This window comes from Podarcis bocagei (assembly GCF_964188305.1).
Source record: "Podarcis bocagei genome assembly, chromosome: 4".
Taxonomy (NCBI): domain Eukaryota; kingdom Metazoa; phylum Chordata; class Lepidosauria; order Squamata; family Lacertidae; genus Podarcis; species Podarcis bocagei.
In genome coordinates this window covers 103,354,526-103,498,704 of record NC_138128.1, presented here as the reverse complement: position 1 = coordinate 103,498,704, position 144,179 = coordinate 103,354,526, and the positions used below count along the sequence as shown (strand labels likewise).

Genomic DNA, 144,179 nt, shown 5'->3' with positions numbered 1-144,179 from the left:
AGCAAAGGAAGAGGTGGAGCAAGGCTAGAGTCTTAAACTGGTGTCTGGGGGGAGGAGATTCAGATGGAGCTTCGGCGGTCTAGAGTTTCAGACGTAGAGCTGCACGCTGCGGCTGTGAAAGCGAAACTGAACTTCAATAAAGACTTTTGTATATAACAACGAACTGGCGTTGGTCCTTTGTGAGCTGGGACCTCGGGCAGCTCTGACAGCATTCCTCGTGCAATATGAACTTAATTTTGCAAGCAGCCGTCTCAGGCCCACCTGGGTTCTAGATACAAGTACTAGGTCATCAGCATACATTAAAACTGAGAGTTTTTGGTCGAGAATTGTGACAGGGGCAAACTGTAGGCCCTCCAGTTCTTTAACCATGTCATTAATATAAAAATTAAACAGGAAAGGTGCCAAAATATATCCCTGTTTGGAGGACTTCCGGGTTAGCGCCATCGGCAATGGCGGAGTTCCTCTGACCGAGAGGAACCCGCTCCGTGAGAATTGGGTCTTGCCGCCGTGGCGAAGGCGGGGACCCCTTAAAAATCCCAGGCGGAGGAAGCCTGGGAACGTGGGATTCGGCGGGCACCAAGAGCGCCTCTCCTACTTGCGGGGAAACCCATTTTGGGGCTCCGGAGCGAAGTGGGGTGAGCAGCGCGGTGCTTCGAACTGATTGCTACTTTCACGGAGTGAAGCCGCACAGCTGTTGCCAGAGAGCGCTCACTTTTTCCTTTGGACAATTGGATTTAAAAGTAACTACCCGTGAGTAAAGTGAAGAATTGGAGTTTTAAAAGTTGAATTAATTTGGCACTGAAGTGGGAAGGTCTAAACAGGAAGTCCACCTTCCGCTTTTGTAAATAGATTGAAGCAAAGACATTGCAAGCTGAAGTCTGGAAAGTCGTTTGTAAAGGACTAAATTTTCATCAGCTAAAAACACCAAACCCCCCTTGGAAGCAGGAGAAGAGGGGGGAAATCTTAGATTGTTTAAACCTGCAGGAGAGAGAGTAAAGAAAGAAAAATTTCCACCGTCTTGAACCTGGGAACGGGGTGTCAGAGACAGACGCTTTGGGAAAGTTCATTGACTGTGAATAAAACATTTTTTGACAGATAGTTAAAAAAGAGAAACATATTGATTCCAATGTTTCCTTCTGCATATAAAAAGGAATAAAATATCTGGAAAACGAAAGTAATTTTGTTGCTGGAGCTGCTTTCAAAAAGACGGATACAAACAGAAATTGTTTCCTCTAGAGGGAGCTTGTGATACTGTTGCTGGAGTCGATCTGGGGAATTTTACAGCTGCAGAGATTAAAGATCGTGGGAACCAGACATTGACCTTGAGCAAGAATGTGTCTAGAAGAAGTTTTAGTACTTGCTCTTTGCAAGACAAGTGCTTTACTGGAACAGCTACATGAAAAGATGGATTTGATGACTGTTGCAGTTAGCAATTTTGGACAAACGGTGAATACCTACATAGAAACTACTCAGGAACCATCTCAGGAATTTGCTTTGACAGGGCAAGTTGTGCAGAAGACAAAGGAGGAGGTTGTTGCTGAACCTCAAGTAATAGAAATGGAGAGAGCCACAGCCTTGCAGGAAAATAAGTTGTTGTTTCTGACGACTGAATCTGGAGAAAGTCAGATTGGGAGAGATGGAGTACTGTTTGGTTTGGAGATGGGAAGCTGGATGGATCCCCCTATGCAGGGATGTTCTGACTTTTGGGATCTGGTTGTGGGCCAGGGGGAGCTTGGAGTTGTGGTGGCCCTTAACTTTGGAGGGACTTTGAAACATGCCTTCAAATATCTTTTGGATTTCAGTGCTGACTGTGGAGAGTGGGCTGACCTGTTGAGAAGGGATAAAGACATTGTCAAGTTGGAGTCTCCCCGAGATCTACCCCTCAGTGAGAAAGGAAGGAAATTAAGAATAAGATCAGCAGAAGATAAAGTAAAGTGCAGGTATAAACATGAAGAAGACCTGCAGAAGGGACATGGAAAAGACTTAAGAGCCTCGGATAGAAGGTCACCAGGTTAATGGACTAGATGGAAGGGATAGAAAGGACTGACAAAACCCGAGACCAGGAAGAAGAGACGATGGATGAACATTGGAAGAAAGTTTAAAAATTCATTTAGAGAATTATTGTAAAATTAACGAGTGTTAGAAAAATGCTGGAATGAAACTATTTGGCTTTAGTAGAAATACTATAAGGAATTATGTATAAATAAGTTTTAAGTTTTAAGCTCTAGGGCTTTTTATGGTAAGACAAGGTTAAAATAAATTAAGGTAATTTAATGATAGAATATAGTGAAAGATGGAAAGGATTTGCTGAGATAATAAATAATTAGAATACAAAAAAGAGAGGTGTGAGGAGGTCGATGAAACAAGTTAACGAAAGATAAAGATTTGGGAATATTGGATTTGTTTTTAATTTTTTTGTTTTTCCTTTTTTGTTGGTTTTGATGTATTGTGTGTTTTGTATTTTTCTTTCTTTTCTTTTTATTGACTTGTATTGCTTAATTCCTTGTTTTTCTGATTATATATATATTCTTTTTTTCTTTTCTTTTCCTTCTTTTTCTTCTTCTTCTCCTTCTCTCTTTTTTATTCTCTGTAATTTTAAACTTTCAATAAATATCATTTAAAAACAAAACAAAACAAAATGCATCCCTGTTTGACTCCAGTAATGGTCTTAATTCTAGTGGTGAGATGGCCAGCCAGATCCACCTTTACTTGTATTGATGTGTCAGTATATAATGTTTTGATGAGAAATAATAGACGGAGGTCTATATTTGTCTTTTCCCATTTTTGCCACAATGCATGTCTTGGGCTCTAAAGCTGACTTTAGATCGATAAAAGCAACATATAATTTTTGCTTCAAATTATGGATGTATTTACATAGCAGAAAGTTCATCACAAAGCACTGCTCCAATGTGGATTTCCCTCTTTGGAAACCTGCTTGGACTTCAGATGTCACCTTATTTGTATCTGCCCATTCTTCTAGTCTCCCAAGAAGGAGCCTGGCATATAGTTTGGAGGCTACATCTAACAAACTAATGGGTCTATAATTGGCAGGGTTTTTCTTATCACCCGTTTTATATATTGGGGCAATTATACTCAGCTTCCACCCTTCAGGTATGCGACCTGAGCTGTTAATGTATAAGAACAATTTTGCAAAAATGGGTGACCAGAAATTAGGTCTTATCTTATAGATCTCCATTGGGATCATGTCTTTTCCTGGAGCTTTATTAGCTAGTTGGCTTGCGATTAGCCTCTTAATCTGATTGGGCGTGACGTCTGGCCATTCTGGCAGTTCTAATAACTGAGTATAGTAAACTTGTGGGGGTGGGTCAGGACAGGGGCCATATATTTCTGTGAAATATGTCACCCAATCCTTTCCTTGGACAGATGCTTCTAACGATTAGCCCAGCCCATTTGTGCCTTGGGCAACCAGATGCCAAAGTTTCTGTGAGTCCTTTTGAAGTGCTGCATCTCCCAATGCTTTCCACTGTTGTTCATAATTGTCAGGGGTTCAGGAGCAGAGGCAAGGGCAAGGGAGGAAACAGAGAGCGAGGGGGAGGAGGCAGAAGAAAAGATGAGTGATGACGACGACCCGAGATCTCCGAGTCTTTCCAGTGAATCAGAAGATTCACAGAAAGGAGCACCAGTGGCCAGGGCAAGGGGGGAGCCTAGGGGACACCCCAGGAAGAAGGGTCCAGAGGGGGCTCAGAGGGGAGCAGTTGGAAATCAGGACCAGCGCCACCAACAGAGAGCAGGGGAGAGGAAGGGCGCCAGGTATCAAGCGCTGGCAGCTCGCAACAGGAGGGAGGGCACGAGTCAGGAGTGGCCACACCTCCATCGGGGAGCGAAGAAACGGTCAGGCGGAAAGTGGAAGGTTGGGCGCGCGCGCCAAGTTCAAATGCACAGGAAGGTGTCGCAGTAAGCAGCCCGGAAAGGGAGCCAGGTCCTAAAGCCCGGCGCAAGGAGACAGGAGGGTCCGGGGGGTCAGCGTCAGAAGAATCCCGGAAGGAAGAGACCACGGGGGGCAGAGGGACCCAGAGAAGAACGGTCAGGCGGAAAAGGTGGAGTAAGGCTAGATTAGTAAGCTGGTGCACAGGGGGCGGAGACTCAGACGGAGCTTCACCGGTCTAACCCTTAAGACGTAGAGCTGCGCGCAGCAGCTTGAGAATGGAAACTGTTACTCAATAAAGACTTTTACAAGTGACCGCTGGCTAGCGTGATCCTCTGTGAGCTAGGATCTGGAAGCAGCTCTGACAATAATATATTTGTTTCTTGCTTTTAAGTAATAATTTATAATTGTAACGTAATTGGGCTACCTCAGCTTGTAGAGCAAGATTGTGCTTATCCTGTTTTAACTTCAATTTTCTAAGTTCCCTTGCTAGGCATTTTTTGCTATTCTGACATTCCTTATCAAACCAAGTCAGTCTCTTAAACTTTTTGTTTTTTATCACACTAGTTGTGGTCATCAGTGGGTGCATTCGGTTGATTATGTTCTCATAAAGTCCGATTATGTTTCCTGTTTCTAACAACATTTCCCCCTTTAATAAAGCAAATTCATGGGAAACCAGGATCTGAATCATTTTTTCTTGGACCTGTGCATTCCATTTTAACCTTCTATTTCCAAGTATCAGATATTCCGTTTCATCCAATAATTTAGGAAAGGCAGGAGAAACAAATGATGTCAGAGATAACTCAAGTGGAAAGTGGTCACTTTCAGTGGTCACTCTTGATCCCCTTGACCGTGCCCATTGCATAACAAAAGGTTATGCTTAATTGTAAGTTCACAAAGATATTTCCCAGCGCAATTAGAGGTGGTGTCCATTGCTGCCCTCTGACAGATTTCAGGTTCGTCCTCCAAGTTTAGTCCAGATAATATTGTATTTTTGTGGGGAAACAAGGCCGATCCGGGCATTGAAGTCACCTCCCAAGACAAGCCGAGGGTTAGGTGACAGAGAGTCTATACTTTCGAGTAGTTGGTCAAATTTTTCCCAATATGATCTCATTTCCCCACAAGACTTTACTGGAGGTATGTACACGCAGATGCAATAAGTATTTCTCAGGAGACTATCAGAAAGGGACAACACTAAAAAAACAAGCAAATGGAAGTTATAGATATGTAATTTGGGATCTACCGTATTTTCCCCTCTATAACACGCAGATTTTTTCTCCTAAAAAGGAAGGGGAAATGTCTGTGCATGTTATTGAGCGAATGTGTGGTCCCTGGAGCCGAAAAATCAGGCAAAAATCAAATCGCGCTTCACGGAGAAGGGAAACCTGAAAAGAGGAAGCGGCTGCTTTCCTGCATTCTGCCTCAGGGTCTTACTGCCCACCCCCCTCTGTTTCGTTGCTGTGTTTGCTGAAACGGAACAAAGAGCAGGGAAAGCCCCTTCCCTCCAGGCAAGCAGAGGGGAAAGCAGAGTGTCGTTCCTTCTAATTCCTCTCTGTGCTCCGGTGCTGCTGGGGGGGAGGGAGAGAGAGGGGGGGCAGGAGGCAGAGAGGGGGGGGAGAGAGAGAGAGATGGCTGGCTTGGGTGGGGAGAAACTTTTGCCTTTCTTTCCTCCCTCCCGTTAAATCCCTCTCCTGCATTCTTAGCCAGCTGCTTCTCTGCACACCCCTCTCATGTCCCTTCTTTGTTTTTCCTTCGCTCCCCACTTAAAATGTGGTTACAAAGCATAGATCCACAGGGATTCTCAGGATCTTTGCATTGGGTCACCCCAAATTCACCATCAGATCACATAGCATGTCCATGGCTACAGCCTGCACCAAAAAAATCATGCACCCACTGTTGCCTGGGGCTGCAATGGTGCAAAAACGTGGTTACAAAGCATGGATCCACAGGAATTCTCAGGATTTTTGCATTGGGTCACCCCAAATTCACCATCAGATCACATGTCTGTGGCCACAGCATGAAGTACAAAAATGATACATCCACTGTTTCATTCAGAATGTTTTTTCCCTTGTTTTCCTCCTCTAAAAACGATGTGCGTGTTATGGTCAGGTGCGTGTTATAGAGCGAAAAATACGGTATGTTGTTTTCTTTTTTCTTGTGTTTTCCATTTTTCTTTTTCTTTTTTGTTGTATTGTTGTTTCTTTCTTTTTTCTTTCTATGTATTACAGTGTTGTTTTTAATTTTTCTTTTTTCTTTATAACTTTGAAACTACTAATAAATATTATTTTTTTAAAAATTAGGGGTGGTCAACAAGGGACACTGTTGAATTGATACATTAAGAGAGGTTGACACCAGCACCGCCAGCCCCCCACTAGGCCTTCCATACTTTACAGTTTTAAGAGCTGGTTGAGAGTAACTTGTAAAACCCTGTAATTCAACCATAGTGCCCTCTTTTGCCCAGGTTTCTTGAAGAAAGATGATATCATGTTGTCAGACACATGTGTTTGTAGATAAGAACAGAAATCACTGTCTTGGATCTTGTTCGTCCACCCTGTTACATTCCATGACAGAAGTTTAATTGTTTTACAGTGATTTACTCTTAGTCAATTGTTGGCCAATGTACTCTCGGAGTTTACCAGTTTTTGAGGCAACAGGGTATTGCTAATGCTAGTGGAATAATCCAGATGTTTGATTATTTCAGTCGTCGTACACAAAGTACTCACATTTGTAATCACTGGGCCTTTTCTTTGCAAATTGCTTGCCAATGGGGATTCCTTGGGTGTATTTCCTGACTCCTCCTCTTCTAATTATCTCATTTTTGTCCAATACTCCGGTGGTTATCATTCTGTTGTGGCCATTGGGTCTATTGCCAGTCTCTGCCTCCGGTTCTTTAGAATCATAAACTCATAGAATCATAGAATCATAGAGTTGGAAGAGACCACAAGGGCCATCGAGTCCAACCCCCTGCCAAGCAGGAAACACCATCAGAGCACTCCTGACATATGGTTGTCAAGCCTCTGCTTAAAGACCTCCAAAGAAGGAGACTCCACCACACTCCTTGGCAGCAAATTCCACTGTCGAACAGCTCTTACTGTCAGGAAGTTCTTCCTAATGTTTAGGTGGAATCTTCTTTCTTGTAGTTTGGATCCATTGCTCCGTGTCCGCTTCTCTGGAGCAGCAGAAAACAACCTTTCTCCCTCCTCTATATGACATCTTTTTATATATTTGAACATGGCTATCATGTCACCCCTTAACCTCCTCTCTTTCAATGTCTGGCTCATAAGATCAAGTCTCTTGATAACTGTTTGTTGCTCTTCCTGAGGGAGATTCCTAAAGCAGCTGAGAAAATCCTCTTCCAAAGGATTTACAGAGTGCTCAGATTCCTGAAGATGATTGTCTAGAGGAATCGGCTGTTCCTTTTGGCTCACCTGGTTATTTTGATGTTGGGCATGATCTTGCGAATTCAACTCAGGCATGTCTGTTTCCTCCCCACCTGTCAGGTTTTTTTGTGATGTCATTACTTCCATTGGAGATCCAGGCTTTGGTTTTGTGGGCCCCTCTGAAGCACCAGTCCTCATCTTACATAAGGGTGCAACAATAGAATTGCAAAATACCCGGGTTGGAAAAACTCTGGCTGACAATCTGAATTTCAGCTTGTGAATCAGTGAGGGCAGTCTAGTAGAGGAAAAAGTTAACATAATTTTTTGGATTTGATTTGTGGTATTCAAGAGTTCAGCCCTAACGAGGTCGATCTCTGTAAGTCCAATTCCAAGTAAGTCTGATAAATGTTGTTTGGAACGCTGGGCACCTTTCCAGCTAGGAGTTTGATCTGGCCTTCCACAAATTGTCATGCAGATCTTTTTTGGTTGGAAGATTAAATAAGAAGAGTTTGTTTTAAGAGCCTCTTTGCATTCTATGTTGAGCTTAGGGGTCTGCTCTTGTTGTCGCCAATTCCCTTTGGTACTAGTTTTTTTTTTAATGATATTTATTAAGGTTTCAAAGAAAAAAAATTACATGAATTAAAAAAGAAAAAGAAAAAGAAAGACAAAAATAAAAATAAGAGAGAAAATACAAAATACAAAAAAGATAAAAAACACTAAAAAAATACATCAGTCTTTCCATACCTTACATTCGTTTCCTTGTTTCCCTGATACCTCACGCCTCCCTTTTTTGTATTCCAATTCAGTTAATTAATTCAGCAATTTCTTTCCCTCTTTGTTTTTATCTTAGTCCTTTGACATAATATATTATAACTTTGGAATCTCACCTGTTAACAATCCATTTTTACATACACCTTTATAACATTGCTGCTTAAACCACTTAACTTCATTCTGACATCATTCTAACATTCATTAATTTTTCAATATTTCTGTAAATAGTCTTTAAATTTATTCCAATCTTCTTCCACCGACTCTTCTCCCTGGTCTCGGATTCTGCCAGTCATTTCCGCCAATTCCATGTAGTCCATCACCTTCATCTGCCATTCTTCCAGGTACTATGGTGTTCTGTTAATGCCTGCTTGTTATTAACTGATAAACTGTGGACCTCTTTGGATAATTGGGTTATTTGAGAGGCAATACCTCTAATTTGTTGGAAGATATGCTCAACCGTTCTTGCAATTAGAGTTAATTGTGTGCTCTCCCTACTTGTTATTCCTTCCTCTCTGGGCGGCACAGGATCAACTTGCCCCATTGCTGGATCCAGTTCCACGCTCTCACCTTGAATACTCTCCCCACATTCACAATCATCTTCAAGAGGAGAAAACCATTTTTTTGTTGGAACTATAAAAGCAGATTTGTTTAAAAATTTTAGATTGTTTGGGAACCGGTGAGAGAGCTACATCCTCTGGGTCCCTGTAGCGTTTACTAGCAGGCATAGCGTCACCGTGGGGAGTAAACAAGGAGAGATTTCCCCAACCAAAAAGAGAGAAAAAATAGAAAGTGCTCAGTTTGTTCAATTTAAGAGCCTCTCCGTGTGGAGACTGCCAGGAGTTCATAGAATCATAGAATCATAGAATCATAGAATCATAGAATCATAGAATCATAGAATCATAGAATCATAGAATCATAGAATTGGAAGAGACCACAAGGGCCATCGAGTCCAACCCCCTGCCAAGCAGGAAACACCATCAGAGCACTCCTGACATATGGTTGTCAAGCCTCTGCTTAAAGACCTCCAAAGAAGGAGACTCCACCACACTCCTTGGCAGCAAATTCCAAAGTTTCAGCAACAAAGTATAGAAGGGAGATGGCGGTTAATAGCTAGCAGCTGGCAGCCTGCCCAGGATGCTTCACAGAACTTGCCCAAGATGTTTCTCATAGCATAGACAAGAAGGTGCTGATAGAATCTCAGTAGGTTGGTAAGTTTAAAAGTAGAGAAGTAAAAAAGGAAAAATTACTTCCCTGGGTGGCAGTCAACGCTAATTACAGTCCTGTTATCTGCAGAGCTCCGAAGCCTGCTTGCTAAGCCGTCGCCATCTTGGCTCCACCTCCTACACCCTCTCTCCCTCCCTCCCTCCCTCTCTCTTTCTCTCCTTACATACTTCTCTCTCTCTCCCTCCATTCCTTCTCCCTTTTTTTCTCTTTCTCTTTCTCTCTCTCTTCTCTCTCCTTTCCTTCTCTTTCTCTATCTCACTCTCACACACAAACATTCTCTGTCTCCCTTCCTTCTTTCTCTCTGTGTTCCTTCTCTCTTTATCCCTCCCTCCCTCTATCTCTTTTCCTTCCATCTCTCCTTCTCTCCGAGGCCCTCAAGTCTCTTCCATGACCCTTCCACGGCTCTTCTTCATATTTGTAATTGTATTTTCCCTTGTCTCTTGCTCGTGATAACTCCAGCTTGACAATGTTTTTAATCCTTCTCAACAGATCAGCCCCTTTTCCATGTTCAAGAATGAATTCCATGTAGTATTTAAGAGCATGTTTCAAAGGACCTCCAAAATTGAGAGCCCCCACAGTCCCAAACATCTCATGACCCATTGCCATATTTAAAAAGTCCAAACATCCCAGCATAGGGGGGTCAATCCAGCCCCCCATTTCCAAACCGAACCAAACTTTTCCTTTCCAGATATGGTTTTTTCCAAGTTCCTTTGTCAAATCCAAAAAATCATATTCCTGTTGGGCCTGTTCTGTCAAAACACACTCCTGATTTAATGTCAAGAACTCCTGTTCTGTCAAGACGCACTCCTGATTTAAGTCCTGAGTGGGCTCCACATATATTCCCACTGTCTGTTCAGAGTTTCCCACTGCCTGTTCAAAATTTCTAGTCGAAGTCGCCATCCAATTCACCTTCTCGTGTAATTGTTCCAATAGATCGTTTGTTTTATAAAAAGCATACAACAAGGCTTCTGAATACATTGTCCCACAAGGTCAGATACTTGTTCCCACGGTGTAATCTGTAACAGCTGTCGACTCCCTGGAGTTAGTTACAATTTCACAGTTACAATTTCACAGGCTCCCCCTAGGGGGAAGACTTCTATTTATTCTTGCAACAAAGTTTGCTTTTTTAAGATACTTTGTCCATATATAATCCTTTAAAATGCGAAAGGGAATAGTGGAATCACTAAGTTTCTCTTCTTTTAACCATCTGTCAAAAACACTTGTCTTTGGTTAATGAGCTTCACACGTCAGTCCTGACAGCCCGCTCCAGGCTCAGGACGGAGGAAAATTACTTCACTTTAAAGTCACTTTAGGCAGTCCAAAAAGATCCACCCCTTCTCCTGATGTCGAAGGGGGGTTCCACAATTTTAAATGGTGAAATCCAGTCTTTTAAAAGCGATTTTCTGAGCTCTAGTTTAAATTACCTTTGCTTTATTCTGTTTACAAAGGAACGGAAGGATGACTTCCTGTTTAGACCTTCCCGTTCCATACCAAATTCAAATAAATTTTTAAAGTCCGATTCTTTTCTACTCGCAAATCCTTATTTGATGTCTAGTTGTTCAGAATCTAAGTACTCACGGGTGCTTATTTTAAAGTCCGAATTGTCCCAGGAAAAAGGCAGTGCTCTCCGGCAACAGCTATGCGGCTTCGCTCCACGGAGATAGCAGTTGACTCACAGCACCGCGCCACTTCCCCCTCTTCACTTTGGGACCCGTTAGTGGGTTCCTTAGCGGGTTGGGGGGCGCTAAAGCTGCCCGCCGAGTCCCATGGTCACAGGCTTCATCCGCCTGTGATTTTTAAGTGGGTCCCCGCTTCGCCGTAGCGGAGAAGACCCGTTTTCCATGGAGATAGTCCCTCCAGTTCAGAGGGAGTCCGCCATTGCCGGTGGCGCCACCCCGGAAGTCCCCCTCCCTTCCCTCCCTCCCTCCCTCCCTCCCTCCCTCCCTTCTTTCTCTGACAGAAGGCAGAAAGCACTGTCTAAATTTATCTGGCGGAGGGGGCTGGACCCAGAATTAAATATAAAATACTAACAGATTCAAAAGAGAGAGAAGGGTTTTCCCTGCCAGATTTGAAGATATATTTTAAAGCTGTGGCTTTTTGCTGGGTCAAGGATTGGATTCAACTAGACAATGCTGATGTGTTAGATTTGGAAGGATTTGACAATGTATTTGGTTGGCATGCATATTTATGGTATGATAAGATATCGGCTCATAAAAGTTTTAAAAATCATGTAATTAGAAAATCATTATATAATGTTTGGATAAAATATAAAGATCTCTTAGAAAGGAGAACACCAATGGAAGCAAAGGCACACAAAAAGTTAAATATGGAGAGTAAATGGTTGGAATATACCGATTTATTGTTGGAAGATAATGAAGGATTTAAATTGAGACCATTTGACCAAATTAAATATAAATTGGATCAGATCAATATTATCAGATCAATGAATTGGATAAACTTGATAAGAAAAATGGTTTTGCAACAGAAAAATCCAAATTGGAAACGGAATTGTTAGTACCAATGTCAAAAATCTCTCTAAAATGTATAATTTACTATTGGAATAGCATGCAAAGGATGAACAAATTAAATCTGTGATGATTGATTGGGCAAGACATGGACACAATATAATGTTGGAAGATTGGTAAAGGCTATGGAAGAAAGGGGTTAAGTTTACTGCATGTACTGTATTAAAAGAAAATATTATGAAAATGATGTATAGATGGTACTTAACTACAGTGAAATTAGCAAAGATCTACAATACAAATGACAATTTATGTTGGAAATGCAAAGAAAAGAGGAGTTTTTATCATATGTGGTGGACGTGTGAAAGACTTCTGGGAAAAGATTTATAATGAGTTCAAATAAATGTTGAAAAATACATTTATTAAGAAACCAGTAGCCTTTCTACTTGGAATAATAGGATTGGAATTTCCCCCCAAAAGATGTTAGACTGTTTTTGTAAAACATTCTTGTGCAAACAGTTCTGCAAAGGGACCCCTCCTTTGTGACCCTCTTTGTTCACAGAACCTTGGTGTCTTAAGGCAGGCATGGTCATTTTTATTCTTATTCTTTATTTTTATTCTTTTTATTCTTCCTTAAGAATAAAATTCATTTTATTCATTTATTTCACAACCACCTCTCCTGTAGCTGTTAAAAGTCCTCTTTCGTTCCACAAATCCCCATGTATATGTAGGGTAGTAAAAGCATTTATTTTATTTTATTTGTTATCCATGTATCCATGTATTTTATTTTAATCCATGTAGATATCAGTTTTACATCCTGTGGACAACTGCAAAGCTCTGGTTAGGGCAATAATTTCACCCTTTTGTCCTGATAGGGAAAAGCTCAACCTCTACAGTCCCCACAAAATGAACACTGCATATCCAGCATATATCTCTCTCTCTCTCTCTCTCTCTCTCTCTCTCTCTCTCTCTCTCTCCTTCTAGCTCATAGGTTCATCTTTCAAGTCTAGCCTGCTAGAGTAAACCTTGTCCGTAACCTGTTAACCTTGCTCCTCCATATTTGCATCTAGAAGAGGGTGGCCAAATTAAGAATATTTACAACTTGTAACTTTATTCTAGGGATTTTATTAATAAGCCAGTAGCCACCCTCATCCATCAAAGTTGGTGCAAAATTTGGCACATTGATTTGTCCAAAAGTCAATTTATCTGCTTGTTGCTGCTACTGCCTTGGGCAAATATTTGACACTCTTTTGCCACTAAATCCAATTGTCTGGAAAGGTATGCTGCAGGCCTCCTCCAACTTCCCAGCAAAGTACCACCCCCGTTGTGGTGGTACTTATGAACATACAGTTGAAATGGTTTGTCTAGGTTGGTGAGCCCTAGAGGTGGTGCAGACATCAGTTTAATTTTTAGCTGATTAAACGCAGCTCTTTGATCTGGTCCCCATTCAAAAGGATCATAAAGAGGAGCAGATATAGTCCCATAGTCTGTGATCCACATCCTGCAAAAAAATAATAATAATCAGTCTGATAGTTTCCTTGCTTTCTGTTCTCAGCTCCCTCTGGTGGAGGAAAAGTTAAAACCAAGGTATTTACGGTAACCTTAGTCTGGCAAATCTTTGTTTTTGCTTAGCAACAGATATCCTGCTCATACAAATTTTGCTTAGAATTGCTTAGAAACAGATATCCTGCAATTCCAAAATTGTATTCACAGCAAAGCCAGGAGAGTTGCCTTCTGCTCAGACTCTAGGTAGGGCACTGTTTTCTACTTCTGTTATGTTACTAGAATCCAATTCAGCCAGCACTGCCTATAGAATTAAAATGCCTCTCTGCTGTTGGGAAAATTCAGGAGTAAAAGTAATTTGAACCCCCCCCCCCACTTCACTTGAATAAGGAATAAGGAAGGGTTTGACAAATTGATTACCTATAGCTCCTATAATAGGAATTTCATATGCATCTATATTTGTCATGCTTGCTAAGCCGATCATGCCCCCTTCAAAAAAAGAGAAAAAAAATCCTTAAATAAGAGACACAGGGGAATGATTGATGGACTTCAATGTCTGTACACTAATGCGCAAAGCATGGGAAATAAACAAGATGAGCTTGAGCTCTTGGCACAGTAAACTAAATATGACATAATAGGCATCACTGAAACCTGGTGGGATAAGTCCCACGATTGGAATGTAAAAATGGGGGGATACAATCTATTTCAGAGAAACAGACCAGACAAGAAAGGAGGAGTGGCTTTATATGTCAGGGATGTGTATACCTGTGAAGAGATTCAAGATTTAGAACCTCAAAGCCAAAGTGAGAGCATTTGGGTCAAAATTAAGGGAGAGAAGAATAACAGTGACCTCATTGTGGGAGTTTACTATAGATCCCCAAGCCAAACGGAGGACATAGATGATGCCTTCCTGGAACAGATGGCCAAGCATGCAAAAGGAAGGGAGATAGTAGTAATGGGGGACTTCAATTACCCGGATATTTGTTGGATGTCAAACTCAGCCAAGAGCATAAGGTCAAACAGATTCCTCACTGGCCTTGCAGACAACTTCATTGTCCAGAAAGTGGGAGAAGCAACAAGAGGAACAGCCATTTTAGATCTGGTCCTAACCAATGTTGATGACCTGGTTAGTGGGGTAGAAGTGGAAGGATCATTAGGCACGAGTGATCATGCTCTTCTGAAGTTTAATATACAGCGGAAAGGAGCAGCCAAGCATACTAGGACTCAATTTCTTGACTTTAAGAAAGCCGACTTCATAAAGCTTAGGGAAGTGCTGGGTGAGATCCCATGGACAGTAATACTAAAAGGAAAGGGAGTTCATGATAGCTGGGAGTTTGTTAAGAGGGAGATAGTAAAAGCACAACGTCAGGCAATACCAATGAGACGGAAACATGGAAGGTGCCTAAAGAAGCCAGGGTGGCTATCTAAAGAACTTTTAACTGAGTTAAGATTAAAAAAGGATGTGTACAAAAATGGAAAAGGGGGGAAACCACCAAAGAGGAATTCAAACAAATAGCCAGCACGTGTAGACACAAAGTCAGAAAAGCTAAAGCACAGAATGAACTCAGGCTTGCTAGAGAGGTTAAAAGGAACAAAAAAGGCTTTTATGGGTATGTTTGTAGCAAAAGGAAGAACAAAGAAACAGTGGGGTCACTCAGAGGAGAAGATGGTGAAATGCAAGCAGGGGACACAGAAAGGGCTGAACTCCTCAATGCCTTCTTTGCCTCAGTCTTCTCCGATAAAGAAAACAATGCCCGACCTGAAGAATTTGGAGCAAATGATTCAGCAAAGGAAACACAGCCCAGAATAACTAAGGAGATAGTACAAGAATACTTGGCTAGTTTAGATGTATTCAAGTCTCCAGGGCCAGATGAACTGCATCCAAGAGTATTAAAAGAACTGGCAGATGTGATCTCAGAACCACTGGCAGTCATCTTTGAGAATTCCTGGAGAACAGGCAAAGTCCCGGCAGACTGGAGGAGGGCAAATGTTGTCCCCTTTTTCAAAAAGGGGAAAAGAGAGGACCCAAATAATTACCGCCCAGTCAGTCTCACATCAATACCAGGGAAGATTCTGGAGCAGATCATTAAGAAAACAGTCTGTGAGCACCTAGAAAGGAATGCTGTGATCACCAATAGTCAGCATGGATTTCTGAAAAATAAGTCATGTCAGACTAACCTGATCTCGTTTTTTGACAGAATTACAAGCCTGGTAGATGAAGGGAACGCAGTGGATATAGCCTACCTTGATTTCAGCAAGGCATTTGACAAGGTGCCCCATGATATTCTTGTAAAGAAGCTGGTAAAATGCGGTCTTGACTATGCTACCATCCATTGTAACTGGCTGACTGACCGAACCCAAAGGGTGCTCATCAATGGTTCCTCTTCATCCTGGAGAAGAGTGACTAGTGGGGTGCCACAGGGTTCTGTCTTGGGCCCGGTCTTATTCAACATCTTTATCAACCACTTGGATGATGGACTCAAGGGCATCCTGATCAAATTTGCAGATGACACCAAACTGGGAGGGGTGGCTAACACCCCAGAGGACAGGGTCACTCTTCAAAACGACCTTGACAGATTAGAGAACTGGGCAAAAACAAACAAGATGAATTTTAATAGGGAGAAATGTAAAGTATTGCACTTGGGCAAAAAAAATGAGAGGCACAAATACAAGATGGGGGACACCTGGCTTGAGAGCAGTACATGTGAAAAGGATCTAGGAGTCTTGGTTGACCACAAACTTGACATGAGCCAACAGTGTGACGCGGCAGCTAAAAAAGCCAATGCAATTCTGGGCTGCATCAATAGGAGTATAGCATCTAGATCAAGGGAAGTAATAGTGCCACTGTATTCTGCTCTGGTCAGACCTCACCTGGAGTACTGTGTCCAGTTCCGGGCACCACAATTCAAGAAGGACACTGACAAACTGGAACGTGTCCAGAGGAGGGCAACCAAAATGGTCAAAGGCCTGGAAACGATGCCTTATGAGGAATGGTTAAGGGAGCTGGGCATGTTTAGCCTGAAGAAGAGGAGGTTAAGGGGTGATATGATAGCCATGTTCAAATATATAAAAGGATGTCACATAGAGGAGGGAGAAAGGTTGTTTTCTGCTGCTCCAGAGAAGCGGACACGGAGCAATGGATCCAAACTACAAGAAAGAAGATTCCACCTAAACATTAGGAAGAACTTCCTGACAGTAAGAGCTGTTCGACAGTGGAATTTGCTGCCAAGGAGTGTGGTGGAGTCTCCTACTTTGGAGGTCTTTAAGCAGAGGCTTGACAACCATATGTCAGGAGTGCTCTGATGGTGTTTCCTGCTTGGCAGGGGGTTGGACTCAATGGCCCTTGTGGTCTCTTCCAACTCTATGATTCTATGATTCTATGATTTACTTCATTTATCTGGATTAAATGACCCACTGCCCCCTTCTCCTCATCTTTCCTCTACCTCCTCCCCTTGAAGTTTCCGCCCTTCCTCCCCCTCTTTGCCAGCCTCCCCTGGTTCCTCCTCAACCTCCTTACACATTTTTCTTCCCACCTTTCCTTCTAACAAAACCTTCAAATAAACTTCCACACTCATTGTCCAATATTCATCATCCCCACAAAACCTGTATTCTTCTTTAATACCTGGTGCACTCCGTGCAGGGGGGGGAATCACAACAACATCATCTTTAGCTGCCTCTTCAAACAACAACCTCAACCCAAGGCAGCATTTGGGCAGAGATTATATCCAGAAACTTTAGCAATTAATATTTATTTCCTTTCCCTCTTCTTCTTCTTCTTCACTCACTCAGTCACTTTTAGCAGAGTCTTCAGAATTGGGTAGGTTCATTACTTCTTTCCAAGCAGACAATAGGTTCCAGAGGAACCTTCGGGGGGGCAGCTGGATCCACAACTCCTGCTCCTGCCCCGAGCTCTGCTCCTGCCCTGGCTCCCACTCCTGCCCCAGCCCCACTCCTGGAGGTGTGTGTGTGTGTGTGTCCCATTGGAACAGGGTTATATAATTGTTCTTCTTGCATCCTGATTTCATTGTAAGGAGGGGGTCTGGTTCCCAGTACAGCCATTTGCTGAACAATTTGTGCTTGTTTGCATTTAAACAGTTCGTGGGCTTCCACAAAAGCATTGTTGGGGTTTCTCGTCAGCTAAGTAGGACCTAAGTGCTTGCACCTTTGTAACATTAAAGGAGCCTTGAGGTGCCCATTGAGACCCTGCCTCTAGGTGATGGGTAAAAGTGGTGACCCATGAAAAGTGGTGGTTATGGAAGCGGCAAAGGAAATATTTTTAACATATCAAATATATTAAGCTTAGGCAAGGTGGGATGGAAATATTTCAGAATTCTAGACCTCAAAATCATATACTGAAAGGACAACTGTTGAGTTCTGTAAATGTTCCAAATTTCAAAACAACCTGATAAAAGATGTATAGCAACTTGAGAAAGTGCAGAAAACTGACATATTTAATTTGTACTCCATTCTGCCTCCTCTCCCCCACCCCATCTAATATAATTCTTTCACATGTCATTGAACATTATGAATGTACTTTATTCCGGCTTTTCATTGAAGGCTATCTTTCATTAGTTTAGTGATGTTCTGAAAGGTCATTAAAAAAGTTGCAGCCATTTTTAGATTCCCCATTAAACTGAACATGGAACAAAACTTTGATTTATGGCTCTGAACTCAAACTAAAGATTAAAGTTCAGCGGGCACAGAGCAACTCAAACAGTGAAATTTAAAAATTTAGGAACAGATGCAAGTTGAATATGTGGGCCTGTGTACACCTTTAATGTTCAATTACTTGTCCTTCATAGTAGTGGATAGAAACCATTTCTATAGGAGGATGTAAGAGAGTACACAATTGGGATTGGAGATAAACCCATTCTTGCTAGCTCCGGCCATTAAGATTCAGATTTGTTCCTATCTTCATAATATTAACTTGGGTTTTGTTTCTTGGTCACACAAAAATGTGATAGAGGCTGCTACACACTATACATTTAAAAGCACATCCCATTGCAAAGAACCATGGGAACTGTAATTTGCAAATATACCGGGAATTGAAGCTCTGTTCCCAGGAGAGGTGAGATGTGCTTTAAATGTATAATGTATGTATAATGCTGGGAAGGAATATTGTGAACTGTTTTTTAATTATGTATTGAAATGGAGAATTCTTGTGAAGGGAGTGGCTTGCCCATTGCTACAGGGTAAAACTATACCTGAGCTGGTGTTTTAAGTCATTTGCCTTGTCAACAAAGTACATGTTTGCCAGATCTCTGCTGTTCATGATTTTTTTTTCTCCTGAGATCCAGACAAGAAAAGAGGATATTTGGCATGCTTAGGAAGGCTCTTTCCCTGTACAGTATTTCTTTGAGACAATGTTTTTAAAATATTGTTTATTAATTGTTGAAAATAACAGTAATTCCAGGTTACTATATTTGTTTAATTTCTCACACCCCTTTGCTTGACAAGTCATTCAAGATAAGAGCTCACAGAGCACCTTAAAATCACACACCTGACTGGCAGCTTTAATTGCTGTGAGTTGTCTTGTATATAACGAAATATATTACAAAATTTTGGATAGCAGGAGAATGCATATTCTGCTACAGAGTGGCTTCTTTTTATCAACAGGATTATACATAAATGGAAAAAAGTATTCTAAGCATTGTTGTTTCTCACATAACAAATATAAAGTCCACAAATTATAAACAGAAAATGGGATGGAATAACTTGATTTGGTTAAACATCATAGTTTAATGGTATGTATATTGTCCTAAGAAAGATTCAGCTTTGTTTTTGCCCAGATTTAGCACCATGTAGCAGGCTAGTTACTAACATATTTGCTGATAATGTAATGTGCTTCTGCTATATTAAGCTCCAATTAATCCTTTTTGTGAATTTCAGTGCAGACAGCAGCAAAATCACACAATTTAATTTCAAGCTGTGTACCAGGGAGCCCTGTTCTTTAATGAGAAAAAGAATAATGGGCAGATTTATCGGAAAGACTGTTTTCCGGCTGCAATGTTTAGTTTCACAGAGTGAAAGGGGGCCAGCCTTCCTCTCTGAATGGAGTGGGGATACCCAAGCATCTTCTGCAGCACACTTGACAGATGTTGATGTGGGAACCTTTAAACAAGGTTCTAAAGTTTACAAAAAATATCTTCTACCCTCTTCCAGGATTATTTAAGACTACCAGGCAACTTTCCTTTCTGTGATCATCTAGGATTGTTATTAGAATCTCACAAATCTGACATCTTGGAAAAGCCTGAATTAATTGCATTTCAATAGGATACAGGATGGGTCCCCATGGTTGGTTCTTCAGGTATTTTTGGATTGCATCTCCCATGCACAGGTATGCATCTCCCATGCACGTGTTGAAAGAATGGCTTCTCAAGCCAACTTCTGTATATTTGGATTGCCACAGGTTCCTCACCCCTAGATTAGATTTTTTTTTGTTAATGACCACTAATGGGACTTAGCCCCAGAGCTGTAGGCCAGACCATCTCCAGGAAAAGGACCCATACTTCTGGCAGCCCTGGACAACCAAGGCAAGATTGGGGGTTCTAGGACACAGTGAGGTCTATTCCAGCTTTCTAGGTATTTTATCTGACCATTTGCTCCTTCAGCTTCAGAAATGTTTTGTTAAATAAGTGTTCTGAGTGGGGAGGTCAGTTATTTTCCTTTCTTCCCCCTGTCCCCCCTTACAGGTTAATATTCCTATCCTGTCAGTAACTGCCAGGCATCACATCCTGGACTGCCCAGACATGAGATATGACCTCAGGTATCAAGAGGGGTAAAGAGCCAGAGAAACACACAGAGAAATCTAGCTAAGATTCCAGATGCAAAGACAGGCAGGTTTGCTACATATTCCCAGCAACTGATCAGACTGTACCCAATACCAAAAAGAGCTGGCCTGAAACCCCTGACAAGAAAGACCTAAGGGCTCAGTCTTGACAATTCCTCAAACACACTAATGCAAGCAAAACACATACAAGCAAGATGGTATTCTGAGTTCTATGTGGTAACTATTGTCTGTTGCTGTAGAATCCAGGCACATAAAACTGCTAAAATAATTGCAAAGCAATATTACTAGAATTCCCCTTAAGACACTATATTTTCTGTGTCATAAGCAGAAACTGCATTAGATGTTGTCAGAGCTGCTTGAAGATCCTAGCTCACAGAGGATCACGCTAGCCAGCGATCATTAAGTAAAAGTCTTTATTGAATTACAGTTTCCATTCTCACGCTGCTGCGCGCAAACTCTACGTCTAGTAGCTAGATCGGCGAAGCTCCGTCTGAGTCTCCGCCCCGTGTGCACCAACTTAATATCCTAGCCTTGCTCCACCTTTTCCGCCTGACTGTCCTCCTCTGGGTCCCTCTACCCCCCAGGGCTTCTTCCTTCCGGGATTCTTCTGACGCTGACCCGGACCCTCCTGCCTCCTTGCGCCGGGCTTTAGGACCTGGTTCCCTTTCGGGGCTGCTTACTGCGCCGCCTTCCTCTGCATTTGAACTTGGCGCGCGCGCCCAACCTTCCACCTTCCTCTTAACCGTTTCTTCGCTCCCCGATGGAGGTGTGGCCACTCCTGACTCATGCCCTCCCTCCTGTGGTGAGCTGCCAGCGCTTCCCCCCTGGCTCCCTTCCTCTTCCCTGCTTCCTGGCGGTGACGCTGGTCCCGATTTCCAGCTGCTCCCCCCTGAGTCCCTTCTGCCTCTATCTTCCTGGGGTGCCCCCCTTGACTCCCCCCTTGCCCTGGCCACTGGTGCTCCTTTCTGTGAATCCTCTGATTCACTGGAAAGACTAGGAGATCTCGGGTCGTCGTCATCACTCATCTTTTCTTCTGCCTCCTCCCCTTCGCTCTCTGTTTCCTCCCTTGCCCGTGCCTCTGTTCCTAAACCCCTGACATCCATCCCCCCCTCGAAGCCCCCCATTCCCCCCTCCCCTCCTTCCGGTGCTGGAGCTGGGGGCTGCTGTTGCAAAGGGACGAACGTCGGATATCGGTCGCTTCCCGTGGCGGGCCTCCATCTGAAGTCTTCCGGTTCTTCCTCCCTGCTCTCGTCGACGACGGTCACCTCCGCTTCCATCTCTGTGCCGCCGTGCTCGAAACCAGGGTCGTCCCCGAAAATGTCCATGTCCGTCTCTCCCTCACTTCCTCCTGGCGGCGTTGCTCGTCCTGAGCATTCCAGCCACTTTCTGCGGAACTGCTCCTCTGGCCTATCGTCCCACCAATACGAGGGTTCTGAGGCGGATCCCGAGGGTGACCCCTCCGGGGAACGGACGTCTCGTGTCGGTTCCTCGTCCGAGTCGAACCCCCGGAACGTGCTGGCCGAAAGCGTGGGCGTGAAAAGCCAGTCGTCGAAAAAGTCTGCTGGCATAGGTCTATGTGGGAAGAGGGCATGAAACTCGTCTTTGAGCAGAGGTTCGTCTAAGGCGTAGCCCGGCACCCAGCTGTTCGCACTGGCCGGGGTGCCCTCCTTGGCGAGAAAGTATTCTACCCCCTCTTCCCCCCATCTGGAGTCCAAAATCTCCGTGACTTCGTTGATGCGCTCCTTCTGTGCCACTCCCGCGTGCCCTGTTCTGTCTCTGGCCGGACTCGGCGCCGTTCCGGGTTCCTGGAACCTGTGCGGTGCCTTGTAGGGAGTGAGCACCGATCTGTGGAATACCGGATGCATTCTGGAACCCTCCGGAAGTGCCAGTCTGAAAGCTACCGGGTTGACTTGCTCTTCGACTTGGTAGGGCCCCAGTTGCTTATGCCCTAGTTTCTTCTTGGCCAACGACCTGGCCGGCACTGCGTTGGCTGCTAACCAAACCCAGTCTCCCACGTGGAGCTCTTCTCCAACCCTTCTGTGCTTGTCTGCTTGTACCTTGTATGCGTGCTTGGCCAGCTCCAGGTGGCGCCTCAGCTGATCGTGGACTTCCTGCAGCTCCGACGCGAACGCATCTGCTGTCTGCGGCTCCCCCTCCCCCATTCTTTCCAGTCCCGGGAAGGTTCTGGGGTGCCTTCCGTTGTTGGCGAAGAACGGCGTGACCCCCGTGGACACGTGCTTCGTGTTGTTGTAGGCGAACTCGGCAAGCGGCAGGTAATCCACCCACGTCGCAGGCTGTTGATTTGCATAACATCTCAGGTACTGCTGCATGATGGCATTGACCCGCTCCGCTTGCCCGTTGGTCTGCGGGTGTCTCGCCGACGCCAGGTTGATCTTGACGTTCAGGAAGCCCATCAGCTTCTGCCAGAAATTCGAGATGAACTGCCGCCCCCGGTCGGACAGAATAGACCGTGGCAGACCGTGAACCTTGAACACGTGGTCTATGAACAGTTTGGCGGTTTGCTCCGCCGTGGCCACCTTAGCACACGGAATGAAATGGGCCATCTTGGAAAACAGGTCCACCACCACCAGCACTGCCGTCTTGCCCCTTGAGCTGGGCAGATCCGTGACAAAGTCCAGGGCCACCCTTTCCCAAGGTTCGACCGGAGTTTGCAGGGGTTCCAACAGTCCGGCCGGCGGTTTGTGCACTGGTTTGGCCCTCTGGCAGGTGTCACACCTCGCCACGTAGTCTGCGACCTCCCCTCTCATTCCAGGCCACCAGAAATCCCTGGCTACTAATTCCACCGTCTTCTCCTTGCCAAAGTGCCCGGCCGTGGGCGCGTCGTGCAGCTGCTGCAGCACCTTGGCTCGAAGTTCGTCTCCCGGCACGTAGATGGCCCCTTTACGGATGAGCAATCCATCTCTTAGCTGGAAACCGTCGGCCGCTGCCTTGCCCCTTTGCACCTCTGCCATCTTTGCTTGTGCGAAGGAGTCCCCCTGCAACGCTCGTCGCACCGCCTCTAGGTCCACGGTCGCCGCGGCGCACGCCCACACTGTCGGTGCGAAGATGTGCATGGCGGCCGCTGGTGTTGCGTCCTCCAGATACTGTGGCTTACGGGAGAGAGCGTCTGCCATGATGTTGGTGTCCCCCGGGACATACTCTATTCGGAAGTCGAAGTTCGCAAAGAACTCAGCCCAACGTATCTGCCTCTGGTTCAGGAACTGTGCCGTGCGCCAGTGCTCTAGATTCTTGTGGTCCGTGCAAACCTGCACCGTGTGCTTGGCGCCGATCAGAAAGTGCCTCCACGCCTTGAACGCTGCGTGAATGGCCAGCAACTCCCTGTCCCATATGGTGTAGTTCTGCTCGGACTTGCTGAGCTTCCTGGAGTAAAACGCTCCCGGTCGCCACACCCCCTGCGGGTCTTTCTGCAGCAGGACCGCCCCCACGGCTCTGTCCGAAGCGTCTGTCTCCACCCTCATCGGCTTGCTGGGGTTGACATGAAGCAGCTGCTCTTCCGACGCGAAGAGACGCTTGAGTGCCTGAAAGGACTGCTCCGCCTTCTCTGTCCAAATGAACTTCTTTTTCTTGGAGCTAAGCGTGTCAGTGATGGCCGCCGTCTGCATCGCGAAGCCCTTGATAAACTTGCGATAGAAGTTCGCAAAGCCGACAAACCGTTGGACCTCCTTCCGGTTGCGCGGGCTCTTCCAATCCAACACCGCTCGCACCTTGGCGCTGTCCATGGCGAGCCCCTTGTCAGACAGCTTGTAGCCCAGAAAATCCACCTCCGTCACGTCAAATTGGCACTTCTCCAGCTTGGCGTAGAGCCTATGTTGCTTTAGCCTGCTCAGCACTTCCTTGACGTGTTTGTCATGCTCCTGCTGCGACTCCGAAAAGATCAGGATGTCATCTAAGAAACAGACGCACGTCTTGTAGAGAAGTCCCGCCAACACGTGATGCATAAATGCTTGAAAAACGTGGGAGCCATTTTGCAATCCAAAAGGCATAACTCTATATTCGTAGGTCCCCAGTGGCGTGAACATGGCTGTCTTCCACTCATCACCCTCCCGCATGCGAATGAGGTTGTACGCCCCCCGCAGATCCAACTTGGTGAACACTCTGCCCTTCCGTACCTTTGCGAGGAGGTCGTCAATTCGGGGCATGGGGAAGTCCGATGGCCTAGTCACACTGTTCAAAATCCTGTAATCCACTACGAGTCTCTTTTGGGGCGTGTCCCGCTTCTTAACAAAGAATACGGGACTGCCCCCCACTGCCTTGGACTCCCGGATGAAGCCGCGCTGCAAATTATGATCAATGAACTCCTTGAGTTCTTGCAGTTCGTCCTCTGACATGGAATACAGTCTCCCTTTAGGCAGCGCCGCCCCCGGCAGCAGGTCAATTTTGCAGTCATATGGTCTGTGAGGGGGTAGCCTGTCTGCCTCCTTCTCGCAGAAAACTTCCAAAAATTCAGCGTACTTGTGGGGAATCGCTTGCAGCGTGCCTAGCAGCAGCTGTGACTCCTCTTCCTCTCCTTCCTGCCTGGGCACGATGCAGTGTTCAGCACAAAAGGAAGAGCCGAAGGTCAGCTGCCTCTGGTACCAAGCCATCGTTGGGCTGTGCTTGTCCAGCCAACTCATGCCCAATACAACGGGCGTGTCAGATAGTTGAGTGACGTTGAAGCTGATGATTTCTCTGTGATTCCCAAGTCGCATCACCATTGGTGGCGTCTGCTTCACCACTTGCCCCCCGAGCAGCTCCCTGCCATCCACCGTGACAACCTGCAGGGGCAGTGTGGCCGGCAGCAACTGCACAGCGTGCCTGTCGACAAAGTCCTGCCCTATAAAGTCCGCATTGCTGCCTGAGTCAATGGTGATTGGCACGTCTATGGTGATTCCATTGGGCAGCTGAAGAGATGCTGTGAGCCTCACTACTGGTTTGGGCGGGAGGGGGTTCATGGGCTGTAAAATCTCTGGGGACTGCGTCACTAACACGTCTGGCTGGGCCCCAGTGCCTCTTCCTCCAGCCAGACTGCGTCGTTTCCCTGCTGTGGTCCTCCTTGCTGCGTTGCTGCAGTCACCATTGCTGAGGCTGCAGTGAGCTTGTGGGGCCTCTGGGGACACTCTTTTGCCATATGCCCTGGTTCCTCACAGACGTAACACTTCCTGTTCCCTCTAGGAGGCTTCGCTTTCACTGCTGCCGGTGCTAGGGCTCTGGTTGCTGACTGAGCCCTTGCACCTCCAACCTCCATAGGTTCGGCTCCTCCTCCTGGCGGAGGCGTGGATTGCGCCCGCGCTGCTTCTCTGGGAAGGAAGGAGGGGCCCCCGGCTGGTTCGCGCCCTCCACGCCCTTCGTCCTTGCTCCACGGACGTCCTTCCAGCCTCACCCCCACTGCCAGTGCCCTCTGAACGACCTCCTGGGTGGTTCGGGGTCTCTCCCCCCTCGCGATCTCATCTTTAATCGAGTTGTGCAGCCCCTCCCAAAAGAGGTCTCTTACAGGAGCCGAATCTCTGTCCCATTCCAGGGCACTGACCAAGGCGAAAAAGCGGGCATGATACTGCCTGACGCTGGCCCTCCTTTGTCTCAGCCCATGCACCTCCTTCCGTGCAAGATCCACGTCAATACTTGATAAAAAGCACCCATCCATCGCTTTAATAAAGGCATCCGCATTCTGGAGCGCCGGATCCTTATCTCTCCATAAATTGCGTAGCCATGCTTTCGCATCCCCATGCAGATGGGACATGATGAACCCCACTCTCTCTTGTTCATCTCTAAAGTCTTTATGCAGCAGTTGCAGTGCACACAGTACGTCGGCTCTAAAGTTGGGATACTGTTGCAGGTTCCCATCGAAGTGAGAGACCAGCCCGCCTGTCCGTCTCGCCAACCCAATTCCCTCCTGCCGGGGTGTCTGCTTTGTCAGCACGTCTAACCTGACCTGGAGATCCCTGCAGGCGGCAGCTGCCTCCTCCTCTCTCTTCCTGGATGCGAGAACCTCGGCGTTCAGTTGTGCCACTGCTTTTCTGAGGTCCTCTATCTGCTGCTCAGCCGTCATGTCGTCTGCCGTTCGTGAGCTCGCTAGTAGGCACCTGTTTCTCTCCCCTCCTCGAGGCTGTAGATGCCCACAATGGAGAGACGGAGCTTACTGTCAGAGCTGCTTGAAGATCCTAGCTCACAGAGGATCACGCTAGCCAGCGATCATTAAGTAAAAGTCTTTATTGAATTACAGTTTCCATTCTCACGCTGCTGCGCGCAAACTCTACGTCTAGTAGCTAGATCGGCGAAGCTCCGTCTGAGTCTCCGCCCCGTGTGCACCAACTTAATATCCTAGCCTTGCTCCACCTTTTCCGCCTGACTGTCCTCCTCTGGGTCCCTCTACCCCCCGGGGCTTCTTCCTTCCGGGATTCTTCTGACGCTGACCCGGACCCTCCTGCCTCCTTGCGCCGGGCTTTAGGACCTGGTTCCCTTTCGGGGCTGCTTACTGCGCCGCCTTCCTCTGCATTTGAACTTGGCGCGCGCGCCCAACCTTCCACCTTCCTCTTAACCGTTTCTTCGCTCCCCGATGGAGGTGTGGCCACTCCTGACTCATGCCCTCCCTCCTGTGGTGAGCTGCCAGCGCTTCCCCCCTGGCTCCCTTCCTCTTCCCTGCTTCCTGGCGGTGACGCTGGTCCCGATTTCCAGCTGCTCCCCCCTGAGTCCCTTCTGGCTCTATCTTCCTGGGGTGCCCCCCTTGACTCCCCCCTTGCCCTGGCCACTGGTGCTCCTTTCTGTGAATCCTCTGATTCACTGGAAAGACTAGGAGATCTCGGGTCGTCGTCATCACTCATCTTTTCTTCTGCCTCCTCCCCTTCGCTCTCTGTTTCCTCCCTTGCCCGTGCCTCTGTTCCTAAACCCCTGACAGATGTGAATATTACCTTGCAGTCATTTCTTTTTGTTTAGCTTTGGGTCATGAGAAAAAGCATCCTACTTTGCTATGCTGAATGTGATGACAATGGGAAAAGCCCGTTCCAGGCCACTTAGCTTAGCTATCTGAGTCTTAAAATAATCACTGTTCTCCCTAACATGGGCTAGGGCAGCAGTAGTCTGATCTTTGCCTTCGGACTCTTCCTCCGCCCCAGCTTCAAACCTGTCTTTTTTAAATATTAACAAAACAGAGAGGAGGTTCTCTGGCTATTAGTCTTAAATGAGTTGCTTTCTTACAATTGCTGAATAAGTCATTGGAGGCAAGCTGGAAAAGATTTTTAATCAGAACAGTAATCTTCTTCCTTCTTTAGGAAACACACATTAGAAAATCATATTTGAAACACACTCAGAAAGTTGGAAATGAACTAGTTTCTTGCACCCATTTCCTTTGCTCTTGCCTGGTAATGTCATTAACAATCTTAAGGACAAGATCAAAAATGGAGACTAGGAATTTCCTAGTGTACAAGTCAGCCTTATGGACTAGAATATACAGGGTTGCTGCCACCACCAATATATCCCCTCTCTGCCTCCTGCAAAAAGAGAGAATAGCATCTCCTATGTGTCATGATAATTATGCTGCGTGTTTTCACCACCAACCACTTGTGACGGCTACTGTGGAACAAGGAAATGCATAAAGCCACAATCTAAGGCAGAACTTTCCAAACTTTTCATGTTGGTGACACACTTTTTGGACATTGCATCATTTCACGGCACAGTAGTTCTGTTTTACCAGCAAACCGGAGCCTAAACTCACCCCTGGACCTGGGAGAAGGTCCAGGGGTGCACACTGCAGCCAACACACTAACATGTCGCAACACACAGTTCAAAAAGCTCAGATCTAAGAACCTAAGTTGCCATAAATCTCAGGGAAATTAATTTTGCTATTTTCAGTAGCTGCCTCCACGTGTTTTAATGTAATGTTTAGGTTTAGCACAACAGAAAAGAGAAGGCAGCATGGCTGGAATTAGAAACTTTTAAAAGGTTCTGTGAATGAACCTTGCAAGAGCCAGATACGTTTCAGCATGGTCTTCAGGAGGAGTAATAATAATAATAATAATAATAATAATAATAATAATAATATCCATTCCACTGTTACAGCACATCACTTAAAACATATAATCTCAAAAACCAATCTATTGCAGGCAGGGGAGAATGCCACTGAAGACGACAACATGATGTGCTACTGTAATTTTCAATTAGCCTTTTTCATTCCCAGCTTTTCCTCTTTGGATTTCTAATTTTGGATTTCTAATTTTGGCCTTAATCATTATACACTTGCTACCAGGCCATTAATGCAGAGGCTTTCACAATATCTGACCTGGGCTTGACAATGGGCTTCTTCAGACTGAGCAAAAGGCTAGTCAACTCTAATGCAATATGAATACCAATGTAAGGGTTGCAACATATTGTAAAAGGAAGAGTGAAGAGTTGCATCCACATGCTTTTGACATTTGTGCAATTGCATTCCACATAGCTGTCTAAATTGCCATAGCTCTGCAAATAGGGGAAATAATCTCATTTTATCAGCATAGTTTGAGTTCGGCTTCAGCTGGGGAGGGCGGGATATAAATAAAATTTATTATTATTATTATTATTATTATTATTATTATTATTATTATTCTGGAAAAAGCAATATCTGAACCCAAAAGGAATGTTTGCAAATTGTTACTGTCCATATAAATGGACAGGGAAGGCCCTTGAACTTTGTAATGAATTGGTCCATATTATATGGAGATGATTTATGCTTCAAATATATCTGATATATCAAATATATCAGCTTAACTATGGTGGCTTCTGCAAAAGAAAAAAAGAAAAATGACATACTTTTTAGACATGCATCATTTTACGGCATAAAAATGAAAAAAAATATCATTGAAATTGTAGTATGTTGGGCATTTTGTGATTTAGGGGCCCATAGTTTTTTTATCTTAATACAATTTGCAGTGTTCCCCGTGGAAAAGAAGAAATGTATAAAACCAGTTAAGTCTGTGGGAAAGACATGCATTTTAAAAAGTGTACTGAAATCTGTGTGCTATGAGAAGAGAGAAAAATCTGAAACCTTCCACCACTCTCATGCTGATTTTATTTTCTCTTTTATAAACATATTTGAAGTGAGGCAGCCCCATGCAAAAGCAAAACATTTGAACCCCACTTGCTCTCAATTAATCTAATGAAGGGTTTTGACAAATATACCTCCACTTCGTCAGCTATTTCTTGTTTTATCAGATATTTTCACATTTCATTTGGGGCATAGGAAGAGATGAGACTGAGGGTTATTAAATAGTGTTTTGTATCTGAGGTGAAATAGGGCAGCTTTGGTAATCTACATCCCTTCAGCAGGGGTAAGTGCTCTAAAATGACCTGTGTCCAAATATTTAGTTATGGCTTTGATATGTAGCCTGGTAGACCTAGAGATATAAGATGGTGGTTTATTAGGAAAAAAAATAAGCTATGAGTATTTAATGAAATATGTTGAATGACACAGCAGCTGACAGATACTCTGCTGCTTTGAAGCTCAAACACGCACACAACTGTTGACTAGAGGTCCTTCCAAGAGCTGGTAGTCAATAACCAGACAGGTATGTTCAATGCCTGAGGGTGCTGGAAACTCTAAAGTACCTAAGGAACTTGTAGCAGAGCTGTACCACAAAGTACCACATGTTTTGTGCCATTTGCGACCTTGCAATAAATACGCGCCAGATGAACACAATCAGGGTGGTGTTGATGACATATTGAATGTTTCTTAGCCTGGCAGAAAGAACAGAGAAACAAAGCTTTTACAAAAAAGAAAAGGAATGTTAAAAATCATTATATTTTAGGAAAGAACAACAATTAGACTGTATGGATGCACATAGATATAAAAAATTAACTACACCAACAACCAAAGCAAGCAAACAGAATACTTTCAAATGGGGTAACAGGTTGGTAAATTATTAGCCTAGCAACGCAAAGAATGTTGCTTCCCCTATGAGAAAGGAAATCTTAGATAAAACTTCAAACAAATCCTATAAATTATATGCAACAAATAAACCAGGGAAGTAAAAGAGAGTGAATTTTTTTAGCAAATACTAAACTATCACAGGTTTCAAATGATACCATGTTTGGGAGAAGGGAGCAGCCTTTTCAAAAGAAAAGATTTGGTTCTTCAGGGCACTATGATCACAGCAGTCCAGGCTGAGTTGCAAGAAAAAAATTCTCTTTGGTTTAAGCCCTCTCAAGTTCAATCTTGTGTTGAAAACTACCTTACATATAAGAGAAATAACTGAGCAAGAAGCACACATTGGTAGCTACTTAACAAATATGATACAAAACCAGAGGAAGTGAAAGGTTATATGATAAAATTGGCTGAAAATATTGGGGAAAAGGTATTGTTGAATATCTAGGAAAATATCTGGAAAAATGCTCACAGATTTCCCTTACATATGGGAATAAGGAGAAATTGCTTTAAAATTGTGAGTAGGTGCATATCATTCCAGACACAAAAAAATGAATAAAACAACCCCCAACCACATATTACAAATGTCTAAAAGTACACAGGGAGACATTCCACATGTGGTAGAACTGTGATAAGACAATTCAATACTGGCAGAAATAAAATGTCACATTAAAATGATCTGAGGGTTTGCAATGCCCCTTCACCCAGTGTTTTCTCTACTAATTTATGTGGAATAGTTGGTGAAATCAGTACATAAAGAGATGGCATCTTGTATGCTGCCTGCAGCCAGAATACTCTTTGCAAAGATGTGGAAGCTGACTGGTGCCCCATCTATGAAATTCCCAATGGAGAGACTTTGAGAATTTGCTGCAATGGCCTAATTGACTCACTAAATTAGATTTAGGGAACAAAAAACAGAAGCAATAAAAAGCAAAACAGAAGCTTTGCAATAAGATGGAATAAAAGATTAAGGCTGCAAAACTTGTTTATAGTATACATAAAAAAACACCACTCTTAATTTATTTTATAAAAGTGAAATGAACTGTCAATAACCAAGATGCCTCCAACTGGATAACATAAACATAACTTATTGCATGCATTATGGGTGATGTTTACGTTTTGCAAAATAAGTAGTTATAGACTTTGTAGACCCCATGATGAGAGAGAAAGAGAAATAGTGCAGCAAGTGGATCAGCTACATTTTTCAGGTTGCTCCCAGAAAAGAAACATTGTTGGCATCAAAATTTCAGACTGTATCTTTCTTCAACTTAATTTGATTTAATTGTTTTTTTGTGGGGGGATCCACAAGTTCAAAAAACAAAATTTTTTTTAACCGAAGAACCATTTACAATATCTCAAATACTTCTAGCTATTTCAAATGGAATTTTACTCTATGAGTAAAATGTCCTGTTCTGTATACTAAAAGTATACATGAATGCCTTACTTTCGTAAATGCTCCTTTGCTGCAGGAATGCCAGCCAAATCTTCATTCAGCACATGCATCTTAGCTCCTAGACAGAAATATTCTATGTATGCTGACCAATTCAACTGGCGGACATCAAATAAGAACAACTGGAATTAGGGGGGAAAAAAACAAATGTCACGTTATTTGCGTGGCTTGAGCAAGTGGTGCAGCCCGGAGAGTGGGGAAAGAAATAAGGCAATCAGATAAGGGGTTAAAAAAGGCCTGAACTTTTATAGGTTCCTGCAAGTAAGTGAGGCTGGCATGGCACAGGGCAGTGGTGGTGAACCTGTGGCACATGCGCCAGAGATGGCACTCAGAGCCCTCTCTGTGGGCACGCGCGCAGTCGCCCCACCGTGCGCCGCCGTCAAAGTGGTGACCTCCCCTGACAAAGGGAGGTGACTTTAGTGTAATAATAATAATAATAATAATAATAATAATAATAATAATAATAAATCCAAGAAATCTGGTATGGGAATTTGCATGTTTTCCCCCGCAAAATCAGAGCATTTGCAGACGATTTCATAGTAACAACTGAAAACCCTCAACAAATTAGAGAAAAAATTAACAAATTCGGAAGATTGACAGAAACTTAAAAAAACCTAACTTATTAGTTAAAAATATGAGATCTGAGGAGATTAAAAAAAAAATATGGAAATTTGGAACAAATCCTGGGGCAGGATTTCAGTAAAAATGAACATTTTACCAAAAATGATTTTGCTGTTCCAAACCATTCCAATATTGGGAGGAATGAAATGCTTTAAAAGCTGGAGGAAAGACATTGCTAGATTTATATGGAATGGAAGAAAACCAAGAATTAAGCATCAAATACTTATAGACCAAAGGGAGGGGGGGCTTTGCCCTACCAGAGCTAGAACTCTATCATGCTGCTGCCGGACTGGTATGGATAAAAGACTGGATCACTTTAAGAGATACAGATGTGCTAGACCTCGATACGGTTGGCATGCATATCTAATTTATGAAAAGGTGAGGGTACACAAGGGATTTTTAAATCATATTATAAACAAATCATTATACAAGATCTGGATAAAATATAAAGGAATATTAGAACCAAAGATTCCCCTATGGACCTCACCGACAGAAGCCCTGGCTATTAAAAAGAAAAATATGCAAGGAGACTGGGCCACATACACAGTTAATAGTTAATGTTAATAAAAGAAATTAATGATAACATCAAATTAAAATAATTTGAAGAAATCAGAAGACACCTTCTGTCGACTGGCTACAATATTTTCAGATAAAGGAAAGATTGAGTTTAGATAAAAAGGAAGGTCTTGCAAAGGAAACATCTAGATTTGAAAAAGAATTAATCCAATTAAAAAGAAAATACATTTCAAGAATTTATAACCTCCTCTTAGAATGGGAGGTGAAAGAGGAACTGGTGAAAGTGTCAATGGTGAAATGGGCGCAAGAGCATATAACATCTATATGGATCAATGGGAGAAACTGTGGAGGGGGGATAGTAAATTTATGGCGTGTTATAACCTTAGAGTTATAACACTTGGACTTGCCAATTGGAAGGTCGCCGGTTCGAATCCCCGTGATGGATGAGCTCCTGTTGTTCAGTCCCAGCTCCTGCCAACCTAGCAGTTCAAAAGCACATCAATGTGCAAGTGGATAAGTAGGTACCGCTCTGGCGGGAAGGTAAACCGCGTTTCCGTGCGCTGCTCTGGTTTGTCATGCTGGCCACATGACCTGGAAAAACTGTCTCAGACAAAGGCTGGCTCCCTCGGCCTATAGAGCAAGATGAGCGCGCAACCCCAGAGTCGTTTGTGACTGGACCTAATGGTCAGGGATACCTTTACCTTTATAACCTTAGAGAAAATATTATGAAAATGCAATACAGATGGCACCACACTCCAGCAAAACTCACAAAGATGTATAAAAATAGACCACCAACTTGTTGGAGGTGTAAAGATGGTATTGGGTAATATATACACATGTGGTGGGAATGCACAGCCATTAAGGAATTTTGGAATAATATCTACAATGAATTAAAAAAGTTATTTAAGTTCTCATTTAAGAAAAAACCTGAAACCTTCTAGGTATAATGACATCAGAAATTAAAAAAGAAATTAGATAAATTTCATGTATACGACAGTGGCAGCCAGGATCTTGATTGCAAGAAACTGGAAAAGTGACAAAACACCTACGATAAATCTGGTGTGGGAATTTGCGTGTGGGGGCTTTCTCGGGAAGGAAGCGTTGCTAAGGTTGGCGGGGTTTACTCCCAAGTAAGGGTGTGCAGAATAAGGAAGAGGGAAGCCGGGCAGGGACTAAAAGGGGGCGAGGTGTAGGCGAGGGAATTAAGAGCAACATGGTGGGCAACACTGGGGTGTGAGGGATGGGTTATAAAGAGTATCTGAGGGGTGGATCAACAGGACTTCAGCCAGCCGACTTCCCGTGGGACTGATAGGGGTGCATGTAAACACACTTGTGCAGGTTGCATTTTGCAACAAACAGGTGCTTAACTGTTGGCAGGCAGAAGGGTGATCCTTTTATCTTGTGAATGTAGATGTTTACATATGGAATAAGTATTGGAAGGGAGGAGGGTTATTGGTTTATTCTTGTTTTCATTATGTATTTTGTGTTTTTTGTCTTGTATTTTTATGTGTGAACTGCCCTGAGACCTGCACATGAAGGGTGGTATGCAAATTCAATAAATGAATAAATAAATAGAAGGGGGGGTGGCTTAAGAGAGAAAGGAACTGAATGGAGAAAAAAAGCACTGAGTTATACCATAAAATTATATATCAATGGAAAGATAATTTAGTGAAGAAGATAATGCAATAACTTTCATGAAGGATTATTTATTACAGAAGTCATTAAGAAGAAAAATGAAACACACAGAAAAAATGAGATATACAGGTGAAATTGCCATGTTGGAATTGCCCAAAGCCAAAGTGGGCTTTGGGTTGCAGTTTGGGTACTCAGTCTCTAAAAGGTTCGCCATCACTGGCATAGGGGGCAATAAACGTGACTGCTGCAAAAATGAAGACAAGTCATCTACACAGCATATGGTTATCCCCCGATTTTGTGAGCTGGACATACATACATATCACATGGACACCTGATTTTTCTTCCCCAACCATGGCCTGGGCAAGTGGCAGATTAACAGCACAACCCTATGCATGCACTGTGCTCAATAGTGCTTACTCACAGGAAAATGTGTGTGACACTTGTGTGACACTTGATACTAACAGTATCAAGTTTGAATTTCTTATTTCAAGTCCAGATTGTATTGCCCAGATCCAAGTTGGTTCTGGTTCACCCCAAAATCTAGACTGAATGAACCCCACAGCCTCCAAGCATAGACAGAAAGGCAAGCATGTCGTTCATAAACTATCCTAGGCATCACCTGTTATTTCTGTACCAATGATGGATTCAATAAAAAATGGTCAAATCATTGTTTTGAAAATCAATCCAACCCATCCTGAAACCAACCAATATTTTGGTTGTAGTGGAATTTGGGGGCATACTTACTAGAAATTTGATGTTTTTCTTTTAGGCCACATGAAACAATTGTTACCTTGATGGGAATCTGTAAAGATATTTTGGATTAGAACAATGCTTACTTTCTTATCTTTTGGACTAAGATGGTTCAGTAACATGTTCATATTGTCTGATTTCCATTCCCAGGAACGGTTGGAAAAGAAATCAAAGAGCATCATGTACTCATGGAGGCGGTTGTACATCTTCATCATTCTGAAAGACAGAACAGAGATCCCATCCAAAATGGATGGGATTACCATAGTTGGTTCACAATCCACATAGCCATTGCAAGAATTTAAAGCCCTCTGAAGAGATCGGCTACTCCAGATCAAAGCCTGCTCCAGATCAAAGCTTGCACTTGAAATAAATTTTGAAAATGATTATCAGAAGCACAGGGAATGAATTTCTTTACGCATTCTGCAGCGTCTTAAATATTCTTTGAAGAAACCAACCATCAGACTGGCAGGCCTTCCATTCTTAACTTGCCTTCTGTTTTCCTCTGGCAGCAGTTATGGTATGTGTAGTGCTGTATAGAAGTGAGAGCTGGACCTTAAAGAAGGCTGATCGCCGAAGAATTGATGCTTTTGAATTATGGTGCTGGAGGAGACTCTTGAGAGTCCCGTGGACCGCAGGAAGATCAAACCTATCCATGAAATCTACCACTCAGTGGGTTTGTAACTGGCTGACTGACCAAACCCAAAGGGTGCTCATCAATGGTTCCTCTTCATCCTGGAGAAGAGTGACTAGTGGGGTGCCACAGGGTTCTGTCTTGGGCCCGGTCTTATTCAACATCTTTATCAACGACTTGGATGATGGACTCAAGGGCATCCTGATCAAATTTGCAGATGACACCAAACTGGGAGGGGTGGCTAACACCCCAGAGGACAGGATCACCCTTCAAAACGACCTTGACAGAATAGAGAACTGGGCCAAAACAAACATGATGAATTTTAACAGGGAGAAATGTAAAGTATTGCACTTGGGCAAAAAAAATGAGAGGCACAAATACAAGATGGGGGACACCTGGCTTGAGAGCAGTACATGTGAAAAGGATCTAGGAGTCTTGGTTGACCACAAACTTGACATGAGCCAACAGTGTGATGCGGCAGCTAAAAAAGCCAATGCAATTCTGGGCTGCATCAATAGGAGTATAGCATCTAGATCAAAGGAAGTAATAGTGCCACTGTATTCTGCTCTGGTCAGACCTCACCTGGAGTACTGTGTCCAGTTCTGGGCACCACAATTCAAGAAGGAAACTGACAAACTGGAACGTGTCCAGAGGAGGGCAACCAAAATGGTCAAAGGCCTGGAAACGATGCCTTATGAGGAACGGCTAAGGGAGCTGAGCATGTTTAGCCTGGAGAAGAGGAGGTTAAGGGGTGATATGATAGCCATGTTCAAATATATAAAAGGATGTCACATAGAGGAGGGAGAAAGGTTGTTTTCTGCTGCTCCAGAGAAGCGGACACGGAGCAATGGATCCAAGCTACAAGAAAGAAGATTCCACCTAAACATTAGGAAGAACTTCCTGACAGTAAGAGCTGTTCGACAGTGGAATTTGCTGCCAAGGAGTGTGGTGGAGTCTCCTTCTTTGGAGGTCTTTAAGCAGAGGCTTGACAACCATATGTCAGGAGTGCTCTGATGGTGTTTCCTGCTTGGCAGGAGGTTGGACTCGATGGCCCTTGTGGTCTCTTCCAACTCTATGATTCTATGATTCTATGAGTGCTCATTGGAAGGACAGACCCTGAAGCTGAGGTTCCAATACTTTGGCCACCTTATGAGAAGAGAAGACACCCTGGAAAAGACCCTGAAGGAGAAGGGGAAGACAGAGGAAGAGATGGTTGGACAAGTGTTCTCAAAGCTACCAACATGAGTTTGACCAAACTGTGGGAGGCAGTGAAAGACAGGAGTACCTGGTGTGCTCTGGTCCAGGGGGTCACAAAGACGCGGACATGACAACAATTGTAATGCAGCTAGAGATTTTTGAGATGGCTATCACTGCCAGTGATTGGCTGAGCTGCTCCAATGTTACAGAGGAATGGGAAAAGAAAACACAAAGGGGTTGGGCCTGGGAAATGAACAAGTCAAAGAAGAGGGAGAGGAGACAGAAAGGTTGGAAGATGCAGCAGCCAAAGAGAACATGAGGAAGCAGGAAAAGACCATAAGCAAGAGCTACAGAAAACTGATCTTTACCCAGGGATTTGAGTGCAATCTGAAATCCAGCTGAACTTTCACAAACATTTTCTTGCCCATCAAGAGGATGGACAACTAATATGGAACTATTTTTCAGGTTTGTGTTTTTTTCAAAAAAAATGTTTGCATTGTTAAAGGTTTGATTTACATTTTCTGTTAGCAAAGTTTCTAGCAGTGTCAATTTTTTCACCTTTAATACTAAAAATGTAGGATACAATTCAACACAGAGTTGAGGATCTTTAAGCCCATAGAAATTAAATCAGTGTGCACAACTTTTGTGTTGGAATATGAGCTATGGCCAGGATCCAAAGAGCAGTGCAACTAATTATGTGCACTTAAGAAATCCTTGAACTTGGGTTTTGCCTCCATGCAAAAAGACAACCCCCTTCTTAAGTGGAGAGAACTTCTGAATGCAGTTTGAGAAGGTAGGGAGTGAGAAAAGAAATCCTACAGGGAAACCCAAGACTTTGAGTATAAAAATAGTTCTTTGGGTCCTCGTGACTACAGACGACATTTACTAAAATTCTATTGAAATCAATGTCTTCAGTATATCTCCTTGTAACACTGGGTGCAGACACAAAATTTGAACAAGCTTAAAAAATCCACTTTAAGGATTTTTCAACTGTAACCCACTCTTCAATTTAGAAACTGCCTATTATTTTTAATAGTTATGTTTTCTAAGATAATCTTGACAAATCTCTATAAACTGGTGCAACATTTTCCTTGCTGCTCTTTACACACACACACACACACACGCACACGCACACACACACACACACACACACACACACGCACGCACACACTTGTAGATGTAATGACCAGAACAAGCTGTCTAGATCCTACTTATGCACTCTCTGGGTGGTTCCACTGTTGCTTCAGTGCTGAACTCATTAACAGCAATAAAGAAAGAACAACAGACAACAAGGTTGCTTTTTTCTTTTCGTTCATGTATATAGCAAGTCAAATTCCCTACAGTGCTTGGCAATACAGGCAATGGCCGTTTGGGGAATGGGCTGCCCGTTACCCCCCCCACACACTTTGCTCCCTGGCCACTTCTGGGTTGCTGCAATGCTTGTGTTCATGGTCAAACACCAATTGGTTGTTGCCCGTACAGGGGTTATGTTCCAAGGCACCACACATTTAAGTGAAATTGCATATATCTGAAATGGCATTAGAAAACCCTGCAAACAACCTATTCAGCCCTGCCCAGTCCCGCCCCTTTTTGTGACGTTTTCATGTCCCTTCCAGGTTTGATACGATGCACATGGTCATGGCTACACACATATTACGGTAGATGCACCTAAAATGGTCACTGTCTTTTCAACCATTTAGCAGTTTCCCCTCACCTTGGCTTCCTTCCAGTTAGCCTTAAATACAAATCATAGAGAAAGGCGGGGAACTTGTGACTAACAGTTCTCCAATACTCATACGTAAAGTCGCTTTGGGTCATGCAAGCATTAGGGATTCTGAAGGCTTTCTCCAGGGGAATCCTCTCCAATATGTCCATGGCAACATCGCCTGTAAAATAACAGGGGACACGGTTGTTGTTTTTGCTTTTATCAAAAGAGAATTGAAGTCATACTTGCAAGAGCATACAGATAGGCCTGAATTAATTTAGTATTGTTTGATTACAGAAAAGCAACGAGAAAAGGCTGCAATTAACTTTTGCACTCTGCAAACCTTTGCACTCATCTGGGAAAGTGAGAGATCTTTTGCAGTAGGATTCATTCCATCCTTTGTCTACATACCTAAGAAAGTTAATAGGATTACAAATAGAGAGCCATCTCTCTGATTATTTCGACGTAACGTCAGCTAGCGTGCATTTTCCCCCTCTTAAAACATCCACAAGAAATAATGTGTTTCTACCTTTCATTCAAGGGACGCGGGTGGCACTGTTGTTTAAACCACTGTGCCGGTTGGACTTGCCAATCAGAAGGTTGGCAGTTTGAGGCCCCGCAACAGGGTGAGCTCCCACCATTCGGTCCCAGCTCCTGCCAACCTAGCAGTTCGAAAGCATGCAGTGCAAGTAGATAAATAGGTACCGCTCCAGCGGGAAGGTAAACAGCTTAGTCATGCTGGCCACATGATCCGGAAAAACTGTCTGTGGAAGCAGACAAATGCCAGCTCCCTCAGCCTGTAAAGTGAGATGAGCGCTGCAACCCCAGAGTCGTTTGCGACTGGACTTAACTGTCAGGGGTCCCTTTACCTTTTACCTTTCACTCTGCCTTGAACAGGAAGATGATGATAAGACCCAAGGGACATTCCTGCCCTCCTTACTCTTTCAGTGAAAGCAATGATAGAGGGGAATTAGAAATTCTGTCTAGAGGAGGAAAGGCTGCCTGGCGATCCAGGAGACTAACTTTTGGCTGAGTTGTTGAGCCCTTCCTGGCATTACTACTCACAAAACTACTTGTATCTGTAACTGCTGATTTACACTATCCCCCTTAGGGATAAACTACATGAAGGACACTTAAAAATCCCCACATCACATTTTCCCAGAACATATAGCTTCAGTGGATTCAGGACCCTAAGACTTCAATTCACAAAACATTAAATCTTCTAAGATTCTTACATTTCAGTGGTTTTAGCCACATGGACTCTAATGCCAACTGACATAAGTCACTGTGTGAAATAGCTTTGGAGAAGTTTTGCCAAAGGACCTTGATTCTATTCTGTTCCCCTGCTGCTGCTTTTCAATGCACAGTGTTCATTTCAACTGCATACTCTGCATTTCATCTCCATACAGAATTCCTGCTGACCTTAATAAGTCCTTTGTGCATAATGGACAACAAGGGAGGAGACTTACTGAGTGGAGCAGAGGAAGTGTACAGAAGCTGAATTGCATAATTACATAAGCACTAGAATTGTTTCAGACCTCAGGAACGATAAGATCTGACAAACAAGAACAAAAACCGAGAGGCAACGTAGAGAAAAAATGATGAGCAGAGGTAAGCCATGGATGTTGTTGTTTAGTCGTTTAGTTGTGTCCACCTCTTCGTGACTCTATGGACCAGAACACGCCAGGCTCTCCTGTCTTCCTCTGTCTCCTGCAGTTTGGTCAAACTCATGTTGGTAGCTTTGAGAACACTGTCCAACCATCTCGTCCTCTGTCGTCCCCTTCTCCTTGTGCCCTAAATCTTTCCCAACATCAGGGTCTTTTCCACGGAGTCTTCTTTTCTCATGAGGTAGCCAAAGTATTGGCGCCTCAGCTTCACAATCTGTCCTTCCAGTGAGCACTCAGGGCTGATTTCCTTAAGAATGGATAGGTTTGATCTTCTTGCAGTCCATGGGACTCTCAAGAGTCTCCTCCAGCACCATAATTCAAAAGCATCAATTTTTCGGCAATCAGCCTTCTTTATGGTCCAACTCTCACGTCCGTACATCACTACTGGGAAAACCATAGCTTTAACTTTACGGACCTTTGTTGGCAAGGAGATGTCTCTACTTTTTAAGATGCTGTCTATGTTTGTCATTGCTTTTCTCCCAAGAAGCAGGCATCTTTTAATTTCGTGACTGCTGTCACCATCTGCAGTGATCATGGAGCCCAAGAAAGTAAAATATCTTACTGCCTCAATTTCTTCTCCTTCTATTTGCCAAGAGGTGATGGGACCAGTGGGACCAATCTTGGTTTTTTTGATAGAATCATAGAATCATAGAGTTGGAAGAGACCACAAGGGCCATCGAGTCCAACCCCCTGCCAAGCAGGAAACACCATCAGAGCACTCCTGACATATGGTTGTCAAGCCTCTGCGTAAAGACCTCCAAAGAAGGAGACTCCACCACACTCCTTGGCAGCAAATTCCACTGTCGAACAGCTCTTACTGTCAGGAAGTTCTTCCTAATGTTTAGGTGGAATCTTCTTTCTTGTAGTTTGTATCCATTGCTCCGTGTCCGCTTCTCTGGAGCAGCAGAAAACAACCTTTCTCCCTCCTCTATGTGACATCCTTTTATATATTTGAACATGGCTATCATATCACCCCTTAAGCTCCTCTTCTCCAGGCTAAACATGCCCAGCTCCCTTAGCCGTTCCTCATAAGGCATCGTTTCCAGGCCTTTGACCATTTTGGTTGCCCTCCTCTGGACACGTTCCAGTTTGTCAGTGTCCTTCTTGAATTGTGGTGCCCGGAACTGGACACAGTACTCCAGGTGAGGTCTGATCAGAGCAGAATACAGTGGCACTATTACTTCCCTTGATCTAGATGCTATACTCCTATTGATGCAGCCCAGAATTGCATTGGCTTTTTTAGCTGCCGCGTCACACTGTTGGCTCATGTCAAGTTTGTGGTCAACCAAGACTCCTAGATCTTTTTCACATGTACTGCTCTCAAGCCAGGTGTCACCCATCTTGTATTTGTGCCTCTCATTTTTTTGCCCAAGTGCAATACTTTACATTTCTCCCTGTTAAAATTCATCTTGTTTGTTTTGGCCCAGTTCTCTATTCTGTCAAGGTCGTTTTGAAGTGTGATCCTGTCCTCTGGGGTGTTAGCCACCCCTCCCAGTTTGGTATCATCTGCAAATTTGATCAGGATGCCCTTGAGTCCATCATCCAAGTCGTTGATAAAGATGTTGAATAAGACCGGGCCCAAGACAGAACCCTGTGGCACCCCACTAGTCACTCTTCTCCAGAATGAAGAGGAACCATTGATGAGCACCCTTTGGGTTTGGTCAGTCAGCCAGTTACAAATCCACTGAGTGGTAGCATAGTCAAGACCGCATTTTACCAGCTTCTTTACAAGAATATCATGGGGCACCTTGTCAAATGCCTTGCTGAAATCAAGGTAGGCTATATCCACTGCGTTCCCTTCATCTACCAGGCTTGTAATTCTGTCAAAAAACGAGATCAGGTTAGTCTGACATGACTTATTTTTCAGAAATCCATGCTGACTATTGGTGATCACAGCATTCCTTTCTAGGTGCTCACAGACTGTTTGCTTAATGATCTGCTCCAGAATCTTCCCTGGTATTGATGTCAGACTGACTGGGCGGTAATTATTTGGGTCCTCTCTTTCCCCCTTTTTGGAAATAGGGACAAAGTTTGCCCTCCTCCAGTCTGCCAGGACTTCGCCTGTTCTCCAGGAATTTTCAAAGATGACTGCCAGTGGTTCTGAGATCACATCTGCCAGTTCTTTTAATACTCTTGGATGCAGTTCATCTGGCCCTGGAGACTTGAAAACATCTAAACTAGCCTGAGTTCATTCTGTGCTATTTCTGACTTTGTGTCTACACGTGCTGGTTATTTGTTTGAATTCCTCTTTGGTGGTTTCCCCCCTTTTCCATTTTTTGTACACATCCTTTTTTAATCTTAACTCAGTTAAAAGTTCTTTAGATAGCCACCATGGCTTCTTTAGGCAACTTCCATGTTTCCGTCTCATTGGTATTGCCTGAAGTTGTGCTTTTACTATCTCCCTCTTAACAAACTCCCAGCCATCATGAACTCCCTTTCCTTTTAGTATTACTGTCCATGGGATCTCACCCAGCACTTCCCTAAGTTTTATGAAGTCGGCTTTCTTAAAGTCAAGAAATTGAGTCCTAGTATGCTTGGCTGCTCCTTTCCGCTGTATAGTAAACTTCAGAAGAGCATGATCACTCGCGCCTAATGATCCTTCCACTTCTACCCCACTAACAAGGTCATCAACATTGGTTAGGACCAGATCTAAAATGGCTGTTCCTCTTGTTGCTTCTCCCACTTTCTGGACAATGAAGTTGTCTGCAAGGCCAGTGAGGAATCTGTTTGACCTTATGCTCTTGGCTGAGTTTGACATCCAACAAATATCTGGGTAATTGAAGTCCCCCATTACTACTATCTCCCTTCCTTTTGCATGCTTGGCCATCTGTTCCAGGAAGGCATCATCTATGTCCTCCGTTTGGCTTGGGGATCTATAGTAAACTCCCACAATGAGGTCACTGTTATTCTTCTCTCCCTTAATTTTGACCCAAATGCTCTCACTTTGGCTTTGAGGTTCTAAATCTTGGATCTCTTCACAGGTATACGCATCCCTGACATATAACGCCACTCCTCCTCCTTTCTTGTCTGGTCTGTTTCTCTGAAGGACAGATGAGATGACAATTTGTGCATGTAGTTGCTTCAATTTCCTGCCGAGAGCCTCGTAGTCTCTTTTGATCTTCTGGAGGCTATTGCTTGCAGTGTCATTGGTTCCCACATGAACCAAGAGGAAGGGGTATTTGTCAGTGGGTTTTATGATTCCTTGCAGTCGTTCAGTTACATCTTGGATCTTAGCCCTGGGGAGACAGCACCCTTCCCGAGACATCTTGTCAGGCCCACAGATCACTGCTTCTGTTCCCCTCAGTAGGGAATCCCCTATCACCACTACATGCCTCCTCTTAAGTTTGGTCGGGGTTCTTCCGTGAGCCGTCCGTTCCAAGGTCGCCTGCACATTCCCTGAGGACTGACTTTGCTGCTCGTCTTCATATACCTGATCGACTGTACTGAGGGAGAGATCCTCAAATGGAGTCTGCTCTTCGTCTTCCATGCTAGGGGAGAGGACCTCAAAGCGATTGTGTATTTCTAAACAATCAGAGCGAACCCTGGGCCTCCTACTTCTTTGAGTCACGTTTCTCCATATATCTGGCTCCTGTGTTGGTGAACTAGCCTCCTTCTCAGGAGAGTCCCCTGTCTCCTCCTTGGTGGAGACGGTGTGCTCTGTTGCTTCCAAGAAGAGCTCCAGCTCTCTAATTCTTTGGAGCGTAGCTACACGTTCCTCCAGTTGCTGGACTTTGTCTTTTAAGAGGGCAATCAACATGCAATTGCTGCAGGTAAAGCTGCCTGCAACCTTTGGCAAGATGGCAAACATTGCACAGGAACCGCTGGCGACTGCAGCTGTTCCCTCCCCCTCCATCTTGAGAACGTGTCGTTGGCGGTGGCTACAGCGGTCCTCCATCATAAAAAGCGTGAAGACAGGACAAATAACTCTGCCCACAAAAAAACCTAGGTCTCCCCCAACAAACGTTTGAGACTAGGTCCCCTAAATCTAAAAGATGGATCGAACTGCCGCTGCCCTGCTAGCTCTGATAAGCTCCTCCCACAGCTAATCACCTGCCTCAACAGAAACCCTGCCCCCTCTGACCTTTGCACAGGGAGAACAGCTAATCAGCCACAAAGAAACACACACACACACACACACACACACACAAGAAAACCCTTTTTGCTCCTTCTTCAACTGCTGCCCAGCTAGCTCTGATAAGCTCCTCCCACAGCTAATCACCTGCCTCAACATTACCTGCCTGATGTTGCTAATCACCTGCCTCAACATCACCTGCCTGATGTTGAGCTTCAGACCATATTTTGCTCTTTCACCCTCATTAAGAGGTTCTTTAATTCCTCCTCACTTTCTGCCATCAAAGATGCGTCATCTGCATATCTGAGGTTGTTGATATTTCTTCTGGCAATCTTAATTCCGGCTTGGGAGTCATACAGTCCAGCCTTTCGCATGATGAATTCTGCATATGTTAAATAAGCAGGGAGACAATATACAGCCTTGTCGTACTCCTTTCCCAATTTTGAACCAATCAGTTGTTCTATATCCAGTTCTAACTGTAGCTTCTTGTCCCACATAGAGATTTCTCAGGAGACAGATGGCAGCCCCATTTCTTTAAGAACTTGCCATAGTTTGCTGTGGTTGACACAGTTATGAAGCAGAAGTAGATGTTTTTCTCTAGCTTTCTCCATAATCCAGCGCACGTTTGCAAACTGGTCCCTGGTTCCTCTGCCCCTTCGAAATCCAGCTTGCACTTCTGGGAGTTCTCAGTCCACATACTGCTTATAGAATTTTAAGCATAACCTTGCTAGCGTGTGAAATGGGCAAGTTGTGCAGTAGTTGGAGCATTCTTTGGGATTGGGATGCAGACTGATCTTCTCCAATCCTCTGGCCACTGCTGAGTTTTCCAAACTTGCTGACATATTGAGTGTAGCACCTTAACAGCATCATCTTTTAAAATTTTAAATAGTTCAGCTGTCATCACTTCCACTGGCCTTGTTATTAGCAGTGCTTTCTATGGTCCATTTGACTTCACTTTCCAGGATGTCTGGTCAGCAACCATACTACCTGGGGTGTACAAGACATCCATATCTTTCTGGTATAATTCCACCTCTTCTTGATGTCTTCTGCTTCTGTTAGGTCCTTACCACTTTTGTCCTTTGTACGAAATGTTCCTTTCATATCTCCAATTTTCTTGAACAGATCTCTGGTTTCCCCCCATTCTATTGTTTTCCTATATTTCTTTGCATTGCTTATTAAATAAGCCCTTTTGTCTCTCCTTGCTATTCTTTAGAAATTTACTGTATCTTTCACTATCTCCCTTGCATTTTGCTTGTATCCTGTCCCCTGCTATTTGTAAGGCCTCGTTGGACAGCCACTTTGCTTTCTTGCATTTCCTTTTCATTGGGATGGTTTTTGTTGCTGCCTCCTGTATAGTTATAAGCCTCCATCCATAGTTCTTCAGTCCACCAAATCTAAATCCTTAAAACTGTTCCTCACTTCTAATGTGATTTGATTTAGATTGTAGCTTACTGGCCCAGTTTTCCCTACTTTCTTCAGTTTAAGCTTGAATATAAGAAGCTGATGATCTAAGCCACAGTCAGCTCCAGGTCTTGTTTTTGCTGATTGCATAGAGCTTCTCCGTCTTTGGCTGCAGAGAGTATAATCAATCTGATTTTGATGCTGCCCATCTGGTGATGTCCATGTGTAGAGTCGTCTCTTGTGTTGTTGGAAAAGAGTGTGATGACCAGCTTGTTCTCTTAGCAGAACTCTATTAGCCTTTGCCCTGCTTCGTTTTGAACTCCAAGGCCAAACTTACCAGTTGTTCCTTTTATCTCTTGACTCCGTACTTTAGCATTCCAATCCCCTATAATGAGAAGAACATCCTTCTTTGGTGTCATTTCTAGAAGGTGTTGTAAGTCTTCATAGAATTGGTCAATTTAACAGTCAGTGGCTACACTGGAGTTTCTGCACTGGAGCCCTCAAGAACCAAAGGTCAGCAATGCAACCTCCTCAGGCCACAGAGGTGCTGGCAGAATGGACTCTTTCTGTATCTGATGTTTCAGAGCATGAGGGTCTTCCAAGGCAAGCTCTGAGGGCAATTCCCTCTCGCCTTCTGATGCTTCCTCCAAAGTCATTGCCTTGTTCTCGAAGAAGGCAGTCATGACACCATCCCACCACTGCCTCAGGAGAGTCCTTCCAGTGGGCTTGGCTTGTTTGGTATCACTGGTGTGACCTGCTTACAAAATGAGGGGAATGGATGCAGGACCAGATTAATATCACCTGCCCCTATGGTAATGGGAACCCATAATATATTTTGGACTTTATATTCTCTCTCACCACTGGTTTGTGACTGTGCTGTAGGTGAGTGTTCTGGAGTCAATGGAACAAGAAATGTAGCACAAAATAAAATTTCAAGTTGCCAAAACATTGGGGTTTTTTGCTTTTAATTTAATAGAAGGCAGAAGGCCACAGGGTTAATCAGGGTAATTAATAATTACCCTGATAATTCACAGCCTTTATCTGTGGATGTACCAGGGCAAGCTTTCAGGATTGCATTGGCAGAATCCACCAAATATGTGCCATGTCTGAAACCTGTGATTTTCATGGAATCCACCTTGCACTTTTAAAAATAAACTTACGTATTTCTCCCCAGGAAAATGGGCTGATGTTACTTGTTATACAATTGTATACCAACAGTGACTTGGGCCTGAAAAATAAGCAAGGAGGGAAAGAATGAAATGGAGAAATAAAACAAAACACAGTATTGTTTTGTTTAGAATGGCTATCATTCTAAATTTCCTAAATTTCTAACAGCTGAGTAGTCATGCTTCTTTCCTGAATTAAAAAGGGAGGTTTAAAATTAGAGGAACTTTTACATCCCAAAGGTTTACTTTTAAAAAGCAAATACCCATGCACTTCTGTATAAATCACCAATCTTGCAGCTTAGGAGGAGCCCAGCTCAGAGCAGTGACTCATGCAGAAATTAGTCATGTTGCACATCTGTGCTGGGATTGATGCCATCCCACACCTGATGCAATGGACATGGCTCTTACTTTGGTACAATAGCTTAAAATGTAGTAAAACCAGAGGTTTCTACACACACACACCCTCCATCCAAGTGACCAAGAAGCATAATTGCAATTCAAAGACACTTTCCACCCAGGCAAAAGCAATGAAGGGCATGAGCCATGACTCATGTGTGTGGCCTGCGGGTGGACTAGACAGAAAATATTGCTCATTTTTTATTTCTGTGCAACCGAGTATTTCTCACACATTTTACTCTTGAATAATCTAACAAATGTCTCAAATTAGAAACCTGGCTCTGAGTAATGAGGCTTTATTTGCATATCTCATTCCACAATGACTATTCTGCCCAGTGCTAAAGAACAGCTGATTAAGTCTCTCTTCTTCCCCTTTAAATTTTGTAATTCTTTCGCTTGCTTTTTTTGGTATGATGTCATTTTATTTGCATTGTACTGTTTAAAGGTTGATGTGTTGACCGCCCTGGACTCCTCTGGCAGGAAGGCTGAGATATACATTTAAAAATGACTGAATGAATGAATGAGAAGTTTGAATCTGCACATGTTCATATTCAAATGTGGTGGTGGTGATACCATAAGCGAGCTAGCTACACAAAATGCATACCTCAGCATACCTACAAGGGAAGGTAGAAACTAGAATGCATATTCATAACATCAGTCCTTAAAAAAACAACTATTTTATTAAAGGTTTTCAACCTAATAAACCATAAAATTCCAACTAAAATAAAGGGAATAATAGAAAACATCAGAATAATAGAAAATAATAGAATAATAGAAAACTAACGAGAAAAAGAAAATACAGCACATTAATAAACCTCATAGGATATTCAGAAGACACAAAAGTTTAAATATAGCCCTCAGCCACCCTTTTATCTTGATCTTCACCCATACAGAGAGTTGAATTCTCCCACCTCCCACCTGGGAGAGCTTCCTCTTCCTCCGTTTCACACCCTGAGAAAACCTCTTTCATACAGGCCCCTTCCTTATCTCTCTGTCAGCTCTCTGTACACGTCTTCATCTTTCAAAATATACCGTATTTTTTGCACCATAACACTCACTTTTTTCCTCCTAGAAAGTAAGGGGAAATGTCTGTGCGTGTTATGGAGGGAATGCCTACGGGTGGCATGCCTACGGATTTTCCTCCTCTAAAAACTACGTGCGTGTTATGGTCGGGTGCGTGTTATAGAGCGAAAAATACGGTAATTGTTTAGATGTTAAGACATATACATCTAGTTAGCACTAATTGAGAGCCATCCAAAATCAAAGATCATAAAAGAGATCAAAGAGATCATATAAAAGATCAAATCCAAAAAAAGAAAAAGAAAAACAAGAAAGAAGAGATAAAGAAAGAAGGGGAATCTCAGTAACCTATTTGCCCATGTAAGTCCATCACAAAATACCAGTCCTACCTCTGAACTGCAGTGTACCATCCAGCAGCAAGGATCAAATTGATGGCAATATCTACAGGAATTATATCTGCAACTGCATCTTTGTTGCATTTTACAATCCGTGCAATCCCCTTTCCAGTCTGTGGGATGGAGAAGGGGCTAGTTAGCAAATTTTGTGGTATAATTTCATTGCCCAGAGATAATGCACCTGAAATGGGATCGAGATTTCAGTAAAATGGAGAACTACTTTCATCACTTGAAAGGTGATAGTTATGGGCAAATTATCTTTGCCAAAATCATTCTGATTTTGTTTTGGTTTTCCAAATCATCCATGAGTATGTGCAAAGGAACTGTGCGCCCACACAGTGGGCGCATATTCTTGAGGAAAGCAAAAAAGACCCACACGAAGTATGGCCACCCTCTCCTCATTCTCGCCACTGCTTTTCCAAGCAGCAAAAACCAACCAATCAACCAATTTAAAGGGGGTGGGGAATAACTGGCAACAGGCAAGGCTTGCTTTCTGGCCTGTCTTCAACTGAAAATAAGAGAGGCTACAAAGACCTCCCTTGTATATAAATTTTACTACTACTACTTAGTAGTGAATTTTACTACTATTACTAATAGTGATTTGCACCAATAGTTGCTGCTTCATTGTTTGTTCAAAGTATGCAACAAACTCCACCTGCAAGGAGTTTGTTTCTTCTGTTTCTTAAGGACATTAAGTACTAATTATCAGAGGTTACATATGAGGTTGCATATTACTGTGGCCCTGGTCCAGCATCTCAGGAACCTAAGAATTCTACTAGGTGACACATACCGCAATCAAGAAAATGCATGGTCCATTGAACTGATCAATCCACCCCTGAAAAAAAATAAGGGAAAGCAATTATGGAGAGGGAAATTTTGAGTTTCTATTATGGGGGGGGGGGAGGGAGAGTTGAGATTATGCATAGCACATTTACCATATTCCAATCTGTGAATCTGAAGCCTAGTGCACATTTTTTTCTGCCTGAGATTGATGGTTTTTATTAATGTGAGTCAGCAAACAAAAGTGGGTTAAAAATATGGTAAAAAAATAAACATGGTCATAGACCACTTTTTTAAGAGTGTTGAAAATGGTTTTGGAGAGGTTTTGCATTCTGTGACATTCACATATTTTGTCTAAGCAAGCTACTGGTCAAATAGGTTTTGTAGATTTTAGAAATACAAAAATATTCCAAATTCATTTACCAGAGGCAAAAGTAGAATGAGTGGACACATCCCTCTTTCAAACTGTCTCCAAATTCTCTCCCTCTCTCTAAAAAAAGGATGGTTGCGGCAATGCTGGGATAAGGTGACTACGTAACTTAGGCACTCATCAATCCACCACCTTAATCCAATTCACTAAAAAAACCACAACTAGTTTTTTTGGTTTTTCAGAAGAAAAGGTGCTGGTACGTGAAGTCCCACACTTTTAACCTTTGGAGGACAAAAGGTGTTGGTACCTTTGAGCACCCCAGAAAAAGCACTGCGAAAAGCCATCCTCATCTGCTTATGTTAGCAATCACCACTTGCCCAAAAGATTCTGCACAAAGCAGTTCACCACATTCTAAGTAAACAGCAGTAATACAAAAGGCATGATAGGAATAAGTACAAATAAGCATAGTGTTAGGGAATAACCTCAAGACTTAAATCACAGTATTAGTTGTAGGTGCTTTATAAACGAGTAATGAAAAATTGTTATTTATTCACCGCAGGATGCATTCATCCCCACACAAAATTGGGAATGAATGTCCCCAAAGGGGTATGGAAAAGAAATCCATGGTCCAGGATCCATACGGTTCTCCTTCCTTCCTCCCCTCGTTGCCAAGAAGCAAGACAGTCCAAGGAATGGATGCCGTTGAGATTTTTAGCAAATGTATTTGTAGCGACAATTTCCAGAGAGACAAAATGCTGGGAGCAAAGCAACAGCTGCAGTGGAAATTTTCAGAGTACTCAACAGAAATGGAAGAGCAGTCATGCTTACGGGGAAAGGTTCTTGCCAGCTGCAGCACACGATGGATGGTCGAATGATGGCAGTATTTAGGTTTCCTTTCTCTTGCTGAATTACGTACTCTGTCAAGGATTTGGTGAATGTGTAGGTGTTGGGCCAATCCCCAATCAGTTTGGGTGTGATCTCTTGAATGAGGGACTCATCCATCTCCCTAACAGGATAATAAAAAAACAACAACCACCCATTGAAATATAGCCATGAAAAGAAACAATGCAAAGGAGGAAAATGGGAATTAGATTTGTAGAACAACCATCAAAATAAGATGGACAAGATTTCAGCACTCCCCATTGCAAGTTAAGATATTACTTTTATTATTACTATTATTATTCTTACTATTATTCATTAAATTTGTATACCACCCTTCATCCATAGATCTCATGGCAGTTCACAGGCTAAAATAAAAAATAAAAATACAAAATGCATGATAAAAATAAGAACAAGAACAAAACAAGCCCATAATCCCCCCTCCCACAAACACATTTAAAGGAACATAGGAAGAAGGCAGGAGTAGGAGTCTTTTCCTGCTGCATGACTCCCCCCCCCCCACCTACTAGAAAAGGAATTGTAGATTTGGAAGAAACCTCAAGCATAGGAGCCAACTTAGGAGCCAACTCTTAGGGGCCATGAGGTCTTCACCCCCAATAAAACATTAGAGGGGGCACCCCCCCCAGTTGATGACCATTGCCATTCAAATTATTATTATTATTATTATTATTATTATTATTATTATTATTATTGGGTTGGGTTGGGTTTCACATGGTGTGCATGCATCATGTGATTATGTGGCGCGGGGCTTACCTGGGGCCCCCAATTCAAGCTGGCACCCCTGACCTCAAGGGTCATCCAGTCCAGCCTCCTAAACTGCAAGGATCTTAAATGTAACATCCAAGACAAATGGCTGTCCAACCTCTGCTTCAAAATCTCCAAGGAAGGAGATTCTACCACTTCTCGTAGAAGTCAAACAGCTCTTTCTGTCAGAAAGTTCTTCCTGATGTTTAGTCAGAAACTCATTTCTTGTAACTTGAATCCATCCAAGATGGAGACCCTTTTGTTCGGTCTGGGAGATTAAATGATGACATGGGAAGGTAGAGAGCGGAATTTGTGGTGGGGGAAGCAGAGTGAGGGTTGCAAGTAACAAGAGGGGGAAAGATGGGTCTAGTCTTACAAAACTTACAAAAACAGCATTTAGTAGGGGAATGGATGGGCCATATTTTTAAAAGCCTATTCAAAGCTCTGCTGCTTAAATTTTAAATCTTTTTTATTTAAAGGCCAAACTGCTAAATGATGAAACAACACAAGTTTTTACCAGGTATCCCACAGGGGAGGCACAGGAATAATGTAGTTGGTCAAGGGAGCCATGGACTCAAAAAGGTTGAAAACCTCTGGTACAGAAAAAAGAATTTGAAAAGATACAGCCCTGTGTAGCAGCTACTGAAATTTCCTCTTCTATGCAATATTAAAAGTACAGAGTCTTTTTCCTTCCTGTATCTGGCCACCTTACCTACTAAATCCAATCTCCCTCTTCCCTGCTTAGCGCTCCCCCCACCCCCGCCACAGAAAGGAAACAAATAAATCTTTCCACATCACTTTTTATACCAAGCCAGGAAAATCAAATGGCACAGGCAGGGACAGGGCCTCTAAAAAGGTAACAACCCTAGTTATTACTTGAACTTATATTATTGACAGTCTACAACCAGAAAGCTAGACGGCTTGGATGCAAACATTTTTCTCTAGTTCCTTTTAATATGGAATTCAGCATTAACTCCTGATGTGGATACAATTTTATTTAAAGGCAGCCATGTTCCCCTTTGCTGGCTTCCTTGTTAATGAAGTGCGACAATTAATCTCTGCAAATCAGAAGTCACAACATCTGAGGGCCTCAGAGCATCCAGGGTAACAAGTAATCTGCCATATCCAAAGAGGTTTTTCTTAATCTAATGCTCAGGACAATCAGCTTTAAAGGGTATGCTGAGGCAAAAGAGCAGCACAGGACATAAAGGTAGCCTGGCCTACCCTGGCAAAGCAGGCAGAATGTCTCCAAGCAGAATGGCAGGCAATGCAGAAGTTCACATTCACACCAGAAAGCTGCTTCTTGGCGTTACACTTAAAATACTTTTTGCACCAGATGCATTCCCAACCCCATACTTGATGAATACAGTGATAGGGGAGCTTCGGGGGAGAGATGTGGTGTGGGCAGCAGAGCTCCTTAATTCACCTCTCTTCCTGGCCATTCCCCCCGGCCTCCTGCTGAGCCTCTTGCCTGTCTCGAAGCTAACTGGGGAAATAGACTGAAGGAGTTGTGGGGGGAAGTGCTGGGGGGGGGGAGGGCTAAGAACTCGCCATGCTGCCCACAAATGTTTCCTGTTTCCCTGTGACCAGATTGGAAACAGATGAGTCATTGGCCTGATCCAGCAGGCCTCTCCTTATGTTCATAGTTTCCTCATCTCTACATTTACATTCTTTGGCAAATATCAGCTTGGAAAGTGATCAAGGTAGTTGGTAATTTGCACATTGGTTATCTTTTTGGGAAAGCTTTCCCACTTAATCACGGAGGGAGGGAGGTGATGAAGATGGGAAAAGCCTGCACAACTGGTAGGTGGGATAGCACCACAACAGAGTGGCTAACCCTAACCCTAAGGAAGAAGCACTTAGTGTTCCAAAATCATGTTTACATCAGCAGGAGAGAAGTTTATTTCCATCACTTACTCTACAAGGTCAAAAAGTTTTTGGGGATCCATAGGAGGAGGATAAATGACTTCATCTATGTAACTCCGATTACAGTATGCATAGGCAGTTGAAAGGTGGATGAAGGCCTCGAGGTTCTGTATCTGGTGGGCCAACTTCAGGAGCTGTTTTGTTCCCATGACGTTTAACAGAAGGGCTTGCCTGGTTAAGAAAGCATTAAAAGGTTATTAAGAAGTCTTGTTGGCATGACCATCTAAGTAAGCATTAATAGAGCTACTTCAGATGTTTAAGGGGAACACGAAGAAAAGTAAGCAATGCAGCCCGCACTTCCTTCCATGTTTCTGGATCTTGGGTGAGATCTGGAAGTCACTGGTGCTGCTCCTTTTCTTGTAACTTAGGATGTGCCTATATCTCTGTGGTATTCTACAACCTTGTCTGCAGAACACCCTGGGTTCATCCATGCCACCTTATCGAAGGATCTCAGCTATCAGAGCAGGGTGGGACCTCTTTTGAGCTAGAGAGGAGATGCTGCAAATCAAACATTGGGCAACATGGTCTTACATAAAAGGTTGTCTGCTCAAGACTCCCCCAAAGAAACACTGCTTTGGGTTAGGTGCAAAGTTGGAATTGTCTTTGTACCTCATGATCTAAAGTACTGTGATATTAGTTCATTGAGAATGCTTAGTGAAAAGTTTGGATGAAAAGCTAACAGAATGAAAACATGTACTTTCCCTTTCCTTCTCGATGGAAAACTGTTCAGATATTTTTAAAAAAATCTGTAGACTACTGACTATAAGTGTATGTTTATAACTGAGCAGGAATTCCTTATGTTGTTATTTGTAATGTGTGGCTATTTTTATTTATTGCAACTCATTGTTCCCGGAAGGAAGGAAGGGGTGATTTTCTTGATACAGAAGATCAGGAGTGTTTGCCATGACCAAGCACTGTCCACCCTTTAAAGTTCAGTGTCTGAGTGCAGAACTCCCAAACTGATGTTTGCTCTGATTCAGTTTTAAAGAACGAGTTTTCAAAGGGAAAGCTTGGGACAAAAAAGAGAGAAGAAACTCAAACCTGGAGTTTTAAAGCACAACAAAAGGTAAGTGTGGATAATCCCTAAGTGAATGTATGTACTCTTGTAACTCTTTTCAAAGTGAAATTCACCATAGTACTGAAGTCACACTTACTAGGAAAGTGTCCCATTGAGCTCAGTAGTTTTACTTCTAAGTAAACCTGATTAGGACTGTGGGGTAAGAAACACAAAGGAAAAGCAAGCATAACATACCTCAGTGGCTCATCAAAGCGAATTGTTGCAGCACAATGGAAGACAATGTTAACTTCGGAGAGGAGCTCCTGAGCATCCTCAGGAGCAATGGCCAGATTTGGCTGGGTAAGTTCAGCATTGATTGGTTTAATCTTCTCATAGAAGTTTGGCCACACTTTTCTGACTCTGTCAAACACCTAAACACAAACACAAAACACAGATAAGTGAGAAGGAGGACAGGGAACCAGGCAGACGGCCTTCTTGGTAGTGGAAAGCCCTCCATCAGATGTCAAGGGAATAAACAACTATCTGACTTTTAGAAGGCAGCCCTGTTTAGGGAAATTTTTAATGTTTGATGTTTTATTATGCTTTTATATTTGTTGGAAGCTGCCCAGAGTGGCTGGGGCCAACCAGTAAGATGGGTGGGGTACAAATAATAAAATTATTTTATTGTAAACAATGAGGCTCAGCCAAATGCTTTCTCCATATACTTATCCACAAAAATGTTACATATAAAACCATTCTTTTCTGAGCCTGCTAAAAACATTTTTCTTCAGACAAGCCTACCCAGATGCTTAGGAAGTTGAGGGAATACCATCAAGAGGTGTATAAATTTTATGAAATAAATAAATAAAAAGAACACGAGAAGACAACAGATAAATTCAACTCAAATCACATAATGATTCCACATTTCAGTGGAAGTTCAGAGGCATTGTAGGGAATTAAAGAGGGTGGGTAGGTGCGAATGGAGCATTGTCCAGATTGCATCACCCTCTGTGTTGCAGTGCTTAGTGTGTTAGACTAAGGCTTGGGGAGACCAGTATTCAAATCCCTCACTTGACCATGAAACTCACCAGGTGACTCTGGGCCAGTCTGTCTCTCAACCTAGCTGACCTCACAGTGTTGTTGTTAGGATAAAATGGGGGGACCAAGAACCTTTTAGGTCCTTGGAGAAAAAGGGAGGATATAATTGCAATAAGAACAACAATGCATCTGCTCTGCTTACATGACAGGTTTCCCGAATACAAAATTGCTGACTATTCCTAATGATAGGGATATGTGTATTCTGAGACCAAAAATAGAAAATAAAAATTGGCACCCAACCAATTCAAATTCTGCACCAACAAAAACTGAATGATGCATATGCCATTTTGCATAATTTATTCTAGTTTTACCAGTCTGGGGGCAGAGGGACACACTAAAAGCACCCACCAGAAATATTACTCAGTCACATCTCTGTCTACAGACATTTCAGTAAATATTCGAAGAAGGTAGAGATTCTCAGGATAAATTCTGTCCACCACTGCAGGCAACAACTGTGGGTAGCCTATGGGTACTTCCAGGTAGGAGCTCAATATTGTAAATGGATTGTTCTCAACATATTTTTTTTAAACTTACCGGATTTTTTTTAAAAAATAATAATACTGGTGATTAAATGGTGCTTGTGTGTAGAAAATGGGCTGGCATTTTTATGACAACATCATGTAGAGGCTGCAAAAAATAAAGCCCATCCACAATAACGCCCATCTTGAAACACTTTATACATGAAAAATCAGCTTCACCACTGTATGCAAGCTTCAGGCAGTTATGCAAACTCAGCTTTACCCTTTGCCTCTTTGCTATCTCATTTCTTTTGCCATTTCTTTTCCACTTAAGCAAACATAGCAGAAATTTATTATGCCTACTTAGAATAATTAATTGCTGCTTCTGAATGTTGTTGTTGTTGTTTAGTCGTTTAGTCGTGTCCGACTCTTCGTGACCCCAGGGACCAGAGCACGCCAGGCACTTCTGTCCTCCACTGCCTCCCGCAGTTTGATCAAACTCATGCTAGTAGCTTCAAGAACACCATCCAACCATCTCATTCTCTGTCGTCCCCTTCTCCTTGTGCCCTCCATCTTTCCCAACATCAGGGTCTTTTCCAGGGAGTATTCTCTTCTCATGAGGTGGCCAAAGTATTGGAGCCTCAGCTTCACGATCTGTCCTTCCAGTGAGCGCTCAGGGCTGATTTCCTTCAGAATGGAGAGGTTTGATCTTCTTGCAGTCCATGGGACTCTCAAGAGTCTCCTCCAGCACCATAATTCAAAAGCATCAATTCTTCGGCGATCAGCCTTCTTTTAATGAGGGTGAAAGAGGAGAGCGCAAAATACGGTCTGAAGCTCAACATCAAAAAAACGAAGATCATGGCCACTGGGCCCATCACCTCCTGGCAAATAGATGGGGAAGAAATGGAGGCAGTGAGAGATTTTACTTTCTTGGGCTCCATGATCAGTGCAGATGGTGACAGCAGTCACGAAATTAAAAGACGCCTGCTCCTTGGGAGAAAGGCGATGGCAAACCTAGACAACATCTTAAAAAGCAGAGACATCACCTTGCCAACAAAGGTCCGTATAGTTAAAGCCATGGTTTTCCCAGTAGTGATGTATGGAAGTGAGAGCTGGACCATAAAGAAGGCAGATCGCCGAAGAATTGATGCTTCTGAATAACTGAACTATAAACAGGTTTTGATTAGATTTAGTGTTAGGGTGTGCTTGTTCAAAAAGGTAGAGATGCCACTTTCAGTAAACAAAAAGCTGATTATTCCTAAAGCATAAAGAACAGCAGTAAGTAGCATGAGGCACTGACACAGTTTCAGTGTTGTCTGGGGTCAGCAGCATAGGTTATCCTGTTCAAGCAGGTACTTAGGCTCTGCTTTTAAATAGTTATTTATTTATTTATTTATTTATTTATTTATTTATTTATTTATTTACCGCCCTATACCCGCAGGTCTCAGGGTGGTTCACAGAATAACATCAGAATATAAAACCACAAAAGATATAATCAAAATAAAAACAACAACAACCCAATAAGCCCCCCCAACACATTTTAAGCCATTTTCCTTATTGGATGCCAGTACTATGACTTAATCACACAGTTCTGAATTAGAAATGTACACCATTTGCTTTTTAAGCAGAGCTGAATATCTGTTTCAAGCACATATTTAAAGCTCTGGACCTAGTAAAACTTCCTGTGCAAGAAAAGGGGTGGGGGAGTTTGTCAGTCCTAGAATCAGATTCAGTAGAACAGACAAGGATCAAAAGGAAATATTTTTTCACTACTCTGCCCTCCCCACCTACCAATCAGATCACAGGTCACAGCACTGCCAAAAGAAAAACATGAATCTGCGGCACAGATCCTTTGGGATTCTCTTTATTTTAACAAGGGATCCCTTCAAAATCATCATCAAATCATGTCACCTCTGCAACCACAGTAAACTGATGGAGGATTTGTTTTGTAGAGAGAGGTTTGGAAGAAAGATTCTTTAATTCTCATAGCAGAGTTAAACACAATGGTAATTGCTTCAAGCACACTAAGATTTTACATCTGCTCTCATCCACCTTTAAACAAATGTTCCCCATGAAAATACTTAAGCTAGAATAAATCATAGAATCATAGAGTTGGAAGAGACCACAAGGGCCATCAAGTCCAACCCCCTGCCAAGCAGGAAACACCATCAGAGCACTCCTGACATATGGTTGTCAAGCCTCTGCTTAAAGACGTCCAAAAAAAGGAGACTCCACCACACTCCTTGGCAGCAAATTCCACTGTCGAACAGCTCTTACTGTCACGAAGTTCTTCCTAATGTTTAGGTGGAATCTTCTTTCTTGTAGTTTGGATCCATTGCTCCGTGTCCGCTTCTCTGGAGCAGCAGAAAACAACCTTTCTCCCTCCTCTATGTGACATCCTTTTATATATTTGAACATGGCTATCATATCACCCCTTAACCTCCTCTTCTCCAGGCTAAACATGCCCAGCTCCCTTAGCCGTTCCTCATAAGGCATCGTTTCCAGGCCTTTGACCATTTTGGTTGCCCTCCTCTGGACACGTTCCAGTTTGTCAGTGTCCTTCTTGAATTGTGGTGCCCAGAACTGGACACAGTACTCCAGGTGAGGTCTGACCAGAGCAGAATACAGTGGCACTATTACTTCCCTTGATCTAGATGCTATACTCCTATTGATGCAGCCCAGGATTGCATTGGCTTTTTTAGCTGCCGCGTCACACGGTTGACTCATGTCAAGTTTGTGGTCAACCAAGACTCCTAGATCCTTTTCACATGTACTGCTCTCAAGCCAGGTGTCCCCCATCTTGTATTTGTGCCTCTCATTTTTTTTGCCCAAGTGCAATACTTTACATTTCTCCCTGTTAAAATTCATCTTGTTTGTTTTGGCCCAGTTTTCTAATCAGTTTTCTAAGTTGTCTGCAAGGCCAGTGAGGAATCTGTTTGACCTTATGCTCTTGGCTGAGTTGACCTTATGCATGTGGCGGAAATCATCGACTCCAGGTGGAAGGGGGATCAGGTGGAGTATTTGGTAGCGTGGGAAGGGGAACCGGAGTCAGAAAACACCTGGGTAATGGCAGAGGATGTCAATGACGAGGTCTTAATAGAAACGTTCCATCAAAGGTTCCCAAGGAAACCTCAGCCTGTGGCGAGGTTCCGGAGGGAATACTTTGGCACCACCGACGAGGAGGAGGAGTTGGAAGGATTCATGGACTCGGAGTGGGAAGGAGGAATGGACTCCGATGAGGAGGAGGACTTAGAGACCAGGAACAGCAACCGGTGGAGGGAAATGTTCGAGACGTCGGAAGATGAAGGAGGTTCTTTCCGGGGTTTTGCCGCCCATAGAGGAGGGGACGGGAGGGGGTGAAGGGGGCCCTGGAGGGGAGGTGGATGTCAGGGAACTGCCATCGGAAGGACAGGAGGTGGAAGGGCTCACAGAGGTTGGGAGAGACTCAGCAGCTGAAGAGGGAACCAGCAGGGGGAGAGGAGGAGCTCCGAGGGAAAGTGAGCAGGAGGGATGGCTCACAGACACTTCCAGCGAAAACAGTGGGGAGGTTTCAGGACCTCCTGTAGGGACACCCACTCCTCGCCGGAAACTGTCATGCTGAGAGTCCAGAAGGCGCGTTTCCGTTAAGGAGCTTTTATGTTGGAAGAGATTCCGAAAGCACCCACTGTCGGAATCTGCCAGCGACCGACGGAGCCATGCTTAAGGGGCTCCGTTACAGACAGAGGTTTGCGGACTTAACCAAACTCTGAGGGACTTGGATTTTACGCACAAGCAGCTCATCATCCCATCACACCAATGTACTAAGAGGTCTTGATTTCCAGGGAGAGAGATATTTTGGCAGGCAGCATTTTCTCACATCCCTAGAGAGCTAATTAATTTTATTTGCAGAAATGTCCATACCACCAACATTAAGAACACATATGGTGGCCAGCAGCAGAAGATCAACAATAAAGTTGCATTAATGAAATCACAGAGGAAACCTCTCTGTTGTAGAGCAGGACCAGAGGGCTTGCATCTGATGGTGGGTCTCAAAAATAGATTAGGAAGCTGTTGGCATGCTGCCCACCCTGCGGCACAGCATCCTCTCTGACTGAGGTAGTTTGAAGCTTGGTGTTGGAGGAACCCTACATGATTATGCTATGTGACTGAAAAGAAGATCCCTCATTCATAGATCTTCAGCTAACTCTCTAAACAACTGTGGTGCTAAATTTTCAGATACTGCTGCCCGCCATCCTCTTCCAATCCAGCCATGAACTGGTTACCCTGATAATCTTTCCCAGTGCTTTGCAACTATTATTCTCACAGCTGCAAGCATGAAAATTATTAACTCCTGATTTACCTGGTTGATCTCCCGGTAATGGCAGATGGGAGCTCTTTCAGCTGAAAGAGCCCCAGTGCAGTGAAGCAAGGGGAGACAGCAAGAGTGAGGCGGTCCCCTGAAAGAAACCTCAGATTGGGCATTCCGAGGACCTGGTGATCCGGTAGGTGCCTTTTGGTGACTCCCCCACTCCCCGGTAAGCTCGTAAGAGCCCCGAGAGTGAGTGGGGTCGGAGACACGGCACATTGGAAACGACTGCTTCCATCACAGTGCGAAGCTCCGAGTCTGGCGATCGTGAGCAGCCAATTCCTTTTTAAAAAAAAGGACTTAAAATTTGGAGCTGTAAGTAAAGGATAAAGTTCAAATTTGACCAAGATTGGAAGAGAAAAGGGATTTAAAAACGGAGGTCGATCCCTTTTGTTGAATTAAAGTAGAGTCGGTAAATGAGGACCGAAGCCTCAAGAATAAAAAGACTCTGAAAGTTTGCAAGCTCAATATAATGCCCCCCTTCTGCAGGGGGAAGGGAAAAAAAAACCTATTTTAAATTTTAAACCCTGCGAGACTGTGAATTACTGTAAAGAAGTTCCTTCATTCTGCAGCGGACCTCCTGGTAGGGAAAGGCTAGACTCCATTGTGACGTCACAATGGAAGAGGAAACATTCGACTTTCGTTTCCATTGATTCTATTACTTTATATCCTGCTGCTGTCTGGACTCATTTTAAAGTAGCTAAAGAAGTATCTGTTACTGTTGCTAAACTCCAAAAGGGATTTGAATTTTTTTCCTAATTTTTCCAGCCTGTCTTTTTACAATAAGGAACAGGAGGGCTGCTGGCTGCCTGGGCTGGCATCTGTGGGACTGATGGTGGGAATCTGTTTTTCTCTCTCACTCCACTAAGCTGTGAGACTGACCTTGAAATTCCTGAGCAATGATGTGTGCTGAAAAAGCAGATAAGGGAGTGGCTCTAAAAGTGCCTTTGAGGAATCGGTAATGCTTTTATTGAATGAAATTAGAGACAAAGGGCTTGTCATTAGTGGTGGAAAGAAAAATTCCTTAAATAAGAGACACGGGGGAATGATTAATGGACTTCAATGTCTGTAAACTAATGCACAAAGCATGGGAAATAAACAAGATGAGCTTGAGCTCTTGGTACAGCAAACTAAATATGACATAATAGGCATCACTGAAACCTGGTGGGATAAGTCCCACCATTGGAATGTGATAATAGGGGGATACAATCTATTTCAGAGAAACAGACCAGACAAGAAAGGAGGAGGAGTGGCGTTATATGTCACAGATGTGTATACCTGTGAAGAGATCCAAGATTTAGAACCTCAAAGCCAAAGTGAGAGCATTTGGGTCAAAATTAAGGGAGAGAAGAATAACAGAGACCTCATTGTGGGAGTTTACTATAGATCCCCAAGCCAAACGGCGGACATAGATGATGCGATGCCTTCCTGGAACAGATGGCCAAGCATGCAAAAGGAAGGGAGATAGTAGTAATGGGGGACTTCAATTACCCGGATATTTGTTGGATGTCAAACTCAGCCAAGAGCATAAGGTCAAACAGATTCCTCACTGGCCTTGCAGACAACTTCATTGTCCAGAAAGTGGGAGAAGCAACAAGAGGAACAGCCATTTTAGATCTGGTCCTAACCAATGTTGATGACCTGGTTAGTGGGGTAGAAGTGGAAGGATCATTAGGCGCGAGTGATCATGCTCTTCTGAAGTTTACTATACAGCGGAAAGGAGCAGCCAAGCATACTAGGACTCAATTTCTTGACTTTAAGAAAGCCGACTTCATAAAACTTAGGGAAGTGCTGGGTGAGATCCCATGGACAGTAATACTAAAAGGAAAGGGAGTTCATGATGGCTGGGAGTTTGTTAAGAGGGAGATAGTAAAAGCACAACGTCAGGCAATACCAATGAGACGGAAACATGGAAGGTGCCTAAAGAAGCCAGGGTGGCTATCTAAAGAACTTTTAACTGAGTTAAGATTAAAAAAGGATGTGTATAAAAAATGGAAAATGGGTGAAACCACCAAAGAGGAATTCAAACAAATAGCCAGCACGTGTAGACACAAAGTCAGAAAAGCTAAAGCACAGAATGAACTCAGGCTTGCTAGAGAGGTTAAAAGCAACAAAAAAGGCTTTTATGGGTATGTCCGTAGCAAAAGGAAGAACAAAGAAAACAGTGGGGTCACTCAGAGGAGAAGATGGTGAAATGCAAACAGGGGACACAGAAAGGGCTGAACTCCTCAATGCCTTCTTTGCCTCAGTCTTCTCCGATAGAGAAAACAATGCCCGACCTGAAGAATTTGGAGCAAATGATTCAGCAAAGGAAACACAGCCCAGAATAACTAAGGAGATAGTACAAGAATATTTGGCTAGTTTAGATGTATTCAAGTCTCCAGGGCCAGATGAACTGCATCCAAGAGTATTAAAAGAACTGGCAGATGTGATCTCAGAACCACTGGCAGTCATCTTTGAGAATTCCTGGAGAACAGGCGAAGTCCCGGCAGACTGGAGGAGGGCCAATGTTGTCCCTATTTTCAAAAAGAGGAAAAGAGAGGACCCAAATAATTACCGCCCAGTCAGTCTGACATCAATACCAGGGAAGATTCTGGAGCAGATCATTAAGCAAACAGTCTGTGAGCACCTAGAAAGGAATGCTGTGATCACCAATAGTCAGCATGGATTTCTGAAAAATAAGTCCTGTCAGACTAACCTGATCTCATTTTTTGACAGAATTACAAGCCTGGTAGATGAAGGGAGCACAGTGGATATAGCCTACCTTGATTTCAGGAAGGCATTTGACAAGGTGCCCCATGATATTCTTGTAAACAAGCTGGTAAAAAGCAGTCTTGACTATGCTACCACTCAGTGGATTTGTAACTGGCTGACTGACCGAACCCAAAGGGTGCTCATCAATGGTCCCTCTTCATCCTGGAGAAGAGTGACTAGTGGGGTGCCACAGGGTTCTGTCTTGGGCCCGGTCTTATTCAACATCTTTATCAACGACTTGGATGATGGACTCAAGGGCATCCTGATCAAATTTGCAGATGACACCAAACTGGGAGGGGTGGCTAACACCCCAGAGGACAGGATCACACTTCAAAACGACCTTGACAGATTAGAGAACTGGGCCAAAACAAACAAGATGAATTTTAACAGGGAGAAATGTAAAGTATTGCACTTGGGCAAAAAAAATGAGAGGCACAAATACAAGATGGGTGACACCTGGCTTGAGAGCAGTACATGTGAAAAGGATCTAGGAGTCTTGGTTGACCACAAACTTGACATGAGTCAACCGTGTGACGCGGCAGCTAAAAAAGCCAATGCAATCCTGGGCTGCATCAATAGGAGTATAGCATCTAGATCAAGGGAAGTAATAGTGCCACTGTATTCTGCTCTGGTCAGACCTCACCTGGAGTACTGTGTCCAGTTCTGGGCACCACAATTCAAGGAGGACACTGACAAACTGGAACGTGTCCAGAGGAGGGCAACTAAAATGGTCAAAGGCCTGGAAACGATGCCTTATGAGGAACGGCTAAGGGAGCTGGGCATGTTTAGCCTGGAGAAGAGGAGGTTAAGGGGTGATATGATAGCCATGTTCAAATATATAAAAGGATGTCACATAGAGGAGGGAGAAAGGTTGTTTTCTGCTGCTCCAGAGAAGCGGACACGGAGCAATGGATCCAAACTACAAGAAAGAAGATTCCACCTAAACATTAGGAAGAACTTCCTGACAGTAAGAGCTGTTCGACAGTGGAATTTGCTGCCAAGGAGTGTGGTGGAGTCTCCTACTTTGGAGGTCTTTAAGCAGAGGCTTGACAACCATATGTCAGGAGTGCTCTGATGGCGTTTCCTGCTTGGCAGGGGGTTGGACTCGATGGCCCTTATGGTCTCTTCCAACTCTATGATTCTATGATCTTCAAAGACGAGGAGGGAAGATACACTGAGTGGAAATTACAGCAAAAGGTGATAAATATTTGTTACTGGGAATCTGTATGATGGCAAATCAGAATTCTTTAAGAACTTGGAAACAAGTCTTTTGGAACACTTTGATTACAAATTAATTTTAATGGGAGATTTGAATGGAGTGGCATCTACTTTAATGGACAGAACACAGAGACACAAAATACTGAATGCTGGCAGATTACCTAAGACTTTCTTTGAAATAACTGATAAATTCGTCCTGTCAGACATATGGAGAGTTAGGAATCCAACTGAAAAAGACTTCCCTTTTTTTTAGGTGCAAAGCATTCATTCTCGAGAATCGATTATTTATGGATATCCAGAGACTTGGTTCCTAAAGTATCAAAAATGGAAATTTGCCCTAAAACCTGCTCAGATCATAATGCAGCTTTTATGGAATTGAAAACGTCCTTACAGGTTTCTTTCAGATGGAAAATGAATGATGATTTGTTGAGGAGTACCCGAATTGTAAATAAAGCCCCAAAAGCCCTAAAAGACTATTTTGAAATCAATATGAACCAGGGAATGGAAACAAGGGTAATGAGAGGATTTCTCATTCAACAAAATTCAGTTAGGAGAAGGATACAGAATGAGAAAAAAGATAAAATTTTAGAACAACTAAAAGATAAAGAGAAGAGGCAACCCGAAGAATTTGCAAACACAAAAGGAAATTAAAGCCTTACAGCCTCAGTACTCACAGATTATTAACCAAGAAATAGAATGGAAATTAAGGAGGATGAGACACAGGAACTTTGAATTTGCAAGTAAATGTGGGAAACTTTTAGCTTGGCAATTAAAAAAGAGGCAAAAACAAAGTACTATTACAAGTATCATAACCGAAGGAAAGTCTGTGGAGAACCCTGTGGACACAAGAAGATGTATTACAAACAACTGTATAAAAAGAAGAAAGAAGATCACACTAAAATTGAGCAATTTATTAGAACTAACGGTTTGCAGAAGATTCCCGAGGGTAAAAATATCCTACTAAATGACCTAATTACAAGACAGGAAGTGGAATACGCAATAAACTCAAGGCAACTTGGCAAGGCCCTAGGACCAGATGGTCTATCAGCAAAATATTATAAGATACTGAAAGACTGGCTTATTCAACCACTGTTAGAAGTTTGCAATAAGATTATAGGAGGGGGCAGACCACCTAAAACCTGGAAGGAAGCCTATATTACTCTGATTCCAAAACAAGATCAAGATAGATCCAATGTCAATAATTACAGACCAATCTCCCTACTTAATGTGGATTATAATTTTTTTGCAAATATACTGGCCAACAGGCTAAAGAAGTTTATGTCGGAATATATCCATAAGGACCAGGCAGGGTTTCTGCCTGGAAGACATATGAAAGATAATATTAGGAACATTGTAGACGTTTTGGAAAAGTTGGAAGCAAGAAAGAACTGTAAAGCAATGTTAATGCAGAGAAAGTCTTTGACAATGTATCCTGGAGTTTCATGTCACATAACGTAGAAAGTATGGGGGTTGGTCAAGAGTTTTTAAATGGGATTAATGTGATCTATCATGAACAAAGAGCTAAAATTATAGTAAATAATGTGGTATCAGAGGAAATTAGAATTGAGAAGGGAACCAGGCAAGGGTGCCCACTTTCCCCTCTGCTGTTTATTTCAGTCCTTGAGGTCTTGTTAAGTATGATAAGAAAAGATGAACAAATTAAATGTATTGTAGTAGGATATAAACAGTATAAATTAAAAGCCTGATGACTTAGTATTGACATTACAGGATCCAGACTCCAGTGCAGTAAAAGCACTGGAGATGATACAGGAATTCGGACAGGTGGCGGGATTTAAGTTAAACAAGAGCAAAACCGAAGTTTTAGAGAAAAATCTGGACAATGAGGAAAGAAAATTACTACAAGAAAAGACGGGCCTAGTCTTTGTGAAAAAAGTTAAATATCTGGGAGTTAATTTGTCGGGGGGAAATTTGAACTTATAACTATGAGAAATTATAGAATGAAATTAAGAGAGATCTGGAGATCTGGTCGAATTTGAAATTGTCATTAATGGGCCGGATTTCAGTGGTTAAGATGAATGTATTGCCAAAGATGTTATTTTTGTTTCAAGCCCTCCCAATTATTGACAATGTGAAATGCTTTAAAGAATGGCAGAAAGCTTTATCTAGATTTATCTGGCAGGAGGAGAAACCCAGAATTAAATACAAATTACTAACGGATTCAGGAGAAAGAGGGGGATTTTCCCTGCCAGATTTGAAGATCTATTTTGAAGCAGCAGCGCTTTGCTGGATTAAGGAATGGATACAACTAGAGGATACTGATGTCTTAGATTTGGAGGGTATGATAAAGTAAAGGCCCATAATGCTTTTAAAAACCATGTAATTAGGAAATCTCTGTATAATGTGTGGATAAAATATAAAGATCTCTTAGAAAGGAAGACACCCAGATGGCTCTTGCCAGTGGAGGCAAAGGCCCAGAAAAAGTTAAATATGGAAACCAAGTGGTTGAGATATTCAGACCTGCTATTGGAAGACAAAGAAGGTTATAAATTAAAACCATTTGATCAAATTAAAGATAAATTGGTTACATTATCACCAGATCAATGAATTGTATAAATTAGATAAGAAAAATGGTTTTGCTTCAGAAAAAACTAAGTTGGAAACAGAGTTGTTGGACTCTAAAGTTAAAAATTTGTCTAAAATGTATAATTTATTGTTGGAATGAACAAGGATGAACAAGTTAAATCTGTGATGATAGACTGGGCAAGATATGTGGGACACAACATAATGTTTGACGACTGGGAAAGATTGTGGAAGAAAGGGGTCAAGTTCACTGCATGTACGGTATTAAAGGAAAATATTATGAAAATGATGCATAGATGGTATTTGACCCCTGTAAAATCCCTGTAAAATTAGCAAAGATTTACGACAACAGTGATAATGCCCCTTCCGATCGTCAGGAGGAGGGGGGGTTGCGGGATCACGACACCGCCCACACTCGCTCTCGCGAGGCTGGTGCCAGCCTCGCGGGAGGCCGCCGGGATTCCCCCAATTAACATCCCCTGTGGCGCCAGCCAATCGGCTGGCGGCAGGGGCGGGCCTTAGAAAGGCCACTTAAGGTCGGGGCAGCCCTCGGCTCGCCCCTTTTCGCCCGGGAGACGACGCGGTTTGGATCATCTTGAGGCTAGTCATCCTTCCCCCTTTTCGAGTTGCAGCCTACAGCTGATCATTAGCCGCTCATCAGCTGGGCTTCCAGGCTCCTGATCTCCGCGCCGGCAGCCGATCTTCAAGCAAGCGGCCGCTCATCAGCTGATCTTCGGATCGCCAGCTACCGCTCGTCAGCTGCGCCCAGGATCGTCGCGCCAAAAACCGCTCGGCAGCTCGCCTGCAAGCGGCCGCCCATCAGCTGGGCTGCGGCAGCGAAAGGGAGCGCCAGCCAGCGAGCAGCCGCCCTTCAGCTGATCTGCCGCCCATCAGCTGAGCTGCGGCAGCGAAAGGGAGCGCCAGCCAGCGAGCGGCCGCCCATCAGCTGATCCTCCGGCAGCGGAGCGGAGCAACGCGCCCCTGCCTAAATCTACCTCCGTGCTGGTCTCTCGGGTGCGAGCTCAAGGCTTACGAGCCGCGCCGCCGAAGCGCCACCGTCCGCATTTACCCCACGAGCCATCGGCACATCGCTGGTACCACGACGCTTTGCTTGACTTTCCCTGGACGGATCGCCATAGTGGGCAGCTGCAGCGCTCACTGGAGGTTACAAAGGGGAACGGGTGGCTATTGGGGAGCGTGGGGAACGGTAGCGGCCAAGGAGCCTCTGGGCCGGAGAGTCTTTTTGTGGTTACGCGGGGGGCTTTGTGCAGCGATTGTTGCAGATTGCAGCATCCTGGTTGCCTAGCCAACGGTCGCCATTTTGATTAAACCACGTGGCCTTACCAGCGGCCATTTTAGTAGAGGCATCTCTAGTTGGGAGTGCATAGAGGCTTAGGGCTTCCCTTCTTACCTGGCTGAGAGGCCCTTCTTTATTTCAATTTAAGTTGCATCTGCCCACGTGGCCTGGGGGCGGCCCCCTTTTTGTAAACTAGATCTGCTACCTAGCCTGTTTAGAGGAAAACATTCGCAGTCATAGTAATTTAGCTGGTACTGGAGTATATTTGAGGTTCTATAGGCTATAACCTAGCCGGTTTTCCGGCCGCTTTCCCAGCATTTACAAGTATTTAGCTTGCATTGCATTTATTTGAGGTTGTATAGGCTATAGCCTAGCCGCGTTCCTGGCTGCTTTCACAGCATTCTGTAATTCTGTTGTTTGTTGCCAATTTGACTTGAGCTGAGCTATACTGGGGTAGTCTTACTCGGGGTATTTAAAGGGTTATTTGGTGGTTTATAAGGCTATTCTCACCTTGTTAGTCAATCATATTTGGCGCTATAGATAAAAATAGAATATCTTCTGGGGCGGCAGGAACTAGCTGGCCCCATTGACTGCAATCCCTGCTGTTTTCGTTGCTTTTCCAGGCCTTCTCTGCCTGGAGGTTCTTCTAGCGTTGCCATAGGAACGCTTGTGTTGTGGCACTGAAGGTTTCCTATAGTTGCTGATTAGCTCGTTGGTTACCATAGAAACCCTATTATCGTGCCATCCAGCAGGACAATTTTAAGGCTAACGACCGGCAATTAGGGCTATTGTCTCCTGGCAGCTTAATCTGGCCGGGTTGTTCCCAGGTCTCCAGCCAACTATAGCAGATTAGATTGATAGTGATATAGTCCCACTCACTTAAATAACCAATCACACATATAGAAATAAATAAATAAATAAATACGTATAAATAAATAAATAATAAATAAATAAATAGATAAATAATAAATACCAAAAAAATTAAATAAATAAATAAATAAATAATATATATATATATATATATATATATATATATATATATGTGTGTGTGTGTGTGTGTGTGTGTGTGTGTATATATATATATATATATATATATATAGACAAGCTATAAGTAAAACAGACACTCGATTTGCTTTACCCCCCCCCCGAGGAGCAGCTTTCGGCTTGGACATGGAGAGCAACGGCAACCCCCAACAACCTCAGCTTGGCAATGCCTTAATGCCAACAGGCCCAGGTAACCCGCAGGTCGTGGCTCAGCTCTTTTCCGCGCTGCAAGCATTCTACGCGCAGTGCAGAGCGCCTATCACTCCCTCACCAAACATCGTCGAGTTGCCACAAGATTGCATACCAGACACCCCCCCCAGCCAGCAGGGTCAGGATGGTCCCTCCACTAGTGCAGCTAACGTGGTTGAGCAGGCCACCAGCAGGCCCCGGACGCGCTCACAGGCTGCCAAAACTAAAAAATCTAAGTCAGGTCCACTGAAAGGCAAGGCACCAGCTAAAAAACCTAGGTCGAGCGCACAAAAGGCCAGGCCAGCGGTGGCCTCTACATCAGCCCCGTGCCAGGAGGCGATTGACGTTCCCAGTGTTTTCCAGGATAACCCTAGACAACTAAGCACATCGGAGGAGTCATCTTCCGAGGAGGAGCTGCCCCCTCAGCAGGTGACCGCTGCCAGCGACCCGGCCCCCCGTGAAGACGAACCACGGGGCGGAAAGCGGAAAGCGAAGAAGAAGCATCGGTCGAAGAAAAGCAAGAAGAGGGACACTTCGGACTCCGAGGAGGAAACAGGTACCTCTTCATCAGATGGGGACAGTGACGCTCCAATGGAGACATATTGGGGGGAGGGAGAGGACGTTGGAGCTCCCCAGTGGGTGCATGAACGGAGGGCCAACTCACACAGGAAGGCATTTAATGGCACGCTTGATTGGAAGGATGGGGCTCTGGTCCCAGACGTTAAAGTCTCGACCAACGCTGCCACTGACTTTATTCTGGGGAACCACCTCTCTAAGAGGAAGAGGAACAAGATATTGAATGGCAATTACGTGGATATGTTTTCCTTGCTGCCCCCAGCCCAGGTAAAGGGTAAAGGGGAGAAGATTAAGTACTATGGGAAAGGGAGGTACAGGGTACCCCGGGTAGAGCGATCTTTTGAGAATTGGCTTAATGGCTATCAAGTGTTTATGGCTGTTGTGTCAAGTTGTTATCCTAAGAGGGGCGCGCACCTCGTGTCCTACCTGGCACACGTCAGGAGGGCACGGGAGCAGGCAGGTGATGAGGCCGCTTTGGCGTATGATGAAGACTTTCGGAGGAATGCCTCGCTGCTGTCTTCAACGCGCTGGGACCAAAAGGACAACAACTGCTGGTTTGAACATGTGGGGCCCAATATCGAGAAGAAAACCACTCAGCAGCCAAAAGCGGGTAAGGTGGAGACCCAACGCCGTAGACAGTGCTGGGACTTCAACAAGGGTACCTGTCAGCGCGTTACCTGTAAGTACCTGCACGAATGCGAGAGGTGCTTAGGCAGCCACCCTGCGGTCAACTGCTTCAAAGGGAGGCAGCAGCCCTTTCGGGGGGGCAGGGGTCACCTCTCCCGGGGAAACAGGGGTGGCTCCGCCGGACCTGCAGTCCCCACCCAAGGGCCAGCTGGGGCTCGGTACTAACATCTCCCTAGGCCTCGCGTGCTCTCCGATAAAATTGGAGCCCTTGAGAGCACTCCTGAAGTTCTATCCAAATAGATGTGCAGCTCACCTACTTGAGGAAGGGTTTTCTGAAGGTTTTAGAATTCTGATTGCTTTTGCACCCAATTCCAGTTGCCCCCCTAACCAGAAATCAGTGTTAGAAAGGCCCGACATCGCGCTTAAAAAGATACAGAAGGAAATTACAGCCGGCAGGGTAGCCGGTCCATTCGCAACTCCGCCTATGGAGGGGCTTCATATCTCCCCGCTGGGTATTGTCCCTAAGAAGGCCCCCGGTGAATTTAGAATGATACACAACCTGTCCGATCCCAAAGGAACTTCGGTTAATGACGCCATTCCCCAAGAGATGTGCACGGTGAAGTACTCTTCATTCGACCAAGCTGTGCGGTTGGTACGGAGCTTTGGCAGAGGCGCCTTTTTGGCAAAATGCGACATCGAGTCAGCATTCCGCTTACTCCCGGTTCATCCGGAAGACCACCGATGGTTGGGTTTCAAATTCCAGGGAGCATACTTCATTGACAAAGCTATGCCCATGGGTTGTTCTATTGCCTGTGCTGCGTTCGAGACCTTCAGCACCTTCTTGGAATGGGCCCTAAAGTTTAGAACTGGCTCTCTAGGGGTGGGTCATTATCTCGATGATTTTATTTTGGTGGCAAGCGACGCAGGGGAGTGTAGGTCCCTCCTCCTGGCCTTCGAATCCTTAGCTGGGGAACTGGGGGTCCCCCTGGCAAGCGAGAAGACCGAGGGTCCGGTCACTACTATGACCTACCTGGGCATTGAACTTGACACCGTAGCCCAAACCTCGCGCTTACCGGCTGAAAAATTGGTTGCCTTAAGAGAGCTTATCGGCCAAATGCTGCCCCTAAAGAAGGTCACTTTGAGACAAATTCAATCCCTCCTGGGGCACCTCAACTTCGCCTGCCGTGTGATTTCCCCCGGTCGTCCTTTCTGCGGCCGCCTAGCAAAGCTGTCCATGGGCTTACGGTCACCCCATCATAGGGTACGCCTTTCTAAGGCAGTAAAGGCGGACCTCCTCATTTGGTTGCAATTCCTGGATGGGTTCAACGGCATATCGCTGTGGCAGGATAGCTTGGCGCTGCAGTCCGATTTCCAAGTACATTCGGATGCGGCCGGGTCCCTTGGTTTTGGGGTCTACTTCAGGGGCCAGTGGTGTGCCCAGCACTGGCCCCCCTCCTGGCAAGGTAAACCTATACTATGCGACTTGACATTCTTAGAATTCTTTCCCATCGTAGTTGCAATTCACTTATGGGAAGACCAGCTCAAAAACCATAGGGTCTGTTTCTGGACGGACAATCTAGCGGTGGTGTCAGTTTTGAATAAACAATCGTCACGCTCGCCCAGAGTAGCGTCCCTTTTAAGGTACTTTGTCCTTTCCTGCCTGCGGTTGAACCTTCACGCTTCAGCCAAGTTTGTCCCTGGTATTGATAATAACATCGCGGATGCTCTATCTCGTTTCCAGATGGAACGCTTTCGCTCATTGGCGCCGGATGCGCAGCAGCAGCCGCAACCATTCCCGGAGCACCTCTGGAATATTGGCAGCGAGAAGCAATAAAGGGAGTATTGTCTGCGCTAGCGCCTTCTACCCTGAGATCGTATAATAAGGCATGGCTAGACTTCACATCCTTCCGCATCAAAAAGGGACGGTCCAAGCCAGGCAGGCCACCATCCAAGTCTGAAGTCATAGAGTATTTGGTCCACCTTAGAGATCTTGGCTGGGCCCCCAAAACCCTCAATATTCATTCAGCGGCTATATCCTTCTTTTCTAAAACTCTATTTTCTGTGGATCCCTGTTCGCATTTCGTGGTGCGTAAGATGCTTGAGGGCTGGCGCAGGTCCAGGCCTCACGGCAGGGACAGGAGAAGGCCAATAACTTTAGATATACTCACCCAAATCCGTAGGAAGTTGAGGGCCCTGTGTTGGTCAAGATATGAAGCAAGATTATTTTCAGCAGCGTTTTCTTTCGCATTTTTTGGCGCTCTACGCATAGGTGAAGTGGTCTGTGAGGACCGCGCAGCCTCTAGGGGGCTATTGTTTGAGGACGTGACTGTGGGCAGTTCGCATGTAATGTTAAAAATCCGTAGTTCGAAGACTGATCAGCTTGGCAAGGGAGCCTTGGTACGCCTCCAGGCGACTCAAAAGGCGGGCCCTTGCCCGGTAAAGGATGCTAGAAAATACCTGTGTGTGAGACCAGAATCCAGTGGCCCCTTTTTCTTGCATTCTGACGGTTCCTCCCTCTCAAAGCAGCAGTTCACGAGGGTTATGCGCAAAGCAATTGCCGCCATCGGGCTTCCCCAAGAGGAGTACGCCGCGCACTCCTTTCGCATTGGGGCGGCGACCACCGCCGCCCATATGGGCTTACCGGCTGAAAGAATTATGGACATGGGGCGCTGGAAATCCAACGCATTCCAGGGTTATATCCGTTAGCCCTTCAAATTTCCCCCCAGCTTTCCCCTTGGGCACTCCTCCTGATCCGGTTCTCCGATTCTCTCTTTTCAGGTACTGGTGTGGTTCGGCTGTGGATCCTCGGCCACAGCATCGTTTATTGGGCAAAGCGGCGCGCCGGACGAAGGGGCTGGGTTAAAGAGCTACAGCTACCCAGCAGGGTCAAATTATCTTGGATCACCAGGCGGGGTATGCGTTGGGAAGAGTTTTTCCCAGTTGTATCCAAAAGAATCGCTGCCGAGGGCCCACCCAATGCCTTGGTCATCCAGCTGGGCGAGAACGACTTGGCGTATAGGAAAGGGGTAAACTTGATGTGGAACATTATCAATGACTTGGAACTGTTGAGGGCATCCCATGAAAGCATTACAATCATTTGGTCATCTTTGCTGGAAAGGCTGGAGCTGGGCATGTTTAGCCTGGAGAAGAGGAGGTTAAGGGGTGATATGATAGCCATGTTCAAATATATAAAAGGATGTCACATAGAGGAGGGAGAAAGGTTGTTTTCTGCTGCTCCAGAGAAGCGGACACGGAGCAATGGATCCAAACTACAAGAAAGAAGATTCCACCTAAACATTAGGAAGAACTTCCTGACAGTAAGAGCTGTTCGACAGTGGAATTTGCTGCCAAGGAGTGTGGTGGAGTCTCCTACTTTGGAGGTCTTTAAGCAGAGGCTTGACAACCATATGTCAGGAGTGCTCTGATGGTGTTTCCTGCTTGGCAGGGGGTTGGACTCGATGGCCCTTGTGGTCTCTTCCAACTCTATGATTCTATGATTCTATGATTCTATGATGTTGGCGGGATGCAGAGAAACCCGTGGCGGTGAATAAAGCTAGAAGGATTGTGGAGCGCACGGTGGCGCGCAGAGTGGTCGCATTGGGTGGTCGGGTCATTCAGCACCCATGCATACGGTTTGACAAGGAAATGCTTTATCGCTGGGATGGCGTGCATCTATCTGATGCGGGAAATGATATTTGGTTGGCAGATATTTTTCAAGGTGTGAAGGATTGGTTGCAGGTCTAAGGGTATTGGCGGCGAGCCGGCTTGCGGCTCGGTGGCGGTAGGCATTGGCCGGGGTATTGTCATGCAGATGAGGTTGGGGGGGAGGAACGCCATCACCTCCCCCAATGCTTGAAGGGTAGTTCGTTAAAGGACTCCGAGGGGCGACGCCTCGTCCGAAACCTACGGAGGCTAGGGCCTAAAGCGCGCCCCCGAGCGGTAACCCCTCGGGGAGCGCCTAGGGATACGCATCTCGGGTGGCTCCCCCTGTTGGTGTTTAACCCTTCCCGGTTAGACCGGATAGTCAGTTAGGGGCCAATGCCTAAAGCCAATACCCTTCTTTCCTGTAATCAATAAAGTTGTGGCCATTTTCGCCCATTAACCTAAATCGCCGTGTCCGTTGTCTTTATTTATTCCACCTGTGGGGGGGAGGGAATAGCCACGCAATGCCCCTTCCGATCGTCAGGAGGAGGGGGGGTTGCGGGATCACGACACCGCCCACACTTGCTCTCGCAAGGCTGGTGCCAGCCTCGCGGGAGGCCGCCGGGATTCCCCCAATTAACATCCCCTGTGGCGCCAATCGGCTGGCGGCAGGAGCGGGCCTTAGAAAGGCCACTTAAGGTCGGGGCAGCCCTCGGCTCGCCCCTTTTCGCCCGGGAGACGACGCGGTTTCCCACCCACCCGCCCTTTAGGTTTTGCCACCGATCTTGCTATGGGCTTCGGCTGGTCGCCGCAAGGGGCCTGGTAGGAGTTTTTCCATTTGGCTAATTGGCTGGTTTTGTGAGCCACTTGGTTTTTTCGCCTACCTCGTAGCAAATCGTCACAACTCCCTTGGTTTTGGCGGTAGGCATTGGCCGGGGTATTGTCATGCAGATGAGGTTGGGGGGAGGAACGCCATCACCTCCCCCAATGCTTGAAGGGTAGTTCGTTAAAGGACTCCGAGGGGCGACGCCTCGTCCGAAACCTACGGAGGCTAGGGCCTAAAGCGCGCCCCCGAGCGGTAACCCCTCGGGGAGCGCCTAGGGATACGCATCTCGGGTGGCTCCCCCTGTTGGTGTTTAACCCTTCCCGGTTAGACCGGATAGTCGGTTAGGGGCCAATGCCTAAAGCCAATACCCTTCTTTCCTGTAATCAATAAAGTTGTGGCCATTTTCGCCCATTAACCTAAATCGCCGTGTCCGTTGTCTTTATTTATTCCACCTGTGGGGGGGGAGGGAATAGCCACGCAATTTATGTTGGAAATGTAAAGAAAAGGAGGGTACTTTTTATCATATGTGGTGGACCTGCCCCAAGGTGAAAGACTTCTGGGAGAAGATTTATAATGAACTGGGTAAAAATGTTGAAATATACATTTATTAAGAAACCAGAGGCCTTTCTTCTTGGAATAACAGGTTTGGAATTGCCCAGAAAAGATGTCAAATTGTTTTTGTATGGCACAACTGCAGCAAGAACCTTGTTAGCTAAGAATTGGAAAACTTAAGAAGTTCCAACAGTGGAGGAATGGCAGATGAAGATGATGGATTTTTCGGAGCTGGCCGACCTGACTGGAAGAGTCCGTGACCAGGAGGAGGAGGAGTACCAGGAGGATTGGAGGAAATTTAAAGATTATTTAGTTAAATGTGTTAAGATAATATAATTGGAAAAGCTTGCAAATATCAGATAGGTTTAGGATTTAATTATGTAATCTTAGGAATTAATATGTTTAAAGCTAAAATAGAAAGAAAGAACGATGCAAAGTGATTAAGTTAATTTTATGAGAAAAATGGCTTTGGAAAACTGTTAAAATGATACACACTGAAATTCAACTAGGGGGATTTGAGGAAGTCATTTAACAATGTCACTAAGCTTGGTTTAAATACGGTTAAGATTTATGTTTGTCTGTTTGTTTGGTTAATTTTTTTGGGAAAATCAATAATTTTTTTTGGGGGGGGGGAAATAAAATAAAATTATTAACTCCTTATGTAAAATCTGAGCCTTAGTAGCTGGAAATAAAGATAACAAAGCCAACTGAAGATAAGGGATTATTACTTGTCCTGTTTGGTATTATATAGTGGAGAATGGCAGAAGGGAAGTCAGGTGCACCAAGTTGCCTCCAACATTGTGGGAGCTGGTCACGCATGTGCGACGTCACACACGTGCCACCGCCACCCAACCTGGCCAGGCCAATTTGGCCCGCCACCACCCCACCACCAGCTGCCTTACCTTTGGTGGAGGATGTCCCAGTGAGAAGACACTTCCTGCTGGTGCATCTTTGACAGAGAGCACCAGAGCGCTTTCCTGGAAGGTGCTCTGGCGTTCCTCAAAGGACGTGCCAGGTGAAGATGCTTCCCCCTGACAGGCCCTTTGGAGGACTGCAGTGGAATCTGGGGGGGGGGGGCTTCTTGACAATATTGGGGGCCCTGGCACAGGTGGGGGGTTGTGACAGGACTCACCAGAACAGAGCACCAGCAACTATGTTGTACTGACACCCTTGATCAAGATATACCAGCATCTCATATTTTTTTTACAAAACCCCCCACTCACCACTATTTGATACATGCAGATATAAAATATATTCAAAAGAAACTAATATTGATACCACAAATGCTAAAGTGAAAAAAAACACCCTACCACATATTGTATAGTTAGTCTTTTCATTCACGGCCTCTCCGATGTCTTGGAGAGAGGCTGTTACAAACAAGCTGAAGTTTCACATCTGAGAATTTGCTGCGACTGAAACCAACACAAGTCGTTGTTGAGTCCATCCATACACAATCTTAATGGATAGTTACTCCAAGGTCAGATTCCCATGCCACTTTAAAATTTGCATTGCCATTGTTTTCTGACACTGGCATATTTGAGAAGTATGGAGAACTCACCTACAGATTGATATTGCATTTAAAATAAAATACCATCCCACCAGTCCTGTATATTCTGGGTTCTCTGTGAGGAGATGCCAGCTAGACATTGCATGCAAGGTGCTAAAATGAGATGAGCAGAGGGCAATGGAGATTCAATCCAGCTCCCTCACTACCTACTGCCTTTACAGACTTCAGCTTTCCATGCGTATGTGGTCTAGTATCTGACCCCGTGGTCTAGTATCTGACCACGGGACATTATTAAAGCAAGACTCCTATTGGGGATTTCAGTGACTAATGGCCAACATATCTATGGTGAAATGATGTAGATTATATGGGAAATAGGGGCATGGTAACCCTGAGGTGCTGAGGCACAAGACACTGCTGCCATAGATTCCCATATAAAGTTAAATGTCTTACCTTACACTTCACCATATCCTGCACTCTCTCTTGCGTTGATTGTCCAGACTTGGGTCTCACAAGAATATAAATGCTTTTCACATCAGGGCTGCAATACAACAGCTTTTCCACTAGCACTTTGCCCATAAAACCTGTGGCTCCAGTAACAAGTACTGACTTTCCATTGTAGTAGGATGCAATTGATGACATGTTGCTTTCAGTTTCCAGCTTCTTTGTGGAGGTATCTAGCAGAAAGATGGAATAATGCAATGTGTTAGATGTCTGAAAATTCTGGATCATGGTTCGGAGTAGTATTGGCACTGTTTAGGCCACTGATGGCCAAACTTGGCACTCCAGCTGTTTTGGGACTACAACTCCCATCATCCCTAGCTAACAGGACCAGTGGTCAGGGATGATGGGAACTGTAGTCCTAAAACAGCTGGAGGGTGAAGTTTGGCCATCACTGGTTTAGGCCGTACCTTCTGCTAAAATTAGAGGACTGCGAAGAAGAAAATTCTATATTAACAGAAGAGCAGGCTGGTTTTAAGAAATGAAGATCAACTACAGAGAACCACTATCTAAAGGCAATTTACATTTAAAATGATTAAAAACAGAGAGAAAAACTCCCAAACCCAAATACATTTAAAACGAGACTAAAACAAAGGATTTCTCTTTCTAAAACAATATAGTACAGAGCTTGACACAGGAGCCATGAAGGTCAATCACTCATCCTCCCACCCACAAGGTCAGGGGTGGGGGGTGGATTCAGCCTGTCCTGCTCCAACACCCCTGGAACCAATGCCACTGGTAAATCCCTGGCCTGGCTGCAGGGCATGGTGAAAGTTCCTGTGGGGCACAGGAGCGGACCAGAGGGTAGCAGTCTTCACTCCGGTTCGCTCCCAGCCCTTAGGGCTCATCCACACTTATCTATTGTCCCACACTTTCTAGGCACAGGTCAGCACTTCAAAGCACCATGTCCAAGCATTTTTTGGCAGGTATTGGCACTTTCCCCGCAAAAACCCACTCTATTGCTGAATCAGAGGAAATGCCAATCCATGAATTGTATTTGTTCTGATTGAAGAGTAAAGAGTGGATTTTTGTGGGGAAAGTGCTGGGCCAAAAAATAAAAAGTGTTCTTACATGGTGCTTTGAAGTGCCTAGAAAAGTGGCAGAAAAGGAAGTCTGGAAGTCTGCCATTCCCTTAGAATGGCAAGGTATTTTGTATCTTCCACTCACACTAGTTAGCATGGCCGACCTGTGTGGGCAGAGAAAGGTCCATTCATCTGAGCACACCATTTGATTATACATTTTACCTTTAGAAAAAAAACCAATTTTGAAAAATCAGTTGCACTAAAATGATTTTTAAATTCCAGTGTTAAAAAAATGGGGCAAGGAAGACACAAAATTGAAAAAAAATATGATTGTATAAATGGAACAGCACACACACACACACACACACACACACACACACACGTGCACACATATAAAAATTGTAAGATTGATTTTAAAATGTAGCTAAAATGAGTCTGACTGGAAAGGTAACAGCTGAAGTTATGTCAACAGAGATGCAGGAAAAGCTCAAATGCCTAATAAATCACTGCACACCATCAAAATCAAGTCTCTTAAGAAGAAGAAAATTGCAGTGCAAAGACAACCTGACTGCTCAAGATCCTTGTATGAATTTACAAAGCCCTGAATTTACAAAGTCCAGGGCACCTTTGGAACCACCTGACGTGCTGGCTTCAGAAGAGGACTGGGTGAATTCATGGAGCCAGGCTATCTGTGGCTCCTAGTCATGACAGCCATGCCCTGTCTCCACAGCCAGAGGTGGTCATGCTTCTAAATACCAGTTGCTGGAAGCCTCAGGAGGGGAGAGGGCTGCTCTTGTACTTGAGTCCTGCTTGTGGGTTTCCCACAATGGGCATCTGCCTGGCCCCTGTGAGAACAGGAAGCTGGACCAGATGGGCCATTGGACTGAAATTTTGAACACTTATATCCTAGAAGAAGAAGAAGAAGAAGAGTTTGGATTTGATATCCCGCCTTTCACTCCCTTTAAGGAGTCTCAAAGCGGCTCACATTCTCCTTTCCCTTCCTCCCCCACAACAAACACTCTGTGAGGTGAGTGAGGCTGAGAGACTTCAGAGAAGTGTGACTGGCCCAAGGTCACCCAGCAGCTGCAGGTGGAGGAGCGGGGAAGCGAACCCGGTTCACCAGATTACGAGACTACCGCTCTTAACCACTACACCACACTGGCTCTCCTAGTTTGATCACTGAGGTCACCTGTAGGAGTGCTGAGCGGTGAAACTGGTTTGTCAACAACATGAAACTGACACCTGTGGAATGCTCTTCCAATAGTTAATGCCTTCCGTATTAAATTTTTAATGATTGCTGAAAACTTTTCTATGATACCAGACCTATGCAAACAATTAAAAAAGGTGTTTTCTGTAACAGTTAACTGGTGATCTGTAATTTCAATTTTTTATGTGGCTTTTATATATATTTTTTAAAGTTACATGACTTTATTGAATTTCATAAATAACATAAATAATATACATAATATACACACTCTTAATTTGACAAAAATGAAAACTTCATTTAAATTTATAGTCTCTTTTTTTCAATCTTTTTACTAACATAAAATACACTTCCTATCATTTCCCAATGCAAACTTTCTTTCTAGTGTTGAATGTACTTAATATTATTAATATTATTACCTTATTCTTTCTGTATTTTCTAATACCTTCTTACAACAGTTTATTTCTTAACAATTACTTTAAACCAGGGTCATTCAAATGCTGCCATAAATATTATATTTCTGTATACACTATTATATTTCTTATACATATCCCATTTTTGAATAAATAATTGTCTTGTGTTGCCTCTTAGTCTATTGGTCAATTGTGCCATTTCCGCATATTCCTGTAATTTGCCTTGCCAATCTGATAAAGTTGGAACTTTCCCCCCCTTTCCAATTCATTGCAACCAGTGTTCAGACTGCAGCCGTGGCATATAGGAAGATTTCTCTTAATTCTTTTGGGGTTTTGGGGGGGAATTTGGAACCTAAAATACCCAGTAGGAAGGCCTCTGGCTTTTTTAAGAATGTTAAGGTAAGATCTTTTTCAGCTCATCATAAAGAAGATTCCAAAACTCACTGATCTTTCTGCATGTCCACCACATGTGGTACATATCTCCTTTACTTTCACCGCACCACTAACAGTTATTCGATATTTTTTTTAAATGTATTTTTTATTAAAGATTTTCTTGATTTACCGAAGTATGTGTAATGTGTAATGTATGTATTTTTTCCATGTCATCATCATCAACCTTTTATTCGACTGTCAGTCAGAAAAAAGTACATTTGTCATTTTTACAGTTTCATTTGTTGAGACATTAGGAAGAAAAGGGGGAAAGGGGTGGAGGGGAGGAAAGATGGGTGGGGGTGGGGTCGGGGTCGGGTGGCAATGTTTCTTTTTAATGAATATATGTAGGGTTTGGTGTCAAGCTATTCAATATATTTTTGTACACCTTTGAAAGCTTTGATGGAGTGAGATACCATTTGTATTGCATCTTTAGCATCTTTTCTTTAATGGTGTAACATGCCGTAAATTTCATGTTTGCTTTCCAGAGCGTTTCCCATGTCTTGAATGCGGCAGCTAGACTGGTGACTGGGGGCGGCCGCCGAGACCACATAACACCGGTCTTGAAAGACCTACATTGGCTCCCAGTACGTTTCCGAGCACAATTCAAAGTGTTGGTGTTGACCTTTAAAGCCCTAAACGGCTTCGGCCCAGTATACCTGAAGGAGCGTCTCCACCCCCATCGTTCTGCCCGGACACTGAGGTCCAGCGCCGAGGGCCTTCTGGCGGTTCCCTCATTGCGAGAAGCGAAGCTACAGGGAACCAGGCAGAGGGCCTTTTCGGTGGTGGCGCCCGCCCTGTGGAATGCCCTCCCATCGGATGTCAAGGTGATGGACAACTACCTGACATTCAGAAAACATCTTAAGGCGGCCCTATTCAGGGAAGCTTTTAATGTATGATATTTTAGTGTTTTTTGGTTTCTGTGGAAGCCGCCCAGAGTGGCTGGGGAAACCCAGCCAGATGGGCGGGGTACAAATAATAAATTATTATTATTATTATTATTATTGAGCCCATCTAAGAAGAAAGATATGAAAGGAAGCTGGCTGACATATGATTCCTTGTTGATAGATGACGGTAACCAAATAAATCTTAGAAGCTATGAGGAAATAAAAGATCAGCTCTCAGGATGGCTAGAATATCAACTCCAAGAGACTTTTTTTTTAAGCAAGATTAAAAAAATGGCTTTGCCACTGAGCCCTCTAAATTTGAAAAAGAATTACTAAATAACAAAGTTAAGATATTATCAAAGATGAGGAGGAGGTGAAGGCGGTTTTTATATAAAATTGTGCAACTGCAAAATGGACAAACAACTTTCTGAAATATATTGTAGATTTTATGTATGGCTTTTGATTTATTGTAGCATCACTGGTGGAGGAAGAGGAGAGCGGGGGGAGTGCACTGCCCCCGGCAGCGCGATCCCAGTAGGGTGCCATCGCGGCTGCCCCCGAGCCCACGCTGGGTGTGCCCCACCCCCAGGATGCACGCCACCTGCCCCCGCCTCTTCTCCACCCCCGGTGCCGGAGCATGAAGCTCTGCCCCTGTGTAGCATGCCAAGTTTATTGATGGTCATCCAAGCTCTGCTTAAAAATGATCCTTCATTGGAGGTTTTAAAGCAGAGGTTGGATGGCCCTCTGTCATGGATGCATTGCAGGGGGTTGAACTGGATGACCCTCAGGACCGCTTCCAACCCTACAATTCTATTACTACTTGCCTGGCAGGAAATTGGTCAATCAGTGTTTGAAATAACTAAATAAACTTCAGAGACATTCATTCATAATCATTTTGCACTAGATGGTACTTCAGGTCCCTTTCAACTCGACAATTATATGATCCTATGAACATTTTATTGAAGAAATCTGATCTCTGTATTCAGTGGCAAATCTCAGAGAATGCTGCATTCTGTACTGAGCTTCTTTATATCACATTGTATCTAAAGATAATCTTTTTTATCATTACTGTACCAGTAAACTGCAAAATCTATTTGCCCTGTGATCACTGTACATTGGGGATTAATATACAGGCTTCTAGGAGCACACACTTATTTTCCCCACAATGATCTTTTCTCAAATTAAACTAGGGATTTTGGATTATGGAGAAAGTCTAAAGGTATAATCATTTAACTTTGTGTGCAACTTTGAAGGCCAAGGTAATCTTAACCTAAATTCTAGAAAGGAGGACTGCAGCACTGAATTCCCCAAGCAATCATGTGCTGCAGGTGTGTAGGGGGAATATTGGGTTTATTGTGCCCATTTTAGAGAGAACCTCTCTAAACTTATATTTCACTGTTGGCAGTGCTTTTTTTCCTAAAAAATGTTTAGGGGTACTCTCATTTTCCTACTCATATTGAAATACTGCCCCTCAATGAGGCCAAACTTAGATTCACAAAATATTTAGGAGTATGTGTACCCCTGCATCTCCCCAGAAATAAAGCACTGACTGTGAGTAATAAATTACAAATATATTTTTTAATATCCATATTTTTAAAAAGTGCTGTATGCTTTTGTAATGAAAATGAAGAAAAACACAAAATATAAACTTATTTCTGAAAAGTCAGATTTCCCCCTTTTAATGTGCTCTTAAACCAGTGCCCCCCCCCATCTGTACATATATCTCTGCAGAAAACAAGAACATGCATGATTTTGGATGAAGTGCAGCAGACACAGGAGTCTAAGGCTCTGGCTCAGTTCACATAATCAGCAGAATCAATACAAAAAGTTTTTCATAGATGCAATATTTGAACATTGCCCCACAAAGAATACCACTACCCTGCACATTGAAAAACGGCTTATGAGGTAGACGGCTAGGCTGAAACATAATCATAGCATGCTAGTTTTCTGTGTGCATGGAGTTTCTTGGGAGGGAATATTCAAAACACCACTCTATCCTCCCCTCCCCACCCCCAAAGTTCAGGAAAAAGTTTATTTTGTGACTCTGATGGTTATATGCACTAGGTCTCTGTGCAAGACAAATGCCACATATGAAATGACCCACAGTCTTTCCATGGATGAAGTGCCAAATAATGTGTGATTGTTTATTTTTATTTATAAAATATAATTATACTTCTATTTCATTTTTAAAAAAATCAAAGATGTTTACAACCATTGTTGTTTCTGTTGACATCTATTTGACCTGAGAGACAATGGAGTGCACCTCTGGAGGTGAAGTGAAATCACTGTGTTAGCAGCACCAAAGTGCTGGAGACTCTCCAGGATACTAGCCTGGGCTGCCCAGACAACAAGACCACCCTCTCGGCCTCGATGATGTGGTCCATAGGAAAGCAGAGCAATACATTTGGCACCAACTTGGCTGCAGCAGTTGCTGAAAGGTGGCGTACAAAGTGCCACCCAACCATCTTAGGGACTGCACTCTGGATTTGTATAGGCTTTACTCCTTAACCTTTCTTTCGATATGTCCTGCAAGGCAGTGGAAATTTAGGATCAGAGTTTTCATTCTGTTAGATGGGCTACCTTCCCGGGTGGATGAGACCCATCTGCCCCTCACTTCACTCTACTGTATGTGTAGAAACCACCTTCTTGATTGTTGGACTCACTATTGGTCTTGTTCACTTAATCTGCCAGAGCCTGTCCTCGCATGCAGGGGAAGTCCCTAACTCAGGGTTTGAGACCCAACCGAGGGTTTGAGACCCAACAGCTACCCTCATATGGTTTAGCTGGCCAGTCAAAGCCATATCCTGGGGTGTGGTCACTGTGGCATGCAGACAGCATGTTCCATCAACATCTCTTTTTCTTGGATGATCAGGTGCAAAAGAGGACAGGCTTCTGCCCTTTTAAAGAGGAAAGAGGATGTTTCAACAGCTGCAGTTTCCATGACAAACTATACCTTCCAGAAGTTCCCTCTTCTATGTAACTATCAAAGTCACAGGGAGTTTGACCTCTTTTGCATCTGGACATTGTGCATTTATCGGGGGGGGGGGGGGAGGCAGATGCAAAACAAGGTCTGCCTCCAGCAAGTTTTGCATAGGCATAGGTCTGAATGAACATATAGCTCAGGTTCACTATTATTTATACTGTGGTCCTTCTGTCACTTCAATTCTGTGAGGGATGTCAGACAAGAGAAAATGATTTACCAAAGATTGCCCGTGGCTAAACAGGGATTTTAACCCAGACTCCCCAACCAAATCCAACAGCCTCTCAGCTGAAGGACTCCAGGCTTACAAATAAGTCCACAAAATTTACAAGCCCACAAATATCTTTAGTAGCTCAACTGTCCATACCTTGGGCGGGGAGGGGGGGAGGGGAGGACCCATTCCCATCCATTTTAGAAACTCCCCAGCCTGCTCACCTGGAAGCATTCTTTACTCACCAGAGGTAAGTGGCTATTTGTAAGCTTGTTGTACCGTGTCTTGCGTACATGCCCAGGCTCTAAGGAACTGCCGTGCCACTTCCTCTGGATCAAGTTGGGTGGTAATTGCTGAAGTTTCTTTTAATCTCTTAATAATCTCCCAAAGTCTGCATCACTGTCTCTGTCATCAGGATCAACCTATGGAATGGTCCTGGCAAATGATGTAAGCAGCTTTTGCATAATTCACCATAGCCCAACTATAATTTATAGGGATAGGTTTCATAATTGTACAATTCTAATTTCACCCTCCTACACTTGGTAACACACTTGACTACTGGGAAGTTGCTAAATCCCAGTTGAGTATGCAATCCAATGGAGAGAAAGTATCAGTTAGGGATGGGCAAGAAATTCAAGGATGCATTTAAATCTCAGTCTTCATGAGGAGTAAAAACAACATCAAATTGCTACAAAATGGAGAACTAAATTTAAGATTGAAAAAATGAGAAACTATGAACTTCAACTGACAAATCCTTCCACCCCTTAAATGTGATTCAGGCCAATGCATTTCAGTTGCAAAGGCATTGTAACACAAAGGAATGCTGCATGTTTCCTTTGTAGTTGTTACAAAACATTTCCTGGCCTTGTTCTGTTCTGTGATTATAATCAAAATGCCAAATTAACCATAATTACTTCACCTGCAAAGTTCTTGCTTCACATTCCTGCAATCATATACACTTATATAGAAGTAAACCCCAATGAACACAGTAGGTAACTTCAGGGTAAACTTCCATAGTACTGCATTGTAACTCAGTTTTCAGAAATTAAGTATCTTTGACAATTGTCCCAATTTTAAATAAATTGTATGAAGGATTATTGTGAAGAGATTCAGTTATATAGCACTGGTATAAGGTAAAGGTAAAGGGACCCCTGACCATTAGGTCCAGTTGTGTCCGACTCTGGGGTTGCGGCGCTCATCTCGCTTTATTGGCCGAGGGAGCTGGCGTACAGCTTCTGGGTCATGTGGCCAGCATGACGAGGCCGCTTCTGGCGAACCAGAGCAGCGCACAGAAACGCTGTTCACCTTCCCGCCAGAGCGGTACCTGTTTATCTACTTGCACTTTGACGTGCTTTCAAACTGCTAGGTTGGCAGGAGCAGGAACCGAGCAACAGGAGCTCACCCCATCGCAGGGATTCGAACTGCTGACCTTCTGATCGGCAAGTCCTAGGCTATGTGGTTTAACCCACAGTGGTCTTTAATGATCCTGTAGAGTACTCGTTTACTCACGTATTTCCCCATTCAAAGCCAAACCTTCTTGAAGTGTAAATAAAGAAACAGATTATAAACTCTACCTATCTCAACTGCAGCATCAATATAGCATCATGCTGTTCAATGATATTGTGCTGGGTTCCCTTCAATTAATTTTTATCTGAGTCCAATGGATTGTCTTGTGCTTTTTATAAACAAAGATTACATATGGTTTTATTCATATATATATATATATATATATGAGAAAATATACAGAAATGAAGAGCCAACAAATGTCTATATAAAGGACAGACTAGGTAAATAATAAAGGTAAAGGTAAAGGTACCCCTGCCCGTACGGGCCAGTCGTGACCGACTCTAGGGTTGTGCGCTCATCTCACATCTATTGGCCGGGGGCCAGCGCTGTCCGGAGACACTTCCGGGTCACGTGGCCAGCGTGACAGAGCTGCAACTGGCGAGCCAGCGCAGCACACGGAATGCCGTTTACCTTCCCGCTGGTAAGCGGTACCTATTTATCTACTTGCACCCGGGGGTGCTTTCGAACTGCTAGGTTGGCAGGCGCTGGGACCGAGCAGCGGGAGCGCACCCCGCCGCGGGGATTCGCAACCGCCGACCTTTGGATCGGCAAGCCCTAGGCGCTGAGGCTTTAACCCACAGCGCCACCCGCGTCCCAGTAAATAATACCTTTCCTGTTATTTGATTAAAAAGTCACTGCAGTTACAAATGTAAGAACAACATATATTGTTATGTTAGGAGATATGCCATGTTTCTAATATCTTCCAAGTATATTAATACATGTTTTGAATGCTATTTTATCAGGCTCATGTTTAACCTCAATATTCTGTCACGAAGCATTAACAGACTGGGTTCTAGCTTAAAATTCAAAAAGGTACAAAAATTATAAGTCTGCAAGAAACCAATGAAAGGAAAAACTGCTGAACATTCTTTGCTGCTGTGTATAATAAGAAGTATATGATGGGATCTATTTATGCCCCAAATTATGTCCAGATAACTTTTAAAATGTGATTTACTGCTTCAGTTAATAATTTTTCAAGAGGGGTATTTAATGTAAGAGGGGGGTTAATATTACTTTTAATAAGCAATTGGATAAAAAAATGCATGAATCCAACAAATCAGTTTATTCTAATTCAGCATATTCTCAATTAATTGATAAACAAAGTTTGATTCCTAGAGATTCCAGCATCCTAATGAATGACAGTATACCTTCCCCCCCAAAACAGATATAATATATTATATAACAAATAGTAGAAGGACGCGGGTGGCGCTGTGGGTAAAACCTCAGTGCCTAGGACTTGCCGATCGTATGGTCGGCGGTTCGAATCCCTGCGGCGGGGTGAGCTCCTGTCTTTCAGTCCCAGCTCCTGCCCACCTAGCAGTTCGAAAGCACGTCAAAGTGCAAGTAGATAAATAGGTACCGCTTTATAGCGGGAAGGTAAACGGCATTTCCGTGTGCTGCGCTGGTGCCGGCTCGCCAGAGCAGCTTCGTCACGCTGGCCACGTGACCCGGAAGTGTCTGCGGACAGCTCTGGCTCCCGGCCTCTTAAGTGAGATGAGCGCACAACCCTAGAGTCGGTCACGACTGGCCCGTACGGGCAGGGGTACCTTTACCTTTTACCTTTATAACAAATAGTATTTTAATTTAAGATTACCTTATCCCCACCCTTATATTAGTTATAATTGATGACTTGTGTATTTCTGATCATAGTCCTGTATTTCTGACCAACATCCCTTTACCTGGAAGCAAAACCAAGTATTGCTCCAAAAACCCCAATCCCCTGAAAAAATAGCGTTCATTCTTCTGCTGGGAAACTTTAACATTAGTAATTAGATTAACAATGATCAGTGAAACTGCAAAATGAAACAGCTTAGAAATGTAGAGAATGAATTTACTAAAATCTGTCACTGGAAGGACAGATCCTGAAGCTAAGACTCCAATACTTTGGCCACCTCATGAGAAGAGAAGACTCCCTGGAAAAGACCCTGATGTTGGGAAAGATGGAGGGCACAAGGAGAAGGGGACGACAGAGGATGAGATGGTTGGACGGTGTTCTCGAAGCTACAAACATGAGTCTGACCAAACTGTGGGAGGCAGTAGAAGACAGGAGTGCCTGGCGTGCTCTGGTCCATGGGGTCACTAAGAGTCGGACACGACTAAACGACTAAACAACAACAATATATAGAATCATAGAATCATAGAGTTGGAATAGACCACAAGGGCCATCGTGTCAAAGGCCTGGAAACAATGCCTTATGAGGAACGGCTAAGGGAGCTGGGCATGTTTAGCCTGGAGAAGAGGAGCTTAAGGGGTGATATGATAGCCATGTTCAAATATATAAAAGGATGTCACATAGAGGAGGGAGAAAGGTTGTTTTCTGCTGCTCCAGAGAAGCGGACACGGAGCAATGGATCCAAACTACAAGAAAGAAGATTCCACCTAAACATTAGGAAGAACTTCCTGACAGTAAGAGCTGTTCGACAGTGGAATTTGCTGCCAAGGAGTGTGGTGGAGTCTCCTACTTTGGAGGTCTTTAAGCAGAGGCTTGACAACCATATGTCAGGAGTGCTCTGATGGTGTTTCCTGCTTGGCAGGGGGTTGGACTCGATGGCCCTTGTGGTCTCTTCCAACTCTATGATTCTATGATTCCTGAAGGCATCATCAATCCCAGCTCCACCCAAAACCTAGGAGTTTGAGCTATTCCAGTTAAACTAGGCCATTTGAGGACAACTGTGTCAATCAACTTGGTCGTTTCCCCCATTCCACAAGCCAATCAGGGCTTCAACAGAACCACAAGACAGGCATCCACCTAAATCCACGCCTGCAGAGGTTACATCAGTCCACGTCAATGAGGTTATTGCTACCTGCCCCAATCACAGAGGCTTTAATCTCATTTTAATAAGGGCTGAGCACCTTCATTGCCAAACACAATATATGCAAGATTCTTACATTGATTGCAGCACCCTCATTAAGCTATTAAATCACAGCCAGAGCCAGCCTGCCAGTTGCATCACAAAATTGTTGATGTGGATGCAGGAATCTCAACTAGATCATCTATGACAGATGGCCATCCAGCTTCTGCTTAAACACCTCCAAGGAAGGAGAGTCCACCACCTCCAAAGGGAGACCATTCCACTGACAAACAGTTCTTGCTGCCAGAAACTTCTTCCCTTCATCTGAGGATCACAGGGTGATTTACAGTATAAAAACACAAACATACCGTATTTTTCGCCCCATAGGACGCACCGGCCCATAGGATGCACCTAGGGGTTTTTTTGGGGGGGGGAATAAAGAAAAAAAAATTATTTCCCCCCCAGACGCCCGAGCTTCCCCCGACACCCGACCCCAGCCCCCAGAACAGGCAGCTCTCCGCAAGCCTTGGGAGACCGGCGCGACTTCCCCCCGGGCTCCCATGCCTTGCGGATATCTGCCTGAAGCCCAAACCAGGTCGGGGAACAGCGGGATGGCGGCACTCCGCCTCCCTGCTGTCCTCGGAGCTTGTGGGGCTGGTGGCAGGGAGAAGCGTGCTTCTCCCCGCCGCCAGCCTTCAGACCAGATTGCGGGACAGCGGGAAGGTGCGCTCCGCCTCCCCGCTGTCCCCGGAGCTTGTGGGGCTGGCGGTGGGGAGAAGCGAGCTTCTCCCCACCGCCAGCCTCCAAACCAGGTCGGGGAACCGAAGCCCGGGGCGCGCTCTGCAGCGCGCCCCGTGCTTTGGGCTGCAGGCTGCTGCCCACAAGCCTTGCGAGCCCGCGGGAACTCCCACTGGGCTTGCAAGGCTTGCGGATAGCTTCCTGAAGCCTGGAGAGCGAGAGGGGTCGGTGCGCCCCAGGCTTCAGCGAAAGCCTGCATTCGCCCCATAGGACGCACACACATTTCCCCTTCATTTTTGAAGGGGGAAAAGTGCGTCCTATAGGGCAAAAAATACGGTACATACCATAGTAATGAACAAAAACAATACCTTCACAGTTTAAAAGGCCACAGATTGTTTAAATAGCCAAAGGCCTATTGCACTTAAATAATCTTGCAATTGAGTTACCCTTGGTACAAGACATAATTATAGTACCTGGAAATATCCTCATTTCTTACATTTTCCCCTCTGTGCTCCATTATTTTCAAAACCCTCTGCTAACAAACTCCTAGCCCTTGCACAGGAGAGCATTCCCATTAGTAAGAGATCACAGTCTTGGGTAACTAGCTACACAGAGAGGCAAGCACACTCAGACTTCCCACTCCTTTCATTAGTATTACAACAGAGCAACAGAGTTAAGCAAGCAATAATAACATCTGCCAGTCATGCTGCATTAACTTAGATACACATTGAATGAAGCCATGTAGGTATAAATGGCTTTAGAAATTTTTAGGTTGAAAAATGGGCCTTACTGGTTGCTGCCCAAGTAGTGTTGCTTCTAAACAAAGACTACTTTAAAGAGAAGCAAACCTTCTGTTCTGTCTCTCTGTCTTACAAAACTTGTGTGTGTCACAATATTCATTTCCCATCATCCTTAGACTCTGTTGTCTTGGTACCAGAGCTGGTTTCTGTGAAGCAGGATCTTGATGTTATGTGACCTCTCTCTACAACCTGAAGAAGCTGAACTGTCACATTGTTTGGCAACCCATTTAGGCGTGCCCCATGCCTACATTTGTGTTTTGCTGAGGGAATGGTGTTTTTGTTTTAAAAAATAAAAATTATTTGCATTTTCAAAAACAGGAACGGAGAGCATATTTAACTGTTTGTCAGATCAGCCAGTTCAGCATGCAGTGGTATCTCAGGTTAAGAACTTAATTCGTTCTGGAGGTCTGTTCTTAACCTGAAACTGTTCTTAACCTGAAGCACCACTTTAGCTAATGGGGCCTCCTGCTGCCACTGTGCCGCTGCCGCACCGCCGCTGCACGATTTCTGTTCTCATCCTGAAGCAAAGTTCTTAACCCGAGGTACTATTTCTGGGTTAGTGGAGTCTGTAACCCGAAGCGTATGTAACCTGAGGTACCACTGTATTCAAACATTTTACACTGCCATTCTTTGGTGGGTACTAGACTTGTTCTTGTCAGAGACTGGGCAGAGGAGGAATAGTGGAGACCACCTCCCCAGCCTGACCCTTCCAGAGAAGAATTGTAACAGGAGTTTGAGGGAGGGTCACAGCTCAGAGGAAGAGGGGGAAAGTTGGGAAATAATGGGAGAGGATGTGGAGGAGGAGGAGGAGGAGGAGGAGGAGGAGGAGGAGGAGGAGGCAGGGCCAGAGCAGCTGGCTGACACATTATGACTAGAAAGCATTCCAGACCCACCATCTCCCAGAACCTGGCGAGCCTTGAAAGTAGGGGAGCAAATAATAATAATAATAATAATAATAATAATAATAATAATAATAATAATAATAATTTATTTATACCCCGCCCATCTGGCTGGGTTTCCCCAGCCACTCTGGGCGGCTTCCAACAAAACTCTAAAACACAATAACCTATTAAACATAGGTTAAACAGGGCTGCCTTTAGATGTCTTCTAAAAGTTTGGTAGTTATTTTTCTCTTTGACATCTGGTGGGAGGGTGTTCCACAGGGCGGGCGCCACTACCGAGAAGGCCCTCTGCCTGGTTCCCTGTAACTTGGCTTCTCGCAGCAAGGGAACCACCAGAAGGCCCTTGGCGCTGGACCTCAGTGTCCAGGCAGAACAATGGAGGTGGAGACACTCCTTCAGGTGTACTGGACCAAGACCATTTAGGGCTTTAAAGGTCAGCACCAACACTTTGAATTGTGCTTGGAAACGTACTGGGAGCCAGTGTAGGTCTTTCAAGACCGGTGTTATATGGTCTTGGGGGCTGCTCCCAGTCACCAGTCTGGCTGCCGCATTCTGGATTAGTTGTAGTTTCCGAGCACATTGCAGTAGTCTAAGCGAGAGATAAACAGAGCATGCACCACTCTGGTGAGGCAGTCCATGGACAGGTAGGGTCTTAGCCTGTGTACCACATGGAGCTGATAAACAGCTGCCCTGGACACAGAATTGAACTGTGCCTCCATGGACAGCTGTGAGTCCAGAATGACTCCCAGGCTGCACACCTGGTCCTTCAGGGGCACAGTTACCCCATTCAGGACCAGGGAGTCCTCCGCACCTGCCCGTCTCCTGTCCCCCAAAAGCAGTATTTCTGTCTTGTCAGGATTCAACCTCAATCTGTTAGCCGCCATCCATCCCCTAACTGCCTCCAGACACTCACACAGGGACCTTCACCGCCTTCACTGGTTCCGATTTGAAAGAGAGGTAAAACTGGGTATCATCTGCATACTGATGAACACCCAGCCCAAACCCCCTCACGATCTCTCCCAGCGGCTGCATGTAGATGTTGAAAAGCATGGGGGAGAGGACAGAACCCTGAGGCACCCCACAAGTCTGAACACGGGTCTGAACACTCACCCCCCCACTTTCTGAACACGGCCCAGGAGGAAGGAGTGGAACCACTGTATAACAGTGCCCCCAGCTCCTAGCCCCTCTAGACAGTCCAGAAGGATGTTATGGTTGATGGTGTCCAAAGCCGCTGAGAGATCCAGCAGAATTAGGAAACAGCTCTCACCTTTGTCCCTAGCGCGCCGGAGATAATCGACCAGTGCGACCAAGGCAGTTTCAGTCCCATGATGAGGCCTGAATCTCGACTGGAAGGGATCCAAATGGTCCGCTTCTTCCAGGCATGCCTGGAGTTGTTCAGCAACCACTTGCTCAATCACCTTTCTCAAGAATGGAAGATTTGAGACTGGGCGATAGTTGGCCATATTGGCAGCATCTAAAGATGATTTTTAAAGAAGCGGTTTGATAACCGCCTCTTCAGCGGGTCTGGGAAGGCTCCCTCACAGAAAGAAGCATTTGCCACCCCGCAAAGCCCAGCCCTTCCCAGCTAGCTTTTATAAGCCAGGATGGGCAAGGATCAAGGAGACAGGTTGTTGGTTTCACTCGTCCAAGCAGACTGTCCACATCCTCGGTGGTAACAGATTGGAACTGATCCCACGCAACTTGATTCTAGCACTCTCCCGCCCAGCCCTGCTCCCACGGTGGAGTCTACCTCTTCCCGAATTTGAGTGACTTTATCTGCAAAAAACTTTGCAAAATCTTTGCAGGAGATCATGTGGCCTGTACTGGGCCCCGATGTAGCAGGTGGTTCCACTAAATTGCGAACCACCTGAAAAAGTCTCCTCCTGCTGTTTTCTGCAGATGCAATAGAAGCGGTGAACAAAGTCTTCTTCGCCATCGCTACCGCCACTTGGTAGGCTCGACATTGAGCTCTAACCCATGTCCAGTCAGATTCAGAATGAGTTATCCACCACCGGCACTCTAGCCGTCTCAGCGATTGTTTCATTGCCCTCAGATCCGTGGAAAACGACAGGGCTGTCCGGGCTCCATGCAATCAGAGAGGGCACTTCAGAGCCAAACAGTCAATAGCCCTGGTTAACTCCACATTCCAGGGGGCCACCAGGGAATCAGCTGAAAGGCCATCAACATGGGATAAAGCATCCCCTACCACTCTCTGGAAACCATTTGGATCCATTAAGTGGCAGGGACGAACCATCCAAATCGGTCCCACCTCCCTGCAGAGGGGAAGGGTCACGGAGAAGTCCAGTTGCACCAGGAAGTGATCTGACCATGGCACTTTCGTTTCGCTTTTACTTAGTGTCAGATCACCAACATCCATAGAGGTAAACACCAGGTCCAAGGCATGTCCACGGCTATGGGTTGGGCCAAACTTATTCAGGGACAGCCCCATGGAGGCCATGCTTTCCTGAGTCCTGAGCAGCCCCTTGTAAGGTCATGGCAGCATGGATGTTAAAATCCCCTAGGACAACCAAACTAGGTGTCTCCAGGAGAACATCTGCCACGACCTGAAGCAGCTTGGACAGGTAATCCTTGATGCAGCGGGGTGGTCAGTACACCAAAAGGAATCCTGTACTGCCCCTATTGCCCAACTTCCAGAACGTGCACTCAGAGAACTGGGTCTTCCCAATAGGATGCCTGGTGCAAACTAATGACTTCCTAAAAATCACTGCAACCCCCCCTCCCCGCCCACAAGGCCTGGGTTGCTGTGCATAAGAGAAACCTGGTGGAAAAGCAGTGGAAAGGACAGGCCCATCTGCTTCATCCAACCAAGTCTCTGTTACACATGCCAGGTCAAGTCATGGATGGCAGTGGTCTTATGAATCATTGACCTGGCATTGCACTGCAGCACCTTCAGGTCATGTGGGTATCGCTTGCTGATTCTAGTATCCGTCCAGTCAGGAGCAGACCCAGAGGCAGGGATAGTCCTCAAACAACGACTAAACCTGCCTCCTCTGTAATTACATGGTCTGGTCTTAGTGTAACTCCTCCTCCTACCCGTGATCACTGAGATCTGTTGTCCCAGTGCACCCCCCCCCCCGTGGAACATGCCCCAGCCATTTTGTTGTCTGGGACCCACTCCCCGGCAGCCCTGACCCCTCCCCTTAAGAACAAAATAAAACCTTTAAAAAATAACGACAACAATCAAACAATACAAACAAAAAACTGTAAAAATTACAAATACATCAAAATCAAACAAATTCCCAAGCCCAACCAAACATCCATCCCATCCCCACCCCACCCCCACAAAAAAATTCAAAAGGGAAAAAGAAAATTTTAAAACATTTTAAAAAGAACTCTGCACCCCTCCGAGTCCTCTTGGACAGCAGCAGCAGTAGCAGCAACTATCCTTATGAGGCCTGTCAGGCCCCACCCTGGGCTAGGTGGTGAGTGACAGGAGTGGGGCCCTTAGGCACTCATGCAGGGGAGTCCTCCTGGGCAGCAACAGCAGTCCTTATGAGGCCTGTCAGGCCCCGCCCTGGGCCAGGTGGTGAGTGGCAGGATCAGGCCCTTAGGCACTCACACAGGGGAGTCTCAAGGACAGAGGGCACTTGTCAGTACCCACAGAGGAGGTGATGTGGATGACGAATGAGGATGCGAGTGAAAAAGGGGGTAAAGAGTCAATTGGAAGAACGCCATTATTCTAAGAGGCTGCATTCCAAGCCTCTCTCTGAATATATTGAATAAAAAGCAGATGGTAAGGACTTTTCCTTGTTTTATCCGTTCCTGGCAACCGGTTGTGAGGGTTGGTTCCTCTGCTGCCTGACAGTTTTCCCCCTTTGTGCCAATAAGGTTCTAGCTGCAGCAGTGGCATATAGTGATAACCTCTTGGGGGGGGGGAACCTCCATTGTTACCACCCCCAAGAGGAAAATATCAGGTGTTTTGGGAAAAGCTTTTTAAAGTATCTTTTCTAATTCTTTATATATAATTTCCCAATATTCCTTAATTATTTAAAGGACAATACTTTTATTTTGGAATCTGATAGGTATCTGAGACTTTTGTTCTGCAAAGCCATTTTTCCTGTCAATCTTAAACATTTCATTAATCTGATGTATCTGCAGCCAATCCATGACCAGATTTCTTCATTTCTCAGTTTTTGTTCCTGTCCTGTAAGATCTAAATTTTCACTGTAAATTAACTACTGCTTATCCATATTTGTTCTTTTACTAGTTGTAGCTTCTACTGGGTTGCACTGAGGGAAGGGATTGAGCACTGAGATGTTCATAATAGTGTAAGGAATCTAGAAATTCACCTTCAGATCAAGTTCTATTAGGGTGACACCAGAGATTCATGTGCAACCCAAGATTCTGTTCTCAGGCAAAAACATCTGAACTACTTGGCAGGGGGTTGGACTCGATGGCCCTTGTGGTCTCTTCCAACTCTATGATTCTATGATCCTATGATACTTCTTGCAGTAAACCTAGGGCTGGAGATTGAAATCCTCCTTTCTATACATATTCTATACATATTTCTATACACAACCCAAGGTTCCGTTCTCAGGCAAAAACATCTGAACTACTTCTTACAATAAACCTAGGGTTGGAGACTGAAATCCTCCTTTCTATACATATTCTGGTCATCTTAACTATGCTTTTTGGAAAAGTTACTCCGAGAATAATCACAAAGTCAGTACTTACAGATGACAGCAATACAGGATTCCAAGTATACTGCAGAATGCAAACTGGAATGCTTTGTTTTAAGGGAGAGCACAGACTTAGCGGACAGTTAATAACTGGTTAGAGAACAGGAAACAGGAGTTGTCTCCTAAAGGATGGAGGTACAATGATACTTACCCCCTTGGAACTGTGTTTGGATTTGAATACGTGCTCTGGAAAGTTTAACATAAATGGGATAAAGTATGTCCAAGATGCATCACTTACTTTCTCCCATAAAGCTTCCCTCTCATAAAATACATAATCAGAAATTAATGAGAAACTTTGAAGTTTCACTGCTTTTGATCAGAAAGAATTATTTTGTTTCTATTCAAATACCAGCCAACAACAATAGTTTTCTGGTTAGTTTACACCACAAAGGAGGCAGTAAAACATAAAACTATAGCAATGTGCAAGCCTAAAATCTAAAATAGTATATAATTAGCAACAGAATAAAACAACAGATTAAAATCAGATTAAAAACCAGCAATGCGTTTAAGCATGTGCTGAACTCCCTGGTTAATAACAGTGTTAAGTTTTAGAAATCTAGACAAACATGTTTCTCACTAAGGTGTGTCCAGAAGCAATAAGCTATGGGAGCTTACTGCATCACAAATCTCTTGGAGTGCAGAGAACTGAATGTGCAGTGATGCCAGTTGTGTAGGTGAGGCAAGAAAGAAGAGTCTCAGACCCAGTCCTGCCTCTGCTAACAATCAAGTCCAGCTGGTGTCAGTGACCTGACATTGGATGTCACTTGGACACTCTGTATTTTGCCCTGATAGAGAATAATTTGTGTGTGATGCAGAGGCTGTGATATGAGAACAGCTCGAGCAACCTTTGTACCATATTGGCCTCACTATTTTTTTTCCAAATTCCGACCGTGAAAAGTTAAAGTGTGGCTTAAATTAATGACCTTGCAAAAATGGGATTTTATGATATTACTGCTGAAACAGAAATACGGTGAAATGGAACAAAAAATGTTTTATTGCCAATTTGTGAGCTTGGGACTGTTCATTTGCCATTTACGGGTGTGAGTGCCTCCAGAACTTTAGCAATTGAATAGCGATTTGCCTTGATAACTTTCACCCTGTAACCCAATTTTAAGTGAGTGGCTTATATTTGGTTATTGTCTTTTTAATCCCCCCCCCCCTGAATTTTAAAAGTGAGGCTTATTTGCAGCTGTGGCTTATATTTGGGCCAAAATGGCACATTCTCTGCTGGAATGCACACTCTGCTTTGTGCACATTGCTCAGACCAGTTTTGAAACTGTGTTTGGACCATTCTTCCTTCAACTCTTTAAACATCTTCTGGAAACTACCATCCAAGTAGGACTGGAACCACTGCAAGACAGTGGCATCTACCAGCAGGCTGTGGGAGTGGGAATAGCCACACAGAGAACGCCCCTAGCTGCCTGCCGCCCACGCAGTGAGTGGGGGGGGGGCGCTGCTTGCCACCTGTGTGGCGAGCTTCCCTAGCCGCCTGCTGCGCGGGAGGGAGCCACTAGCCACCCGTGGCAGCATCGTCCCTAGTGGCTCACCGCCTGCACAGCGAGGGGGACGTGGGGTGGCGATGTCACCTGCCCTCATGGCTGACACCTGGTGAGCACTGCACACCCATACCTGACTTCCTCCGCCAGTGCACCTACCCTCAACTAGGGCAGCTGCCCCAGAAGGATACCATGGTCAACGGCATGGAAAGCTGCCCAAAAGTTGAGGAAAATTCACAGGGACATATTTCCCATGTTTCTTTCCTGAGAGAGGTAATCCTACTTGAAGAAGGAGCAAAAGGGTTTTCGTGTGTGTGTGTGTGTGTGTGTGTGTGTGTGTGTGTTTCTTTGTGGCTGATTAGCTGTTCTCCCTGTGCAAAGGTCAGAGGGGGCAGGGTTTCTGTTGAGGCAGGGGATTAGCTGTGGGAGGAGCTTATCAGAGTTTGCAGGGCAGTTTGATCCATCTTTTAGATTTAGGGGAGCTAGTCTCAAACGTTTGTTGGGGGAGACCTAGGTTTTTTTGTGGGGGGAGTTATTTCTCCTGTCTTCACGCTTTTTCTGATGGAGGACCGCTGTAGCCACCCCCAACGACACTTTCTCAAGATGGAGGGGGAGGGAACAGCTGCAGTCGCTTGCGGTTCCTGCGCAATGTTTGCCATCTTGCCAAAGGTTGCAGGCAGCTTTACCTGCAGCAATTGCATGTTGATTGCCCTCTTAAAAGACAAAGTCCAGCAACTGGAGGAACGTGTAGCTACGCTCCAAAGAATCATAGAATCATAGAGTTGGAAGAGACCACAGGGGCCATCGAGTCCAACCCCCTGCCAAGCAGGAAACACCATCAGAGCACTCCTGACATATGGTTGTCAAGCCTCTGCTTAAAGACCTCCAAAGTAGGAGACTCCACCACACTCCTTGGCAGCAAATTCCACTGTCAAACAGCTCTTACTGTCACGAAGTTCTTCCTAATGTTTAGGTGGAATCTTCTTTCTTGTAGTTTGGATCCATTGCTCCGTGTCCGCTTCTCTGGAGCAGCAGAAAACAACCTTTCTCCCTCCTCTATGTGACATCCTTTTATATATTTGAACATGGCTATCATATCACCCCTTAACCTCCTCTTCTCCAGGCTAAACATGCCCAGCTCCCTTAACCGTTCCTCATAAGGCATCGTTTCCAGGCCTTTGACCATTTTGGTTGCCCTCTTCTGGACACGTTCCAGTTTGTCAGTGTCCTTCTTGAATTGTGGTGCCCAGAACTGGACTCAGTACTCCAGGTGAGGTCGGACCAGAGCAGAATACAGTGGCACTATTACTTCCCTTGATCTAGATGCTATACTCCTATTGATGCAGCCCAGAATTGCATTGGCCTTTTTAGCTGTCGCGTCACACTGTTGGCTCATGTCAAGTTTGTGGTCAACCAAGACTCCTAGATCCTTTTCACATGTACTGCTCTCAAGCCAGGTGTCCCCCATCTTGTATTTGTGCCTCTCATTTTTTTTGCCCAAGTGCAATACTTTACATTTCTCCCTGTTAAAATTCATCTTGTTTGTTTTGGCCCAGTTTTCTAATCTGTCAAGGTCGTTTTGAAGTGTGATCCTGTCCTCTGGGGTGTTAGCCACCCCTCCCAGTTTGGTGTCATCTGCAAATTTGATCAGGATGCCCTTGAGTCCATCATCCAAGTCGTTGATAAAGATGTTGAATAAGACCGGGCCCAAGACAGAACCCTGTGGCACCCCACTAGTCACTCTTCTCCAGGATGAAGAGGAACCATTGATGAGCACCCTTTGGGTTTGGTCAGTCAGCCAGTTACAAATCCACTGAGTGGTAGCATAGTCAAGACCGCATTTTACCAGCTTCTTTACAAGAATATCATGGGGCACCTTGTCAAATGCCTTACTGAAATCAAGGTAGGCTATATCCACTGAGTTCCCTTCATCTACCAGGCTTGTAATTCTGTCAAAAAACGAGATCAGGTTAGTCTGACATGACTTATTTTTCAGAAATCCATGCTGACTATTGGTGATCACAGCATTCCTTTCTAGGTGCTCACAGACTGTTTTCTTAATGATCTGCTCCAGAATCTTCCCTGGTATTGATGTCAGACTGACTGGGCGGTAATTATTTGGGTCCTCTCTTTTCCCCTTTTTGAAAATAGGGACAACATTTGCCCTCCTCCAGTCTGCCGGGACTTCGCCTGTTCTCCAGGAATTCTCAAAGATGACTGCCAGTGGTTCTGAGATCACATCTGCCAGTTCTTTTAATACTCTTGGATGCAGTTCATCTGGCCCTGGAGACTTGAATACATCTAAACTAGCCAAGTATTCTTGTACTATCTCCTTAGTTATTCTGGGCTGTGTTTCCTTTGCTGAATCATTTGCTCCAAATTCTTCAGGTCGGGCATTGTTTTCTTTATCGGAGAAGACTGAGGCAAAGAAGGCATTGAGGAGTTCAGCCCTTTCTGTGTCCCCTGTTTGCATTTCACCATCTTCTCCTCTGAGTGACCCCACTGTTTCTTTGTTCTTCCTTTTGCTACGAACATACCCATAAAAGCCTTTTTTGTTGCTTTTAACCTCTCTAGCAAGCCTGAGTTCATTCTGTGCTTTAGCTTTTCTGACTTTGTGTCTACACGTGCTGGCTATTTGTTTGAATTCCTCTTTGGTGGTTTCACCCATTTTCCATTTTTTGTACACATCCTTTTTTAATCTTAACTCAGTTAAAAGTTCTTTAGATAGCCACCCTGGCTTCTTTAGGCACCTTCCATGTTTCCGTCTCATTGGTATTGCCTGACGTTGTGCTTTTACTATCTCCCTCTTAACAAACTCCCAGACATCATGAACTCCCTTTCCTTTTAGTATTACTGTCCATGGGATCTCACCCAGCACTTCCCTAAGTTTTGTGAAGTCGGCTTTCTTAAAGTCAAGAAATTGAGTCCTAGTATGCTTGGCTGCTCCTTTCCGCTGTATAGTAAACTTCAGAAGAGCATGATCACTCGTGCCTAATGACCCTTCCACTTCTACCCCACTAACCAGGTCATCAACATTGGTTAGGACCAGATCTAAAATGGCTGTTCCTCTTGTTGCTTCTCCCACTTTCTGGACAATGAAGTTGTCTGCAAGGCCAGTGAGGAATCTGTTTGACCTTATGCTCTTGGCTGAGTTTGACATCCAACAAATATCCGGGTAATTGAAGTCCCCCATTACTACTATCTCCCTTCCTTTTGCATGCTTGGCCATCTGTTCCAGAAAGGCATCATCTATGTCCTCCGTTTGGCTTGGGGATCTATAGTAAACTCCCACAATGAGGTCTCTGTTATTCTTCTCTCCCTTAATTTTGACCCAAATGCTCTCACTTTGGCTTTGAGGTTCTAAATCTTGGATCTCTTCACAGGTATACACATCCCTGACATATAACGCCACTCCTCCTCCTTTCTTGTCTGGTCTGTTTCTCTGAAATAGATTGTATCCCCCCCATTTTTACATTCCAATCGTGGGACTTATCCCACCAGGTTTCAGTGATGCCTATTATGTCATATTTAGTTTGCTGTACCAAGAGCTCAAGCTCATCTTGTTTATTTCCCATGCTTTGCGCATTAGTGTACAGACATTGAAGTCCATTAATCATTCCCCCACGTCTCTTATTTAAGGATTTTTTCCTCCCACCACTAGGTCTGCGTGCTGTTTGCTCCATTTGGTCTATGACATTTGGATGATCATCTTCATCAATTGATAGACTCCTACCTTCAGGAGCACTGTCTCCCTCCCCCACATTAGTCAGTTTAAAGCCCTCCTGATGAGGCTTCTGAGATTTTTGGCAAAAACATTCCTCCCAACCGTTGTGAGGTGCAGCCCATCACTTGCCAGAAGTCCATCTTCAAGAAACTGCAGTCCGTGATCTAAGAATCCAAACCGTTCCTGTTTACACCATTTGCGAAGCCAGCTGTTCACTTCCACTATTTTTCCCTCTCTCCCTGGGCCACGTCGTTCAACTGGGAGGACAGATGAGATGACAATTTGTGCATTTAGTTGCTTCAATTTCCTGCCGAGAGCCTCGTAGTCTCTTTTGATCTTCTGGACGCTATATAATCAATCTGATTTCGATGCTGCCCATCTGGTGATGTCCATATGTAGAGTCGTCTTTTGTGTTGTTGAAAAAGAGTGTTTGTGATGATCAGCTTGTTCTCTTGACAGAATTCTATTAGAATTATATTAGCTTTTGCCCTGCTTCGTTTTGATCTCCAAGGCCAAACTTGCTAGTTGTTCCTTTTATCTCTTGACTCCCTACTTTAGCATTCCAATCCCCTATAATGAGAAGAACATCCTTCTTTGGTGTCATTTCTAGAAGGTGTTGTAAGTCTTCATAGAAGTGGTCAATTTCAGTTTCTTCAGCACCAGTGGTTGGTGCATAAACTTGGATTACTGTGATGTTAAAAGGTCTGCCTTGGATTCGTACCGAGATCATTCTATCATTTTTGAGATTGCATCCCAGTACAGCTTTCACCACTCTTTTGTTGACTATGAGGGCCACTCCATTTTTTTTACGGGTTTCCTGGCCACAGTAGTAGATATGATGGCCCAGCTGCTTCATCAGCTCTGAATCTACTTGTACTTGTCCTCCGCTCTTCCTCAGTAGCAGGTTGGACGCCTTTCGACCTGAGGGGCTCATCTTCCAGCGTCATAACTTTTATATGCCTGTTGTCTTTGTCCGTGGAGTTTTCTTGGCAGGGATACTGGAGTGGCTTGCCGGTTCCTCCTCCAGGTGGATCATGTTTGGTCAAAACTCTCCACTATGACCTGTCTATCTTGGGTGCCCTGCTCGGCATAGTTCATAGCTTCTCTGAGTTATTCAAGCCCCTTCGCCACGACAAGGCAGTGATCCATGAAGGGGAAATACTAACATATGCAAAGTTAGATACAATGTACAGGGTGCTCAGCTCCAATGGGATCTATCCCCCCAAGGGTAAGGTAATCACTGAAGACAGCAGACAAAGAAATGGCCAGGTTCAGCTAATCTTCTCCCTATCACAAGTCTTTCATCCATTTGTTAGGCAAACAGGATAGCCAGTTTTCAGTCCTTTTCTCAAGGTGAGAAATGGGCAGGAACTCTGGATTTGCTAATCTCAAATCCCCTCCCTTCCCTACTAGTAGGCATTAGCATTGAATATTATTAAAACTCCAGATTTTCCAGTAGTTAGCTAGCTCTTCTAGCTCCAACTGGATGGCACTTATCCAGCAATCCCCAAGACTCAGCACACTTCTGGTATGCTTTAAGGACACGTATACTCCCCCCTCCCCACTTCTAGTCTGGGTTTACGGCAAAATTGTCATGCCCATATTTCTGTACGCCTTTTTAAATGGTTTAAGGGACTCTTTTATTCTTTAATCAAGGTGTGTATGTATTGTAGCATTTGTTACCTGCTTAGATTGTAACTTTGCTGTCTGAAGTAGCATTTATATATATTCCGTTATTTCTATTTCATATAATAAACAAAGCTTTCTTTATTCCTTTCTGTGAGAGCTTTTTCTAGGCATTAGGTAAAGGGTTAACACACATCCATAACAAGCACACACAGTAACTTCAGCAAAAGATCCTTAATCTTTAGCAGTGGGTATATGGACATACATGAGTATTGGCTGCACACAGCTGAGTCCAGGATCACACTTGTAACAGACTACCATTGCACCCTTGTGTGTAATGTGTAGCTCAGCACACAAGAGACCATGAAGAGAGGCCATCTACCATCTACCTTGTCAATGCTCTGATACGGCTGTTCTCTGATTGCTCTCTGATTGACAGCAGTTGGGAAAATGCAGCCACACAGCTGTTGCAATCCAGGCTCTCCCCACCCAGACAAAATTGTAAACCAGGGGAGGCACCAGGCTAGATGCTCTTGACCCAGTGCTCCTAAAGTCAATCCTCCTGTTGTTCCTGTTGTTGGTTGTGCCCAGCCAGTTTGGGAGGAGGGAGAGAGAATGCAGCAACACTGGGAGAGGCAATAACATTCCTGCTGCAGGAATGTTGCTTGCTGAGCAAGTCTTCATCCTCCTGGCAGCTGTTCCATTTGCTGCAAGTGGTGAGACAGGGTGAGTAGCAGAGGCCCTGCCCCCAAAATCCCCATTCATCCTTACTCAACATTCATCCTTAACTCATCCTTGTTAGGGATTACCCCTAAGAAGTGTGGTGCCTTCTGGGGCCATGCCAAGTTCAATGTGTGTACTTCATTGTCACATAAAATAGCACCACACCTTACAAGGAAAAGTGAAAGCATCTAGAGCTTTTTGGTTTTCAAGAGATGACTAATCAGGAAAGTGATAGAAGTCCATCAAATTGTGCCTGGTTTGCTGAAATTGAAGCTATAAGTTCCTCCCTCTTTCATTATTATATTAAAATTTTAAGTGCTTTTAGGGGACCCTTTTTGGGCCATATAATAACAATAATTTATTATTTATACCCTGCCCATCTGGCTGGGTTTCCCCAGCCACTCTGGGCGGCTTCCAACAAAATATTAAAAATACAATAAAACAACAGACATTAAAAACTTCCCTAAACAGGGCTGCATGCAGATATCTTCTAAAAGTCAGATAGTTGTTTATTTCCTTGACATCTGATGGAAGGGCGTTCCAAAGGGTGGGCACCACTACTGAGAAGGCCCTCTGCCTGCTTCCCTGTAACCTCACATCTCGCAGCGAGGAAACCGCCAAAGGCCCTCGGAGCTGGACCTCAGTGTGCGGGTTGAATGATGGGGGTGGAGACGCTCCTTCAGGTATACTGGGCCGAGGCCGTTTAGGGCTGAATCCTTATTGGAAGGGATTAAAATGATCTGCATCCGCCAGGCATGCCTAGAGTTGTTCCGCAACCACCTGCTCAATCACCTTGCCCAAGAATGGAAGATTTGAGACTGGCCGATAGTTGGCTACATTGGCTGGATCCAAAGATGTTTTTTTAAGAAGCAGTTTAATAACCGCCTCTTTCAGTGGGTTTGGGAAGGTTCCCTCACAGAGGGAAGCATTCACCACCTTGCGGAGCCCATCACCCAGCCCTTCCCAGCTTACTTTTATGAGCCAGGATGGGCAAGGATCAAAAAGACAGGTGGTTGGTTTCACTCATCCAAGCAGCCTGTCCACATCCTCAGAGGCAACAGATCCCATGCAACTTGACCAGACATCACTCTTCTGCCCCGGCTCTGCTCCCACGGTGGAGTCTACCTCTTTCTGAATCTGAGCGACTTTATCTGCAAAAATAAACTTGGGATCTTGGGTTCTTTACCAGGTTCCAATGGCAAAGGTGGTTCCATTAAATTGCAAACTGAAAGAGTCTCCTGCTGCTATTTTCTGCAGATGCAATAGAAGAGGTAAAGAAGGTCTTCTTCACTGTCGCTACCGCCACTTGGTAGGCTCAACATTGAGCTCTAACCTGTGTCCAGTCAGATTCAGAATGAGTCCCCCCTCCCCCAGTGCTCTAGCCATCTCAGCGATTGTTTCATCACCCTCAGCTCTGGGTAAAACCATGGGTCAAAGAGCAGCACACAATTAACTTTATCTAAACAATGAAATTTGAAGTCACACAATGATATTTATGGGCAGCAGATTCCAATCAGACAAAACAAAATGCCACGAACACTTAAGTTCTGAAATTATACTAATCCTATTGTTGATTCTTATGGGTTGTGCCATCTTAGCCTTGAGACCTCATATCAGGTCCTGGCTGGATGATGAGGAGCCCAGGGATTGCTAGTGGGACACTGAGGGCACGTCACAGGTTGAAGTGGGGGAGGAATGCTGTGGACATAGGGTATCTTGATTTCAGTAAGGCTTTTGACAAAGACCCCCATGATATTCTTGCCAAGAAGGTGGTAAAACATGGGCTGAATGAGGTAACTGTAAGGTAGATTTGTAGCTGGTTGACTGAACCCAAAAAGCACTCACTAACATTCATCATCATCCTGGGAAAAAGTGACAAGAGCAGTGCTGAAGGATTCTGCCCTGGGCCCATAGTTGTGCAATGCCTTTCTAAACGACTTGAAGGTACTGCTCATACAATGTGCAGATGACACCAAAATGAAAGGACTAGCCAATGTAGGCATGTCCAGATTGAAGTAGGTTGTGATCTATGATCCAATATAACAACTGGCAGTGATCCCTACCCAGGGATGGTTGCAGGTTGGGCGGGTGCTGGCTGCTTCCCCTGAGGGGGCAGGGATGGGTGCTGGCTGCTTCCCCCTAAAATTGCAGGGGGGTGGGCGCACACCGCCTGCTTCCCCCGACAGTTCTGCAGCCCTTTCAAACATTAAGCCACTGATGCACAGTGGTACCTCAGGTTACATACGCTTCGGGTTACATACGCTTCAGGTTACAGACTCCGCTAACCCAGAAATAGTACCTCAGGTTAAGAACTTTGCTTCAGGATGAGAACAGAAACAGGATGTGTCCAATCCTGGGTGGCACAATTCAAGGAGGATATCGACAAGCTGGGATCACCCACCCACCACCTCTCAGTGTGAGTGCAACAGCTATTGCATGCGGCTTCCTTTCCCTTGTGTGTAAATTTTATTTTAATTTGAAACCTGTGCTTCTTCAATGACGCACCCAACAGCGTTTCTATAGTTTTGCTGTTCCAGTACAGTACCTCCAACTGTTTTTGTGGCATTTTCAGTGCAGGATCTCCAATCTGAACTTGTTTAGTATGGTACCCATGCACTATATGGGTTCTGTGTTCAACCAGGCATGGTTTTTAATTATTATTATTCCACTTAGCTGTCTACCTCTATCTGCCTCTCTTTTTTCATGATCTTATTCTTATTAAATTTTCAGATATACATTTCCAAAATAAAATATAAAAACATTACTGTCAGAGCTGCTTGAAGATCCTAGCTCACAGAGGATCACGCTAGCCAGCGATCATTAAGTAAAAGTCTTTATTGAATTACAGTTTCCATTCTCACGCTGCTGCGCGCAAACTCTACGTCTAGTAGCTAGATCGGCGAAGCTCCGTCTGAGTCTCCGCCCCGTGAGCACCAACTTAATATCCTAGCCTTGCTCCACCTTTTCCGCCTGACTGTCCTCCTCTGGGTCCCTCTACCCCCCGGGGCCTCCTCCTTCCGGGATTCTTCTGACGCTGACCCGGACCCTCCTGCCTCCTTGCGCCGGGCTTTAGGACCTGGTTCCCTTTCGGGGCTGCTTACTGCGCCGCCTTCCTCTGCATTTGAACTTGGCGCGCGCGCCCAACCTTCCACCTTCCTCTTAACCGTTTCTTCGCTCCCCGATGGAGGTGTGGCCACTCCTGACTCATGCCCTCCCTCCTGTGGTGAGCTGCCAGCGCTTCCCCCCTGGCTCCCTTCCTCTTCCCTGCTTCCTGGCGGTGACGCTGGTCCCGATTTCCAGCTGCTCCCCCCTGAGTCCCTTCTGGCTCTATCTTCCTGGGGTGCCCCCCTTGCCCTGGCCACTGGTGCTCCTTTCTGTGAATCCTCTGATTCACTGGAAAGACTAGGGGATCTCGGGTCGTCGTCATCACTCATCTTTTCTTCTGCCTCCTCCCCTTCGCTCTCTGTTTCCTCCCTTGCCCGTGCCTCTGCTCCTAAACCCCTGACATCCATCCCCCCCCCGAAGCCCCCCATTCCCCCCTCCCCTCCTTCCGGTGCTGGAGCTGGGGGCTGCTGTTGCAAAGGGACGAACGTCGGATATCGGTCGCTTCCCGTGGCGGGCCTCCATCTGAAGTCTTCCGGTTCTTCCTCCCTGCTCTCGTCGACGACGGTCACCTCCGCTTCCATCTCTGTGCCGCCGTGCTCGAAACCAGGGTCGTCCCCGAAAATGTCCATGTCCGTCTCTCCCTCACTTCCTCCTGGCGGCGTTGCTCGTCCTGAGCATTCCAGCCACTTTCTGCGGAACTGCTCCTCTGGCCTATCGTCCCACCAATACGAGGGTTCTGAGGCGGATCCCGAGGGTGACCCCTCCGGGGAACGGACGTCTCGTGTCGGCTCCTCGTCCGAGTCGAACCCCCGGAACGTGCTGGCCGAAAGCGTGGGCGTGAAAAGCCAGTCGTCGAAAAAGTCTGCTGGCATAGGTCTATGTGGGAAGAGGGCATGAAACTCGTCTTTGAGCAGAGGTTCGTCTAAGGCGTAGCCCGGCACCCAGCTGTTCGCACTGGCCGGGGTGCCCTCCTTGGCGAGAAAGTATTCTACCCCCTCTTCCCCCCATCTGGAGTCCAAAATCTCCGTGACTTCGTTGATGCGCTCCTTCTGTGCCGCTCCCGCGTGCCCTGTTCTGTCTCTGGCCGGACTCGGCGCCGTTCCGGGTTCCTGGAACCTGTGCGGTGCCTTGTATGGAGTGAGCACCGATCTGTGGAATACCGGATGCATTCTGGAACCCTCCGGAAGTGCCAGTCTGAAAGCTACCGGGTTGACCTGCTCTTCGACTTGGTAGGGCCCCAGTTGTTTATGCCCTAGTTTCTTCTTGGCCAACGACCTGGCCGGCACTGCGTGGGCCGCTAACCAAACCCAGTCTCCCACGTGGAGCTCTTCTCCAACCCTTCTGTGCTTGTCTGCTTGTACCTTGTATGCGTGCTTGGCCAGCTCCAGGTGGCGCCTCAGCTGATCGTGGACTTCCTGCAGCTCCGACGCGAACGCATCTGCTGTCTGCGGCTCCCCCTCCCCCATTCTTTCCAGTCCCGGGAAGGTTCTGGGGTGCCTCCCGTTGTTGGCGAAGAACGGCGTGACCCCCGTGGATACGTGCTTCGTGTTGTTGTAGGCGAACTCTGCAAGCGGCAGGTAATCCACCCACGTCGCAGGCTGTTGATTTGCATAACATCTCAGGTACTGCTGCATGATGGCATTGACCCGCTCCGCTTGCCCGTTGGTCTGCGGGTGTCTCGCCGACGCCAGGTTGATCTTGACGTTCAGGAAGCCCATCAGCTTCTGCCAGAAGTTCGAGATGAACTGCCGCCCGCGGTCGGACAGAATAGACCGTGGCAGACCGTGAACCTTGAACACGTGGTCTATGAACAGTTTGGCGGTTTGCTCCGCCGTGGCCACCTTAGCACACGGGATGAAATGCGCCATCTTGGAAAACAGGTCCACCACCACCAGCACTGCCGTCTTGCCCCTTGAGCTGGGCAGATCCGTGACAAAGTCCAGGGCCACCCTTTCCCAAGGTTCGACCGGAGTTTGCAGCGGTTCCAACAGTCCGGCCGGCGGTTTGTGCACTGGTTTGGCCCTCTGGCAGGTGTCACACCTCGCCACGTAGTCTGCGACCTCCCCTCTCATTCCAGGCCACCAGAAATCCCTGGCTACTAATTCCACCGTCTTCTCCTTGCCAAAGTGCCCGGCCGTGGGCGCGTCGTGCAGCTGCTGCAGCACCTTGGCTCGAAGTTCGTCTCCCGGCACGTAGATGGCCCCTTTACGGATGAGCAATCCATCTCTTAGCTGGAAACCGTCGGCCGCTGCCTTGCCCCTTTGCACCTCTGCCATCTTTGCTTGTGCGAAGGAGTCCCCCTGCAACGCTCGCCGCACCGCCTCTAGGTCCACGGTCGCCGCGGCGCACGCCCACACTGTCGGTGCGAAGATGTGCATGGCGGCCGCTGGTGTTGCGTCCTCCAGATACTGTGGCTTACGGGAGAGAGCGTCTGCCATGATGTTGGTGTCCCCCGGGACATACTCTATTCGGAAGTCGAAGTTCGCAAAGAACTCAGCCCAACGTATCTGCCTCTGGTTCAGGAACTGTGCCGTGCGCCAGTGCTCTAGATTCTTGTGGTCCGTGCAAACCTGCACCGTGTGCTTGGCGCCGATCAGAAAGTGCCTCCACGCCTTGAACGCTGCATGAATGGCCAGCAACTCCCTGTCCCATATGGTGTAGTTCTGCTCGGACTTGCTGAGCTTCCTGGAGTAAAACGCTCCCGGTCGCCACACCCCCTGCGGGTCTTTCTGCAGCAGGACCGCCCCCACGGCTCTGTCCGAAGCGTCTGTCTCCACCCTCATCGGCTTGCTGGGGTTGACATGAAGCAGCTGCTCTTCCGACGCGAAGAGACGCTTGAGTGCCTGAAAGGACTGCTCCGCCTGCTCTGTCCAAATGAACTTCTTTTTCTTGGAGCTAAGCGTGTCTGTGATGGCCGCCGTCTGCATCGCGAAGCCCTTGATAAACTTGCGATAGAAGTTCGCAAAGCCGACAAACCGTTGGACCTCCTTCCGGTTGCGCGGGCTCTTCCAATCCAACACCGCTCGAACCTTGGCGCTGTCCATGGCGAGCCCCTTGTCAGACAGCTTGTAGCCCAGAAAATCCACCTCCGTCACGTCAAATTGGCACTTCTCCAGCTTGGCGTAGAGCCTATGTTGCTTTAGCCTGCTCAGCACTTCCTTGACGTGCTTGTCATGCTCCTGCTGCGACTCCGAAAAGATCAGGATGTCATCTAAGAAACAGACGCACGTCTTGTAGAGCAGTCCCGCCAACACGTGATGCATAAATGCTTGAAAAACGTGGGAGCCATTTTGCAATCCAAAAGGCATAACTCTATATTCGTAGGTCCCCAGGGGCGTGAACATGGCTGTCTTCCACTCATCACCCTCCCGCATGCGAATGAGGTTGTACGCCCCCCGCAGGTCCAACTTGGTGAACACTCTGCCCTTCCGTACCTTCGCGAGGAGGTCGTCAATTCGGGGCATGGGGAAGTCCGATGGCCTAGTCACACTGTTCAAAATCCTGTAATCCACTACGAGTCTCTTTTGGGGCGTGTCCCGCTTCTTAACAAAGAATACGGGACTGCCCCCCACTGCCTTGGACTCCCGGATGAAGCCGCGCTGCAAATTATGATCAATGAACTCCTTGAGTTCTTGCAGTTCGTCCTCTGACATGGAATACAGTTTCCCTTTAGGCAGCGCCGCCCCCGGCAGCAGGTCAATTTTGCAGTCATATGGTCTGTGAGGGGGTAGCCTGTCTGCCTCCTTCTCGCAGAAAACTTCCAAAAACTCAGCGTACTTGTGGGGAATCGCTTGCAGCGTGCCTAGCAGCAGCTGTGATTCCTCTTCCTCTCCTTCCTGCCTGGGCACGATGCAGTGTTCAGCACAAAAGGAAGAGCCGAAGGTCAGCTGCCTCTGGTACCAAGCCATCGTTGGGCTGTGCTTGTCCAGCCAACTCATGCCCAATACAACGGGCGTGTCAGATAGTTGAGTGACGTTGAAGCTGATGATTTCTCTGTGATTCCCAAGTCGCATCACCATTGGTGGCGTCTGCTTCACCACTTGCCCCCCGAGCAGCTCCCTGCCATCCACCGTGACAACCTGCAGGGGCAGTGTGGCTGGCAGCAACTGCACAGCGTGCCTGTCGACAAAGTCCTGCCCTATAAAGTCCGCATTGCTGCCTGAGTCAATGGTGATTGGCACGTCTATGGTGATTCCATTGGGCAGCTGGAGAGATGCTGTGAGCCTCACTACTGGTTTGGGCGGGAGGGGGTTCACGGGCTGTAAAATCTCTGGGGACTGCGTCACTAACACGTCTGGCTGGGCCCCAGTGCCTCTTCCTCCAGCCAGACTGCGTCGTTTCCCTGCTGTGGTCCTCCTTGCTGCGTTGCTGCAGTCACCATTGCTGAGGCTGCAGTGAGCTTGTGGGGCCTCTGGGGACACTCTTTTGCCATATGCCCTGGTTCCTCACAGACGTAACACTTCCTGTTCCCTCTAGGAGGCTTCGCTTTCACTGCTGCCGGTGCTAGGGCTCTGGTTGCTGACTGAGCCCTTGCACCTCCAACCTCCATAGGTTCGGCTCCTCCTCCTGGCGGAGGCGTGGATTGCGCCCGCGCTGCTTCTCTGGGAAGGAAGGAGGGGCCCCCGGCTGGTTCGCGCCCTCCACGCCCTTCGTCCCTGCTCCACGGACGTCCTTCCAGCCTCACCCCCACTGCCAGTGCCCTCTGAACGACCTCCTGGGTGGTTCGGGGTCTCTCCCCCCTCGCGATCTCATCTTTAATCGAGTTGTGCAGCCCCTCCCAAAAGAGGTCTCTTACAGGAGCCGAATCTCTGTCCCATTCCAGGGCACTGACCAAGGCGAAAAAGCGGGCATGATACTGCCTGACGCTGGCCCTCCCTTGTCTCAGCCCATGCACCTCCTTCCGTGCAAGATCCACGTCAATACTTGATAAAAAGCACCCATCCATCGCTTTAATAAAGGCATCCGCATTCTGGAGCGCCGGATCCTTATCTCTCCATAAATTGCGTAGCCATGCTTTCGCATCCCCATGCAGATGGGACATGATGAACCCCACTCTCTCTTGTTCATCTCTAAAGTCTTTATGCAGCAGTTGCAGTGCGCACAGTACGTCGGCTCTAAAGTTGGGATACTGTTGCAGGTTCCCATCGAAGTGAGAGACTAGCCCGCCTGCCCGTCTCGCCAACCCAATTCCCTCCTGCCGGGGTGTCTGCTTTGTCAGCACGTCTAACCTGACCTGGAGATCCCTGCAGGCGGCAGCTGCCTCCTCCTCTCTCTTCCTGGATGCGAGAACCTCGGCGTTCAGTTGTGCCACTGCTTTTCTGAGGTCCTCTATCTGCTGCTCAGCCGTCATGTCGTCTGCCGTTCGTGAGCTCGCTAGTAGGCACCTGTTTCTCTCCCCTCCTCGAGGCTGTAGATGCCCACAATGAGGAGACGGAGCTTACTGTCAGAGCTGCTTGAAGATCCTAGCTCACAGAGGATCACGCTAGCCAGCGATCATTAAGTAAAAGTCTTTATTGAATTACAGTTTCCATTCTCACGCTGCTGCGCGCAAACTCTACGTCTAGTAGCTAGATCGGCGAAGCTCCGTCTGAGTCTCCGCCCCGTGAGCACCAACTTAATATCCTAGCCTTGCTCCACCTTTTCCGCCTGACTGTCCTCCTCTGGGTCCCTCTACCCCCCGGGGCCTCCTCCTTCCGGGATTCTTCTGACGCTGACCCGGACCCTCCTGCCTCCTTGCGCCGGGCTTTAGGACCTGGTTCCCTTTCGGGGCTGCTTACTGCGCCGCCTTCCTCTGCATTTGAACTTGGCGCGCGCGCCCAACCTTCCACCTTCCTCTTAACCGTTTCTTCGCTCCCCGATGGAGGTGTGGCCACTCCTGACTCATGCCCTCCCTCCTGTGGTGAGCTGCCAGCGCTTCCCCCCTGGCTCCCTTCCTCTTCCCTGCTTCCTGGCGGTGACGCTGGTCCCGATTTCCAGCTGCTCCCCCCTGAGTCCCTTCTGGCTCTATCTTCCTGGGGTGCCCCCCTTGCCCTGGCCACTGGTGCTCCTTTCTGTGAATCCTCTGATTCACTGGAAAGACTAGGGGATCTCGGGTCGTCGTCATCACTCATCTTTTCTTCTGCCTCCTCCCCTTCGCTCTCTGTTTCCTCCCTTGCCCGTGCCTCTGCTCCTAAACCCCTGACAATTACATTCAGTGATTTCCCTTCTTCTACATCCATGGTTCCTTTATACTTCCAAAACATACTGAATATTCTATTTCAACTATCTACTCCCCCCTCCTTTTATATTATCTTAATTTAAATTAATCCTGTTAGCGTTTTCACTTGCTCACATTTATTTTCCAAATATTACACGAATATTTTCCAACAAACAGCAACCATCCATTTTAGTTGCCACATAAAGTCTGTTATTTCCCCATAAAATGGAGGACTTGCCTTGTGGCTGGTCTTTCATTAGGTTTTCTTGGTCAGTTGCACCATTCAGTAACATTGCAGCATTAAATAACATGCTTGGAGCATAATTCACAACCTCCTCCACTTGATTCTTGGAGGTCTATTTGCAGTTCAGTGGCATTTAAAAAGAAAAGCATGCAAAAGGCCACTTTCCATTTTCAGCTGCATATAGCCTGAAGTTTCAAAAGAAGCAGGACAGTGGAAACTTTTATTAATCAATCCCAGCAGATCAGCAGCTTGTCTTTGGGGAAAATAAACAATGCCCCCTTTTAAAAGCCTAATAATTCTTGCTATAATGTCCGATAATACTCTGAAGATGAGGATTGGGGAGGGCAGGGAGATCAGCTTCTAACAGAAGAGGGGGACTATTCACACACACACCCCCTCACTGTCAGCGTCTCCAGAAGCAGAGAGACAGGGAGACATAGAGCTGCTCAGCTTTGAGATTGTTGCTAGGGAACCAGAAGGAAGGAAGCAACTGGGTGAGACATCAATAGAGAGTGGGGGGGGACCCCCTCCCTTTCCCCAATCTTGGAGGTACAAGCTTGTCAGAGAACAAAAGAGATGCGGGGGAGGCAGGACTTCCTGTTGGCACGCTGCTTGCTGAAAGGGGAGGGGAGGAGTCAGAGTGAGCTACTCCGATCCTGGCAGAGGGAGGCCAATCTGTGTTCACAACATGATACTGTAATAAAAAGACTATAAATATACCAGGTGCACTTTCTTATCGGTGAGCTACCAGGAGGGAGAAGGGAACTCCTGTACTTGACAGCTAGCTCACACTCTATCACTATAATTGCCGGAGGAGCAATTAATCATGTCGACAGGAGCCGAAGGAGGGGCCGCAGACAGAGCTCAGAAGCAAACAGGAGCTGAAGAAGGCCAGGTACAGTTGCTGCTTCAACAAAATGCTGTTCTAAAGACAAAAATAGATCAAATCACTGGAGCCTTAAGTCAACAATGGCAAAGATTGGTGGCAGAACAACAAAGAAAGGTGGCACGAACCCCCTAGGCCCCTCTTCCAAGTGGCAGAGTGAGAGGGAGAGCAGTGGTGCTTACTCTTTATATGAGATGCCTCAAGAACCTGAGCAACCTAGTGATACAGGAGTTCAGACAGGTAGCAGGATTTAAGTTAAATAAGAGCAAAAGCAAAGTATTAGAGAAAAATTTGGACAATGAGGAAAGGAAATTGCTGCAAGAAAAAACAGGCCTAGTTTTAGTGAAAAAGTTAAATATCTGGGTGTAAATTTGTCGACAAAAAAATCTGAACTTATATAAAGATAACTATGAGAAATTATGAAATGAAATCAAGCAAGATCTTGAGACTTGGTCAAATTTAAAATTATCACTAATGGGCCAGATATTGGTGGTTAAGATGAATGTCTTGCCAAAGATGTTGTTTTTGTTTCAAGCCATACCAATCATTGATAATGTGACATGTTTTAAAGAATGGCAGAAAGCTTTGCCTAGATTTATCTGGCGGGGGGGGGGGACCCAGAATTAAATATGAATTATTAACAGATTCAAAAGAAAGAGGGGGATTTTCCCTGCCAGAATTGAAGGTATATTTTGAAGCCACAGCCCTTTGCTGGGTTAAGGAATGGATACAACTAGATAATGAAGATGTTCTTGACTTGGAGGGATTTGACAATGTGTTTGGATGGCATGCGTATCTATGGTATGACAATATAAAGGCCCATAATGGTTTTAAAAAGAACGTTTGGATAAAATACAAAGATCTCTTAGAAAGAAAAACACCCAGATGGCTTTTGCCAATGGAGGCAAAGGCTCAGAAAAAGTCCAGTATGGAGACTAATTGGTTGAGATATTCAGATCTATTACTGGAAGATAAAGAAGGATTTGAATTAAGACTATTTGACCAAATCAAAGATAAAATAAATTGGTTACATTACCATCAGATTAACAAATTGTATAAATTAGATTTAAAAATGGTTTTGCATCCAAATTGGAAATGGAGTTGCTAGATTCTAAAGTTAAAAATTTGTCTAAAATGTACAATTTATTGTTGGAGTGGCACACAAAGGATGAACAAGTTAAATCTGTGATGATAGATTGGGCAAGAGATGTTGGACATAATATAATATTTGAAGACTGGGAAAGGTTGTGGAGTTCACTGCATGCACGGTGTTAAAATGTCATGAAAATGATGTATAGATGGTACTTAACCCCTGTAAAATTAGCAAAGATTTACCACAAGACTGATAATCTATGTTGGAAATGTAAAGAAAAAGAAGGTACCTTTTATCATATGTGGTGGACCTGTCCCAAGGTCTAGGAAAAGATATACAATGAATTGAAAAAAATGTTGAAATATACATTTATTAAGAAACCAGAAGCCTTTCTACTTGGAATAATAGGTTTGTAATTGCCCAAAAAAGATGTTAGATTGTTTTTGTATGCCACAACTGCAGCTAGAATTTTGCTGGCGAAAAACTGGAAATTACAAGAAGTACCAACAGTGGAGGAATAGCAGATAAAGATGATGGATTTTGGGGAGCTAGCTGACCTGACCAGAAGAGTCCGTGACCAGAGGAAGGAGCAGCATCAAGAGGAGTGAAAGAAATTCAAAGACTATCTAGCTAAATATGTTAAGATAATATAAATAGAATTACTTGCAAGTACCAAATAGGCCTAGGATTTGAAAATGTGATGTGTAAAATACTATGTTAAAGTTAAAAATGAAAAGAAAGAAAGAAGTTAATTGACCAAGTAAATTTTATGTGAAAATAGTTTTGGAAAACTGTTACAATGATTTATATGGAAACTCAGCCAGGGGGATTCGAGGAAGTATCCTAACAATGTTAACAAAAGTGGAACTACTATAATTAATGTTTGTTGGTTTGTTTTTTGATTTTCCTTTTTCTATCTGTTTGTTATAAATTTGGAAAACTAATAATTTTTTTTTGAAAATCTAAAATAAAACCCAGAGTCTAAAGCAAAGAAGGGGATGAAGGAGGTAACCCTAAAACATGGCTTAAAAGTAAAATTTGCAGAAAGCAGAAAATAAGAATTTTACCTTTAAGGGAAGGTGGAGGATGAACGATGAGATATGGAGAGACGACCAATGGGTGACACAAGCAAAAATCAAGTTAGCGGAATTTTTCGAGATAAATGGGAAACAAAATACAGATATAAATGTAGTTTGGGATGCAAGTAAAGCGTATATGAGGGGTCTTGGAATACAACAAATGGCTAGGCTGAAGAAGATAAAAGACAATAATATCCAAGAGCTAACTAAACAGATAAGAATTAATGAAAAAGAGTTGATAAAAAATCCAAAAAGTAAGAAGAAGAGAAGAAGAAGAGTTTGGATTTGATATCCCGCCTTTCACTCCCTTTTAGGAGTCTCAAAGCGGCTAACATTCTCCTTTCCCTTCCTCCCCCACAACAAACACTCTGTGAGGTGAGTGGGGCTGAGAGACTTCAAAGAAGTGTGACTGGCCCAAGGTCACCCAGCAGCTGCATGTGGAGGAGCAGAGACGCGAACCTGGTTCCCCAGATTACAAGACTACCGCTCTTAACCACTACACCACACTGGCTCTTGTAATGTAATTGTAATTGTAATGTAATTGTAATTGTAATGGTTCTAGGGGTTGCTCGTGTGTAAATCGCCGCCACACCTGGCTGGGTTGCCTGGGTGAACCCTTTCTGTCTGAGAAGTTGCAGAACCGGGCGGCTTGGCGGAGAGCGGTCACAAACCCAGTTATGGTTTCCCCAGGGGCTTGCCGCTTTGCGTAGAAGGCATTTTGACGAGCCACCACTGAGGGCTGTGGAGAAAAGTGCCCCTTCAGCCGTTCCAATATTGTTTTGTATGGAACAGTAGCGACGTCTTCAGGTGCAAGGAGAGCCCGGGAGATTTCAAACGTCTCCTCTCTGCAGACGCTGAAGAATATTGCCCTCTCTTGGCATCTTCCTCATCGGTGACCCCTTTGGCTTCTAGGAATAAGGTGAAACGGGAGACATACGCTTCCCAGTCTACGGATGCTGGGTTGAACGGCGAGAAGCTGCTGTTGGTTGCCATTCTGAGTTCCTTGGGTCCCGGAGCTGAAGCCTGGATACACAGTGCGAGGCAGCGGTGCAGCAGGTGGTGGTGCTGCGGTGCTGTGTGTAGCGGTCAGCTCAGCGGGATCCCATCCTCGTCGCCAGTGAAATATACTCAGAGTCGAGAGTGGATTTCATGCTCTTTATTCAGCTCATAGTGGTGAGGAGGGAATGGAAGTCCCCTCAAAGTATCTGCTTTATATATATTATTTACACAATGGGCTGCATGTGATTGGCTAATTCCGGAATTCTCCTGTAGGCCAATCAGGTTGTGGATTCACTTCTTTCTGGAGCTGGATTGGGTGGCTCCTGCCGACCAATCATACTGCTGCATTGTTCTAGGACCAATCAGACTGCTGCATTGTGAATCCTATTGTTCTAGGACCAATCAGACTGCTGCATTTTGGAGCCTATTGTTCTAGGACCAATCAGACCGCTGCAGTTTGGATCCTATTCAACTCAGTACATAACAGCAACCATGAGAAAGGGGACACTGCCTGTGACCAGAGGCACATGTCTTGCAGGTATGGTGGCAAGAACGGTCCTCTCATACATACCTTTGAAATGCAAGGGGCTTCACCTGACACATACACAGCCCAGTATTAGTGCCAGTGAAGATACAGTGCTACACTATGATTAATGCAAACCATGGAAGGAAGGGAGGGATTTGTGGGGGGCTACACGTGAAGGTAATGCTCAAGACAGCAGCATTCACCCAAGTTTCTAGTGAAACTGGGAACATTAGATCTGCCTAAAAGCAATGTAAAAAACTGGTCTCACAACAAAATATTGCAGTGCATCCTTGGTGCGCTTGTTATCTGAGCCTGACAAAGTTAAAAAAAAAACAGCATCAAAAACAGGAGACCCTTGGGTTTTAGTTTTTGAAAAATCAGCCTTCATGCAAGTCAAAGGAAGTTTCTATATTCAATTAAATCTGGATATGGCTTGAGAGGAGCTCTGAGAGTGTAATTTAAGCATACTGACCTTTTCTGAAACTTGAGAGGTATGGAGGATTGGGGAGAGTACAAAGCACCCTTGATTGGCAACATTCACAGGGGTTTACATTGCAGGGCTCCTATAAGTTATTGTTTTTCAGCACAGCCCTCCAACCTGCTCTAGGGGTACAATGGTGAACTACACTGCAGGGCTGTGCAATTAGTGACAGCTTGCCTCCCAGTGAGAATGCTGGTACAGAAGGCAGTCATCTATTATGGGCCAAAGATAGTCTTTAAGATGGTTTTCGCTTTGGTTCTATTGGCATATGAAATAGGGAATAACTCTTGGGAAGTCATGGTGTGTTCACTATTTTCAGCATTAGGCTTTTCACCAGCCCCTCTAATTGCAAGGGGCTATGACTGGGCCAGGGCAGAGATTTCCAGGCAATTATATGATATTGATATGCAGACCACAATGATGGTTGTTGTGCAGCACCTATCCATTATGATGCACAAAGCTTTTCATAGACTTCCTGGAAATGTGCCCCCATATTTTCCCCTCATGTTGAGATGGCTTTTGACTAAATGCAGTTTCAATTCTCTGCTGCTGATAAAGGTGAAGGGGCAAGAGAGCAACAGAGTTCTCCACACATGCCTCTAAGAATGACATAGATGCTGTTGATAAAGGTGAAGGGGCAAGAGAGCAACAGAGTTCTCCACATATGCCTCTAAGAATGAAATAGATGCTGTTTTATAGCAGCAATGTGGGGAGTTGTGGGAACCTTATGCACCTTAGGAACTCACCAAGACTGAATGTCAATATGCACCAACAGAAAAAGAAGCCAGGGCATGAGTCTATGGATGCAGAAAGCTCCATGTCTTTATTGATGGGGGCCCCATTTTGGAAGAAACAGATCACAAACCACTAGTTTCCATCACACTTCAAGGATTATCAGACACCCCTCCACCAGTTGCATTTTTTTTCGTCTACAACTGTAGCCTACAAGCCTGGGAAAGGACTGCTGATAGCAGATACCATGTCAACAGATTGTGAAAGAACAGAGGCACCAGTACCTGACACTGACATAATGCATGTGAACCTGATCAAAAGACTGATAACGACTTCAGAAAAGATGTGGTCAGCATTTGCCTAGGTCAGGATGAAACCCCACAGAAGGTAAATGCAGAAATGGGGATGAGTTGTCCAAACCAGCAAGTTCTAAGCCCATATTCTAAATATTCTAAATATTGCTCAAGGGTACCATACTGTACCCAAGGTTTTACAGGAAGATATGCTGCAAAGAATACATGAAGGCCACTTGGGTATAGAAGAATGCTAAGGGAGGGGGCCCCTTCATGGATCACTGCCTTGCCGTGGCAAAGGGGCTTGAAGAACTCAGAGAAGCTATGAACTATGCCGAGCAGGGCACCCAAGATGAACAGGTCATAGTGGAGAGTTTTGACCAAACGTGATCCACCTGGAGTAGGAACCGGCAAGCCACTCCAGTATCCCTGCCAAGAAAACTCCATGGACAAAGACAACAGACATATAAAAGTTATGACGCTGGAAGATGAGCCCCTCAGGTCGGAAGGTGTCCAACATGCTACTGCGGAAGAGCGGAGGACAAGTACAAGTAGATCCAGAGCTGATGAAGCGGCTGGGCCAAAGCCGAAAGGACGCTCAGTTGTGGATATGCATGGAAGTGAAAGGAAAGTCCAATGTTGTAAAGAAAAATATTGCATAGGAACCTGGAATGTAAGAACCATGAACCTGGGTAAGTTGGATGTGGTCAAAAATGAGATGGCAAGAATAAATATTGACATCCTGGGCATTAGTGAGCTAAAATGGACGGGAATGGGCGAATTCAGTTCGGATGACTATCATATCTACTACTGTGGGCAAGAAACCCGTAAAAGAAATGGAGTGGTCCTCATAGTCAACAAAAGAGTGGCGAAAGCTGTACTGGGATGCAGTCTCAAAAATGATAGAATGATCTCGATACGAATCCAAGGCAGACCTTTTAACATCACAGTAATCCAAGTTTATGCACCAACTACTGGTGCTGAAGAAACTGAAATTGACCAATTCTATGAAGACTTACAAGACCTTATAGAAGTGACATCAAAGAAGGATGTTCTGCTCATTATAGGGGATTGGAATGCTAAAGTAGGGAATCAAGAGATAAAAGGAACAACTGGCAAGTTTGGCCTTGGAGATCAAAACGAAGCAGGGCAAAGGCTAATAGAGTTCTGTCAAGAGAACAAGCTGGTCATCACAAACACGCTTTTCCAACAACACAAGAGACGACTCTACACATGGACATCCCCAGATGGGCAACATTGAAATCAGATTGATTATATTCTCTGCAGCCAAAGATGGAGAGGCTCTATACAGTCAGCAAAAACAAGACCTGGAGCTGACTGTGGCTCAGATCATCAGCTTCTTATAGTAAAATTCAAGCTTAAACTGAAGAAAGCAGGAAAAACCACTGGACAGGTAAGATACAATCTAAACCAAATCCCTTATGAATACACAGTGGAAGTGAGGAACAGGTTTAAGGATTTAGATTTGCTGGACAGAGTGCCTGAAGAACTATGGGTGGAGGCTCGCAACATTATACAGGAGGCAGCAACTAAAACCATCCCAATGAAAAAGAAATGCAAGAAAGCAAAGTGGCTGTCCAACGAGGCCTTACAAATAGCGGGGGAGAGAAGGCAAGCAAAATGCGAGGGAGATAGTGAAAGATACAGGAAATTGAATGTAGATTTCCAAAGAATAGCAAGGAGAGACAAGAAGGCCTTCTTAAACGAGCAATGCAAAGAAATAGAGGAAAGCAACAGAATGGGAAGAACCAGAGATCTGTTCAAGAAAATTGGAAATATGAAAGGAACATTTCGTACAAAGATTACCATAATAAAGGACAAAAGTGGTAAAGACCTAACTGAAGCAGAAGACATCAAGAAGAGGTGGCAAGAATACACAGAGGAATTATACCAGAAAGATATGGATGTCTCGTACACCCCAGGTAGTGTGGTTGCTGACCTTGAGCCAGACATCCTGGAGAGTGAAGTCAAATGGGCCTTAGAAAGAACTGCAAATAACAAGGCCAGTGGAAGTGATGGTATTCCAGCTGAACTGTTTAAAATTTTAAAAGATGATGCTGTTAAAGTGCTACACTCAATATGCCAGCAAGTTTGGAAAACTCAGCAGTGGCCAGAGGATTGGAGAAGATCAGTCTACATCCCAATCCCAAAGAAAGGCAGTGCCAAAGAATGCTCCAACTACCGCACAATTTCACTCATTTCACATGCTAGCAAGGTTATGCTTAAAATTCTACAAGGAAGGCTCAAGCAGTATGTGGACCGAGAACTCCCAGAAGTGCAAGCTGGATTTAGAAGAGGCAGAGGAACCAGAGACCAAATTGCAAACATGCGCTGGATTATGGAGAAAGCTAGAGAGTTCCAGAAAGACATCTACTTCTGCTTCATTGACTATGCAAAAGCCTTTGACTGTGTTGACCACAGCAAACTATGGCAAGTTCTTAAAGAAATGGGAGTGCCTGATCACCTCATCTGTCTCCTGAGAAATCTCTATGTGGGACAAGAAGCTACAGTTAGAACTGGATATGGAACAACTGATTGGTTCCAAATTGGGAAAGGAGTACGGCAAGGCTGTATGTTGTCTCCCTGCTTATTTAACTTATATGCAGAATTCATCATGCGAAAGGCTGGGCTGGATGAATCCCAAGCCGGAATTAAGATTGCCGGAAGAAATATCAACAACCTCAGATATGCAGATGACACAACCTTGATGGCAGAAAGTGAAGAGGAATTAAAGAACCTTTTAATGAGGGTGAAAGAGGAGAGCGCAAAATATGGTCTGAAGCTCAACATCAAAAAAACGAAGATCATGGCCACTGGGCCCATCACCTCCTGGCAAATAGAAGGGGAAGAAATGGAGGCAGTGAGAGATTTTACTTTCTTGGGCTCCATGATCAGTGCAGATGGTGACAGCAGTCACGAAATTAAAAGACGCCTGCTCCTTGGGAGAAAGGCGATGGCAAACTTAGACAACATCTTAAAAAGCAGAGACATCACCTTGCCAACAAAGGTCCGTATAGTAAAAGCCATGGTTTTCCCAGTAGTGATGTATGGAAGTGAGAGTTGGACCATAAAGAAGGCTGATCGCCGAAGAATTGATGCTTTTGAATTATGGTGCTGGAGGGGACTCTTGAGAGTCCCATGGACTGCAAGAAGATCAAACCTCTCCATTCTGAAGGAAATCAGCCCTGAGCGCTCACTGGAAGGACAGATCGTGAAGCTGAGGCTCCAATACTTTGGCCACCTCATGAGAAGAGAAGACTCCCTGGAAAAGACCCTGATGTTGGGAAAGATGGAGGGCACAAGGAGAAGGGGACGACAGAGAATGAGATGGTTGGATGGTGTTCTTGAAGCTACCAGCATGAGTTTGATCAAACTGCGGGAGGCAGTGGAGGACAGAAGTGCCTGGCGTGCTCTGGTCCATGGGGTCACGAAGAGTCGGACACGACTAAACGACTAAACAACAACAACAACAAGGGAGGGGTTGGGCTGCCCTATGATTTTCTTGTGGAGAAGCAGGTAAGATATGGCCTGGATGAGGTAACTGTTAGGTGGATTTGTAGCTGGTTGACTGAACCCAAAGTGTTAAGTTGTGGGCGAACATATCAGACGACACAGCGATTCTTCCAAAGCAACTCTTTATTTGTAAGCTGGAACAGAACTGAACTCAGCTCAGTCAGCCTGCTTATATAGAGCTCCACTAGAATGCAACAGTAACCATTTTCTGTAACTAGCCAATCACTGAACGTCACTTTCGATCCTTCATTTGCATACAAACTATCCAATCACTGAACGTCACTTTCGATCCTTCATTTGCATAACTATCTACAGTATCCCCCTGCTGGCCCAGGGTGAGAACTTCAGTACATAACACAAAGAGTACTCATTAATGGTTCTTAATTACCCTGTAAGAAAATGGCAACTGGGTGCCACAGAGTTCTGTCCTGGGTCTGTTGTTGTGCAACATCTTTAGAAATGATTTGGATGAAGGAATTGAGGAAATGCTCATCCAATTTGCAGATAACACCAAACTGGGAGGGGTAGCTAATGACACAGAAGCCAGAATCAGAATTAAAAATGACCTTAACAGCAAATGAATTTCAATAGGGACAAACGTAAGGTTCTGCACTTAATGACTGTGGTGCAGAATGACCTTAACAGATTGGAGAACTGGGCCCAAATGAACAAAATGAATGCCAACCCAAGTAGGAGTTGTGGGGACACTCCACCCCAACCTTCCCATCTTACCAGAAATGTCGGAAGAAGGGCTTCCAGTCACCAGGAGGCTTCAAAATGCCTTGAACTAGACATGCTTACCATCCCCTTTCAGATTGTTGCCGTGCAATGAGTAGGATTGGTGTGTGGATCCTCACCTCTCCCCTGCAAGTGTTAGCATTCCCTGTCCCCTCATGATGCTAGGGCTATACTAGTCTGATTTACTCTGCTTCTTGAATGCTGTTACTAAACTGAGTCATATATATTAATATTTTATTTTAAAAATATTTTATTAGAAGAATTTCATTTATAAAAAGTGTGGTTAAAAGAAAAATAAAAAGAAGAAAAAATGTTTGTTAGGAATATGTTTGCTTGTGTTCCTATTCCAGCTATTATAACTTGATCCCTCATGTCCAGCAGTTGACACAATTGCCTCTTTTGGCAGGGCTGGTGTCCCCCAGAAGGAGCAGGTGCACAGCTGGAGAGCACTCCCTGAACTATCATTGTGGCCTCAATGGCTAGAGACACCTATGTGCAGCATCAGGTGGTGCACCAACTGTAGCCACTTCTGAACAGAGATAGCCAGGCCAAGGCCCCTCATCCTCTGGTAGCCTCCAGTTTAGACTATATTGTAATGTGCTATATGTGGATCCACCCTTGAAAACCATCTGTGAATTGCAGCTAATACAAAAAGTGCTAATGAGGCAGCAGTTGAACACATGCAACAAGCACTTTACATTAGCTACACTGGTTGCCAATGTGTTCCCGACTCTATTCAGGGTGCTTACATTTATTACCTTATTTATATATAAAAATTTATTAGATTTTCCACAATTATAACAAAAACCACAAAGCAGAATGACACACAAAAACGGGGGGGGGGGGGAGAAAAATACATCAATGACCGAAAGAAGAAAAAAGGAACAATAAACAGATAAACAATAACAACAACCTTAATTCTTTACAAATCCAACCTTTTAAACATCTTGGTTGACTTCCTCTAGTCCCTCCCTTCTGAGTTTCCTTGTAGTTAAAAGTAACAGCTTTCCAATATCATTATTAAACTAAAACAATTTCCAATTATAGTCCATCTTATTCACTTTTCTTAATATTCTAAATCCCATTTATTTAATTATAACTTAGTTTAATCCTAGGTCTATTTGTTTCTTTCAAGTAATTTATAATTTTTTATATTACAATATTTATTCAAATAGTCAGTAAATTTCCTCCTGTCCTCTTGAAACTCTTCTTCTTTCTGGTCGCGGATTCTTCCAGTCGGGTCAGCCAGCTCCGAAAAGCCCATCATCTTCGTCTGCCAATCTTCCACTGTTGGTAGTTCTTGTGTTTTCCAATTTTTAGCAAGTAATATTCAGGCGGCCGTTGTGGCATACAAAAATAATTTAACATCTTTCTTGGGCAATTCCAAACCTCATAAATCCAAACTGTCTTCTGCAGGGATTAAGAAAATCAGAAAAGTAGGTCCCCCCCTTCCCCCTGCTAGAAGGGGGAATCCAAAGGTTAACTTAAAAGTCTTTTAAAAGTCGTATTTTATAGATTGCGGCTTCGGCTACTGTGGCTGTTTTCTCTTTTAATCAGAGGAAGGGATTGACCTCCATTTTTAAATCCCTATCCTTTCCGAATAGATATCCGAATTGTTATTTTTTATCACTCTTTTCCAATCGAAGTTATTTGGAGGAATTGGCCACTCACAATCGCCAGACTTGGAGCTTTGTGCGATGAAGGAAGCGAGTCTATTCCCAGGTGCCTCCGTCTCCAACCCCACTCGCTCTTGGAGCTCTTTTCAAAAGTTTACCGGGGAGCGGGGGAGTCGCTCCAGGCACCAGCAGGAACACTAGCTCCTCGGAACGCTCAATCCGAGGTTATTTATGGGGTACCGCATCATTCTAGCGGTTTCCCCCACCTTCAAAGCACTGATGCCCTTTCAAGCGAAAGAGCTCTCGTCCACCAGAATGGGCGGCCAATCAGAAGTACATTTATTACCTATTAAGGCACAGAAACAAAAATGGGTTTATGTGGTGTTTCTAGTGATCAGCATGGGTAATTGGGAGGGCGCCACAGTTTAGGATAGGTATCCTTGGGCCTAGGGGCCAAATATAGACCACTCTACCCAGCCCTTGGGATTCTCTTCAAGTCACACCTGTCACTGGCTCTGGTTTGCACCTTCCTTGAATGCCTTTGCTTTGTTGGATTGTGTCTTTGAACTGTAATAATGCCTCTTGAGTGTGAGGATGAAGAAATGTGGTTCATGTGTAGAAACTCCCTGACTTTAGTGTGGCTGAAGTGCTGTCTACTATTCAAATGCAAACTTCACATCCCCTGTTCCACCCCTTTTGCCCTTCTTTGTCACTGTTGTACAGTGTCTGGAAGGTACTCTGTGACAGAAAGCAGCTGTTAGGTTCAAAAACATTCTCCACCTGTCACACCTAGGACTTGGTGTTGACTCATTGCAGGCTTTTTGCTTTTCTTTCTTCCCAACATCATAATTCTTTATTGAAATACATAAAAACAAAAACAATCTTAAATAAATAAAAAACCAATCTTGTGTAAGTAATCTTATACAAACTTGCAAATATAGGTTGATTCATTCTTATACAGTCTCTTTCGTCCTACGTTCTTAGAAATGTAATAGACTTCCCATCAACTCCCGATGTATTTAACAATTCTGATATCGAATGTACTTATAATTATTACCTTAATCTTTCTATATTTTCTAATACTTTCTTACAAAATATTGTACGGATTTTCCGTATTTCTTTATTATTAATTTACACAGGGGTCATTCAAACGCTGCCATAGATGTCATACCGCCGTTGTGGTTTTGTAAATATCTCTCAAACATATCCCATTTTTGAATAAATGATTGTTTTGTATTACCTCTCAGTCAATTGTGCCATTTCTGCATATTCTAGTAATTTATTCTGCCATTTTGCTAGTGTTGGAACCTTTCCCCCTTTCCAGTTCATTGCAATTAACATTTGGGTGGCGGCTGTTGCGTATAGGAAAATTTCTTTTACATTTTTCGGTATCTCTCTGCCTAAAATTCCAAGCAAGAAAGCTTCTGGGGTTTTTTTAAAGAATGTTAATTTAAAGATCTTTTTCATCTTATCATAAATGAGATTCCAAAACTCTTTAATTTTCCTGCATGTCCACCACATATGATACATATTTCCTTCACTTTCCCGCACCACCAACATTTGTTCGAGACAAATGTTTAGAGGGCTCAGTGGCGAAACCGGATTTTTTGTCTTGTTTAAATGTCTCAAAGAGTTGGTGATACTGTAGCCATCCCGAGAGCTGATCTTTGATTTCATCATAGTTCTTAAGCTTTAATTGATTACCTTCCTCTATTAATAAAGAGTTATACGTCAACCAGCTTCATTTTATATTCTTCTTCTTAACAACCTTTAACAAAGGAGATATCCATCTTGGGGTTTGGGGTTCCAACAAGCCTTTATATTTTGCCCAAACCTGACACAACACATTTCTTACTATATGGTTTATAAAGCCTTTATGTATTTTGGTCTTATCATAATTTAAATATGCATGCCAACCGAAGCGGTTGTCATGTCCTTCCAAATCCAATACATCTGTGTTCTTAAGTAAATATTAATCCAAAAGAGACAGGCTGCTTCATAGTAAAGTTTTAAATCGGGCAGACCAAATCCCCCCCCCCCCTTTAATGTCAATAGGCAGTGTATGTTTTATTCTAGGTCTTTGTCCTTGCCAGAGGAATTTAGATATTTCCCTCTGCCGCTTTATAATGCAGCCTGTCCCCCTATGACTGGAATGGTTTGAAAAAGAAAGAGCATCTTTGGCATTCATTTTATTAGCCGATCCCCAAAATGACAATTTCAATCTACTCCAGATCTCCTTATTTCCTTTGACTTCGGACCATGTCATGATATAGTTATCTTGATAGAGGTTAATATTTTTCGGTGTTAACCAGATTCCAAGGTATTTTATTTTTTGGCAAAATTCAAGTGTATTGACCTTTCAATTTCTTTTTTCTCTTGGGCGGTAAGGTTCTTAGCCAAAAGTTTTGTTTTGTCACTGTTTAATTTAAACCCCACTACTTTCCCATAATTGTTAATTATTTCCAAAGTTTTATTGAGGCCCTCTTTTGGGTTTTCAGTTGTGATAATAAGATCATCTGCAAATGCCCTTAGTTTGTATATTTTATTTCCCAATGTTATACCTTTAATATTTTTCCCCTCTCTTATTTTCTTATTTAAAACTTCTATCACTAATATGAATATTAACAGAGAGAGAGGACAGCCCTGTCTGGTCCCTTATTTCATATTCCTCAGTTATATGATTTTTCTTGCCTTTTGTTTTGTATAGATAGCCTGAATTCCTTTACAAAATAAATCCCCAAATTCCATTTGTTGTATCATGGTTGTCATAAATCTCCAAGAAATATTATTGAACACTTTCTTCGCATCTACCGACATAAATATAGCTGGCTTATCAAATCGTGTCTCGAAATATTCCAGCAAGTTTATGATGTTTCCAATGTTGTTCTGCATTAAGCGGCCAGGGAGAAAGCCAGCTTGGTCTTTGTGAATAATGGTTTGGAGGATGGTCTTCATTCTTTCAGAAAGGATATTAGCATATAATTTATAATCATTATTTAAGAGTGATATTGGCCTGTAATTGGAAACCAATGTTAAATCTGTTCTCTGTTTTGGAATCAGGCTTATATAACTTTTCATCCATTAAATGGTAATTTACCATTTTAAAATATTCATTGTAGTCTTTAATGACTCAAATAACACCTCTTCTAATTTTTTATAATAAATTGCCAGTAGGCCATCTAGTCCAGGTGTTTTTCCTAGTTTAGATTTCTTTATTGCTCGTTGGACTTCTAGGGCTGTGATGGGAGCATTCAATATTTTAGTTTGGTCAATAGAAAATTTTGGTAAGTTATTGTGATCCAGGTATTCTTTTATCTCTTCAGGTGTTTCTCTTCCTTCTTTAATAATAATAATAATAATAATTAATAATAAAAAATTATTTATATCCTGCCCTCCCCAGCCAAAGCCGGGCTCAGAGTGGCTAACAACAGTAAAATAATACAGCATAATCCAGTTCTTTATAAAATTCCATGAAGCTATTTGCAATTTCCTTAAGATTGCTTATTATATTGTCTCCAACTTTGATTTTATTAATTATCCTTTCATTTTGTTTTGTTTTTTAAGTTTTATGTTTTTAAGTTTTGCATGACACACACACACAAAGCACCACCACCAAAAAATAATGCCAACTCACAGCAACAAAAAGATGTAGCTTGTGAATATTTGCTTGACAGATAATATGCACTGGGTGTGGGATAAATCAGCCTCATATAACCAATAAGCTTAACTCTAATTAATGCATGTAGGGGTTAAGACCAAAAAGAAAACTGTCCTGCAAGGCTTAGCTAGACCACTGACCCTCACCTTTGGAGGAAGAGTTACCAAACTATTTGTTCTTTTTTTCATCCACTATCAGGCATGTCCGACTTCAAGCAAGCTGTGATTTACTATCCAGTATCAAAAACTGGAACACTCTCCCATTGTCCTTCTTCAACTTCTTCACTTTAGGGGTGAGGTGTAAGGGATTGTTGGTGACCAGGAAAAACCCCTTTCTTTCCTTAGCATGGATTTGCGGTCGATTCCATCGCCTTCTTCCACGTAATGCCCAAACAGAGGCTACAGCTGATTAAGCCACAGGCTGGTCTGTATGGAGGAGGAAGGAAAGGGGCTCTCCTTTTATCCAGCCTCACAACCCTGCACCCCACTTTCCTTTGGGGACCGCTGCACCCTCTCCCAGCCGCATTAGCATGGCCATGCAACACCCAGTGAGGGCTGCCCAGCCAAGGGTGGCTTCCTTAGTAGAGCGAAGAGAGAGGCCCGTGTTCTGGAGCTCACGGGATGGCGAAAGTGGAGGTGCAGTTCCCTCCCTCCCACAGCTGAGCCCCAGCTGTGAGGGAGGAGCAAAGCCTGCCTGGACATAGTGCGATCAACCAAAATCCATCCGGTGATTGACCAGTCGATCGCGATCAACACGCTGGAAAACGCCCTGGGGTGCTCCTGCAGCCCCCACTGTCCGAGTGTCCTCCAGTATGCGCAGCTCTGGAAAAGGCATTTCCCTTCTTCTCCATTGCACCCAGTGACATATACCAGATGGTATATTGTGGGATTGTTCAGGGATGCAGGAGAGGATATATTGTTTGATTATATCCTTTCCAACTTGTGTTAACAAGTTCTACAATTTAGCAGAGTAAAATTCCCCTTTTTGAACTTGCACAGTGGATGTGTTTGCTCAGGCTCACTAAAGCCTCTAAAATAAGTTTCGTTTGGTAATTTCCCCTTTAGTCCCTCATAAAAATATAGACCCAACACAGTCTTCTATAAAAGTATAAAAAGAGTTCACTCACACATTCTGTTCACAAATGGATCCCAAAAGGCAGACTTAAGTTACAAAAGTAATATACACCTGGAAACTATCCCATAAGGAGATAGCTCCTTTGTCCTCTCTTGGCTGGAAGCCAAGAGAGCATCTTAGGCTAGGCAGATGTTGCTTCTTCGATGAATGTAGTCACAGAGAAGGATGGCGGCCTCCGCTGAGGTATTTTGATACCTGCATAGGTGAGGTCACGCCCACCTCTGGTCACATGTAGAGGAAGTCTGTCCCAGCCTAGGAGGAAACAGGAAGATCCAACTGGCTGGTCCAGACACCCCCTTTTTATGTCCACTCTAGGGATGTTGTACTTGACTGTTCTGTGTTTCACATCCCACATATATGCACACTAATCTTCTAGTATTACACAGCAAGAAGCGTGAGACATCATAGAGCTAATCTACGTATTTATGTACACACTATGTACAGACAAAGCATCCTGGCGTCCTCTCTCATCAGCTCTGAGAGAAAACAGAACAAAGTAAAAGCAAAAGTACAGTCCAACAGTACAGACAACGGAAGAGAGATAAGGCTGTCTTCCGTTCCCACAGTGAGCCAGTGTGGTGTAGTGGTTAAGAGCGGTAGTCACGTAATCTGGGGAACCGGGTTCGTGTCTCCGCTCCTCCACAAGCAGCTGCTGGGTGACCTTGGGCCAGTCACACTTCTCTGAAGTCTCTCAGCCCCACTCACCTCACAGAGTGTTTGTTGTGGGGGAGGAAGGGAAAGGAGATTGTTAGCCGCTTTGAGACTCCTGAAGGGGAGTGAAAGGTGGGATATCAAATCCAAACTCTTCTTCTTCTTCTTCACAGTCTTCCCAGACAGGCATGTGAATTACACCAATCGTATCTGCAGCATCAGACACATGAAATACTAACAGTCTGCACTATGTGAACCTGACCAGTAAGGATGTCTGTGCTGGATGCTCCAAGCTTAGACTGTGTGGCTTCAGCAAGTCATCTTTGTGTTTCTATACAAATAATTTAGAAACTGTTACCATTTTTTAAACTAAGATGCATTGCCTGTCTTTTCTTTCTGCTGTATAGAAAAGCATATGAATCTGCCCTTTGAAGAATTTGTAAGTAAACCATTTCTAACTTACCAAATGTGTGGTCTCTTTCTATGCTATGGGAAGAGGGGAGCTTTGGAAGAAACTTAGACAGGGATATTTTAAATGTCTAACAGCCTATATTTCCATGCTTTACTTCACAGCATTTTTTGTGAGTTCAAATCTCTGCTGGGGCTCTCTCACCAAAGAGTACTTGCCTCAATCCTGGATCTAAGAATCACATCCAGGGAATCCTCCTTTTTACCATACCTATTTCCCCGCTTTCCATACAAACAGAGGGTCTAAAGGGGGTGCTTATCAAATCCGGAGACAGAAAGCTGAAAGGAATAGCTAACAACATTTTTATTATTTTACCATATTCAGTATTTTTCCCTTTTAACCAAATTACAAACTTAAACCAACACTGGGAGGGGAAACAATCAACAATAAGCAATGATGAAGATCCTTCTATTTCAGCTGGTACATTTTCTGTTTTTATTAACAGAAAACTTCATGCAATCTTTTTGTATACTACCTACAAACTTCAGCAATTAAGTGGCGTAAAAAAGCTGAAATCAATAAATTAAAATAAGTGGATTTACTAAATACAGTGGTGCCTCGCAAGACGAAATTAATTCGTTCTGCAAGTTTTTTCTTCTTGCGAGTTTTTCGTCTTGCGAAGCACGGTTTCCCATAGGAATGCATTGAAAATCAATCAATGCGTTCCTATGGAAACCGCCTTCAGACCAGGTCCGGGGACAGTCTGTCCCCCGACCTCTTCTGAAGGCTGGGGGGGGGGGGGGACAAGGGCTTTTCTTCCCACTGCCAGCCTTCAGAAGGCTGTTCTGAAGGCTGGCGGTGGGAAGAAAAGCCCTTCTTCCCACCTCCCGCCCCGCAAGCTCCGGGGACAGGAGGGCTTTGCTGCCGCCCGCCAGCATTTTAAAAGCCCCTGCTGTCCCGGGGCGATTTTAAAATGCTGGCGGGCGGGAGCGAAGCCTCCGCTGTCCCGGGGAGATTTTAAAATGCTGGGGGTCGGCAGCGAACGCTTCGCTCTCGCCCGCCAGCATTTTTAGATCGCCCGGGACAGCAGAGAAGTCTCCGCTGTCCCGGGAAGGCAGGCGGGGGGAGCAAAGACTTTTGCCCCCCGCCGGCCTTCAGAAGAGGTCCAGGACCTCTTCTGAAGGCCGGCGGGGGGCGAAAGTCTTTGCTCCCGACCGCCAGCAATTTAAAACAGGTCCCCAGAGATTTCCCTATGGGCTTTCTTCTTGCGAAGCAAGCCCATAGGGAAATTCGTCTTGCGGAACGACTCAAAAACGGAAAACTCTTTCGTCTTGCGAGTTTTTCGTTTTGCGAGGCGTTCGTCATGCGGGGCACCACTGTAAATAAGTGGCTTTACAAAAGAGGTGGATTTACATAGGCCATGTACATTTTCTGTTTATATTAATAGAAAACTTCATGCAATCTTTTGTACACTACCTAGAAACTTCAGCAATTAAGTGGCATAAAAGAGCTGAAATCAATAAATGAAAATAAATAAGTGGCTTTACAAAAGAGGTGGATTTACATAAGCCACGGTTATGATTTACCAAGAACGGAGGCAGGTCATTTAATAACCTTGACTTGCATGGGGAAAGGAAAGCAACCTAAGCATCTAAGGGAGGAAGGTGAAAAATATACAGTGGTGCCTCGCAAGACGAAATTAATTCGTTCCGCAAGTCTCTTCGTCTTGCGGTTTTTTTCGTCTTGCGATGCACGGTTTCCCATAGGAATGCATTGAAAATCAATTAATGCGTTCCTAGGGAAACTGCCTACAGACTGTCCCCGGACCTCTTCTGAAGGCTGGGGGGGGGGGGACAAGGGCTTTTCTTCTCACCCCCAGCATTTTAAAAAACCCTGGGACAGCAGAGGACTTCTCCGCTGTCCGGGCGATCTTAAAATGCTGGCGGGCGGCATTTTAAAATCACCCCGGACAGCGGAGGACTTCTCCGCTGTCCGGGGCGATTTAAAAGCCCCTGGGAAGGCAGGCAGGGGGGGACAAAGACTTTCGCCCCCCGCCCACCTTCAGAAGGTGTTCCCACCCCCCCGACCGGCTTCGCAGCAGCGCTACGAAGCCCGGCGGCTGGGGCAGGTGTTCCCGCCCCCCCCCCGCCCGGCTTCGCAGCAGCGCTACGAAGCCCGGCGGCTGGGGCAGGTGCTCCCGCCCCCCCCACCCCGCTTCGGAGCAGCGTTCCGAAGCGGGGTGGCTGGGGCAGGTGTTCCCACCCCCCCGCCCGGCTTCGCAGCAGCGCTACGAAGCCCGGCGGCTGGGGCAGGTGCTCCTGCCCCCCCCACCCCGCTTCGGAGCAGCGTTCCGAAGCGGGGTGGCTGGGGCAGGTGTTCCCACCCCCCCGCCCGGCTTCGCAGCAGCGCTACGAAGCCCGGCGGCTGGGGCAGGTGCTCCCGCCCCCCCACCCCGCTTCGGAGCAGCGTTCCGAAGCGGGGTGGCTGGGGCAGGTGTTCCCACCCCCCCACCCCGCTACGGGGTGCTTCGTAGCAGCGCTACGAAGCCCGGCGGCTGGGGCAGGTGTTCCCACCCCCCCGCCCGGCTTCGGAGCACGGGGAGATCGCTTCTCCCCACCGCCCCTTGCTTCAAAAGAGGTCCGGGGGCAGCGGGAAGCGCTCCCGCTGCCCCCGGACCTCTTTTGAAGCAAGGGGCGGTGGGGAGAAGCGATCTCCCGGCCACCCCTTGCTTCAAAAGAGAAGACCCGCTGTCCCCGGGGCAAGCTTCGTTTTGCGAAGCAAGCCCATAGGGAAATTCGTCTTGCGAGGCAACTCGAAAACGAAAAAACCTTTCGTTTTGCGAGTTTTTCGTCTCGCGAGGCGTTCGTCTTGCGGGGTACCACTGTACATTTAATCTTGGTAACTGGCAATCCTAGACACTTCTAGCTAAAGGAAGAAATCTTTAACCAAGAGTGTGGGAACAAGCAAACAGAAACCAGAAAGTCACCAAATAGCTAAAACATATACTTTTCATCTGCTTTCTTCTCATTTTTCTTAACATTTACCTAGCTCTGAAAGGCTGGTATTCTTCAAGTAAGAGGGGTTAGAAATGTTCCCTCAAATAAAGTATGCAACACTTTTCTAATTGAGATGGGACACTACTTGACTGGCAGCTCCAGTTTGCTATATTGTAAAGACTCCTTAGTGGTTTTTAAAAGCTCATTTACTCTTAATGTAGATCAGCAAAAAATATTAAAAAGCCCAATTTGTCCGAAGCCTCAAGACAATACCCTCTCAAATCTTACAGGCTATAGTGGAGCAAGAAACAGACACAAAGGGAATCTGGAGTTCTGGATGGTGAGGGAAAAGTAACTGCTGTCTCCAGAGAGAGCCGGCCAAAAGACAAGGCTTAGTGTAACAGGGCCACAGCTCAGTGGTTTGCACATGCTTTGCATGCAGAAGGACCAAAGGTCTATTTCTGGCATGTTCAAATAGAGGTGAGAAAGAGCCCTGTCGCCCTGGAGACCGGCTGCCAGTTAGTACAAGACAATACTGAGCCAAAAGGTCTGCCCTGATATAAAGCAGCTTCCTTTTTGACAAGTCTTAGCTCAGAGGCAGAGCACATGTCAGAGCCCAAAGCAGCTCCAGCCAACTTGCCCTTCTACAAGGCATTTTCTTCAGCTTACCAACTGCATCTCATCAGGCCAGGCTCCCACCTCGCATGGAGTCACACTTTTCTCTCCAAGGAGTTTTCTCACACACTCTGCTTGCATTTGCTTCATTTCACTGAACCACTGGTTCTGCTGTTCCATCTGTTGCTGGCTTTGCTGCAGGAGCATCTTGTCAAACATCTGGCCTCACTGCTCCAGTAGCTGCTGCTGCTGGATCATTAACCTGACCTGCTCCAGGAATATTGCTGTTCCTCCCTCCACTCTGGCACCCCTCACTCACAGGCCCCCCTCCAGGAAACACAAATCCCACTCCTAACACCAGTGTAGAGCACCACCACAATCTCTGAACAGTGTGAGATTTCAGGGGTTCCAGGCGCTTGCTCAGGAATCGTGTTTCCTTCAGAAATGAGGCAGAGACTGTGGAGTTTTTATTATCTATGGTATATTTACACATATGTACAACCTTAGCCTGCAATGGAGGGATTCAGAGCATCAACATCCTAAAAGGGTCTTGTTTCTCCCATGGCTGCAGCCTTGAATTTAAACAAAAATCAAACATTGCTGTGAATGTCACTCTGACTCTTTCTCCAGCTTGCTGCCTTTTCCTCTAGGTCACAATACTGCAAACTCTCAACTCAGGCTTTGTCCTTCAAACTATCTCCAAGGAGGAAAGGGCCCTACCCATTCCTGTATTACACAGAGCCTCTCCTCACCTGCTCTGCTTTGCTTCCCTTGATGGCTCATCACCCAGGCTATCACCTCAACACAGGAAGCTAGACAGGCTTATATTTTAATCCTAAAGGGGTTAGAAGGATCTCACATACAGCCTACTTCCTCTTCCCCACCACTCATGACAATATTCTTTGCTATCTCTTATCTTGATGGGTGATTTTAATGCAGTAATAACTCAAAAAATAGAATTGCACTGCTAGCTAAGGATCTTTGTACAAGGACACCCAAGGACTAATACTGTTAAATAAACTGAAGCAGGCAAACGTTTTTTCAAGACTAATTTGAACAACAGCTAAAGAATACACGGAAACAGATCGGACTAATGCACTTCCCTTTGTCTGGAATGCTGTTACATCCTGTTAAGGGCTACAATTATCTTCTTTTCAAAATTTTGCTGCTATTGTTGACAACTATACTACAGAAATTACAAATCCTTACATGCATTCAATATAGCCATGGGTCCTCTGCATTTATTTCAGTTGGAGAACATGAGCACATTTAACTTTTTTAGAAAGTTAACTTATTAGAAACACTTAATTGAGCCTAGCATATGCCCTAATTCTCCTACTTTACATGCATCATTAAATTAGATCTCTGAAATCTGGTGAATGTTGAATGGTGAATGCTGACAATTCCAGTAAAATTTTATGTCTGGAAATTTAAGATATATGTTGTCTCAGTGTGATTGCCATGTCATGGGGACGTCTGAAAAATAGGGAAGTGTCACCTGTTTTCAGATATACACAAAATGTAGCTGGGATTATCAGCATTCATATATGAGCAAATTCACCAGATGCTAGTATAGTCACTATAAGAAATCTGTACACATCCATACGCACAACTGCAACGAATGTACAAAACGTTACATTTACACGGGAACACTGACAATCCTTGCGAATGTCTGAAATACTCAGCCAACACCCACCAGTGAGCATGTGACAGCCAGCCAGCTGTGGTCAATAGTGTTCACTTCTGCATGTCCTGAGGCAATTGCAATATTTGCCCACCAAATCTCTCTCTCTCTCCCTCTCTCATCCACCTACCCAACCCAGCTTCCTACTTCCTCCGCACATTGACTAGCCGGCTGCCCCCAGGGAGAAACCTTCACCGTGGATCCGGGCTTGAGCCGCCCCGCCCTCCCAGCTCCGCAGCCTGCCGGCGCGTCGCTGCCCGGATCCAGGCCGCGCCGGTCGCCGGAGCAGACGGAGCCCAGCGCGAGACCCCCGCGTGTGGCGCTTCTTCGTCCCCTGCAGCCGCGCGCCGGGCCCTTTCCCACCTGCCCGGCCTCCCTTCGGCGGCCAGGCTTACCTGCGGGCGCGGTGCTTCTCCTTCCCGCTCGCGGGCCGACGCGCAGCGAGGGATGCGTCTTCCGCAAGCAAATGGCTCCGCTTGCTCCCGGTCCAGGCGTCCGGAGCGGGCAGCGCCGTGGCTCGCCCGCCTCGCTTGCTCTTTCGCCGCCTCTCGACGGAGCTCGGCCAGCAGCAGCAGCACCGAGAGGCCGGCTGTGGAGGGACGAAGCGGATCGCCTCCCGCCTCGCTTCCTCCCGGCTGCAGCTCAGCAGCGGCACTGAAATCAGCTCATGGCTCTGCAGAGCCGCAATAACCGTTTTTGCACCTCGGGATTAACGCGGAATCAAAGCCGCTTGCTTTGCCTGCCCCCCCCCCCGCAAGAATCGAAGCTGACAGGAAACGTCCAGGAAAGCTCCATCTTGTTGGCGGAGGATGCGAGAAGCAGCGGCGCTGCCCTTGGAATGCGGAGCCCGAGGAAGCGAGCGGGACGCGGGAAGGGGCCGAGGGCAGGCAGGCAGGCAGGCGCCCTTCCTGGGGGCGAGAAGCCCTCGGAAGGACCGGCCTGCAGGCCGCGTGGACCTGGCCCAGGTAGAGCACCTGCAGGTTTCTGACGCGCAGCGTAAATTAATAATAAAGAGTTCTAAAGAATAAAATCTTTACTGAATATGGTTCCAAACAGTTTGACTGAGATTACATGCTTGCTGCTCTGCTCACAGCTGAGGCAGGCAGACTGCTGAAATCTTACAGAGAGCACAAAGAGAAACTGGCTGCTAAGCCACATGTCCAAGTGACTCCACAGTTAGGTCTGAACAACTTTAGTCGGCCCAAATGATTGTGCAGTCCCATCACTTCCCAGCCTGCTTTGCTGCTTCTGTTCTCATGTGTCTTTGTCACATGACTATTTCCACCCAATTTATTCCTCGTTCTAGATGGCCAGATGAATGCTTCGGTTCGCAGTGGGCTTTTCGAAGAGGCCGAGTTGTGCCTAAATGTGTTTTCCCTCCCCAGGGGGAGGCAGCGAGGAAAAGGCGGCGGCGGCGGCTTCTCCGCAAACCTGACTTGACAATTTAAAAAGGTAGAGGGGCAAACGCAAAGTGTCTTCTTCCAAGGCTAGCACATGTACACATGTTAAGTCTCATATGCAGGCATCTACACGGCATCGAAACAAACTTGGAAAATCTTCCACAGGGTATACTTCAATCATTAAAATAATTTCTCCATAGTAGCTACTGAGACAGAAAGGAGATTGCAGCACCTTTGTTAATAAATGTATGGAAATGGAGGACATGCAGAGTTAAACCCATCTTGGTCACTCTCCAGTTGTGGGTTAAATCCTCCCTCAGTGCTAAATACCACACCTATTGGGTTCAAGTTTTGGAGGTGGGAGGAGGTGTCCCCCCCCCCAATGGAATCAACTGTTTGCCTCCCTATTGACTTCTGCCAGCAACAAAACCGGCTGGAGCCAGACTTCAAGAGGAAGAGCAAGCAAATGACCACAGAATACCCTGACATGCATCTTTCCATCTCTGGGTCCATTTTCAGTTGGAGGGCGAGAACAGGACAGAGACCAGGAAAAGAACTAGGAGTGGAGGGGTGTCCTTTCATCTCCCTGGGAAACTCACTAAACCTGCTGTGCGGTATAGCACCCAAAACAAGATGGGAAAGGGCTGCTGACTGGATGCACAATTCCTGTTCTGTTTTGCACATGGTTATCCCAGCATGAAGTCATATCAGTTCTAATATACAGGTAGTCTTCAACTTCCAGAGGGATTATGTTCCAGGAATCACGTCTGAAAATCACAAATAGTCCCCCCTTTTGAATGTTTCATTTTTTTAAAAAATTTGCCAAGCACTTTAAAGCTGTACATACCGGTAAGTTAAATATGTGGAAGTTGCTAGAGACTATGGAGAGCAATGGGATGAAGTGTTTCCTTGCTGTGACCTCCTCTCCTCCATATGCGCAGGTGTGTCTGGAGGTCCTGGGCTGCCCAAGCAACAATGCCCCCCTCTCGACCTTGCTGATGTGGTCCAAAGGAACATTAATACTTTTTAAAAAGGAAATTACACTTTCACCCACAGTTCTATGCCTCCCCTAAATGTGAGTTTTGGCTTCACTCCACGTTTCCCCCGGCTAGGATGGGAACCCTACCCCACCCCCACCCTTCCCATGTCAGTGTTATTAAACAACAAGCTATTGGGAGGCTATAGACTTGCTCTCTGTGATGATGCAGGGAAGACTTCACTTGTTCAACCACTTGTGTGGTTCTTTGCTCTATTTTATTGGGCAGAACTGATTACTTAGACTGTTTCCAATGGGGCTTTAGGTCTAGTTTTGAAGCTGAAACTGCCTTTGTTGTCCTAGTGTGGGTGGTTCATTTTTATTTATTTATTTGGCCAGAAGCCCGTATTTGGCTGTTGGTCAGCCATCCAGGGGTAGTGAGTGTGGCCATGCCTTCTCTCTCTCTCTCTCTCACTCTCTCTCTCTCTCTCTCTCACACACACACACACATTGTAGACAGAAAATTATCTGGTGACTTGCCAGATGCAGTTCTCAATTTCTGCTGTAAAAGAAGTAGACTTTGAGGAGAAATCTCATAGCATAAGATTTATTACTCTAGACAGAAAAAAGGTCTCTCATCTGGGCTATATAAAAGCTTAACAAAAATACATAATACTGGCATAGATATGGTAAAATAGAACTGGAATGAAGTTTCTGACTGTCACAGAAGAAGAATAAGACTATATATGTAAACATATAGTGAAAATAATAATAAATGCACACCAAAGGGAGTCTTGATTTATTTTTTAATACAAATACAGTATTGCATGCTAGGTAAATTATGTATAATGTTTCCAACAATGAATATGGAACATGCAAGAGATGTAAGGACACTTCTGCCCATATTGTGATTGCAGTTTAATTGAGGGTTATTAGGGAAAAATAAATCAAAATATTGGATAAATCACAGAGTTCAATTTCATTTGAAGCACAAATGAATTATGTTACTCTGATTCTAACAACTCCAAGTTTGATTGCCATGACTAGTAGGATTGACTTGTTGTATCAACAATTGATTATTGGAAGAGAAAGATCTAGGACATTATGAGAATGGATAAAATTACTAGAAAGAAACAGTTATAGAAGTAAGTCAATTTTTTCAACAGCTTTCAGACACCATCAGTTTTGATTCTGGAGTGCTGCAATCTGCTGGCAGAGCAAGGGACACTGCTGGGATGGGAGGAATGGAGGATCATTTGCTCTGAGTACTGCATAACTTCCCAAGAGCATTTATGTAGCAGTGGCAAATAGTAGAGGTGTGAGTCTGCTCCCTGCCACCTGACCTGTAAGGCCTTCATCTGAAGAAGGATCCTCTTGGTACTTCCTAGAGCAGGGGTCGGCAAACTTTTTCAGTGGGGGGCCAGTCCACTGTCCCTCAGACCTTATGGTGGGCCAGACTATATATATATATTTTTTGGGGGGATGAACTAATTCCCACAAATAACTCAGAGATGCATTTTAAATAAAAGGACATCATTCTATGCAAGAGCACCAGGCAGGCCCCACAAATAACCCAGAGATGCATTTTAAATACAGTGGTACCTCGGGTTAAGAACTTAATTCGTTCTGGAGGTCCGTTCTTAACCTGAAACTGTTCTTTACCTGAGGTACCACTTTAGCTAATGGGGCCCCCTGCTGCTGACACCGCCACCGTGCAATTTCTGTTCTCACCCTGAAGCAAAGTTCTTAACCTGAGGTACTATTTCTGGGTTAGCGGAGTCTGTAACCTGAAGCATCTGTAACCTGAAGTACCACTGTAAAAAGACACATTCTACTCAGGTAAGCCACCCCCCGACTCTACCTTCCCTTCTCCGCAGCACTGGACGAGCCCCGGTGGCTGTTTACCTGTGTCTTGCGAGCAGCAGGGGTTGGCGGTGGTGGAATGATGAGCGGTGCGCGAAAGGGCTCTGGAGAGGGGCTGGCAGCAACAAAGCCTGAATTGAGCCTGCTTAAAATGGCACCTGCTCGAGCGATCACACTGCTGCTGCTGGCACCAACAAAGCCCACCTCCCTTCCTCTCAGCTCTAGGCAGGGTGGGTATAAGCTAGGAGGAGGGAGGGAGGCGGCGGCGCTGAATGTTCACGCTGGCGCAGCCTGAACGATCAGATCCATGCAGCGATTCCTGGACCATCCATGGGCTGGATCCAGAAGGCAACTGGGCCGGATCCAGTCCCCGGGCCTTAGTTTGCCTACCCATGTCCTAGAGCAAAACAGGGAGGAGGCAAAAGTGGAGAGCCAGAGCTGCCCTCCTTAACAGCCGCAATGGCAGGGAATTAATAGCAAGTACATAGTGGGTGAAAGCAGGAGTTCAAGTCAAGTTGTGTAATCCAGCTCAATGCCTTATCTGCCAAAGTTGTGATGGTTGTTATGAGGTAGGTGAAAACCTGTAATCCAGCCAATTTGCTGGCAGGAGAAAATTCATTCCTGGCTCCAAATATAGCAATTGAATAAACCACAGCAAGGTCCATAAGCTAACTCACCCACTACCCCACTGGGAAGGCCCATAAGATACTGAGTGGGTGAGAAAATCCCTGGATCGTCAGCCAAGAGGACAGCCTATACCTGGCCACCCCCTTAAACAGGCTAGGGGCAGCCTGGCAGCCTCTGCCCCTGATTGGACTTGTGGGCACTGCCCGCTCAATACCTGTAAGGTCCATTATTGCTGGAGATGGGTGGTGCTTGGTGACCATACCCTCCCCCAGCTGCGCAAGAAGATGGCAGCCTCCCCAGACCAGCCACAGCCATGCCATGCAGCTAACCCCTTTGGGTGCCAGCCACAGTAGTGGGAGTCACTGGACCTTGCTTGTACCAGGTGGCACTCGAAAACAGGCATTTGTGGCGCCAGCACATAGACCAGCTTAGGTGCAGGATTGGGGATTTGGACACTACCATGGTGCCCCCAACCGCGATTGTGGCTCCGGAACAGACGTTTACAGATGGCAAGGCTCCCCCTACACCTCTCTTGCAAACTGCGGGTGTGGAGCCGAACCAAGCTTCTTCAGAGGGTCTGCCAGACTCCCCACAGACTCAGACCACTGCCATGCCTGACATTATGCCAACTCCACTCGCGGTGGTTCCACCCACAGCAGCAGATCCAGGGAACTTGGTTTCAACGCCACATAGGGTCGCACCACAGCCTTAGCAAGAATCGGGCAGCCCCCCCCCGGACCTGGGTCCTCGTCGGTCTGGCAGAGTTTTCAAGTGCCCAACTTATTTAAAAGACTCTGTCATTGGACATGTAACACTGTCGGTCGAATGGAAGCATGTGAAATGTAACTGATATGCTTTTGTGCCTAATTGAACCATTACCTGTAGTGCTATATATAAGGAAACCATTATGATTGTAATTAACGCCTTATCTCGGTGGGGAGGGGTGTTATGTACTGAAGTTCTCATCCTGGGCCAGCAGGGGGATACCGTAGATAGTTTTCACTCAGGTTCACATATGCAAATAAGGAATTGAAAGTGATGTTCAGTGATTGGATAGTTACAGAAAGTTGTTACTGTTGCTTTGTAGTTGAGCTCTATATAAGCAGGTTGGCTGAACCCTTCAGCCCAGTTCTGTTCTGGCCTGTGAATAAACAAGAGCTATTTGAAGAAACGCTATATCGTCTGATATGTTCACCCACAACTTAACATATAGAGATCTTGTATCTACATGCTTCCAGCTACCATCCCAAACACACCAAACAATCAATTGTATATAGCCAGGCTCTACGTTACAGCCACATTTATTCCAACTCTAAAACAATGTAGAGACCTGGTCTGAATAGAGACATTGGATTCTTATCTCAGGAAAGTCAAGATACAAATATGCAACAAACAACAAATATAGCCAACGATTGATTTCTATGCATCCTATTGATGCATGGCCATGCACACACGCATTACAATGGGGTGGGGGCATGACCTGGACCGCAACCCCTGCACAAATTGGGGGTTGCCTGTATGTGCAGATTCAGAACTCTCAGCAAAACACATATAGACTCCCTTCCACAGAAGGCAGTGATGGCCACTAACCTGGGTGGCTTTAAAAGAGGAAGAGGAGAGGGCTCTTGATGTCTCCTAGCCAGGATGGCTTTGCTCTGCCTCCATGGTCAGAGGCAGCAATGCTTCCAAATCCCAGTTGCTGGAAACCATGGAAGGGGAGAAGGCTCTTGTACTCATGTTCTGCTTGCAGGTTTCCCAGAGAACAGAATGCTGGACTAGATGGGCCAATGGCCTGATCCAGCAGATGCTCTTCTTACGTTCTTGCATAAAAATGAAAGCTAAGAGTCTGGGGCCCCTGCTGGCATGGGGCCCCTTGCACAACCCTCAGTTGGCAGCCCTGGCTATATTGAAAACTGGTGAGGGAGGTGGGGACACTGTTTAATTTCTAAAGAGGGTTATACAGAGATTTGGATTTATGCCAACTGCAGTGTAAAACCATTTCCCTCACAGCTGTGTGGGATGTTCTCAGTGGAAAGGGAGAGGCGTGCAGCATGTTCTCAAGGGCACATTTAGTACATTCCAGGCAGCTAGAAGAAATAATTATTGGCTGCCAAGGCTGAACACAATGTGTTGACCTCTATGTGAGAGTTAGGAAATAAACTCTACTGCTTATTTCCCCCGTCCGTTTCCATCTCTTTGCCCCATTTATATCATTATATAAATTTATATTATATTTACAACTATAAATACACATTGCATTTATAATTGTAACAATTAACTGCCAGTGAATTCTCATGTGTGCACAGAGGAACATACGCAAACACACAAATACTTCAATTTTCATCCGTTTTATTTCCAGGCCTGAGGTTCATTCTTCCTGCCTTCAGGAAGGATAATGTATTCTTGCCATGCTGCATTATTTTGAAATAAGACACAATTTTTGCTCTTCCAGCTGTTTTGCTGTGATAGGCCCATGTTGACTCACATTGCCTGGAAGCTAAGACAGCTCTGATTCATTGCTACATCAATTCCAAGCAGAGTTTGGAAGAGGAAAGTATATAAATGGAAGTCTACAGTACAGAGCTTTTTTTGTGTGGCTTGCTGTAAATGTCAGATGACTCTTTGCTGAAGCTGAAGGTTGAGGGTTCCATTCTGGGCTACATAAAGGTGTGAAACGGGCCTAAAGACCACCAGCACTAAGAGAAGATGTGTATTTGAAATATGCTGCACATTCTTTTCTTGGCAAGTATTAGTGACAGCAAGAAGCCACTTAATGAATGTTTGACTCTGATGCATTTGTGAGGTTCAAAATAATGTCAAGTCCAGATGCCCACCTAACCTGCAGTGAATACACAGTTGCATTGATAGGATTCTGCTGTTGTTGATGATCCACCCCCAGTTATTTGTTGCCCCTCCAAGTCAAGCTGCCCTGTCTTCTCAGTCCTTCCTGCTTCTTTGTTTAGGGAAGTAAGCAGTCAATATATTCTCACAGTTTATGCCTACTGACTATGATGT

General features: G+C 45.0%; 1 protein-coding gene across 8 annotated transcripts; it reads right to left on the bottom strand.

Annotated features, from left to right (window-relative positions):
• Positions 1-28,048: 28,048 nt before the first annotated feature.
• On the bottom strand, positions 28,049-136,885 carry FAR2 (fatty acyl-CoA reductase 2). Of its 8 annotated transcripts, none has more exons than XM_081191039.1 (12): positions 136,694-136,885; positions 77,369-77,592; positions 54,500-54,675; positions 53,239-53,418; positions 50,506-50,683; positions 49,318-49,362; positions 48,522-48,640; positions 46,711-46,778; positions 38,420-38,591; positions 34,964-35,093; positions 31,350-31,477; positions 28,049-29,718 (listed from the first exon to the last, which is right to left on the bottom strand). In XM_081191039.1, exons 2-12 carry the CDS (start codon positions 77,555-77,557, stop codon positions 29,556-29,558), a joined length of 1,548 nt encoding a protein of 515 aa, XP_081047165.1. In that variant the 5' UTR covers positions 77,558-77,592; positions 136,694-136,885; the 3' UTR covers positions 28,049-29,555. The 8 variants fall into 8 exon arrangements, with proteins under 8 accessions (XP_081047165.1, XP_081047161.1, XP_081047158.1 ...); XM_081191035.1 differs by lacking the exon at positions 136,694-136,885 and adding an exon at positions 96,056-96,117; XM_081191032.1 differs by lacking the exon at positions 136,694-136,885 and adding an exon at positions 90,132-90,149.
• Between the last annotated feature and the right edge of the window lie 7,294 nt (positions 136,886-144,179).

What these genes read in the sequence shown, in the direction of transcription:
- FAR2 (XM_081191032.1), bottom strand. An exon ending in CGCTTTGATGAGCCACTGAG is followed by an intron (nt 53,419 to 54,499) that starts GTATGTTATGCT and finishes TTTCTTAACCAG; the next exon opens with GCAAGCCCTTCTGTTAAACG. An exon ending in CTAACTGGAAGGAAGCCAAG is followed by an intron (nt 35,094 to 38,419) that starts GTGAGGGGAAAC and finishes TCTGTCTTTCAG; the next exon opens with AATGATGAAGATGTACAACC.